At 39.3% G+C, this 144,179-nt stretch overlaps 3 protein-coding genes across 23 annotated transcripts in view; all 3 read right to left on the bottom strand.

Moving 5' to 3' along the window:
• The window catches only part of PPP3CB (protein phosphatase 3 catalytic subunit beta), a 50,577-nt gene extending 33,952 nt beyond the window's left edge, over positions 1 to 16,625 (bottom strand). For all 10 annotated transcript variants that reach the window (XR_005952681.1, XR_005952680.1, XR_005952684.1 and 7 more), the window contains exons 1-5: positions 16,475 to 16,625; positions 5,575 to 5,775; positions 3,374 to 3,498; positions 1,201 to 1,312; positions 207 to 352 (exon numbers count right to left, since the gene is read on the bottom strand). Coding sequence is in view for 3 of the 10 variants with exons in the window: in XM_041404801.1 (XP_041260735.1) it covers positions 207 to 352; positions 1,201 to 1,312; positions 3,374 to 3,498; positions 5,575 to 5,775; positions 16,475 to 16,544 (654 nt within the window). In the remaining 7 variants the exon portion in view is untranslated. The remainder of the gene's footprint in view (positions 1 to 206; positions 353 to 1,200; positions 1,313 to 3,373; positions 3,499 to 5,574; positions 5,776 to 16,474) is intronic.
• An 8,810-nt stretch (positions 16,626 to 25,435) lies between these two features.
• On the bottom strand, positions 25,436 to 120,113 carry USP54 (ubiquitin specific peptidase 54). Of its 11 annotated transcripts, none has more exons than XM_041404864.1 (23): positions 119,682 to 120,113; positions 72,770 to 73,615; positions 70,025 to 70,117; positions 59,533 to 59,667; positions 58,303 to 58,416; positions 58,058 to 58,140; positions 56,071 to 56,176; positions 54,050 to 54,196; positions 52,514 to 52,663; positions 51,077 to 51,245; positions 49,229 to 49,399; positions 45,108 to 45,239; positions 44,428 to 44,808; positions 43,177 to 43,411; positions 42,239 to 42,378; positions 41,072 to 41,245; positions 37,985 to 38,104; positions 36,654 to 36,846; positions 32,942 to 34,392; positions 30,509 to 30,627; positions 29,254 to 29,394; positions 27,597 to 27,783; positions 25,437 to 26,889 (listed from the first exon to the last, which is right to left on the bottom strand). In XM_041404864.1, the coding sequence occupies exons 2-23, from the start codon at positions 72,914 to 72,916 to the stop codon at positions 26,240 to 26,242; spliced, it is 5,238 nt and encodes a 1,745-aa protein (XP_041260798.1). In that variant the 5' UTR covers positions 72,917 to 73,615; positions 119,682 to 120,113; the 3' UTR covers positions 25,437 to 26,239. The 11 variants fall into 11 exon arrangements, 10 of the variants coding, with proteins under 10 accessions (XP_041260802.1, XP_041260798.1, XP_041260799.1 ...); XM_041404865.1 differs by having other exon boundaries at positions 119,716 to 120,113; XM_041404867.1 differs by having other exon boundaries at positions 120,009 to 120,076.
• A 6,444-nt stretch (positions 120,114 to 126,557) lies between these two features.
• MYOZ1 (myozenin 1) lies at positions 126,558 to 142,395 on the bottom strand. Of its 2 annotated transcripts, XM_041404904.1 has the most exons (6): positions 142,212 to 142,395; positions 140,054 to 140,155; positions 138,953 to 139,134; positions 130,296 to 130,530; positions 127,958 to 128,117; positions 126,558 to 127,122 (listed from the first exon to the last, which is right to left on the bottom strand). In XM_041404904.1, the coding sequence occupies exons 2-6, from the start codon at positions 140,127 to 140,129 to the stop codon at positions 126,891 to 126,893; spliced, it is 885 nt and encodes a 294-aa protein (XP_041260838.1). In that variant the 5' UTR covers positions 140,130 to 140,155; positions 142,212 to 142,395; the 3' UTR covers positions 126,558 to 126,890. The 2 variants fall into 2 exon arrangements, with proteins under 2 accessions (XP_041260838.1, XP_041260839.1); XM_041404905.1 differs by lacking the exon at positions 140,054 to 140,155.
• Positions 142,396 to 144,179: the final 1,784 nt, after the last annotated feature.

Here is a 144,179-nt window from a genome sequence, read left to right as displayed (position 1 = left end):
CCCAATGAAGTCTACTAATGGAAAATGCACTAGATAATCCATGAGAATTTAATTATGATACTGTTTAGCCTACATTTCAGCCCCTGATTTACACTTCAACAAGAGACAAGAACAGAGAAATACTGACAACTTCATAAAGACAACTTTTTATAGCATCATATAAATACCTCTATTTCCACTTATTTTCAAATACACAAAATACTCACTCTCCTAATGTCATCTAGTGTATTAATTTCTGGTGAAAGTCCACCATGAACACAAAGAAACTGTTGATTTAAGAGAGCAGCAAGAGGGAGACAATCAAAAGCTTCCATGCAAGCATCATAGACTCTTTCAGAGTACTTTATTTTACCTGCAGGAAAGAAAACAGAAATCATTAAAAAATCCATAATATATGGATGAAGTACTCTGGTGGATCATGGTTATAAGAATATATATCAAAGTGAATGCTAAAAAACCCAAAACAATGAGTATTTTGGGGTTTAAATGAGCATTTCCAAACACCTAAACAGCAAGCATGTTTCTAAGACATATTTTCTTCCAGAACTGAAAACTGTTTTCACTTTTTCTGTTGTCTCAAGTGTGAAGAAAGGATTTTTGTTTTTAAAAAAATCACTTAATATTTTTATACAATTATACAGCATACTTCAGTATAAAATACTACTAAGAAATTTGTGAATTCTCATCCACAGTGAAAAGCTAAGAACAAATTATAGATTAGATCATTTTTACCCACATCAAAGAGAGTTTTATCAGGCCAAATGATCCATTTATCACAGGATCAATGCTTATACAAGCCTTCAAATGGAGAGGTAGCTTATGTCACCAAAGAGTTATCTTACTAGTACAGCTGAAATCAATCCTCCAAATGGAAAAAATATCCCACAGTAGGGACTTTTTTCTAGCTTCACAACACTGCTCAGCAAGTTACTCTATACTCCTGACAACAGCAAAATTATCTTCCTCACCAGGACTTCAAAATCAAGATTGTTACATCAAAATTTACTCCATAATGTATATTTACAGCCAGCACTCCTCTTGCACTCCAAGGCCAGACTGAACTGCAAGCAATTCTACAGAAGTCAATGGGGTCTCCAGATGTTTGCAAGGCCCTAATTAAAATAATCTCTCAAGCACAATGACAAACTGTAGATCAGCAGGTTGAAAGCAGCTAATTTTACATTCTTAGACAGTACTTACATTCTTGCTTAAAAGTAAAATACTCTGTTAGGTGTCTGCATTCATGGTTGCCTCTCAAAAGAAACAAAGTGCTTGGGTAAAGAATTTTCAGGACCCATAAGTACAGCACGCACTGTTGAGAAAACAGGACAACCAGTAAAATACACTCGTTTATATAAACTTTAAAAATTATTTCTGAGAAATACTCAGTAAGGATGTTAACAGTTTCAAAAAGCAGGTACTGCTTAATGTGCCATTTTAAAATAGCACTACTTCCCCAAATCCAGTTCTGGACAAGAGTTATGCAAAGTGCTTATTACTTTTCCTAATAGTAGCCACATAGAATACTAGGAAAAAAATTATCTTTGCTGGATATTCAATAATAAAATAAACTCAGCAGAATTAAACTGTAGAATACTTTCATCTAGATGAATATTGCATGGTTTCTGCCTAAAATCTTGTATAACATATGATTCTAAACACTGGCATAAGAAGAAAAGCAGACATTTATTAACAGAGACTGGGAAAAAAATCCCTGACAAAATAATTTCCCTTAAGGTTAGATACATCATTTGGATGTAATTTTTAAACTACAAATGGACAGAGTAAATCATCCTCTCCCCAAACACTGGGGAAGCTGATTGCTTTTTCAGTGTACAAGCAGCAAAGTCAAAGAATTATAGCAATTTTCCACCTATCATTATTACTGCAACATCAGCAGCAAACCCTCAAAAAGATAAGAGCTAAGAGGATGCACAATTATTTCAGTTTAGAGTCTGTTACCACCCAGCAGTCCCAAATGCCAAAAACGTATTTCACAAATTTCAAATCTAATTCTTGGTTTTTTAACTGAGCACAAAAATCTCAAAACCCCACAAGTTTAGGACTTCATTGAAGTCACCTACAAGCTCTTATTATCATTGTTCTTAATCAATACCAGTACACTGAAGCCACTATTACTCAAAGTTACTTTGCATAGAATAGCAGAATACATGAAAAAGGAACAAAGAAAACAAATGGACACTTTAAAGAACACTGCAAACATTCAGAAACACATCAAAGACTTTAACTGTGAAGTTTAGTTAAACTAATTACTGAATTTTTATCTTCTTAGTAAAAACATGCAAAATTAATCTTTGTTCAGAAATTTTTTGAAGTGTAGTGGTTGAAAAGCTTTCATACCAGGTTTTGAAATATTAACATATAGAGTTGATATGTAAATCCATTTTTCAAGGACAACTGTATTACTTGTAATCATCAAGAACAGGCAAAGATCAAATTAATAAATAGGGAATATCAATTGAAATTTTTCCTTAAAGATGACTTTGAGGCAATCACTCTTGCTGCATGTTCTGTTGGTCTACCATCTCTAACAACCCCAAAATGCATTGTGCACGCCTTTCACAGCACACACCCACGCATTATCAGAACCACAACACTTTGATACAGAAACGGAAGAACTACACTGTGACTTGCAAGACACTGTTTCAAATGGCATGCTATTCCATTAGATTTAGTATCTATGAAGAGATCCCAGGCTGAGGCACTTCCCAGGCTGGTTACAGAAGAACACTTAACTTAAAAACTATGCTCTGAAACTAATCGATGTGAATATGTGAACATCTTTGAAATGTAACACACTTAAGAAACACGCTGAAAATAAAAAAATTATTTGAATTCAAAGTAACTGAAAAATTAGTAGCAGAAACACAGGTCATCCTTAGGGAATATCTGTATTTGCTCTAAGAATTTTTGTAAAGAAAAATATTAATAATTATTAAAAACCATTTGATTATCTAAATAAAATTAGTTTCTTTTCTAAAAATAAACAGATAATGATATTAAACAGAGAATAATATTACGAAAGACCTTGCAGTCATGACTCACCTGTTCTCCACAAACATACAAACATATTACCAAACAAGCAGCAGTATGCATAATAATGAAACAGAATTCAACTTTTAGAAAAGCAGCTAAAGAAAGAGGAGAAAAAATGAGTAAGTCTGGTGATTTCAACAGGACAGTCCAAACGACTGGTCACCATCCTCTGTAAACAGGCCTTTATCACAGGAGAAGGCACAGCAAGGAAGAACGCATTCAAATCTTAAAGCAGACCTAAAACTTCGTTTGAAAACCTAAGTGAAAGTGTGCTTATAAAAAAATTAGGACAGAACAGATTAATATATTCAGTTACCTCTATACTAAAATAACCTCTGTCTACATAGTCACCGAGGAAGAGGTATCTTGTGTTAGCAGGTGATCCTCCCACTTCAAACAGCTTCATTAGATCAAAGAACTGGCCATGAATATCACCACACACTGCAAGCAAAAATTTTGTTCGAATTAATTAAAAAAAATCTAACGGAAAAGTCACCATGTTATAGTTAACAGCCACAAAGTACTTCTAATTAAGAAGAAAGACAGGTATAAAGCAGGAATAACAAAAATTTTTGATGGTTCCCCCTTTGCTTTTCATGAACATCTGGTCTTCACTACCTGTGACAATATTGATGATATAGCTCTGAGTCCTGGATATTGGGGGGTATTCTTCCAACACATTTAATGCACTGAGCATTCATGTATTGAAAGCTATCAGCACCTCTAATATCCTCCCCAACTCCTTTTAGGTATCTTTGCAAATTCTCCTTGGTAAGTGTATTTGAAAATGCCTGCTGCTTTGCAACAATTTGCTGAGTCCATGTGAACTTGAAAAAGGCAGGGAGTGTACTTTTGTTTCTGAGTCAGACTAACATATTTTTTAATAAAATCATATCTTCTCCTTGCTCAGTTACTTTTCTCCTTCAAATAACCATGTCCATTATTTCAACAGTGGATTTTTCCTGTGTTTTTAGAATATGAGAAGGGACAAGGCCAGTGGTCAGCAACCAAAGGCAGAAATGCCAAAGATAGCAGCAGATGGGAAGCCTTTAGGGAGCATACAGCAAAACCAGGTCATCTCACAACTTTAAAAAAGTAATTAAAAATGCATGGAAGAGACAACTGCTCCTATCTCCTCTTTCCCACAGGAGTTCCCAGTTCAATGGAGGTCAGGAGCTGCCTTCTCACTCCTGCATAAGGTGTCACTGGTAACAACAGGAATTTGAGAGACTATGTCTTTCATTGATGCAAAATGTCACCGATCAACTGACAAATAGCATCTCCTGACTTCTTAAAGTTTATCAGTAAAATTTTTTGGGGAAAAAAGTTGTCCTAACTTTGGAAAGAAATACTGGATATGGCACACCACATTATATAGGTTGTTATTCTCTTAGAGCAGACCATTCATCATCACAACCTACTAAAATATGAGACTAAATAGCATGTGCACTCTTTTATGTCTCTGTCTTTAAGATTCCTACTCAAACACTGAAAGAACTTTCCTCCTTTTTAAATTGCCAATATACCAATTACCTGTATATACAGAAATATAAAAATGCTAAACAAACTTTAATTCTGAGTTTATTTGGAACTTCAAAAGACTCTGAGCTCAGTCAGACACTTAGTAGCTTCCACTATTTCAATCATTCTTCTTTTTTAAATGTCAAAAATAATAATGATGTACTGATGTAAAGTTTTCATTTACCTAATACTAACAAATAACAAGCTGATGCCCCAAAAGAAGCTTTCAGACACTAATTTAATTTATGTAAGCCCACTTAGAAGAAAACCCATTCAGATTAAAGAAAATGTGATTTGAACATAAAAAGCAAATCTACTTTCATTAGCATAAATAACAGACATGCAACATAGCTACTTTCTATGAGTATAGACTGTTTATCAATAAAAGTATTGAAGGACACCAATTCACCAATTCCACCTTTCACCAGGTCAATCAGAAACCGAACTGTTCCAACTATGAAAATACTGGAGAAAATCCTAAAAGTCAGTTTTGTATCCCAGTGGCTCTGGCCCTAGTGTCCAAGATGCTAAAACAGTCTTTATCAGTACTACTGCTCTCACAAGAACGTGGTTTTATGTGCAGTCACCAGTCTCACTTACAGAACAATATAAAGGTGTATTTTTCACTAAGAATCCCAGTTCACAGTATCTGTTTCAAACCACAATAACGAGCTTCTGTTCACATATTTAGATTTCAGAATTATCCAGAGTTCAGGCAGGTGCCTTTATTCCTACTTATAACATTGATGGAATTAGAAATTTGTATTTCAACAGCATTTAACTACTTTCTTCTTTTGTCCAATTTTAATACCAATGCTACTAGCTTTTTCAATAGGTTTAATGCCTTCATTTGTTAAGCAAGTGCAGTTGTGAAGGATAATTCAGTTGGACTAACTGAGAGAAATTTTGGTTCAGCAATTTGAAGACAAATTCTACTACAGAAAAAATCTGGCTTTTTCAAATTTAGTTATGTATGAAATTACCTAGAAATATTACCTGTAATTGGAGCTTCAACTTCTATCATAGTTTTTTCCCTCCGCAATATTGCAGCACCCTCATTGATGATTCTAAGTGCAATTTCTTCATCCACTCGACCTTCCTTTATCAAGTGGTTCTTCAAAATGTCAACCCTTGGTCTTCCATCTGTGTCAAACACTTCTTCGGATGTCAAGCGATGCGTTGGTGGAAAAGGGACAGCTAAAATTTAAAAAGAAGAAACAGCAGTCTTGACACTCAATTTGAAAAACTGAGTCCATCTAGAAGTGGGGATCTACCATGGAATAGCTGCTATCCCAAGTAGCAAACTTGTCTTTTCATCAAGGAATTTTACGACATCATTAAAATCTGGACAGAATAGCGTTGTGTATGTATTTCAAAAAATAAACATCTATACTATGCAAGGTTGTAGAAATTATAAAACAGAATTAGAAGGCATAGTAATATGTGCAATATCTGGAAGAGTCAAAAGTGACTTTGCAAAGGGAAATAATCTCTCTCCATTACACCACCATTCCCTGAAGGACTCATGAAGTACTGGTGATGCAGGATTATCCATTTAAAAGCCACTCAAACTTTCAAAATTTAAAATTATCCCATAATCAAAGCCTCAGGGGGAAAAACCCACGAAAAAACCTCAACCAAACAAAAAGAACCACCAAAACAAATACAAAGCTTGCAAGAAAAGGATCCAATGCTGTTCAAAAGACTAGAAATAAAAGGAGTCAGTAAGCAGTGGTTGGGGACCAAAGCAGGCTCAGCAACTGGCCAGACAGCACACTTGGCAATCTGTAGCAGTTCAGCTGCTGCACAAGTGAGATATGGACGTGAGCCATGGAAAAAAGACGACACTTTAAAACTGCCACTAAGCAACGTCATGGTACTCAGGATGTCACAGGAAATAAAACCAATCTGACCCTGTCTTCTCCTCAAGCATACTACTGTTGAATGAATGAACTACAACAGAAGCAAAACCATTCTGTTTCTCACCATTTAAATACTGTATGTTAAAAGAGAAAAATAGGAGGAGCACATTATTCAAACATAAGAACTGGTAGCATGAATACACTTGTAGATAGAGTATTCATATTAATTTTCGTACTTTCTGAAGTTAACTTTACACTCAAAAATCAATGCTTAGATACTGAAACATTCCCTGACTTTATTGAAAACGATTTCTAGATTTCTAGTAACACATTGCTACTCTTCTGTTTTATGGGGTAGTAAAAAATAAAACACCTGATGCACAAATCATACATATATTCACTGAAATTAATTTTTTCTAGAAAATAATCTAGAGATATGTCTACTATTCCTCTTATAAAAGTTTACAGGTAGCAAAAAGCTGCAAAAAGTGCCCCTACATATTGTAGAACGAATTCACCACTTTTCTGTGGATGTAAAGTATTTGATTAACGAAAGGAAAATTTTATGCCTTTCCTTCAGACTCCTCTATCAGCAATTCAAGTTTCACTCAGAAATGCTAAAATTTCATGTAGTCCAAATGTTAATAAAATTAACTTATTTAAGATATCAAAAGACAATCACTTCTGTTCCCTGCACAATTGTTTTAAAAACATAAATCTGGCTCTGAGAAGAGAAATTAATTATTCTGAAAAAATAAATTTATCTGATTTTTAGAAGAACTTAATTATGACCAGGCAAGCATCAGTTCTAATATTCATTGCTTTCCAACCTTCAGATTCTCTTAATGTTATTTTTTACATTATTTGGAAGTTTATATAAATCTGTACATGAATTAGTCTTACGCTCTTTCTTGCCCCACTTTTTTTAATACATTATTTGTGGGCCCACAATGGCCTTCAGCAATTCAAAGTTGAGCTTATCTTTTTAGGAGAGACCAGACAACTCAGAAAGATTTCTCCTGCTTTAATTCCTACAAAAGCATTAGAGATCTCACACACCTTCTCACGACCAAAGTCAGTCACCTCCAAGACACAGTTTTTTAAGAACTGTGCTCCATTAATCCTAGTATTATTCAGATCTACTAAGGTGAAAGAGGACTGTTTTGTTCTTTTTGGAAGCTTTTTTTGGTAGATGCAGGGTGTGGCAGAGAATGGTCTGTTGAGGTGACCACCCATTCTTCATTCTCTTGAGTGCAAATCATTACTAACTTACTACAACTACCTGGCTGCAGAATTCAAGAAGACCTCTTCCTTATGGCAATTCAGATATTTCAGGGGTTTTATGTGCGTGGTAAGTGAAATTTTCTTCCCTTAATAAAGTTCTTACATCTACTAACAAAATAAAGCTTTGAGTTTGTCTATTGAATTATATTCTCTGGGAGGCTAAAAACCCAGCTGTTTTTACTCCAGTGTCAAGATCTGTCTCAAATTATTTGAATTCATATACTTACGAAGGCTCAGATTTAAAACTCTGTATCCAGGGGTTTGTTATCCATAATGCCCAAAACCCACAACTGTGGTATGAGAAGTAATTAAGGATCTCCAAAGTTATATTTGCCTCATGAAAAAATGAAGTCTTAAAACTAGTTCCTCAGAATTTAACAAAATCCTTTTCACATAATACATGCAGTTTCCCATCACTCAAGAAGGATTTCTTAAGAATAATTTTCAAAGAATGCAGAATGAAATATGGCTGAAGATTTTAGCCATGATCTGAATCACACAGTAAATAAAAAGTAACACTTTTCAGAAAAACTGTTTCTTTCCATTTTATACTTTAAAATGGAAACATTCCAGCAAACGTTAACACTGTATTAGAGTGCATACCTTTGAAAAATATGACAACCGCTTTTAATAGGTTAAGGATGAGGATTTTTGAACCATGTAGACAATTTCTGCAAACTAATGGGTTTAATTAAAGCTTTGATGAAGTAGTCATAGAATGTTATAGCCTAAGGAAAAAGAATTGCAGCATGATGTTTTCCAAGACACGAATATAATCCATGTTTCAAAGTCTTTGTGCACAACCTGTGCTCTCGGGAATGTAACAGAATGGTAATTAAGAGGAATTACCCTAAGGAAATAACATGGTGTTGGGCATTAAAGGATTCTCCTCTTCCATTCCCAGCCAAGCTAAACACTGGAAAAGTATCTAGAGAAGAATCTCTAACACACACTGCAGTATCTTATTAGTAAAAGTATAGATGTTAATAACAAATGTAGCACATCATGATTTACAACTACAGACAAGATTTTCTAAAACAAACTATTGCTTACTAGTCACAATTAATCAATTTCACTTTAAAAATACATACAAATGATACAATTTTAATATATTGGTCAAAAAATGTAAACAGTAGAGCTGAGTTAAAAAACAGTGAATAGCTTTTGGGACTTGTTAATGAAACTATTTTGATGGCTTTTTATTACTAATTGAATATGCATTAACAAAGAAGAAAAAAAATCACCTTTCCATTATACTGCAGTACCAATAAGAGATATAGAAAGCAAAACCTCAAAAATTAATTCTACACTGACTTTCTACAAGCCTTTGGGTACATTGATACCTTACAATAAAGCATGCTGTGGAGATTCAAAGATTAGCAGCAATCTGAAGGGATGAATTCCCACGACGCAGTAAGAAGTTCAAAGAAGAAAAACGACATTAGTGTGGCACTTCACCTGGTATAATAATCCCTGCTGAAAGGTGTAATATGGCAACTAACACAAACATGCTGCTTCCAGACCCAAAGCAGATCTCACACTGCCTAGTAACTGAATACAAGAGTAGCTGCTAATCAAATTTTACATGCAGATACTGTAAATTTAAACCACACTGATATATATGCCCATTATAATAACCTCAGTTAAATCTGGCTTATATCAAGAGACACCCTGTTGGAACAGGCTCATGAAACGAGATGAGATCAAAGCCCCTAAACTAATGTAAGAAAAAGCATCAGGATCAACTGTAGAAGGTACTGAACTTCCACAAGCAAAATTGTTTCCGTTCTTATGACTGTAAAACTTAAATAATTCTTCTTCTCTCACAGTGAAAGAAAAGTAGCCATTTTTCCTCTATCATCAGAAGCCCATGCCATGTTTCATGAATTTAGTTTCTAAAACTTAAATAATTCTTCTTCTCTCACAGTGAAAGAAATCCTCTATCATCAGAAGCCCATGGCATGTTTCATGAATTTAGTTTTGGCTGTTAAAACCTGCTCAGTATCCCACACTGCATTTTCTGTTTCAAGAATGTTTTTGATTTCATAGATAAAGTCTGTCTCACCTCACATTACTAAGGTTACTAAACAGAGACATTCTGTTTGCAAAGAATTTGTTGCTTTGGTGATAGGTATACATGAAACAGTATATATAATGCTTGTCTCCACCAAGTGTATCATGTAGCAATATAAGCATGGTGCTCAGTGAAAAAGAAGGCCAGCATCCTTCATTTTCTCAGCAGGTTTATCACCATGATAGCAAAATCATCTGGGGGTTTTCTGTCATTTAATCACCTTTTGTGGTCTTTTGGTTTTTTAAATGCATTGCTGTCTATGTACTGTCACTCAGAAGAATCACAAAGCCTAAAACCTATTTACATCTTTCAGTTTGTCCCTGGAGTTTTCACACTTCTGCCAGCATCTCTACAGAAGGAAAAGATGCAGCATCCATAACTGCTATGAGGACAGAATATATCCAATTATTCTTCTGCACTGGCAGAACAGATTTCAAAAGAAATAGCATAAAGGCATCACAGATGGTCTGTGGACCAGCAACTCTGAAAATACTAGATAAGCACAAATACACAGTAGAATACATGGAATCAGAAAGCTACAATTAAAAGCTGACAAAACCCACAAGTTATCCTATTCACCTCAAGCAAGAAAGCACAGATACAGCAAAGCCAATTTCTTGCAAATTACCAAAACTATCCCAAAGTTTCTTTGAATGCAAGGTCCCTGCTATATTAACCAGCATCCTAAAAGCAAGAAAAAACAGCCCTGTAAACCTTGAAACCCTACAACAGCACTAAAGGTACAATTTATTTCATCCTCACTTATCATGTACTTGCAGTGTCAAAAGTTTCATAGAATTTTAAATCTCAGATGAAACTGTGGATGTATCTTGTAAGCCACGGTGCATTCATTCATCTTTTACACTGTGTAGTTTTTCAATTAACTTGGTTGACGTTTTTGGAAGTTCCTCACAGGAAAAACACAGTTATTTCTTTGAAAAGTATTTAAAGATACTCCTGCCCTTAAAATGACCACACTGTGTTATACCAGAAAATTACTTAGTGCTTAAATGCACTTCTGGCAATGACAGATGCATAGATCCTTCCCTCTCAATACTCTGGTTTTGAAACAGGGTGGTTTATGGATTTTCTCTAAAGTTTCATCCAGACCACCATGTTTATGACCACTGTTAGAACTGATTTCCACTATTTTGTCCAGATTCTGAATAGACATTTTCATAATTTTTGATTTCACTGCAGAATTGTTGCTACAAATTCCGCAATCTGAATTACATGTTACCTGAAAAGGTATTTCACCTTTTCTATTTTGTTTGGTACTGCATTTCTCCTTTTCACAGGGTGACAAGAATTGCAGTAGCTTCCTACTCAACTTTTCCATTAAACACCATTCATAAGGTAAGAAATATCTAACTCTATCCCCTATTCAACCGCTCCTTTTCCAAGTCAGACTTGTCATGTTTGTCACTCCACCTCACCCAAAAGCCACTCTCCGCCTCTGAACATATCTTTAGATAAAGTAAAAAATCAGGCAGATGGAACAAAATCACATGCTGTTATTCAAGATGCACATATAACACAACATACATATAACGACATGATGGTGCAATCTCTGTTTTCTAAATTGGTTATCTAATATTCCCTGAATTTTTATCAGACCAGCTGACTGCCACTGCATTAACATTTTCATAACATTATCCATACAGATCCTAATATTTCTTTCCCAAGTTCACTGCCTTCTATGTTTAAGAAAAAATTGTTCTGTCCTTTGTAGAGTCTGCTCTGTCTTTCTGTTAACAGCATCTCCTACAACTTCTTTACGAAGCACTCAGCCTAACAAGAGCTGACTGAAACATCTCTGGAAGTTTGCTGTCCTGGCTAAGTGTTACTATTTCCCATTCACTCTGTTTTCTAAAGAACTTGTCAACACATTTAAAGAGCACACATGACAGATGTCAACCTCCCTCCACCATGAGAGTTTACCACCTATTAACATCCTTTCTCTCCTAACTTTAATCCAGAAGAGGATATTTCCTCTTCTGCTTACTTTAAAGACTTCAGTGAAGAAACATGATGAATAGCTTTGCCTGGATCAACAAGCTCACTGGCTTCTTCAAAATATTCTAACAATTTCTCTTGATTTTCATCTATGAAACCTGTACCAACTCCTCTTTAACACTTATTTCCTGGGTATATAGCTAGACCACTCTTTCTTATAAGTGCTATGAACCTATTTAAATTAAACTTATTGATCTACAGTTGTCCAGTTAAATCCAGAATTTTTTTTAAATGCTGCCGTGCTCCACCTCTCAGGCTCAGAAGATGAGTTATGCCACAGGTCATAGAAAATAAACCCACAATTTTGTACCCAAAATCCCCAAAGAATTCCTTTAGAGCCACCAGACAAATATCTTTGGATCCTGAGATACTTTTTGGGAACATTTCTTTCGTTGATGAATTTTGAAACCACTTACATTTCCATGAGAGAATTCTTTGATCCATTCAGCAGTAATAACTGACTCATGTGTGAAAGACACCTCAGTTCCTTAAAACAATAAATACACATGCGAGCAGTTGGCAGATTTTTGTGCTCTGGCCTTATCTTCCCAGCCCTCAATTGCCAATTTGCCCTACTGAAATTGAAACAGGCTTCCATTTTTGGGTGAGTTTTTTTCGGTTTTGTTGTTGTTATTTCAAGATTTATCCACTCTAAACATCCCCTGAAACAAAAAAAAGACCAGTCAAACACTTACTTCTCAGAATTCAGTTCCATTCCATTGTATCTCCCCCAAAACAAAATTGTGGTTTTAATTTTTTTTTTTTTAATATGACAATTTAATACTCTCTTCACACTGCTGCTTTTCTGGATCATCCTAGAATAATTTCTGGCCAGCAGCATAAGTGTCTTACAAAATTTTTAAAACAGGCTTCATGCTGCCTGTCAACTTTTAACTTTTTACCTGTTTTTAAATTCGGACTCTGAATTATAAATTTAAATACTGCAATGATTTCTTTTTCTCGTTACATTGGCGTAACTGTTCAAAAGTAACTATTAGAGCCTTTATTTCAGAGCCTGCTTGCTCAAGGATATGAGTTACATTTCTTTGGGTTTCTCTAAAGAGCTGTTTCAATAAGCTTCCACTAAATATCTAAAATGATTGTCTGCCAATCAGACTCTACCATGACTTTTATCCAAAACAAAGGAATACTGAAATCTTTCCATTTCCAGAAGAACAGACATAATCTCCAAATTTAGCATTAGGTCAGCATGACAAGGTCCCGTGGATTGTGTCCCAAGGCCTAGCAACACCCACAGTGCACGGAGTGTAATGCTGGGAGGATGGGAACTTCCAAGTACAACTCTGGGCTGTAACTACCCACAAGAGAGTCAGGGAAACCCTCATGCTTTGCTCTCAAAAAAAAGGCAATGAAGGCTCATCCCTGCCATGCTCAGGACCACTGACTGTATCAGTGTGAGCTTCCAAGCTCTTCTTCATCCCTACCAGGGAAAAGTACCTTATCACAAGGCAGTGACACAGTTGTTTCAGGAGAAAAGATACATTGACAAATTTAAAGTTTGAAAGTCACATGGTTGAAAGGTGAGGTGAGCTGACTGAAGTCAGCCAATTGTCATCTAAAAAAAAGGCAAACCCAAAGAATCAGATACAACATTTAAGTATCAAGAACAGTTTATTGAAAAAAGATTTTGACAGAACATAAAAAAGGGAACCGATTTGTTCCACAAGACAGTAAAACACTAAGTATCCTTCAAAGATGGACACGGTGCCTTAGAAAATAGTGAATCAGAACAACAGGTGTATTGTCTCATCCCTCTTTGGGAAAAAAAAAAAATTGCAGTAACAAAAGCCTCATCACAAGACACCTTTTGGGAACCAAATGCCAAAAGCTGACTTTTAGACAGTTTTTCAGTTCCATAGCTAACCATTAATTTACAGGAAACTCTGTAAGTACAAATTAGTCAGGCAATTTAACTAAGCCATGTAAAAGAAAATTTGAGCTTTTTATACACTTCAAAAGCAATCAGTGACCTTTGATGAGAAAATTCATACTTGGAAAGATATGCTAGACAACGCAGCTAGACCGCACATATAAAGCTATTTTTATGTTTATTTTATATATATCTATCCAATATGACATAATTCATCTGATTAGCCTTTAAAATACTTCTCTACATATCTGTACTTCCCATCAACTGCTAAATATACAAGTCAAAATATGAAGGTCAATATACAAGCCAAAATATGAATCCTAATCATTATCCTACTTATTAGAAAAAATTAGTTACTGATGACACAGTAATTCAGTAATTTCTTCTTGGATGAGCACCTCTTGCCCACTTCTGCTAACATGTATTATAACAGGTAAAGAATTCAATTTCTCACAGCCTCTGAAATGTAATGAATTCTGTTCTTTATCCCCCTCTTCCAGTGATACAGAGGAAGAAAATAAAACTTAAATAAACAATGCAAACAACAGCAAGCTTTAGGTCCTCAATTCAAATTTTCTCCCCAAAAGACACAGTATATAGAAAGCATGAAAGCTGAAATATGGACCAATACACAGATACACCAGATAATATTACTACATTTTCTCTGTGTCTTTTCTTAAAAATCTGAGACATTATAAAAGACCTATTCATTGTATAACAGGAGAGAGTATGGTGAATGTTTCTTGGTATGCAAGAGGCAATGCATCTGTTTGTGAAGAGGGATGTGACACAGTTGTCACATCTTAGCATGGTTTCAACAAATTGCACAGATACTCCCACTTAGGACTGACATAACCTGCAATCTTGCACTTCTGGGGTCACTGTCTAAAAAAAGTATTTCCAACTGCACTGCACCTAATGGGGGAGGAGAAACCAAACCACCCTGTCCTTCGTATCAATAACACAGACAGCTTGGCACAACTGGCCAGGCTTTCTCCAGAAGCCAGTGATTCAGCATGATAGGGGTGGAGAGGACAGGTCAACAGAAGGTATAGAAAAATGCTGCCATATGAACTGGTTGTAATTCTGTCAGATGAAGCCACCAAAGACTGATTACCTATAGAAACAGGTAAACCTATACCTATTATCTATACAAATTACCTACACAATAGTTCTGCATCCTAACACCTAGGTTCAAAGAAATACTGCAAACTCAGGCAATAATTCTGCTTAGAATGAAGCAAGTCTTAATGGCAATTTTAAACAACCAGATGCATAGGTCACATTTAACAAGCTGAATTATTAAGTGATTGGAAATCAGCAGGTTTTCCACTGCCTTCTAAAGCATCTGATCACTTACTATTAATTCTTTCACATTGTTTGAAGAACTTAACTTCTTATCACAAATTGCAGTAAAGGTACAAAAATTCAGCAGCTCTAAACACCACACATTGAAGTAGCACTAAGAAGTACAGGTTTCCAGTAGACTGGTTTTAACATTTTCTACTTTCACCCTTGCAATTTGCTCAAACAAATCAACAGGTTAAGCAATTCAAAATGAGTAACAGCTTATTACAAGTAAAGCTTTCCAGTTTACTAGAAAACACGCTGATGTTCAAAATATCCAATGGGATTCCAAGGCTTTAATTAACACCTGCTGAGGACAAACAAATCCTTCTCATTTCTCAAGGACCCCTGTAACAAAAAAAGTTAAACCACCAGATCTGCACCCCTTCCAACTCAGTCAGACCCTGTGTTCCTAGGGGTGTCAATCTTAAAAGCAGACTGCTTGTGTATACCTGTGATTTCCAACCAGGCCTGCCATAACAATTGTCCACACTGACACCACCAAATACAGTGCAATATGAAAACCACTGGGATCAGAATATAATGATGTGCAACTTGAGTAAACACAACCTAGGAATTCTTTGAAGCACTGCCTATGCTCTACCCTGTCAATTTAGGTCTATCACACGTATTTCAGTATGCTCTGGTTGCAAAGGATTTATATTCCTCACAAAAACTAAAATTACACACTTCACAGGGTTCAGAGAAAACAATTATTTTATACCATTTGGGATGCTAGACCATCCTAGTTTTAGGTGGATGTATCTACTATAAAATGCTTTAATTTTTCTCCTAAGAAGTATAACGTTTGACTTTTCGCGGCTCCCCACGAGATTACCAAGGAAGGCCACAAAGAAATAGATCAAGGTGAATTTTCTCCATCAGAACTGGAACCTGAGAACAGCAGCCAACAGAACGGGCGGCAGCACCTTCCCATTCGCCCTTCCCCGGCGCTGTCAGCGTCTGCAATCACAGGGCTCTCCCCTGCGCAGAGAGCGGAAAAGCCCCGCAGAGCCGGGGTGCGGGAGGGCCGGAGCGCGGCGGGGCCCCCGCTCAGCCCCGCACACGCTTCGGGCAGCGCATCCGGGCGGGACGCGCCAGGCCCGCAGGCCCCGGCCACCGCTTCCCTCACAGCCCCGCCGCCCTCGCAGGCCCGCCCGCGCCCAGCTTAGTCCCCCCATCCGGCAGTGCCGACCCCGGATACTCCCACGCCCGTGCGGACATCCCACGCCTCCGCAAGATGCCGAGCTGCCTTCCCGTCCCCACCGGCGGGCAGGGCAGCCCGGCCCGCACATGGAGGGCACTGATCCCCACGGCCAGTCCGCCTCTCTGCGCCCAGGCGGGCCTCGGCACTCGGGCGGGGGTCACGGCCCCGCCACGCCGCGCAGCCATGTTCCCTCTGCGGGACCGCGGAACGCTCACCCTTGACGGCGCGTTCGCTGGTGGCGTGGGGCGTCAGCAGCAGCACCTTGCTCCCTTCCTTGGCGGACATCGCTGAGCGCTGCCGGGCTCCGGCGGCGGCTGCTGGGCGCGGCAGCGCCTTCGTCCGCCCCTCCGCCGGCGGCTGGTGGGGCGCGGCCGGCCCCGACCGGGACCACGGCGAGACTCCCGCCCGACCCGGGGCGGCGGCGCGGGGCGGGGCGGGGAATGCGGCCCGACACCTCCCGGCGCGCCCCGGACAGCAGGGGGAGGCGGGCGAGGCGGCCGGAACGCCCCCGCCTCAGGACGGGCGGGCACCAGGCCGGGGCTGAGGGGGAGGTGCGGCGGATGGCCCGGCCCCCAGCGACCCTGCGCGGGCAAGGGCCGGCGGCCACCATGGAGAGCTCCGTGGGGCCGGCCGGGGGCGGCCCAGCTGGGGGAGTGATCTTGTGGGGTGGCGAAGCCCTCACTGCCCACCGGGAACCACACAGAGCGAGGGGCCGCGCCCGTGCCCTCAGCGGGCGCCAGCACGGTAGAAAGAGGCCCAGAGCCGCACCTGGCGGGAGAGAGAGGAGGAAAGATCAGTTCTCCCTCCGTGAGAATCTGAGCACAGCTTGGGGCAAACTCCCAATGACAGATAGTTCAGCCAAACGTCTCTGCCTTCTCTCTGGAGCTGAACAAGAGTGAACCGAAGAGCATGGATGGCCCTGGGTACGGCAGCAGAAGCTGCCCCGCTCATCCCCCAAAGCTGCGCAGGCTGACAGGGGAGCAGTGTCCCTTCCACCGCAGCACTTATGTTCTATACAAACCAACAGCGAAGTTCAGATGCATTATTTATACCGAGCTGCGCAATCTATTCCACACAATAAACCAGGAAGTTAAGAAAGAAAAGCCATTCAGAAGTACTGGTTTCCAGCAAGGTCTTGGTTCTTGCCACATTAGGGTCCAAGGGAAAAGGATGACACCTGAGATGAGGATCTGCTGAGCACGAAAAGCTCTTTGGCTTAAGCAAAAACACACTGAAACTGACACGTTACACAAGTGCTTGGATTAACCTTGCCTTTTTTTATTTTATAGCCCAGACAGTACAAAAAAGAAACTTTGAATGAAACATTGCATAAAAACACTCAATGAAGCAAATGAAGTTTTAAAGGGAATAAGAATTATAAGCCCTTGGGGTATTTATTAGTATGCATGCAACTCCAAAGTTTTGGAAAAACAGAATTCTAGTAAATCCATGCCCACAAGTAGAATGTGTGCATGCATGCAAAAAGAGAACTGGGATACATTAGAGTATCATGGAAAAAAATACTGGATGACTATTTTAGATTTAATTGCTAAGCTTTCCAGCAGCAGGAATTACTCCTTTATACCACATGTTCTGCACATGTGTCATTGTACAATCAATTTAAAGGGCCTGTTTTTTAAATAGGACAAAACCTATTTTTCTTCAATAGCAAGGATGTGTATCAATTCAGTGTATGCAGGGTGAGCACAGGACAGGAAGGGCATTAAGCAAATATCACTCCTCTTGATTTTAATATTAAAGTAGATCTGCTGAAACAAGAAGCAGGGGGAATGAATTCTGTCTTTTATTTAAAATCAAGAGGAGCCCAGTAATAAATGCAGTAGGAATTTCTGACAGCATGAAACAGCAGAGAGTCCCATATTATAAAGAATTCATTTATCCACACATTTCCAAACACACAGGGAGCCAGAGACCTTCCTGAGTGTTGTCAGGAATCTCCTCTTCACCTCACTTGAAGTGCAGTTGCAAGAGAGATGCCTTACTTATTTGAATTGTTCTCTTCTCCCAGGAGCCTGCAGCCATGTTCCCTGGGGTGTGAAGTAAAAGGGGCTGATGCAGTCAGAATGCTCACTGAGGAAAAAGCACAGCATAACATCATTTTGTTATGATGCTGTGCCAGAAGGGGACATTATCAGCCTCTCAGCAGCATGCCTAGTGCCCTGCAGGCTGAAACACCTCCAGTTACATCCAGGCATTACCTGAAGAAAAGGCACATATGGAAGAAATCTTGCTGGGTTTGCTCCCCCAATACATAAGGTCGATATGAAAAATGGTATTATGTCTCCCTACAAATCACACATCCTAAAAACATTAAACTAATTTTCTTACCATTTTCATTGATAAAAACAGCTAGAAAAAGAAGCTGGCTAGCACAGTTACCTTGGCATGTTACTGTCATTTTTCTGACATATTCTATATTAGCCCATTAAAATGCTAAGCCTGTGTGATTCTCATTAGGACAACACAAAAATCTTCATGAGGCAGAAGTATGTAATTGTCTCTGTCCCTAAGCCCTTTACTGAAGCTTTTCCATGGGGTCTCTAAATCTGTACCAACTCTGGAAGGGACATTCACAGGGTCCCAATTTGCCGAACCTCACGGCGAAGGCAAAGATGACTGGTTTGATACATCTTGTGTTCAACAAATCAAACATCTGCCACCAGCACCACAAGCAGCTTTATGACTGTAGAAACTTCGGAACACAATTACAAACAGAAACACAGCCTTGCAGGTAGAAGGCAGTGTGCCTCATAATCCTGTGAGTTTCCCACAAGTGCCAAACAAATCTGAAAAGCAGAGTCATGTTTTACTTCCTGTTCAGCTTTGCCACCAAGTGGCCATTCTGTTCCAAGGAATGGAATGGGAAGGAAAGGGATAGGGAAAGGAGAAAAAAAGAAAAAATCTGATAAATGCCTATTCTGATGGGATATTCCAAACCATTACCTAGCTGCTAGCACTGGACTGCTTTCTGAACAACTTGCTTTCATAATGAAAAAACAGTTCAGCAGGAGAAACACATGGAATAACCAAAGTAATCCATCTTCTTCTGTACCATGGGGAATGGGACCATTTGGGATGCAGATACCTGATTGCCTTCTGCTCCATCTCAAGGCAGTACCCACTGAAGCAGCATGCAAGAGCTGTTTAAACAAAAAAAAAAAAAAGATGCTGTGTTAAAACCTTGACTGTTCTGACATCCCCCCGATGGAGGGCTGCAAACTACAGTAGCAGTATATAGCAGCAACTACATTTTAATTAATCATTGCCCCAGACAGGTGCTGTTTATTGAATTTCAAGCAGAAAGAAGTCAGACATAAAAACGATTATGTGAAATTTTGTAGCCATCTCATGCAGCAGGGCAGATATCAGAACAGTATCTTCTGACTCGAACAGCGACATACCTTAAAAACTGGCACAATGTCCCAGAATCATCTAATTACCCAACAAGAACTTTTTGAAAACTAAGAAGGAAATTGATTCACAGGAGAGAGAGATATATTCCAGATCCCAAGAGAAAGATGCACAGAACAAATCTTGCAAAGATAAACCAGGTCTGAGAGAGGAAGATGTGATATGAGCAGAAGAATAAGATGAAGACAAAACTTTTAAGAAGGTGTTCCATTTCATTGACTCTCACTAGTGACTGTTTGAAGCTGTCCTTTCCTAAACACCAGAAATGGTTCTGAGGTTGGTTTTGAGGCAGTAGGACCGCCTCAAAACAAGGCACACAATATTTTAAATATATCTTGACATAGTGCTGCACTGAGTTTCAATATCAACACTTGAAAGTTTTCTTTTAAGAGGGCACAAGGTTTCCCTGCTGTCCCAAGTCAGCTATTTTATGACAAATCTTATTATCTGTAACACAGAGACATTTTTCAGAAAGGTTGAAAGCATTGTCTTAAGTCATTATCACTGCAATACTCCAGCTGCCAATGTCATCCAGTACTGAGAAGCTGCATCGACTTCAAAAGAGAAAAACCAAAATAAAGTATTATTGGGTTAACCTTAATTTTTTAAAATTATATATATATATATATAGGATAGTGCTAGTATATTGTATATGCTGATTTATTGTGTATATATATTAGATAGTGCTGGTATGAAATGACAAGCTACTTTACTATTACAGTGCATTCTGTTCCACTTCCTCCCTGCACACATATCCCTCATTGCCTGATAAAACTCTGTGAAGGGGCTGAGGAAGTACAGACTACATTAAAAAAGTTAGTCAAGGCCACAGGCATTACTTGCACCATACCAGAACTGTAAAAAACAGGCTAAAGCAACCTGACTCCAGAATTTTAGGTAATTTCCACATACCAAACCCTACCAGACACATATTTGATTTAAATTTCACACCTCCAGAGTGATGGTACCTCAAACCCTTCCTTAGGTTCCTCAAAACATCACTTTCTCTGCTTAAAGCATTCCTTCCCCTGCCCTTATTATCTAGTTCAAACTTTCCCTTCCTTAGCCTTAAGCAATTGCTTTCTCCTACCATCTGAGACCAACCAATTCCCTCTCTTCATTTATCTTACTACCTTAATGATATTAATAGACTATTAATAGTCACCTCTACTCACTCTAAAAATTGAGTTCACTCTGCTTTTTGCTGCCCTCCTTTGTGTTCTCTCATTTCCTCAGTGCCTCCACAAGCAAGAGACTTCACTGACAAAGTACTCAAGGTAAGCAGGTCTATGTATAGGAGCTTGCAAAAACCCCCCAAAGTTACTACTGCTCTGTAACAGGAACTGTGACAGAAAACAGTGTGAGATATGTTTTACTATTTTTTAACTTTGTCGATCCATGAGCACAATGCCCTACAGATCAGAGAAATAACATTAATCAATTTTAAAGGAAAGTGTCAGGAAATCAATTTTTAAGGGAAGTGTCACAAAAACCAGATATAACAACTCAGTTGCTGAAGAGTTCATGCACTCTTTTCTCACAAATGCATCCGAGCATTGAGACTATGAGGTGAAAGTGCAACTATGTTTTCAGCTTACCTCTCTGCATCTTTGAAACCAAACACCATGAAGTACTAATAAGAATTAACTGTTACATTAGGATTGGATAGGGTTGAAGAAAGCGTTTAACAAAAAATGACCTTCATAACTGGGCAACTCTGAGGTAATGAAAAATGAATGCAGAAAAGGATCTCTCATGAATATATCAAAATATCCACATAAACATTTAGAAGCTCTTCTATATGTTTTGTCCCTGTAATAAGTTAATAGACAATTCTGAAACCACTGGAGAGATGTGGGCTTCCCCCCAACCCACCGGAAGATGTCATTCCATGAGAAGTCATTACAATTTTATTTTCTCCTCTGTACCTCTGAGCTCTTTGCATGAATTACAACCTTGTGTTCAAATCAGTAGCTTACTGATCAGTCAAGGCTCCCCCACACACACCTTCTTCTCTCTCTTCAGAGGAGTATGGTGTCAAAAACCTGGCTTGATTCATCTGCTACATTAAATAACTTTTTTTACACCTCGAAGGGCAGTTATTCAAAACCAGTCTACAGCACTGAAATGGCTGTTTAATGTCAACTGAGAGTTTTTTAATCTATCTGGAGAAACTAATTGAATTTAAAAAAAAAAAAAAGAAAAAAGGTAATGTATGCATTATTTCATCCTATTAGGAACAATTAATACATAGTGCCATGAACAACTGGTTCTTTCTTTTTCAATGTACTTTTAAATACATACCTGATTTCTGAAAACTTGTAGCTGAGTTAGCAGTAATGTAGGATTAACTTCCATTTGATTGACATATTTTAGATCTTAAACAAAAGTCAGTCTTAACCTTCACAGAGATACTGTGTTAACATGCTCGTGGCTTTAAGGCGCTTTCAGTAATTTAAGGCAACCTCAAATAGTTTTGTTTCTTTTTTTTGTAAGCAGCAAAAGTTCTATGCTTGGAGCTCCCTCAATTGACAGTCACATAATAATTAACTGGTATAAATTTTGAGTAAAACCCTGGAAGGATAGCTAACCCTAGACTGCCATCAAAATAATTTTGCCTGAGTAGTGAAGAAGTTAAAATTTAGTAACGTGAAATTATTCTTACGGTTATTACTGAAGTACAGCTTATTGTATTCACTTTTCTCATGTGTTCCTATTTTAAATTATTTTGATTAGTGATATATACACACATTAAACTTCTCAAGTCTGTGATTAAGTGGTGAATCATCTGGGGCTGGGCCAGCCAAAACTTAAGATAATCCTCTTCCAACAAACCTAATGTAAGTTAGTTTACAAACAGACACTTGACCTTCTTATTCATGAGTATATTCAGTGTTTACTCACTCAAGAAAAACAATTTTATTGATGCCAATAAGGAAGTTTGTGTTTCTTCAGCAGAACTCTTCTATTTGTATCTGCTTCCACAAACATGCTAGTGAAAATATCAGTGCTCCCAAGTGACTCAATAGCTGGTCTTAGCATTTTTCCATTAATGAAAATGCAATCTTAAAAACCTTTCCAAGTTACACTGCTTTGGTTTTAAAGGATTAAAAAAAAATTCACTCAATGAGCTAGAGGAATGATGCAGATAGCAACAGAATTAAAAAATAATTGATCTAACCTGCTTTTTCTAAAACATTTTCTGAAACTTTAAAGGTTATTCCATCAGCAATAGTAATGGTGAAGAATTAGCCTTTAAAAAGCCATACAGACATGTAACTAGTCTTGAAAAGATTCTGGACTATGCAGTGATAAAATGCTAGAGGCAGGAAGGACAGATGGATGAAAATATACTTTTGCTTTTTACCAGTCACAGCACTGAACAAGAGACAGCACAGTGGTAGGAGACTCCAGAACACACATAACTTCAGTGAGGTGTTTGTAAATCCCAAGCATGTTTTCATCTTTGTCCAAGCTCACACAAACACTGGCTTGTCCTACACTGTTTGTCCAATGTCTATTTATAAATATAGCAGCAGTACCTAAGTGCTTCTGCACAGTTTCATTTACCACAGCAGGAACATCACCAAAGACTGCTCCAAAGAACATTCCCTACTCTCTCCATCAGTCAATCTTCCTTTCTCAAAAGCTTCGGCACTCCACTGCTGCTGAGGACCATCTCTGTACAGGAATCTAACCACTGAAAGAAGGAAGGAAAATTTAGACTGATTACAGAGTGTTCCTTAAAAAGGCACACATCTGAGTGAAGATATGCACACATTTCCCTTCATTCTGCCTTTTTCACCTATCCATCTGTTCCTTCCTATTCCAATCCACCATTTCTTTTGCTTTCCTCCTTCTCTTCTCCCTACCCCTCAGCCCTACTCCTCTCCCTTCATAACATTAGATCCAAATCCTTCATGAATTCCAGTATTCTGGAATCCTGCCTGTACTTTCTATGTTCTACCCAACCATCATTGGTAAGTCCACTCCAGCAATGTTAACAATCAGGGGAAATTATCAGTAAGACAGTTCCTTCCCTCTTCCCAAATTTCCCCATCTTAACGTGGGTGCAGTAGCCTTTGTTAAGAAGAAACGGGCACTTCCCTTCTCTAAAGCAGAGCACATTCTGGTTAACTCCCAAGTGCTGCACACTCCATTTGAGCACGTGTGCTGCTCAGCAGGTCTAAATATGATTTCCACAAACAGCAGGTACAAACTTGGTTGCCTTTGGGAGAAAGAACTGTGCTAGGTAGTTCCTTTTCCAAACACAGAAGGATCATATTGCATAACTTCGCTACTTAGTAACTTACAACACCAAGTTACTCTTCATTTTATTACTGCCTTCTTTTGATCCCTACCCAAGGTCTAAATGCGTATTATAAACAGAATGAGCGGTCGTAGAAATACAGGGAGTAAGAATTTTATATTTAGGAGAACTGACATTCACTTACTTTAAAAAGGTGAATTTAAGTATGTATGGCATTCATGTAATTTAATTCCATCCAATAACATACTCTTCAGCCAGGGACAAAGAAAAGGTTATATTGCATCAAAGCTTACAAACTGTTAACTCTTAAGAATTTTAAATAGCTGCTGAATTCCTGTAGGAACCCCCTCCTCACCCTTCCTATAGGCAACAGTGAACTTTAACAAGCTATTAAACTACTACATAACTGATTTTTGTATGGTATAAATATCACAGAAAAGACAAGTTAGTCAAAAGAATTACAAAGTAAATATTATCTTACTGACCTTACTAAAATTTGCAGACACAAGCTGAAGGTGAAGTAACAGTGTTTTTCCAGTCTCACATTTGCTCCCATGTTGAATATATTGCTGAATGTACTTCACTTTCTTTCTCTTCAGATGTACTAATGTACTGCTTGGTTTGGACCCAGTTTTTCCTTTTAAGGCCTCTGGTTAACTTCATACAAAGCAACTGATACACAAAGGGCATTTAAAAACAGTTTTGAAACCTGGTAGCTAGAACTGTAACAGAATAAACACAACAGGTCTCTTTAAAAAACCCACTTGGTTACTACTGATTATTTTAATAAATTCCATCAACTCAGAATTATTCTGCAGAGCTTTATGTAAGTATACTTCCATTCTTTCCTGGTCACAAGGACATGAGAAAGCTAAGCATGCACGTTGTCTTCAGTTGCAGAAATTTCATACTTTATATTGATTCTTGAAGTGATGACTTCGTACTTTGGCAGCTTGTTTTCTTAGATTACCCTGTCATTCACAGGGCAGTGATGGGGCAGGGCAGGGCAGCCCTTCCACCAGCACTGGCACCGCCACAGCTCCAGCCCTGTTCCCAACAGAACCATGTACCAGGACAAGCATAGAACAGAATCCCCTCCATGCTTCTGAACACCTCATAACCACCACACCTGAAAGCATCTGCAGGAGCAGGAGTGCAAGCGTGATTAAATCCACACCAATAATTTCTAATGATTTTTCTGTAGATCTGCATATACTACCGTCCTGCACAGATGTAGTTTTTCTTAAAACAAGTAGTCAGTCTCAAAATACTTTTTAAAGGACACTTAATTATTGTTTCATCATGAGAAGAAACTTAAGTGTCAAGTAGTAATGAAACAAATCAAGTTCTGAGTCAAAATTAGATATGTCCTCCAATCTAATTCTTTATTACATAAACTTAGTTAATGAACTAGAATAAACAACTTATGTTTGTTCATGTGTAAGAAAATTAATCAGAAGTTTCAAGTCAACTGATAAGTAAGGCTAAACAGAAAAGAAAGCTCAAACACAGGTGAATAGAACTATTTTCATAGATTTATTTGAAAAATACTTACAAAAGCAAGTATGCTTGACACTAAAATAGTTAAACTTATTCTGTGTTTACATTGGTGTAGTTAAGCGTGCAGCATTAACAGTCTTTTCTGTTTGAAGCATCATTAGTTTGCTTTAAAGAAGTGGAAAAAATTGGGGTTTACTGTGAACAATGTCTCCCTGTCACTTCCTCTGGAGCAACTACAGCTGTGATCTCTGTATGAGATCTCAGAACATTGAAAACCGTGCTTGCTTTACTAACTACCACCTGCCAAGTGCAGATTTACTGCAACCTGGAAGGGGGGTCAAGTTTTTTTCCCTAGGAAGGAACAGGAAAGAGGAAGGAGAAGAAAACAAAAGGATTGGTTTCTTTTTGTGAAGAATTTACCAAAGCTACATTTCATGAAAAAAGAGTCCTTAAAAATGTCCTTTTGTTAGTTGCCATCTTCCTTCGAAACGTGTGCACGCTTCTGAACTTACCCGTAAGCAAATTACCATTCCTATAGCACTTGTTTACTAGGAGAGGCCAGGACTAGAACAGTTAAGATTCCCACCCAGACAGCAGTTCAGTAGTGTCAGAAACAAAATACAGTGCAATTAGTTTCCACATACTGTACAGCTACATTTTAAGACAAAACTGGCACAGATACTGTTCGAAAGAGTTTCCTATCTCCATGCAATCCACACTCTGGCAACATCCATAGTCCACAGAGTGGTGCACAGGGACACATGGAGTGAATGGGATCTCACCAGCCATTATTTTGCAAGGTGCCAGTAGCTGCTGCTGCTCGAGCCAGCATATTTCTGTGTGCCTTGGAAGCAGAAGAAAAAGTCCCATCCACCACGTGCACTGGCAGCATTCGCCTCCTGCCAGGCTGAGGGGTGTAGCTGCTGTCTCGCCAGTCTTCTTCTGGAGGCATATCTACTCTCCTTGGACCCGGGGCCTTCACACAAGAGGGGGGCACAGGGCAACCTTGAGAAGCACCGGGACCCCAAGAAGGCTCACGTGGTATTCTTAAAGTGCTGTAGTCTGTGCTGGCTGGTAGTCTGCAACCGATGGCATGAGATTCGTGCATGGGAGGTTGTGAAGGCTGCTGGAGGAAGCCTTCCTGTAAACTCTTGCCTGGCTGGCCAGCATGTTTCCCCCAGAGCATTGTTCGCTTATCAGGTAACGTGGCTGTTTGTGCAGCAGGGTTCAGCAAACGGCCAGAGACACTCGATGCTCCACCTCCTAAATGCAAATTAACAAGAGGCTTTTGCCCCTGGGAGAGGGTGCCTTTGGGTACACAAGGGAGACTCCCATAGCTCAGTGCCACACCTGGGTAGTCTTCACCTTGGAAAGCTTCACCCCTGTCAGGCACAACCAGAAGTTTCTGGATGATGTTCTTCTGATCTCCTGAAATAAATTTTTAAAAAAAGGTTTGCTTAGTTATAATTTTTGTTTCATCCTCTCTGAACTATCAACTGTGGCCAGCAGGTGACAGAAGAACAATGAAATCACTAGTACATCCAGTTACTGGCTGACATGCAATTCTGAATAGAAGCTAGCTGTACCTTTTCCAGTATTCATTTTCCTCACTGCATTTCCTCTCCTTATCCTACTTCAGCTGCTGTCACAGATTTCTTTATTAGCCCCTTGTTTCATCATAGAGGAGCCCAACAAACTATTCCAAGGGTGGTAGATCAAACTGGTTTTGATGCTGTCACAGGAAAATAATTCTCATGCAGGAAGTAGTTATTTCTACTGGCACATGTGTGATTTGTGGGAATGAGTAACTTGTGGAAGTACTCTTACACATGGAAACAAGGTGGTGGGTCTTACTACTACTTTAACATTAAAGAAAATAACTCATATTTACATGACTTTGTATAAAGCCATCATAATGTTTCCATAAAGGTTATTGGCTTTGGTTATGCACAGTTAGCACAGAACCACAGAAAAATTCTGAAGGACAGAGAAGAAAAAACATGATTTGTCCTTCCAGATTTCTGGAGGAATTCAGGCAGATAGTGAAACTCCATTATGGAAGACAAGAACTGAGAAGCTGTACTTCAGCAATATTTCTGATCATGAAGAAGGATGAAAAGTCCTGTGATTATTACCTGACAGTTTACGTGCCTTGCCCACCATGCTGGGCATCAGTACATCATGGGGTGGGTGCTGCACCTGGTTTGGGTTGTGCTGGGGATCAAAGGGAAATACAGGAGGATCATGGGGGAAAGGAAGGGAAGTGGAGCTGGAAGAACGGTGGCTGGTGTCCACTGGCATTTTCCTCGTATTTGGTGCTTCCTTTTGTAAAATGAGAAAGGAGAAGAACAGAACATAAAATGATGAGTAAACACAGAGTTGGGTTGAAACAAGCAAAGGTGGTGTTGATCCAAGGAAGAAAGGGATGAGTCACTGGAACAAAAACATGCATCTGCACGTGAAAAAGACAGACAAAAATTGCATCGATCCAGTAAGGCTCTTACTGAAGTGGTGGGCTACATAGGATCATTAGACTGGAATTGTAACAAAATGAAAAAGCCAAAACAAACACAAACCATTCCGGGGGGTTTGGCTGACAAACTGAATACACAAAACCATGTCAGGCCAGTCAGCACTGGAAATGGCATGCTACACAAGCCAGGAAATACAGTATTGCTGATTCTTCCCATTTTCTACCAGGTTTTACTGAAAGCTCTGATCCCAGATTGTGAATAGATTTACCTGTCACAGCTGAAGTATTTACCTGTGCTGTACCATTTGCCTCTAGTAGGAGATAACTACCCCAAAAAGCAGGGATGGCTGAATGGCACAACACCAAACCATCACAGACTTGAGCGCAGTGCCTTACTTGAAATAGACAACCATCCTACTGGCTGCTTGTGTTGTGGGGACAGAAACCTTAGCAGACAGAGGGGGTCTTGGACAGCTAGAGCTTTGTAATTGCTTCTGCCAGCACTTCCAGGTATGTCAGAGCCCTTAACTAAAGCATGCTGAGGAGCAAATTCTTCAAGGTTGACATATACTTAGTTTATGGTACACAGCAGAGAGGGGCAAGTGGAGCAACCTGTTGAACTAACTGATTTTGTAACTGAGACTCTTCTATACCATTTACACAGTTGGTTTCAAATAAAAGTTCGAGTAGAGTTGGCAAAAAATTCAGTCCAAGCCAAAACTTGACATTATATCTAGCTATGTTGCTGAACACTCTGTTACTATTTTTCTGACACTTGAAAATTGCATCTAAGACTACTTAACAGGACAAAGGAAAGATCAACCCCCTTATTTTTAGTTATTTTCTGTATGTAACTGTCTGCACCAAGTCTTGAACTGCATCCCCTTCAATGTTTACTTTTACTCTCTAAAAATGCAACTTGCTTAATAAACTCACAAGAGAACAGAAACTTTCCTATTGGTACTGGTGGGTTGTTTTGAAATTATAGGTGTATGAGAAGCTTTCTTGAAAATACTTTTCATCAACTGAAAAAAATGTTCGTACTGGTTGTTTCTGCATACTGACAAGTAATGTTAGCTGACGTGCCTATGAGCTGCAGCAGCCACCACTCTGCAATGATACCCAAAAAAGACAGCTTTGCTACTAATATAAAAGTTCATTCTTCTTCCAAAAACAGAACAAAAAACACAGGCTTTTATCACGGCTTATTATTGAGTTGTCTTCTCTCTTGTTTGTTAACTACTAAATGAAGACAGAGAAAACAGCAACCCTACACACAGATGATAGCTCTTTGGACAGCTGCACATCATTTTACTTACAAAACTGTGAGAAGAGACCAAGGTCTCTTCTCTGTTTGAGATAACTGTCCCGCTGAGACTGCGAGCAATGCGACGGAAATTCTCTGCACTGTATATTTCCTCCTCTTCTGGTTCCCTGCTATGTTCTCCGGTATATGTGACCTGCAGACAATATCCCACATTTCAGACGAGGTTTTTTCATAACATCAATTTTGTACAATAATCATAGGTAACAGATGAATAGAAATATAATGGAGCATATTTCAAGAATATTTAATGATCTTGTCTTTCCTAAAATCCTTCACTCGGGTACTACTTTGAAAACTTAAGATAAATGGGTCTGTTTGGATCTGCTGATTAAAAATATTATTCCTTGTAGTATTTCTTACCTTAATAAATATACACAGATTGATTTGTCTAAATGAGATACATTCTTTAGTAATTATCTAAAGCCAGGTCAAAATGTTTTTAGTGGGATGAATCCACCCAAAGGACTGACTGCTGCTGACATCACTGCCCCTGAAGAGATAATCATGGCTGCAGCTAACAGTCAACTTATGATAAAATACTACAGTCTTCTCATAACAACAAAAAAAAAATCTAGGATTATTTGATGAATGTTGGAAGCTTGTTAATCTTATGCTAGCAAGGGAAATGTTTACTCCATCTTTCCTTTCTTTTGTTCTATAAAGGAACAGATTTTGAGCTCCCTTTAACAAGTACAGAGATATTACAGGAAATGTCATTTCCCCTTGAAAATTCTTTCATGTCTTCATAGACAGGCAGTGATATGTAACTGCCAGTTATTTAAATAGTTTCTTCCCAGGAAAAAATGAGGAAGAATGTTCTCCCACTCTGAGGTGACTAACTACCAACTGTAGCAAATACCAAATTATCACCCACTTTAAAAATATGTAGTGACACAGTGGAAAAAAAAGAGCCTGTGCCCCTGCAAGTGGTAAAATTAAGAAGTAATTATCATCTGCTGTGATGAAAGGGAATTCATGTCACTAAGTTGAAAGAGACTAGATCTTAATGTTTTCAAGAGTGTCTTCCTCCAAGCTAGAATTGAGATCATTTGACTGCATGCAGCATGAGTCACTTGTATTTTAGCTAGTTAATCCTGAGCTAGACTGCACTTAAAATTCTTTCAAATATTAATATCAATGACCCCAGTATCTTTTTCATTATGTACTTCACATATCCCTCTGTAAATTCTTTCTTGCACAGGGTGAGCCCTTCCCCCTCTAGTACATCTTAAGTACCAAAATGTCACCTTGGAGACAGAAGAGACACTGGATCCACACAGACTGCGCTCGATCTCCGCCGTTGGGGTTTTGGACAGACCCATGCCAGCTGCAGCAGGCAGCTTCCTCACACCCGGGTTCACAGAGACTGGGAAGGAAAACACTGATTCAATTCAACACCTGATTGCATGTTATGGCACATTTCTGATTACCTTAGGTCTGACTCCAGCAAAGACAGGACTATACACACAGAACAAGAAGTCACAGATCCTTGGAACATGAATACATCAGCTAACACCCAACATTTCAGGGAGAGACAGTCTATCAGGATACTATGCCTACTTCCCTGGCCCTTCTGCAAGCTTCAGGGGAGCAGTTAATTGAACTATTTAAGATTTAAATTATTTAACTGCACACCAACACCTGCCTGATACAGATGTTTAGAGGGCCCAAAAAGACAGAAAATCAGCTACTAGAAGGAAGTTACCTGAAGTTATTTGGGATAAAAAAGTCAGTCTCAGGTTCCCTCCCCACACATTCATCTGCTCCTTCCCATTCAATGCTAGTTTCTCAGCAATTTGCTGTGCTGGTTAAATAGTTAAAGGTGTTATTTTAACTAGGATTGCTACAATTCACTTCAGTGCAATCCCCATCAACCAGTTACAATCCTAAAATTCCTCATGGAATAGACAGATCAATGGCCTAATTTAAACTGTCACAGGGAGTTAGTGCCTCTAAAAAGGAAGAAAGGTGATATGCTGATAACACCACCTTTTCTGCATTGAGGTGGTTGCATTTGGCTTGGCTTTAACTGTGCTGTAAAGCCCCTCTAATGAAACACAGGAATTTCACCAAGATTCTGAATGCAAAGGTCTAACAAAACCAGTGGATACAGGTCAAAGTTTCAACAGCATTTGAAAATGAATATATAATCCAAGTTAAAAGAAAGAAAGAGCAGTCCTAGACCTAGGACTAGGTCTAAAAAAAAAAATCAGGTGAATTTCATCCAGTTCATCACTGGTTCAAACTTTTTAGTTTTATACAGAATTTGCAGAACTTAGGAAAAAATAACTGAAAGTTACAGCAAACCAGAAGATCTTAAATACAAACTTCACTTTAGAAGAATATCTCTATCTCATACCATATATGTGGTAGGAAAATAGGCAAGAAAAGTCAGCATAAGGAATGGGTCATTTGATGACAGAACTCTGAAACTCCAGCTACCACTACAGCAACTGGGCTTTATGCTGGTAGATTTCCAGGAAGAACTTCCAAAATCAGTCAGCTAAGTAGGTATATATAAGACCTTCTGATTCAAGCCCATGCAAGACAGTGTCTGCAAAGTTGTGAAGTCAGATCCTGCCTAACTCTGAAAGTAAACCAAAAGGACAACAAATGGTAAATGACCACATTTCGATGTCTTAACTGATCTGCGAGTGGACTGCAAGGCACGAGAATTCCAGAGAAAACTCAAGCTGTTCAACAAAAACCTGCTCAAGACTTTACTGCAGTACTCACTCTAGTCACAGCCAGGTCTGACATTGTTAGGAATGATGGGGGCTCCACTGCCATGGCTGCAGGGCAGGGGAAAATCTGTCCTGTGTATTCACTGCAATATACATCATACACGTACAGCTATATCTGAGTCACTTTGGTACCCATCCAATTTCAGGCTGCCTTGTATTTAACCAGAAAATTTACAGCTTTAACGCTATGACACAGATAACAAAGAAATTTGCTTCACTTGTGAAGCAGAGAAACAAGGTTGCCCTATATCACACAGGAGATTAGATCAGCTTAAGTGGAACCAGATTGCTGCCATCAGACTCCAATTGAATGTCTCCAGCAACAGCTGGATCTCCTGATGGAATCTGTTCGTTTTCTTTTGGCACCAACTAATGCACAAGGTCTCATGGATCCTCATGTACCCTCAGTGCTGCTTTCACAAGTAACTTTCCAGAACTTAAAGCAGTCAGTCCCTAGCAAAACACAGGTTCAACTCTCAGATCGTGATAAACTTTTAAGTTATTTTCTCGAACCAGATACAGACCAAATTCTCAATTACAATACAATCAGTTAAAATTCACCAGTGTGGAGAACATTAGCATCAGCGACAGAAACAGTTTAATACATGCCAGAGGGGGTGCAGGACTTTCAAACAGCAAAATTCATTACCCTACCATAAGCAGCTGACTCTCTACTTGAAAACAAGATCAATTATTTCTAGGTTGCTCTTAACAGATGTTTGCCATGATCAACAGCTACTCCGCAGCCACCCCAGGCAGTGCTATCACACTGCTTTCTCTAGTTAGCTGGAACGTTTCCAGAGTCTACAGCCTCAATTTTTCTGCATCTGTGCACAAATTAATACCCATTTAACTAAATCGACTGGAAAATGCATCTTCACCTACACTGGAGTACATAGGCAGGTCAACCAAGAAAAACAACTGCATCATTCTTACCTGATTGGTCAAATGGATACCTAGCACTGTCCTGTCTTCCCAAGAAAGGCCTAGTGGCCTGAGATGCCTGCAGACTAGTCTGATAGAGGGATTCCAGTTCTGAGAGCTCCTGCTCTGTGTCTTGATTCCACTCTGGATGCAGGTGTACTGGGATCCTGCTCAAGTCATCTCCAACTGCTCTCTGATCAGAAAGGAGTGGACTCCTCCCAGGTACAGGAAGCCATTCAGTATTCTTATTAGCCTTCTGAGAACTGTAATACCTAGTAACATTATTCACCCAACGGTCCACAGGCATAGAGGCAACCATGCTACTAGCAGCTCCATCATCCACCTCTTTCATTCCTCCATCATGACCGTGCCTTTCCACGTAGGGTACAGGGTCTGCTATATTCTGTCCACCTCTTCTACACAGTTCTTCACTGTGAGAACAAAAACTCACAGAAGCAACATGCTGGGCACTAAAACCCTTCAAAGAAACTACCCCGTCCCTAATATCCACAGTTGAGTGTAATTTTTCAGAAGACTGGTTTTTATTTTCTTGGTTTTGATGGATTAGCTGTCTGTAACCAGAAGATGAATGGTTGATGAAAGATTTTTGTGTTAACTTTGGAGACTTCTCATCCTGACACACTGCAGTTATCCAGTCTTTTTCACGAGTACCTTTTCTCTGGGAGACTGCATGCATTTTCTGAAACTGCTCTGCCAAGGAGCGAACATGTCCCTTTGTACTAAAAGCCTCAGATTTACAACCGTCTGCTGTGCCATTTTCACCCTGTGAGGGAAATAAAATCTCCTGGCTGTTTGCTCTGTAGTACTTATTTTTCTGCAAAGGATCCGAGGAGCACTGCTGTGTAGGGGATGAAGTTGCAGGGGTCATTGCATGGTAGGCCCCTACAAGATCAATGCTGGGCCGCACTGGAGAGCTTGCAAGTTTGGAACAAGGACTGTGCTGGCTGTCCTTTTCAGGAGATGCTGCTTGTGGTGGATGTGGATAGGAAAACAGTGTAGGCAAAGACCCAGAGTTTACTGTGTTAGCCTTGGATTGGTACTGAGGTGTGAGAACAGGCACATTATGAACCTCTTCTAACTTGCTGCTACTGCAGCAGTCCCTATAGTCTTTTAGCCCTGTGGCTGTCATGTCAGCAAATTCCCCACTCTTGTGGGCTTCATTCTCAGTTCTTGCAGAGCTCTCTGCCAACCCTTGCCTATAGGGAAAAGAGGGAACTTGGTCATGAATATCAGCAGAAGCAGACTGGAAGTTTGGAGAAATCCTGTTGGATGGATTGCATTCAGAAGGGGGCAAGGAGGAAGACTCTGGATATAATGATGAGTGCAATTCATGGCAGGAAGCAGGTGGGTGGAAGAAAGAACTGGACCCAAATTCCACTTCTTTGTTGGGTTCCAGTGGTACCTCCTGGCTCAGCAGTACTTGGAGCGGGCCAGTCTGTTCACTAAAACACACAGAAGAGTAAACGATTAGCAGCAGTCATTGCTTACGTTATTCCTTGGGTACAGACCCTGCACTGGCTGACATACAGCTCAACACACTTTGCTCACTGTATTCTGATGAAGACTTTGCATTAATTCACTAGACACGTTTTTGTTAGTACTTTGCTTCTACCTTTGTTTTCCTACTCTAGCAGTCTAACTGACTCCATTTCATATTTTTAAGATTATTTTGCTACAATTAGGCTCTATATGAAGTATTCTTGTACAGCACCAGAGCCATTTCAACCAGTACACTGAGTATGTGAGAAAGGATAACTGTAAGAAGAGTAAGAATAGCAATTATATAAAATAAAATAACTGTTTTCCACAGTAACATCTTAGATATCTTTTAAAATGCTTTGGGCATGTTTGTGATCTGAACATGAACTGACAGTATTTCTGTAAAGTCCACTCTCTCCAGGCAACTTCATGAAGAATGACTTGACAAATGGAAGAACAGGTTGAAATTTTTCTCATATCATTTTTACAGTCTAATTTGTTGAGATATTTATCTAAAACATTAAATAAAGTTCAAGCTAAATACATAACTATTACTCTGCAATAATTTGTATCCTAAGCATACGTCTAGAAAATACTGTCCATTCTTTTAAGTACCAATACAAGACAGTTATATTCTTGAGTCATACATGTCCCTGGCATTTTTCTGCATTCAGTTAGCATTTTAATATACAGACAGAACAAGCAGTAATAAGTCCATATGAGAAAATGATAGGCTCCAGCAGAAAACTTAAGGCAACTGTAAAATTACTGCTTTGTTTCCTCCTTGAGATGGAGGAAATGAAAGTTGCATGGAATGAAAGTTATCATGAAGACCTAGTCGATGTGTGCAGCAATAGAATATTATTTGTGAGGAATTGCAAACCTTGTACTGTCTACAATGTTATTTAAATCAGTAGTTCTGTACATGCATTCTGGAGTACAGAACTCTGGCCATGAATAAGGATTCTTTTTTCTTGACTGAAATATTAACATTCAGTTGGATATAACATTTTGCAAAATTACCACTCTTTTCACAGAGCAGCCATGAGTGAGTTTAGCACTAGCAAAACTAGTTAAGAAAGTGCTTTTCGTTTTCTTGGAATCTGCCAAAATGCCTAATTTGAGCTCTACATTTCTCCTGTAAGAGAGAATATAATGGACCCCTGATTGACAACAAGATCAGCTTTCATTACATGTAATTCAGGTACTGCAGGAAAAGAAAAGAAAGTTATGAACTATAGCCTGGCAGGTGTGCAAATTAACTGGGTTTGGATATAGCTGTACTCTGCATCTTACCGAAAGGAACAGAAAAATGATTCTCATCTGAGATTTTATCTAAGCTTCTGGTAATACAACGTGTTAGAAAGGGGAGAGGGAAAAAAAGTAACAGTTCAAGAAATAGCCTAGAAATTGGATAGGAATGGTCTAGTGCTAGGAGGGAATGGCATGGGAAGAAAGAAGGATTAAGCTGCATGCTAAAGACAGTAGGAAGAAAGGATCAGTTATAGCAGAGAGTTAATTATGCTGTAGTTAAAGTCAGTATGGAAGAAAGAATCATGAAGAGACACTGAGGAGGGCTGATAAGCCAGGCTACAGGATGCAAGGAAGCACAGAAAGAAAATGAAGAATGATGGAGTAGTCAAGGTGACAGGATCAGGATCTGGATTCAAGAGTTGTACCAGTGCACCACAAGAGAAGTGGATAGAAAGAAAAGATCTGTGTACTTGACAGTTTTCAAACTACAGAGCACTAAACACACTGGCTGATATTCCCAACATAAAAGCAACTATAGCAAAATTTTGACTGCAGTACAGTCTTTTACTGACTGAGTCCTGAAACTGCTCCTGATTATGAACAGTCACATTTTATCCTAAAGTATCCCCACTTTTTTTAGCCAGATTATTGTCTGTTGTATTTTTTCCCTTGGTGCATGAGACATCAATGCTGCCAGGCACTGACTGCTACAATTCTGTGTCACAGATCACATTATGAACACATGCACATTGGACTATTCTATAAAGACTGGGAGAAAGGGTAGTGGGGAGGGAGAAAATGGAGTAGTCGACTGTTTTACAATAGGATTTAACCTAGAGAAGAAAAGAACAGGTGTAACACAGTAGGACTTGGACTATCTGGGGAATATACAACGTTTGCTATTTCTTTCCAGACTGCACAGCTCACAGATGCAGCCCAGGTCCGTGCCTAGGCCAGGTACTCGCACTACCTTGTAGACTGGGCCATGGTGCCGCCCTGTGGTGGGTGGCAGGCTGGCGGAGGCAGCGGCTGCGGTGGCTGTTGGTGCTGCATGCGATCCTGGAGGCTCCGGGCTTTTCGGATACTGATTTGCAGCTTCTTATCGACTAGGGCTCTGCTGTGAGTGCTAGCGCTGGCGTCATGCATGGCAAGTCTTAGTTTAGCTAAAATGCAAAAGAAAACATAGCAGAAAACAAACAGAAAAAAGGAATAAAATTGAAAAAGAAAAAAAAAAGAAAAAATGCAGCAGGAGCAAAAAACATGGACCATGCAAATACTGCCACAAAAGAATTCACAAGGCTGCTACTGTTTCCATTAATGCACAATCAGCTTAGCCAGGTGTACAAACACATTAATTGAAACTAAACCAAAATAAAATAAAAACGATATACTTGTTTTAGCCCAATTTCTCATCCCTTCACATAGGCTCTTTCCAGCCCTACTACAATGATGCTTCATTCTGTCATGTACTCTTCTCCTGCATCCTCCATACCTGGGACTCCCTTTGTGTGCAGGAATATCCAGCTGGGATTTGAGATTCCTTGCTGGAAAGAAAGCTAATAGAGCTGTCACTACCGCTGTATGCTGCACCCTTTATTCTGCATTCCATAAAAGCCAATTTCTAAATGAAAACAGCACAGGAGCTACTCACCCTGTCTGCAGCCATTCTACACAGACAGAGGGGAGCATGGGGTGAGACAGCCAGCCAGTCATAATGGAAAAACACCAAAAATAAAATGAAAATCACACAGCACACATTCTCAAAGGTCACAATGCATTTAAGCACTTCAATGTCCTAATGCTTTTTTTTTCATGAAGGTTAAAGTACAGCATAGTTCACTTCTGCTAATCCAGAAGACTCTAGAGTGGGCTACCATTTTCTTCCTATGCTACACCCTCCATGAAAAACAGGGGAGCTTAATGGCCTTTGCAGTTCAGCCTGATGATGGAGAAAAATTGTGAGGACTGAGTGGGAAGGGGAACCACCTACTAGGTGCTTGTTGAAACATAACAGCACCGAAGAGGATGCATCATCACCCCAGTGCTGTTACTTCCTTAGCACTGGAGGGAACAACAAAATGAATGTAAACATGAAAAAACAGAGATGAAAAGGAATAGTACTAAAACCCCCAAATGGGAATGCTTATAAAAATGAAAAATTCTGTCCACCTGCATGTTCCTAAAGAGCAGCTGGATGCTCATATCACGACCTGACCACTTACTGTGATGTGGTGTTTCAGACTCTATTCTGTATTAGTAAACAGTCAAAGCGCAGTAGCTCAGGCGGTTAAGGTTACTTACATATAGCTTCGTTACAGAGAGCCAAAGCTGCAGCACAATCCCCCTTCTGCTCCTGATTCAGCGACTCTTCAAAGATTGAGTCTGCCTCCTGCATCGACTTCTCAAAGCCATCACTCCTCCCTGCAAATGGGCAGCACTCTTCATTTTGGTTTCATTATTGCAGAGCCCTCACTTACCCTCATCCCATTTGTGATCACCAAGTCCTTCCACACACGGATTCTTGCAGAGGCTGTGCATATCCCAGACTGCACCACCTAACCTTTCCTAAGCAGCAGTACCTCTTGAGCACCCTGATATGCTTGACATCCACACAGTAAAACAATGTGAAATGGATTTTTTCCCCTCAAATTTTCTTTAGTTGATAGAGTTGTACTGGCTTATTCTACTATTTTCAACACTTCAAGTCAGTATAAAAGACGGTACAGACATAGAACAGAGTCAGTTCAAATGACTTCAGTCAAGAAGGAATTAAACTCAATTTAGAACAAAATCTAAACCAAAATGTGTATCAGTAAAAGAAATACAGCAGATTAGGATTTTTTCATTGTATGTTAAGTATTCTGACAAAATCCATCTGTCTCTTCTTCATCAAAATGGAAACAAACTGAAACAACCAACGTGGCTGGGGAAGAAACCTCAGAGTTGACTGTGAACATAAATGCCTGCATGAAATACTTCTATAAACGAGTCTAGTGCATAAATTTAACTGCTGTAAATCAGAATATAAAAACCCAACAGTCTTGCAACTTGAAAAACAAGGTGGTGGAAGCTGAGAAGAAAGGGACAACTGTCAAGAATTACTTTTGCAACAATTTGGAAAACAGTGCTGGAGAAGAGAAGGATAAATCATTTTGGACACAAAAAGAAACTGCATCCTGGCATCATAACATCCATTTCTGAGAGGAAGAAATACCCAAACTATTTTGTGTCACCTATTAGGCATTATGCAAACCATGCACTAAAATGTAAACATTCCAGTATGGCAGGGAAAATAGAAAATAAAACTTGACTGTTTAGGGGTGGGTCTTTTTTAATGGAACGTCTCTGTCATTGTGGCAGAGAACATGAGTATCTTGATCAGCCAACAATAAATTACATTCTCTCAATCTGCATACACAAGCTGTGACCTGACCTGCTCCCTAACATCGCTGTGCACAGATGTAAATACAAACGCTTTTACCATAAACCCCAAAGAATCTGCATTAAAAGCTAGTGCTGGAGAGAGAAGTGAGAGTTGTTAGAGCAGTAAGTTAATCAAGCAGCACCTTCAGTTTCAAAATCAAGGCAACTGAGGCTTGTAATCAAGGGCAGAATACTAAAGTTAGCTTTCTTTGCATGAATTTAGCAGTTTTCTTTAGGGGAAAATGAGTCACAAGTGTTCTGGAGTTCTGCATACAAGCAAGCCTTCCAGGCAGTCCAGCAGTCTTTTAAACTATTGTATCCCTGACTGGGGAGAGGAAAGACTTAAAAGGAATAAACAAAGACTTCCCTAGATCTCAAGTCAATGCATCTTAACTCCTCAAACATTCTACTGAATTCTTTTTTGATTAAGCATCAGTCTAGTTTACTTTCTTTTCAACAAAAAAAAGCTAAGCAATCTTTGCTTCCATCAACTAAGAGAACAGATCAAAAAGAGGGGTAAAGTATCAGAGAATATGCTGTTTTCTTTCATGCAGGAGAAGCAGAGAAGACAACATGCTCAGCAACAGAGGTTTACTTTTCAATTTTTAAATCACTAGCATTTATGTTACAAAAGTAAACACTACACTAATAGAAAAATATATCCGGCTACTGTGGTACATCAGAATTTTTCACCTGGTTACCAGCAGGCCATAGTAGGACTGTAAAACATTAACTAATGATCAGCAAAAATTATACAAACATTCCCAGTCAGACATTCTCAAGGAGAGCATATTGTTCAGCTGCCACTGGCACACTGTCATTCTGCCTGCTGAGCAGTTGGCATGGCTGTAGGCTGTAAAGCACAGTTGGGATCATATCCAAAACTGGCACTGCTGCGGGCTGCCCCTCTCCTTCCTCTCCTTGAGCAGCAAACCAGCAACCTCAATTCCTTTCTACATCAGGTTGGAGGATGCAACATTGGGATGCCAGGAGGCCTGGCAGCACAGGATACTACAGCAGGACTGCCCTGATCATATATACATTTGTTGGACCAGAGCCCAGGTGTTCACTCTTCTTGGTTCTGCTCACCCTCCAACAATCCCCAGTTAAATGTTCCAGCAGGTTTCAAGGTTCACTCTTGACTGGGGCAGCGTACTTTATCCCACCTTTCTCCTGAATCCTCTTACTGGGTGATAGAGATTCAGGACTAAAACAAAGTATTACATGTAAATCCTATCATGTTCCCTCTGCTCCAGCTGCATCCTTCCAAGTAAATCTGTTTTGCTGCCACCTCCTGCCAGAAACATGAGGAGTCATGGAAAAGACAATCAAACTTAGTATTTGGTTTTTAATTTTTTTAAAATCCTTTTTCCCTAGAAAAGATGGGCAACCTAAACCCAGCTCAGATTTTCAATTAGATCCAGCCAGAGTCTTTGTCCTGACACCTGTGCTGTGGGTACACAGCCAGTCAGGGAGAAAGACTGCAAAGCACAAGGGCAGGAACAAGCAGAATTGCTCAGGGCTGCAAAGGTACTAAATTCAAGCAGAAACAGAACTCTGGTTTATATTAACCACCTCTGCTGCAGGTGAAGCTGAGGTGCCTGAAAGGTAAAAACAGCCCTGCTCATTCCAAGATGCTAGTTAGAGGCTTACAGCTAAATTAGGGTATTAATACTATCAACAGCGTGTATCACTGAAAAAATGGAAAAATGCAGATATATTAAGAATATCTCTACATAACTTTGCTTTTTCATTTAAGAAGAAATTTGGTCAAAATACCAGTTTTTTAACTTTCTGCAGGTTTGAAATGGACAGCATGTCACTTCCTGAAGGTACAAAACTGTAATGGGGGTGGATGTGGCGAGAGGCACACACACATATATAATTAAATTAGGAAATTACATTCAAAGGTTCAAAAAACTTCAGCACTACCATCTTGCAAAATGTACTGCATTCAAAGGTTACCCTGATTCTGCAGTTCATCTAGATCCATGAACCTGCTGGGACGGGGATTAAAGCCCATTGCTGCTTCCATTTCCTTTTCTCTTTTTCTGCGTAGTTCTTGCTCATGTGCTCTCCTTGCCACCTCTTCTTGCAATTCATCCAGCTCACTCTTTAAAGGAACAAAGATGTCTCCACCTTCAAAACAAACAAACAAGCAAACAAACATTTTTGATAGCTACATGTCTTAAAAGTATCCCTTAAAAGACAAGGCGATATTACTGGAGAATAAAATTAACATTAAGTAATAACAGTCTGAGACCACAGAACTGTAGAACATAAATTTTGTTTTGTTCAGTTTTACTTATAAAAATACATTAGTGCTTCAAGCTCCCCTGTAGCACAGCCCTTGGATTCACTGACTCACAAAAACAGCATACAGAACCAGTGGAAGAAATAACCCTAAGCTGATGATGAAATCTTGAGGCTTCTTACTGTGTTTATAACTTGCAAATAAAGCTATGTCAAATTAGCCAGATCACTAGCTCATGGAAGTTAAATGGATTCCAATGAGATATTTTTCATCCAACTGCACGAAGTGGATGAAAATGGAAGGAAAATAAAGCATCTCAATATCCTACACAACAGAAATCCATCAGTTCTCATTCTCATTCCAACTATTACTGGTATTCAGAAAGTGTCTCCCCTGCTGCCTTTCCTTCCCTCTCTGGAACAAAGTATTTGCTTAGAATGATATATAAGCAGAAAACCTTAGCCTCAGCCCAAAAAGCTTGTAAAAGAACATTCACAATTCTAACAGTTTTGAATTTTATACAGAATTACAAACTGGTTTTCAGGACTCTACTAAGTTATGAGCTATGCTTGGTATTGTTTTTTGACTGATGGCAGAATACTGAGTTATAAGAAAGAATACGAAAAATAGCTTTATTTTACCATTTAAGTCAATACACAAAAGACATGCCAGAGCAACATGATCAAAGGAATATTAAAACAAAGTTTTCTGCAAACCCCTTTGGTAAATCTTAGAATTATTTATTGTAAAACTGTTAAGTTCTTCAAAGTTGCTTCTCCCTTTCCTTATAATTTCCATGTGAACATAAACATCCAGAAAGTAAAGAACAACTCGATACATTTTACCTTGCATAACCACCCCTAGAAAGCGTATCTTACCATTCCCCATGGTGTGTGGGCTGTTTGTCCAGCTCCCAATTGATGAAGCTGACTCCACTTCCAAGATGCTGCTACTGTGAGACTTCGGGATGTTGCGCCAAGCAGGAACAAAGCCACCTGCTCTCTTCATATGAACATCCCTCCAAGAAGAGAGTAATTATAATTTACCATTTGACTAATTTCTTCAGGAGAAATTGTATCTATTTTTTTTGTATTCACACAAACATATACTCGCATTTTAATCTAATTTTAAAAGAAGTCTACCATAAGAAAATCTTGGGAGAAACAGGAGAAGAGAAAGTTAACAAGGAGGACAGTAATTCTATTCTCCTCCATAAGATGATGCAATTAATATTAAAACTGTGCTCCAGGAATTGTTCAGAACAGATTCTTACATATTGTTTTATTGGCCATAAACGGCGCCACTTTGTGATTACCTGAAGCTTCCTAAGTCAAGGAAAGAAACGCAAGGTGCTATTTATTTTTACATACGAATATTGCAGGTATGTCTGAAAACAAAGATTTCTCTAAGAGGCTACTGATTTATCATTTTTTACAAGGTGTCTGTGAATCAATGGTTTAATGGAAACAAAAAGGACTATGAGCTACTCCAAGTATAAGCTTTTAAATCACAGACTATGGGTACAACTATTTCAGATGCATCATTTTAGATCACATTTCTTGCTCATTCAAGCCCCGTTTTTCTTCTCTGCTCACCAGCAGTAAGTTATAAATACACTGAGAAGAACAGGTTCCCATTTCCCTACTATTTCTCCCCTGTCCCAGTACAGCTGTATTTAAAACTAGGACCACTGTTTTGCAAAATGTTCTATACCATTTCGAAAATGTTCTATACCATTTGCAAAATGTTCTATACCAACTACAAATAAGAAATCAAGACTTCAATCATTCCAAACATGAATTTTGTTGAAATGTACCTGTGGGTGCTTGAGCTTTCAGACAAGGGCATGTCCAGACTAACTGGGCTGTTGCTGTTGCGCTCACTGCTTTCATAGCCAGACTCCATCCTCTGTATCAGATGAGGATGTTGATCCACCACATGGTGCTGGGTGCCCCGGCCCAGCACACCACGCTTGTATCTGACATTTGACTGGCTTAACCTTGTTTCGTGAGCAGTGCGCTCCTTCACCTCATTCTCACTAAGTTCTTTACCTGTCAAGATAAACAATACAGCTTGGTAGAAGACCTAAGCTTCAACACCAGCAAAACATCCATATATGTTAGCTTCTCAATTATGTTTCAACCAGAAGCACCATCCTTAATTTTGTGTAAAACCTGCAATATTAAGCAAAAAAAAAAAAATGCAATACTTTTACAGCTTTCCTAGTTATTTTAAGCAATAATCTGTTCACAAATTTATCTTTGAATCTTTCCCCTTAAGTATAACTTACCATATTCCTCCTGAGGCAACAATTAAGTCTGGAATGAAAATCCTAGTAATTTTTATTTGTACAAGATAATTTTACAGTATATCCAATTGCATTTCCACTACTCTGTCATATCGATTTCAGATGCTCTCACTTTTTACGCTATTGCTATTTATGATTTGTTGTGGCTTACACAGAGGACATGAAAACTTGGTTTTTTTAAATTCTCCCTTATACATTTCACGGTCTTTCCATTTAATTCTTGTTTGGGTCCCTTCCTTCCCTGGAAGTGTGCTCTCTTCCCCTTCACCTTCCCTTTACATATCTCATTGTGCTTCTTTTCAATTGTCAAAACCAGCAAAGTCTCCATGTACAAGCTACACGGCTGTAAAATCTTCCCAGATAAATCGTCACTGACTTCCAGGCTCTTATCTTTACAACAAGACCTCTGCACTGATACACAAGGTACTTTCTGCACCATACTGTGAGCCATCAAGTAAAAATACATGATGAACCAGAGGGAAAACCAGAGCAATACAAAAGCTCATTCCAAAGGACGAACTTCAGACACTCAGTGATATAGCCTGTGTCCAATTTAAGCAAGGTAGATGGTATTGTTTCCCTTAATTTTTCCTTAGACAGGAAACACAGGGCACAGAAATCAAACAGAATAAACACACATGCAGTATGAATACCCACACAGGATTTAGTCTTCACAGACATGACTCACCACTGACCTGAATTCCATGTTCAAATTTTCACTTCCCACACATTCTGAAGTAAATCTTCTCAAACTCTTACCTGCTTCTTCAGAGAAAGGGCTAAGCTGAGTGTAGCCACAATGTTTCCTCTTGTCTTTACTGAAGATGCTGTCTATATTCAGAGACTCTCTTTTGGGTCTCCACGTTGGCCGGTACCTGCTAGATGAACTGGATTTAGACTCGCTACTGGTACTCTCCACTTCCCAGTCTCGAGTGTGTGCAGACAGGCTTTTTGAGGGTCGTGTTTCTGCCTGATCCACACTATTCCCTCCACGAGGTGAGTTCTGGATGCTTTGGGAAATCTGCTGTGGTCTGCTGTGGATCATATTGCTCACTGTCTCTTTAAATTCCCTCAGCCTGCTGGTGCTGCTGGATGGTTTGGGGGCAGTTCTGGGGGCTTGTTTCTCCTTCAAGGTTTCCCCTGCAGTTTGTAGAGACAGCAAAATCCACAAAAATAACTTCAATTAAACTAGCAGCCCTACTTGCAGCATCTTCATGCAGACTTTGAGAAGTACAATCCAAAACAACAAAATTATAATATAAAATCCAACATTCTCTAAACAAACATCCAACCAAAACAGAACTAAACATCAAAAAGCAAAGAGAGTATTAAATAAAGACAAAGATGGAAGAAACAATGAGAAAAATGAATATACACACCGAGAACATTAAAAACATTCAGAAATATACTGATATTTAAAATAAAGTAGCATCTCTTGCCTTCACTATGGTATCCTGATGACTGAGCCTCATCTCCTTTCCGCCTAGACCGGCTAGAACTCCTCTTGCGGTCTGCCAGCGAGCCCTTCTTTGAAACATGCCTCTGATTGCACTCACTGTCAGTCAGGTGGCCTGGAAGGAGGAAGAACACAGCAGAGATGACAAGAGCCTTCAGATCAAGTGTTCACTGCGCTAAGAGCAGCAGGACTCTTGCTCCTTAGGAACTGCAGACACTCCAACACTAACTGGCAAGTTTAGGTAAATTTTTGTATCCCTAAGTTTTTGGTTTTATCTTGGAGAGGATGTTCCATTTTTAAGTTCATAAAAGAACAATACAGCCCCTCCAATAGTTAATGACAGCTTATCCAAATGCCTAGGAAAAGGTTTATTCTGCTTTGTCTTCTCATGTGGTGTCTACGGACACCACTTCCTTGCTGTCAGTTTTAATGACCATGAACATGAAACTCCTGAGGACAGCTGCCAGACATTACTCTGTTGAATAAAGACTCAAACACATGAACAAGTTACCATCTAAGAATAAATTACTGTGCATCATCAACTGCTCTGCACCAACTACTCATCTCTTTGCCTGTAGCAAACACTAAGTAATCTGAGTTAGCCTAATCTACAGTGAAGAAGCCTCACCTGGCTCTCAAGGGCCAAGCCAGCTAATTCACATCTGCCACAAGCTAAGAGCACACCCACAAACTATGAACATGGATCAGCTGACACACAACACTTTCTTATTACAGCTTATGTGTGAGTGCCAGTATTTTCTCTTCAACAAAATTTACTCCCCATTTCCTCACATCAAGCTGGAATTAAGGCTATTTGACATCACAAGTTTTCTGTATTGCCTTTGCTCAGTTCTATGGTTCTCACACAGTCACAGTCCTAAACCTGCAAGCACAAACACACGCATGGCTTTACTCACGTGAGTAGTCCCAAGCAGAGATGCAGGATAAGAAGGGAATTTATGATAAGCTACAAAGACTTTTTTCTAGCCTTTATATCACAAACTTTTACCCCACATAGGAAATGAAAATCCCTAACAGCAAATAGTGGTCTAACAGCCCCCAGACTGCATAGCTGGCTCTCCTGAACCTTCTCCCTGCTCTAGAGATTAGCATCAAAATCAACAACATTAAAAGCAGATTCTACATACAAAATTGTACCAGCAACAGTTAAAAAAACCAATTCACTGCAACTACAGTTGCTACAAAGATACTACAATAAATGAGGAGGAAGGAATCCAAACAATAAAAAGCAAGCTACACAAGTCTCACTTTTCATTTGCAAAGGAAAAAATTATTTTGTGACCAAATTTTTAAGAAACAAGCACACTACGTAAAAGAAAAGAAATTAAGGAAGCAAAAGAGAAACGTTGGCAACAAAGATAAAAGATGTGTAGCATTTGGGTAACTGAATGTGTCTGTGCTTTGATGGATATTTTTTCCCCTTCACAGCATGGACTGCCACTATCTTTCAGGAGCTCCAAGAACAATATTATCCTTACAGTGGCTCCCCTCAAGACAGAAGAAAGTGATGTTTCACTTCAGCATGCACAACTTCTCTAGTTAAACATTCCAGCCTGACAAAGATTGTTCAGTTAGCCTCCTTCACTACCATAAGAGAAATTATTTGACAATATTTAGTGCTATACGCACTAGCTGAAGGTTTGCATTGAATAAAGCCCATCTCAGTCTTTTAGAATGAAGGCTGCTAGCTTTGCATTAATATTTTCTTCTCCTTTCAAAGACTGCAAATATTGTCCCACTGTCATCAGACATTTAATAGCCATGGAGGAGATGTCAAGAATCAGAAGTCCATAGGACACAGGCTTTATTGTCTTTATTTGGACACTCCGAAACAAAGACTAAATCCAACATAATGCATGAATATAGGAATTAAAATCTCAAGAATATCAGCTAGCACTTAACACTCAGATTATAAAATTCACAAAAGTAACAATCCAGCACTTTTGAGTGCCTAACAATGCTTAAAAGTTGTCTCTTGCTGGATGTATCACTTAAACACCTCATCCTCGAGACTTGGGATGGCTTCACAAGCAAACAGCAATATTTAAAGGAAAAGTTTGGTTTTGTAGGAGTTGTGTGTGTGTCTAAGAGCATGTCAGAGAAGGAAATTAAATCAAATGGGTTAAGACACAACACCCTCTACTCCCTCCCCCTGAAATCTCAGTTGCCTGAATAGGGCAGCCAGAATACGCACATTTTTCTCAGCAGCACAGGTGGGTAGGGGCAAAGAGAGGGCTTGTGCAGCCACTCTTCTGCCCCCATTCTGAAGTACCCAGGAGCCTGAGGACATGCAACCCAATGGTGGAGCTTCCCTGGAGGATGATGTGGGATAGGGTCCATAACTTTCTGGGCTGGAGTAGTGGGTAAATGGCATTAAATGAAGAATCCTGCTCTTGCCCAGAACGATTCAGTTGACAGGTCAGTGTGGATGGCTTCTTTATAGCCCCACGGATCGCCATTTGATGACAGAGCAGTTGTATTAGTTGGCAGACTGACTTTTTTTTGGAAAGGTAGTGGGTAGGTAAAAAAAGAGGGGAAATGCCCAGACAAGTGGTTAGCTAAGGGGACAGACTGACTATAACTAAGGCTGAATCAGGGAAGATAAGGACAACTGAATTTAGGTGGAGAAATGGGCTAAGCTGAAGGTAATAACACAGGATAGAATCAACAGGAGAAGAAAGAAAAAGAAAAGGACAAAGTCACTAAAAATGACAGAACAAAAGGTTACATGCTGAACTTCATGCTTACATGTCTGTGACCATCCCCTTTACTCTCCTTTTCTGCCAGCATGGCAAGTTTTGCAGGCAGGAACTTAATCCAATAAACTCTGTGCCATTTTTGCAGACTATTTAAAAAGCATCTCTTTCAATTTTGTCTTCTTTGTACTCCAAAGACAAATATACATTTTGTTTCCACATCACTCAATTTCTGTTCCAACTTTCTTTTCTTTCTCACACCCTACCTAAGACTATGACTGGTCCCTACAGCATTAAGTATTTGCTAAAACACTGGAAGAATTGGTGGGCTATTTTAAACTGTGTGTTACAGTTACTCAGACTTCTGATGAAGAATTAAAGAATACTAAACAAAATGAACTTGAAACATCGTTTTCAGATTTTGATGTACCACAGATTTTTACAAATGAACCTATTACACTACAAAAGAGGAACAATTTTACAAAAAAAAAAAAAAGGACAAAGCAGTCTGACAGCTTTGACACTCTGGTGCAACCTAACAACTGCTGATTCTACTCTTAGGTCTTCTTAGAAAACCTATTTAAGGCACAATAAAGTAACTTTTCAAACAGAAATAGCAGATCCTATTTCTGATGCTACAGCGGTCTGACCTTAACTTATGCACTACTTTTTTAGAAGTGATGTTAGAAGTTATTGCATGCAGAAACAGGCTGACTGTGGACATTAGCCATCAATAATTGAAGAGATCAAGTCTTTAGACTTCCAGTTAACCTCTTTTCAACTAAGGAGTGTGAAGGCAAACTGTTCAGCTGCCCAAAGGAACATATATACAGACTATATACTCACTGGATATTCACTGGAAGCTTAACTTACTTCCATGGCACAGGCAGGAAATTATCTTATGCTCCTCACTGGTGCAGTAAATACTACTAGCACTCACTTACACTAAGTCCTTAGTTCTCAAGTATGAGGGAAACTGGTGATGAAAGCACCTTTTCCAGACAGCTCTAACTCCTGAAATGAAGTAACTGCCCAGAGATGAGTAAGTAGCACACACGACAATTACCAAACCCTACAACAGGGCCATGCAGACTCCAACTCACAGAATTATGTAACAAAGCAGGCAGTACTGTGGATAACACAAAAACAAACCTGTAAATGCTTGTCTGGCTAGACACAGGTCTACAGCAGCCAAAAAGACTTTCAAATCACAGGGTTTTTTTGGTGAATGCCAACTGTTCATTACAAATCAAAAACTCAGGATATTAAACACTGTTTGCTATTCTATTAAAGGCTGGGTGTATATACAGATATTTTCAACAGGAATCCACTGCAGTCATCTTATCTAGTGACACTGATCACACACAGATGTAATGGTGTCTGCTACCTGTGTCCCTGCTGCTTTGTGAAGCGGCATCATTCTCCACATTGTAGATGACTGTGCCCTGGGAGTCAGAGGAGAAGTGACTGACCACAGACTCATGGTGTGCCTGTTTATAAGGATAGCTGTCTGTAGAGGAATCTGTCCGGGTATCACTCGAGATGGAAGGTTCTCTCCCTGGAGAAAAAAATGATGTCAAGGATGTAATGTCAAATTTCAATCTTTTTCTGCTATTATAAAAGTCAAGAAAGACTAAGAAAAGAGAGCAGGAGCAACTATACAGAAGTTAACAGAAGAACAGAATACCAAAGACACCAACTCAGACACAAGAACACCAGAGATTATGGGAAAAGTCTGCTCCTTTGGAAGCAGGAAGACAGTACCATTCCTTCTAAAAACCTGTTTCTTTCTTCCTCTTTTTTAAGTCCAAGTTTATCAAATTTTTATTATGAAAAATTAAACTACATCCATTGGACTGCAAAGTACACATTAGTACCATACTGAAATTATTGTCCATTTTCAACACTGTTGAGTGCAACTACAATATGAAACACTGCTTTGGGGAAAGCAAAAAATAATTACTCAAGTACAAAATATTAGTAAGTATAACAAGAATATCATGTTAAAATGATGTCAAGGATGTAATGTCAAATTTCAATCTTTTTCTGCTATTATAAAAGTCAAGAAAGACTAAGAAAAGAGAGCAGGAGCAACTATACAGAAGTTAACAGAAGAACAGAATACCAAAGACACCAACTCAGACACAAGAACACCAGAGATTATGGGAAAAGTCTGCTCCTTTGGAAGCAGGAAGACAGCACCATTCCTTCTAAAAACCTGTTTCTTCCTCTTTTTTTAAGTCCAAGTTTATCAAATTTTTATTATGAAAAATTAAACTACATCCATTGGACTGCAAAGTACACATTAGTACCATACTGAAATTATTGTCCATTTTCAACACTGTTGAGTGCAACTACAATATGAAACAATGCTTTGGGGAAAGCAAACAATAATTACTCAAGTACAAAATATTAGTAAGTATAACAAGAATATCCTGTTATAATGATTCACAGGTTTCATCATCTATTACGACTCAAAAGCTACCTGGTATCAACTTTGTACTGAAATACTTTTATCTAAAGCAAAGTAACCTGCCCCTTCTCAAGAAGCCAGCATTGATCCCCTACTGTAAAGTACAAAGCATCATGATTCAGTTTCAATACAGTAATACTTGAACTCATGAGAGAAGGTGAAAAGGGCAATCTCCTTCCTCCACTTTCAGTAAATAAAAGTAAAAAATCTGAACAGTTTGAAGACTATAGCTAATTTTACATATGTGATGTATACACTCCTTAATACACGGGATATTATTTTCATACTCATTTCTCCATAGAGAAATTAAAGAAGAAAAAAATACCATAAAGAAGGAAGTTGTTCTTATGTTTAGCTGCAAACGTTGACCTTGAAGGCACTTTGTATTTTTGGTGAGAACAAGCCCTGCAGTAAATGTCCTATTTAAGGACAGTTCAGATCTTTTGAAGTCAGCAACTGCAGTTACTGAAGTCATCAGTCAGTGTTCCTTTCCACAGCCAAATCATACCAGGTCCTTCACTTAGCCCATCCCCCAATTTCTTTCTCCAAACATTTTTGGAAAAGATTGCTATCCAAACAATCAACAGTCTTAGACCAAGAGAGAGGTTCACAGATAAAACACTGGAAATCCTCTTCAAAATTCCTGATCAGCTTTAACAAGCAACCAGGAGGCCTAGTGACAATCAACGCTCCAAAGAAGGAAAACATTTCGCATGCCGCATTTCAGCGTGAAGGTACAAGGCACAGAGCCCACGTGCCTACCTGAGTCCTCACTGTCGTAGCAAGTCCTGTTATATTGCTGTAAATCCACCTGAGGGGGCAAGTCTTGCGTTGACACCGGAGTTCCTCTTGGATCTGCATAGAGCAGCAGCAAAGGCTGATAGTGACCCTTAATGCACTTTGTCACAACATCTTTCCATTTTGGACCAATCTGAATTGACAAGCAGGGAAAAAAAAAAAAAAGTAAGGTTTTTTGTCATAATTTTCTATATTCAGTTCTTTTTTCCCCCCATCACAATTCTTTCAGAGTTTGATTTTCCACTGACATACTTTAACTCTTTCTATAGCCAGCATTGACCTGGACTCAGCAAGAAAGCTCCTGAGCCGACCTAACTAAAATCCAGGTATTCATCATCCTATGGCTAAATTGATTACAATTCCTGCTAAAAACACAATTACAAAAACAATCATTCCCTTTCAGATGTTTTTTCCATAAAAAACTTTTCATCTTCTGGGACATTCTAACTTTGCATCAACCAAAAAGCAGAAGAATTTTTAATTAACAAAATGAACAATAAAGATACTAGGACAATAAATTCAAGTCAAAGCTAAATACTTCAACTGTGTAAATCTTTCTGCTGTGATAGAACCTCTGCTAGCACTAATAGGGCAGGCAGTTAATTCACATAGTAATACTAATCTCACAAATCTTCCCCATGTACTAATACAGGTTTCACCTGATAAACTGAACATTTACTCCAACAAATTTGCTCCATACATGAGTATTCCACTAAAGCACTGCAGTACCTATCCTTGTAAATTTCTCTGCTAAGAAGTATGACTGAATATATGCATTAAGAGGTTTTTGCCCATTGACACTGTGTTTGGCATAACTACAGGAGAAAATTTTCCTCTCTCACCTTTGTGATTCAACGACTAGAAGGAAAAAAGGAGAGTGGGATGAAATAATGCCAAACAATCTAATAGGTTATAATGTCCTGCCAAGATCTCAGCACTGGTGTCTTTAATGTCAAGGACCTCATGCTTGGTGAAAAGGCTAAAAAAAAGCACTAACAGGAGAGCGGAAAATTTGTTCTTGGCAGCAAGCACTAGGGAACACTGGCATGTAGACACTCAAGCAGAGTTCAACAACAGGCACTAAATAGCTATACTGCTTGTCAGCAAGGGAAAGAGATGGGTGTTAGCTGTATGCACAAGCAACTGTACATTTTCAAACAACAGCATAAAAACAAGACCGGGAGCCAACAGAACAGAATAATAGGGCTTCTGAGCTTTCTGGTATGCTTTTTTAAAAAAAATATTTCACTTTGTTGAGAAAAAAAGGAGTAACAAATTTGTGGATCCTGAGTGGAAAATCAGCAAAAAACCCTCTCAAAATCTGTAGAAAACAGAATGGATTTACACACAAGCAGCTAACAAATTTCCAAAAGAGTGTTTTCCTAAACATTTTTTTCTCACCTCTTTGACATGAGCATCATCAAAGTACATCCACTTGCGGATTTTAGTCTGGAAGAAGAAGGTTGAGTAGTGTTTTCCATAGTAACAGATCATTCCCACCAAATACAGCTCCGAGTGTTTTGCTCTGTCATCAGTTACTCTGAAGAAGAGCTTCAAGAAGGGAGGAAAAAAAACCAGAAGGAGGAATTAATAAAGTGCTCCGAATTTTACATACTGCTTTATGTTCAAAGACCTTGAAGCACTATAGAGAGGTCTCAGGCTTTTATTTCAAAAGACAGAGAAAACAAGGCAATAAATAAGTAATCATAAAATGTTTAAGTAAACTCAGACACCAGAAATGGATTCTGACCAACTCCCCAGATGCTCATAAATTGAGCTGGACTTGGAGAATGTGTATACTTGAAGGAAGACATTTACAACAATGATAAAATACCTGTTACATAATTTGAATGTGGTTCTATTTAGAAAATTTGTATTCTGTGTCACGCTTGCTGATTATATCAAATACTGTTTAAAACATTCATTCCTTTTTGCAGAAACAAGGCGGTTTAGACAGCAAACAGCTGGCATTTATTCTGACTTTAGCAAGAGCTATCCAGAATTTAGCAATTTAACAATGAGAATTCACCAATTTATGACGCTAACACATGAATGATCAACTGAAGACATCAGTAGATCAAAAGAATTCAGCACACAGGAAATAAAAATATTTTCTATTTAACTGAATATTGTTAATTTAAATTGCACAGGTCTTGTGTTTTAGTGCATTACTGCTTTACTACACAAAGACCACACTGTTTCATAACCACATTTCCATCAGCTCACACTGATTCTGGTACACTGTGCACTGGACAATGTATTTTTTTTAAACATAATGTGTGTGTGTATATATATATATATATATATATATATATATATATATATAAACTATTTTATCTGGTATCTCAATGTTACAGTAAGACACAGCTACAGTTTGGCATACCGATAATTCAGCTCTAAAGCATCAGTTAATGCAGAGTAAGTGAACCCTCCAGGGAATCCTATTTAATTCAATCTGTCATTCAATCACACAGTGCCAGCCACCACCTCTTAGAGACTGTTCAGTCACAAATAACTCTTTAGTGTTATGACCACACATTTCACCAAAAAGAAAAGCTAAAGGTAAAAAAACAAACCAACCCCAAAGACCACTAAACTACATTTTGTCTTCAAAAGAAAAGGAATAAACTTCTGTTCTTTAAAATGAAAGAGCACATATGTATTTTCATAGAAATAGCACAACCCTGATCCAGAATTTCCTTTCACTGGAAAGTATTTTTAGAGTTTCAGACATTTCAGAAACTCAAGAATATACAGTTCACAGATTTTTCTAAGGCTTTCAGAGGCAGGTCAAATCCTTGGTTATGCCCTCTATTCCTCTTTTTATGGACACTAAAAAGGTGAAGGTGGCGACTTCATATTTTTCTCCATTTGCTACTGTAGACTACCATGAAAAAGACAGTCTTTGTAAGTAGTGCCAAAATAAAAAAAACTCACATCTCCCAGCTTAAGGCAAGTTCCCAGACTGTGAATCACATCCTCAGCCAGATCAGAGTGGTCTGAGTCCCAAACCAAGCCAATGGTGATGATCTGTGGTGAGTTCATCAGCACACGACGAATACGGATCTTTTCCCCACAGTTACTCTGAGCACATAAATAAAACAAGACACTGAATATAACTCTTCACTTATTATAACGTTAGGGCAAGGCACTGACAAGTATAAGTCTCAGAATTACAGCTTCCAAAGAAGATGTGATGAAACACAGCAGATATGCTCAGTGCCAAGGTAGGAGCTTCTCATGTCATAGATGAGATGTGCTATCAAGGCTATCCTGCCTTCTCAGGCTTTGAAGTGAACACTGGCAATTCTTCCTCCTGCTATTGATAATCATTAAAACATAGCACAAAACCAAGCTTATTTAAAAAAATATATGTAAACATACATGAAAGATCCCAGTAACATTATTAGGAATTGGACAGAAAGGTCACTTTTAATCAGAACCTCAGATTAAAAACTGTATGTACAGAGACTGATGCCTTATATGACAATGTCAGGAAAAATTTTCTGCTCTGCTGAAAAAGCAGAAGTAGTCCTGCTTTGCTGTTAAATTTGAGTGTTTCTACACGGTACCTCAAACATCCCATCTTAGACAGTATAGTTAGATCAGTATTTGTATAAATATGAGAACAGCAACTGAAAGATGAGGAGAATAAGAGTTGTTTTAGTAACACAAAGGAGTTCTACAATTCTTATTTCCTGTTTCGATTTTTCTTCCCATTTTTAAATAAGTACTGGTGCACTTTGCAGGGGAGAGGGGTGTCAATGATGCAACAGAGTGGGGGGGAGGGGGCGGGGGACATAACAAAAACTATGACAAAGTCCATTCGCAACATTCATTTTTTCCCTGAGGCACATCACAAATGTACCCTTATAAAATGACAGGAAAAAAACCCCATTTTCATATTGAGAATCACTTGTCTTGTCTACAGAGTCCAGTTTCACAACTGGATATAATAATTTCTGAACACTAAAATCAGGGAAGAGATCACAAAGCACCTCTTCCCCACAGCAATCTAGAAAATTTAGTCAGAATTTCAGTCCCAAATATCACTGAGTGAAAAAAAGAAAAAACTAAAAAAAAAGAAAAACTGTAAAGGACTCTGATGCTTAAATGTAGATGTGAGGTTTTAACATTAAGCTGACTTTTTTCACACATATTTTGAAAGGGTCATTTAAAGTACAAGCAATTCTGTTTATTACCTCCCAACCTATCTTATTCTCAAATTGTCTTCTTTGCTTCAGCATTTTCAGCATGACAGCATAAACATGGCATCCTGATAAAAAGCTTCCTTAGCATAACTTCGAGGCCACACTTCGCTAAATCTCAACAGAAATTTTTTTTTGTATAAAAAGAACAGGACAGCAAATGCTGGTATACAATTTTATCCAACTGATTATTTCACAGTCAAAGAGCAGTTTGCCCTGACCAAGAACCTATTATTCCTATTAAATTTCACTTTCTTCAGTTATTAAATAGCTGGATTCATATGTACCTTTTAAATGACAATAAAATATCTTAATTTCTTTTACTTAAATAAGTAAGCCACTATTTGCCAATATTAAAAAGTATATATTTCAATGGAGACTTTTACTGACGGTTTCAGTTATAAATTGAGAGGGGAACGAGGTATAAAATGGAAATACTTATTCTGGCCCCAGGGACCAGGTACACAAGCCCTCCTGTTGAAGCTAATGCTCCTGCCCTACCTGTTAACCAACATGTAAAAAAAGTTTGACGCAACTCTTTTTGCATATTTATTAAGAGCCAGAGCAAGACACTGAATTCTTACTTTAGAAATCTAGCACTTATGAGATCCATAAAAAATAGGTATCTATTCCTGTTTTTAATACTTGTGGTTAGTCCAAGCAGCACCCATCATCACTAAGTTTTCCCTTCCTTCACGGAGTACCTGTGAGATACTGAATTCACAGCCAAAGAGAACCAAGGCTACTCACTGGACAGTTTCGCAGGTCCCCCATGGTGCTGGCATTCTGCAGGAGCTCTCCAAACATATCTGGAGTTGGTTTCTCCCGCCTTTCCAGCATACAAATAGCTTGATTGCTTCAGTATAGACCAAATATGGAAAACAGAAGTTTAATAACAAAATAAAAACACAAACCCACACTAATCTTCATTTTTTTTTTTTAAGTTAAGAAACTTACAACACAGAACACTTTTTATATTTAATATTGTAGTACAGAAAAAACTCACACAGTTAATTGTGAATTATTCCATCTTCCACAAAAATACTGCATAAAGAAACAAGTAGAACTCAGAAATAATACTGCATAAAGAAACAAGTAGAACTCAAAATAGAAACAGATTGTTTGGTTTAAATTTTGTATCTTAAAAGAAAATTTAAGCATTTTGATAAATACTTCGTTTCAAAATGAAATGTTTTGTTCAAAATGCACCTCCTTCAATAAGCACAATTACAGTAAAGTAGCACAGAAAGATACATTCTGAATAAAATTACAAAGAAAAAATAGCACGGTACCCAATTTATTTCACTGTCCAAGTTGAAAGAAAGAAATGTAGACAAAAGTATTCGTGCTCAAAGCATGTTCAAGCTTAAAATGGTTTCACAGTTGAATAAATATATTAGCATGTATTGGTAATTCTAAAATAATACATGACTTAATATCTGTTGCAATATTTCCTAAAAAATACTGAATGCCATTTACATACCTATTCTGTCCTTTTTCTAATAAATAATATTCTGATATCCAGTTTCTGCTGGAGCCTAATGAAAATCTGCAGCTTGATGGAACAGCAGGTAGTAGCCACAAAGGGGATGCTTTACAATACTCTTGGCACACAGGTAAAGTGGTGTGACCTTTTAAGAGATCTGCATGTGAAGCTCAACTAGCAGTTTTCATGACAATTTCTTCTGTAACTATAGATATCACTGTAGCTACATGTCTCACATGCCAGACATAAAACAAAGATAAATTCTAATCCCAATAAAGATTTCAAGACAGAAACAAATAACAGATTCCTGCCTCAATCAGATTTAAAAAGCTTTTCACTGAGCAGCCATCTACTCAAAGAAGACTTCTCCAGCATTAGTTCAAACAATCTGCTACAGACTTAGTGCTCATGCTCTGTGCACTGCCTTTAATGAAAGGTCACAGTGACCAGGGAAGTTCTCCCATAACTAGATTAAACAAGAGCTATATATTCATCCAAGGAAAGAGGATTTGAGGAACTACAGGCTGGTCAGACTCACTCCACCACCTGGGGCATGACAGACTAAATCAATCCTCCTGGAAATCAGCCCCATGTATGTGAAGGATAAGGTGAGTCAGAGCAGTCAGCACAGATTTACCAAGGGCAAACCATGTCTGGCCTCCAGTGAGAACTTCCCCTTCTGCATCCTGCCCTAGTTATTGCAGAACTGCCCTGGTCACCATGAGGGAGGAAAACACCTTCCAGTTCAGAACTGCAACAGGCAGTCCAGAGAAGTCATGGAATTTTTGTCCTTTAAGAACTTTCAAAATTCAGCTACATACAACCCCAAGAGCCTGATTTAGCTTTGAAGTTAGACCTGCTTTAAACAGGAGGATGGAGTAGATGTCCAAAGGTCCTTTTGAATGTAATTTTTTTGTTGTTTTTCTTATCTGTCTTCTTAGATCACCTGCTCACACATAAAAAGTCTTTCAAAATGTACATGAGTCCTTGCTACTACAGTTGTAAAGACCCAGAATCATAAACAAGCAGACACACTGATCCATGCCTAAATTACCATCTTCTGCTTCACTAAATCCTCATGTTCTTTATCAGAGTAATCAAAGCTCCGCCAACTTCGAACAAATCATGTTCTAGGCATTTAATCAATAAAGATGCAACTGCAATACCAGGACAGGAGGAGGAAAAAAAAGAAAAAAAAGGGGGGCGGGGGGGGAAGGACAGAGAAGAATACCTGTGAAAAACTCAACTCACCAGAGTGATGTTGTGGAAATATAATGTACCATCTGGATGAAAGGTAAAGGGTCAGAGGTGGCACCACAACTGGTACAAACACACTAAAGAGAAAGAAAATACAATACATTGACAAGATTAGACAGGTATTTCCACTGCAATACTTCTGCCTGTATGTTTCTTTACTGTGGCAATGCATGCATTAGGAATGAAAACATAAAACTTGAGAACTGGCCCTTGGCATAAAGCACATATCTTTACCTCACCTGCTCAAATAAAGTCATTGCAAACTTCTGGTGGGAAACACAATGTGGTGCAGTGCAAATGTCTTCCTTTGTCTCATCTGCAATGTGGAAGTGAATTCGCATTAACAGGTTTTCCTAGCCAAAGGAAAAAAGGAAAAAATGCATTAGATAATTTCAACTGCAGACAAAAGTTAAGATATAAATCACAAAAGCATGCCAGATGAAATAATGTTACAGACAGAAGGCTCCTGCAAATTTATGGAAGTTACTTCAAAAACAAAGAAGTTGATATTTCTTGGCTAAAAAAAGGAAATGCCCTCCACTTCTGATTTGAAATGCTGGATCAGGTAACCATTTATTTTATTTAATAGCACTGCTGAAGACTCTGCTGCTGATTTTTCTGTCCAGTTCTCAAGCATCATTTGGATATACAGCAGAGTACCTATGCAGTTTTAAAAATCACTGGATTGACACTAACTTCTCGTAAACACAAAATAAATCAACTTCTACATTCCATGAGAGCTCTGATATACACCACATCATCTACGTTGTATCAAAAAGGGGGAGAACTAACAAATGAAGAGGCACACTAAATTCTGTATGAAACAAAAGGACTGAACATTTCCTAGATATTAATTCATACAACTGCATCTGTTTTAAAGCTCCCTGCAATCCTTGTCTCAAGACCTCTTCTCCTCCCACTGTTGCCAACATTAATCTGTGGGTGCCAGAAATCTCTTGACAACTCTTCCAGCAGAATACTTTTCACTAACATTACTAGCTGCCTGGGTGGCTTATAGGCCTGCAACTAACAGATCAAGATTAATTATTTGGCAAAACAGCTCTAACATTCTACAATTTCCCTTGAAAAATTTTCCTGTGGAAATGCAATTTCAGAAAAACTGGCAAATAAAATGTCCTTTCACCCTTTTGAGGGGATCCTTAAAACTAGAATCCTGGATCATTCTTTTAGTGCAATTTTTTCACAATTCATATCTAAAGTACACTGTAGAGGGCAAGCAGTACACATGCAAAAGAAACTGTAAAAACGGTTACCGATGCTATTACCATTTCCAAATCATTAGTCTGGGGATCTCTCCGTGCACTTTCCCAGGCCAGACATGCAAAGTCTGTTGCAATTTAGGGAAAGGAGAAATTGCGGGGAAAAAAATAAGGGGAAAAAAATCAGGGAAGATTGGGTAGGGGTGGGCCACATCTCTGCCTGTCAAACCATCTTTCAGTCATACTCACAAAACATTCAGCAGCATCATCCATGATGCCCAGCTGGAAGCGTTGCTCATCCTGAAATGTCTTTGCAAGAGCAGTGCGCAGGGCATCAGAAGGCAGTACCTTCTCACTGCTACATTGAAACTGGTTGAATATACCCTAGTAAAAAACCAGAAAGATAGTTAAGTTACTGTATTTTTCAAAATATGACTCAATTTATCTGAAAACAAACAGCAAACATTTAACTTGTTTGGATCCTGCAACACACAGATACTTGTACAATACACAGACTACAAGAACAAATCCTAAAAGTTCCTCCTTTGAAACCATACGCACCTTTGTGTATTTCTTCCTTTCCTTTCACATATACAAGGGAGGGTTAGGAATTTAGGATGAAATTTCCCTCAGTGTCAATCCCCCCGGATCTATTTGTCTGTCTCCAAATCTGATTCCTGAAGCAATGAACACCAAAACATCATGCTTTTTATGTCCATCTCTCCCTCTCCATTTAACTTTCTCACTTCCAGCTTACCCATGCCACCTTATTCCCTCTTTTAAGCAACTGTTTCCAAACATCTCTAGCCCTTAAACAGCCACAACTTGACACTTGCACACTTGAAGAAATTTACCTTTCCTAAGTCCAAGTGGGTTGACTTTTCTATCAGCATGCCGGAGGGAAAAGGCACGCTGTGAATAGGAATGGCATTCCTATGTACAGCCAGCTGTTCACTTGCTGCCATAAACTTGCATTTTCATAACTGTCACTCACACTTGGGTAACAACCATTTGCAAGGATGAGTAGTTCTAAAAAGACACATTATTTTCTGAAGTGTGGGTTATATGCATGGAAGTTCCATACATACTCCCAACTGATGAAACACCCACATTTATTTTGTGTGCTTGCGTGCACGTGTGTGAAATATCCAAAACGTCATCTGAACAGTTAACTTTCACTGTGCCCTTGCTACAAAAACAGAAACATAATTCTGTATGCAAGATCCTCAGCCTAAATAAAAAACTTCTAGTCCTTATTTTAATACAAGACAACTCTCCATCACCACTGTGCTCTACTTTCTACCTCATTTTATATGACAAGCAACCATCTTCATCAGTGTCAATCTCAAAATTCTGCCTGTCCTTTCCTATAAAACTGTCCTCATAACTTCTCTGAAGACTGTGGAAAAGCTAAATTCATACTGCAAGAGAGGAAAAAGGGATCACCAGTCTTCTTTTCTGCCTTCTAAACTTAGTAAGAACAAGAAAAAAAATCCGTGTGTTTTTCCTGATTTTCTTTCAAATCTGTATTAATCTGGAGTGATTCACAATGCATGTAGCACTTTTTCCTTAAATTACAGAAACCTCCTCCCCAACATACTTAGGATCTACAGCAACTGGAAATAATCTAAGTCTTTCTCTCCTTGAACAATTTTTACTTGTTTCTCATCAGGAAACGAGAAGGTAAGCTGGGAGGTTTGCCAAATGGTACAATCTTGTCTGTTTTGAGAAAGCTGGAAAAAATGCCAAGCACAGCTGTCACTGCACAGGCAGCAAACCAACCTCCATTGGCCCCCCCCATTTCTGCCCATAGGAATGGCACAATTTATAGAGTGGGCATAATTTAAAATAGATGTAATATCACCACTGTGCTCTACTTTCTACCTCATTTTATATGACAAGCAACCATCTTCATCAGTGTCAATCTCAAAATTCTGCCTGTCCTTTCCTATAAAACTGTCCTCATAACTTCTCTGAAGACTGTGGAAAAGCTAAATTCATACTGCAAGAGAGGAAAAAGGGATCACCAGTCTTCTTTTCTGCCTTCTAAACTTAGTAAGACCAAGAAAAAAAATCCATGTGTTTTTCCTGATTTTCTTTCAAATCTGTATTAATCTGGAGTGATTCACAATGCATGTAGCACTTTTTCCTTAAATTACAGAAACCTCCTCCCCAACATACTTAGGATCTACAGCAACTGGAAATAATCTAAGTCTTTCTCTCCTTGAACAATTTTTACTTGTTTCTCATCAGGAAACGAGAAGGTAAGCTGGGAGGTTTGCCAAATGGTACAATCTTGTCTGTTTTGAGAAAGCTGGAAAAAATGCCAAGCACAGCTGTCACTGCACAGGCAGCAAACCAACCTCCATTGCCCCCCCCCATTTCTGCCCATAGGAATGGCACAATTTATAGAGGGGGCATAATTTAAAATACACGTAATATATTACATCTATTTTAAATTATGCATCTACAATGCCTCTCTTTACTGCAACTTTTGTTTTGGTGGTCCTCAAGGTGTGCATTGATGTAAAACAGCCCGTTGTGCTGAAGCCCACAGCTCTTCTACTATTGTCTTTATTAGAGTATCAGAGAATCATGAGAAAAGGGTAAAGAAGAGAAAGTCATGAGGCACTATCATACTTCAGGAACTACAGACAATACCCCCTCAGTTATCTTTTATATATACATAAAAGAGAAAGAACAACAAAGCCTCTGCACTTAAACTTGATTGCCATTTCTGTCCCTCTGATAACTGAGCAAGTTTCATGTTTCATTAGTGAACTTTCTCATTTCAGTGACCCTTAAAAAAAAAAGACAGTGAAATGTAACTCCACCCTGCTTCACATTTTTCATTAAATAATTTAAGAGCACTCCAAAATATTCAAAACTGTGCTTGAGAAATGTGTTTATTCTATTGATTCAACCTCACTTCATAGATCTGAGACACTTGTCTAGCAACTGGGTCCACAACCTCACTACCCTGAGCTGATGGACAGGACCTGGTTTGCTTCAATGAGAGCCCTGAAATGGCTTTGCACTCCTGGGGAGTGAGAAACAATGCAGGCTCTAAATTAGGTAAAAGGAGAAGCAAACAAGGAAACTGAAACTCTTCTTTTAAACTTCTATCTTTAAAGAAACAGTATGCTTACCATGGAACAAAAAATAATTAAGCAATGTAAATTCTGTGAAGAATGCAAAAATTGGGATGTAACAGATCCCAATATTACATGGAAGAATGCTTCCTCAAATTTGTTATGACATAGCACACAATGGTATACAGTCTTATTTGGATTACAAAAGAGGCACAAAATCTTAAAACCAGTGAGCAATTGTGCATTTTAATCTAATAAAGATCAAATCTTATTATGGCATTGCACAGTACAGTTTACAGCACATTGGAACCCAGTGCTTGTAGGAAGTCCCAAAAGCATCTCAAATGGAGTCAAAAGCATTTAAACACAAGGGAGTCTGTTTTTTCTTAGATTTCAGTCACTGGGGTTGGGGTGTTAGAGGGAAGATGGGTTTGTTGGGGTTGATTCCCTTTTCTTTTTCAAGATAGGCTCTTTGCTCCCCTTCAGAACAAGTCTATCTTGTCTCTCAACCTTAGAGGGACAGGTGTGGCATTTCCTGCAATTTCATCACTTCACATGATCTAAGTCAGATCTCCCTCCTTAATTTAAGGACTCGCCTGTAAGTGATACTGTTAACTGCTCATACATTGGTTCCCTACACAGGTATGAAAGTCAGCTGGGTGCAGACTAGGAAAGCACTCCTCATTCTGCCCCAGCAGTTCTCATGGCACCTTTCTCCCAAGGGACTATGGAACATGAGAACTTCATCAATTAAACATTCAAACTTCATTCTCCTCCAAAAACTTCTTCAACTTCTTCTGAAACTGAAGATGGTGGAAATCCCATCAGTGTACTCACTGCACCGATGATCTCTTTCAATGGCTACATTCCAACACAAATGAGTACGTCCCTAACAGTGGCAACAATAAGAATGGACACTGCTAAAAGCCCCATGAACATGCAAAGTTTCTTCTATTTTACTTGTTTTCAGTAACTAAAATCAAGAAGGCAGAACAAAAAAAGAATTTGCTTAACATAAAATCTAAGAATTACTAATACTGTATTGATAACAGTACTTTGATTTCTACACTGAGGACATGGTTCTTGGCATGTTGGTCAGTCTACGAGCTAAGACACAACAGTGTGAGCAAGGGATTTTTCAGATAGGAAGTCTGTGTTCTGGTTACACCGCATTCCTATGAGAGGTCTATGACAGGAAAAGAAGCCCATCTCCCTTCACATCCCCTTCCCTACAGCTCTTCATAAGCCTGTAAAGGCTAGCAGAGAATAAATTAAGAAGTGCATGTGTTCTTTAAGACCAAGAAATTTGCTAAGTCCACCTAGTTGCACATAGTCCTTCCCCAAATACAAAGACCGACTCCCCGCTACATTGTTATCTTCCACCAGCTTGCTCTCAGATGGGTCCAGACCTGGAACTTCCTTAACCATCTCACACTATCAATTGTAGGACCTCACTTCATTTTTTATTATTCAGAAGGCTTTTTTATAGTTTTTTAACTGAAGGCTTCATATCCTTTCTAGTAGTACACAGCTGGGCCTCTGACACACATCAGAACAAAGCCTTGCAGCCAGTGGGCTTCCACAATAAGGTCCTCCACTTTGGGAACTGTGGGAGTGGGGATCAGTATGAACTTTCTATATGTATACTGATCAAGGATCAAATAAAGGAAAACAAATTTTGAGACAAGGTATATTTATCGTATAGCTCTTCAAGAAACCTTGAAGATCTTTCAGAACACTAAAATTCACATGCATGAACATAAAGCAAGTTTTTTTCACCTGGTTTAAAGATAGCAAGTACTCTTTAAGTTAATCCATGGGACTGACATGCATTCTTGGGAGTTCTTTTTAAGATCTGAAAGTTGCAATAACTGGGAACCCCCTACTACAGTTAACAAGAGCTGCTCCCAATTATCTTTAATAGTGTTTGGAATCAACTTCCTCCCTAGGAAAGAAGTATGCTATTTATTTGGGGTAAACTGACATCTGCAGTATGTAACTAACCATACTGATGAAACAAACCAAACTTGATACACATTCACATGTGCTTTTTAATCAAGAGTGCAAACGTAGGCTGACATAAGAATAAATTGATGGGTGAAGACAATAGGGAACAGCTACTGAATCAGAACAGTGTTTATGCACTGTAATTTTGAGTTGTGTCCTTGGCAGCTTTCTGGGAACTAACCCTTCCAGAATTACACAGAAGCTTCTTCTGTATAGGGATATCACTGCAGCTTTAGTGGTAGGGTATTTCAAAGAACAAAACATGTTCCCCTCACCTTAGTATTCCCTACACTGATCAACTGTTTCTGGGTTTTGGTGATGGGATTTTTGTTTGCATAATTTATTAACCTTTCTCTCCATTTCAATAGCATGCCTTTCTCACCCTGCTCAGTGCATCTTTTTTTTCTTGCCTGTAGTACCTAATCTCTCATTCAGAACATTACACTCTCCCAGTGAAGCCTCGTGCTCAGTACAATAACCTGTTTCAAATGGTCTGCTAAAAATCACTTTTCTCCCACCCAAACACATCAGCCCCCACCCACAGTATTTCCACTAGCTCACATTTCTTCATGTTATATTCACCTTCAAGGTCGCCAAAAATTCTACATCTGTTTGGTTTTGTGTCTTTTGATCTCTTTTCAAACTTCCAAGTCTGGTAACAATCAACCTAGATTTCCATTCATTCCCTTCTTTTTACGTATCTTCCATTTGTACTCACACTATACCCTGAATATTAAGATCAAGTCCCCGGTAGAGACTGTCAAGTCAGGCACTTCTGGCTACTACCAAAATCAAGTAAAAATAGTACTTCGCACAAGTGTTGTTTAGGAAGGTGGCAGGAAAAGAAATTCAAATCATAGAATGTGCACATCTACTAGGTAACAATTCATTAACTGCTTGATCAAGATCAAAACAGACAATTGTTATTTGGAAGCTTCAATTACCAGTTTATTAACTCAGGGAACTGTACTTGCTGCTAGTTTATTTGGCAGGCAGTTAACTGCAAGTGCCAACAGATAAAAAATGTTCAAACAATAAAAGTGATTATTTTATGTATTTTGAATACTGTTTTACCTGAAATACTACTGTCATTAGAAAAAAGCATAAAACAAGAGGATGTAATCTTTGCAACCAACCTATTATGATCTCAACCACACGATGAACATTTCATAATAAATCACTCAATTTCAAGCAAGTGGCTTATGAAAATCAACTATAGTCATTCCTCTTTTTTAAAGTGCTGTAAAACCCCACTGTTCTCCATTCTCATCTTAAGCAACATCATCATCTCTACACAGAAAATTCACATTCTTCCTGCTTTTGTTGCACATGACAAAACAACAGAAAAGACCAGTCCTATTAGAATGTATCAATCAATAGAACATTCTTCTTTGTGACCTACAAAAAACACTCTGTCCTGTATCCTGGCGCTATGGAGCTCCCAGTACAATCCCTGGAAGGAGAACAAACTCTCTGTGGCATGCTCAGTACAGTGGACGGATTTCCCCCTTCCTACCCTCTTCCAGCTGTGATAAACACCAAAGCAAAGTCATGCTGAAAAAAAAGGAAAATAAAACAAATCATAGCAGACTTCAGCATAAATAATAAATCAAAAAGCTGTTCCAGTGTTATGGCAGGCAAACCACATAGTGGTAAGGACAGCTTGTGTATTGAAAAAAATACTTAAATAATGCCACATTTTAAGGAGCAGTGTTTGGGGTTCCAGCACAGAGTCTGCAACTCTCCTTTTTTATAGCTGTTGAAGCAAGGTAACTTCCAAATAACCAAGGAATGCATATCTGGAATGATTTCAAGGTTCATTTTCTAGCTACATAAACACACTCAGGTAGCACATCAAGTTTTAAAATTACTTCAAGAATTTGTGAAATGGAAGTCTTCAATGTGGTACAAAAGTAAAATGTGATTTGATCCGGTATGACATCACCGTCCTGTAATTCTATACTTGAAATTACAAGTAATATTTAGAGAGCTAACTGAGCATTTACAGTAAATACTGTGCATGACATCCAAATGCCTAGAAACAGTTACAACAAGACAAGAAAGTCTGGAAAAAATACAATTTCTTCAGTGTTATTCCGTGGCTAAATTTAGCTTAGAGAAGACTATCTTCCTCTAGAGTCAAAAGGAAGAGGATGTCACCTTCAGAGCAGGAGAAGAGCATGAGCCATCTCTATACAACACAGATGGTGTCAGGTATGCTGTGAGAGGACCCTGAAGTGAAGTGGCGGAACACAACACAGGCTCCTCCCCACAAGTACTGTCCCTTTCCCAGGCCCGCTGGAATCTGAACATGCCAGCATGCTCTGAAGAAGGGCAAACATGTCCTGCCTCCACCTTGCTTGGTCTGGACAAGTGTTTTGGGCAGATCCACCTGACAGCATGCAAGGCTAATTACCTCTCCCCAGACCCTAATAGGAGATTTTCGCATGGTATAGAGCTCCAAATTCTGGTGTTCCCACTGGATCCAGCCACTTCTTCTCCCTCATCTTAGCAAAGCCTAAGGCAAGATTCAAGAAAGAGAGGATGTCAAAGACCTGGAGGCTAATCCAGCATTACTCTGGCAGGACAATAGTTAAAGGCTTCCAGAGCAGAAAGGAGACATGGGGCAGGGGAAGAGATGGGAAGGGAGGGGATGACCCTGCTGCCCTGGAACACACAACATGCTCTTGGTGATGCTTGTAGCATTAGGTGCACATTAAGCACATAATCCCACTTGTCTTATAGAAGTTTACACGTAACATGTACCAGACAGACTTTTACAGGAGGAAGAAAAGAGAGCAATTTGAAAACACTGATCCAGAGGGCAGCAGAGAACGAGTAAACACCTTGAACAGCCTTTTCCCTCCCTTCTAATGCCTGCTTAAGGAGTATATGAAGAAGAATGTGACCATCTCCATGGTTTGGGGCTGTCCCTTGTGAATACCTCTACCTTTTCAGCTGCTTTCAAGCAAGACAGCTAAGACTTCTGGTGCCCAGAGGTTTTTTTGGGGATTGAGGGGAGGTTTGCACCCCCAATTTCACTTAGAGTCAAGTAACAGCCCTTATAACTCACCTTTACGATAGTATTTGACTTGATAACAACACAAAAAGGGGGTTGGGGGAACTTCAAATACTTATGTACACACATCAACATTTTACACAAGATAAGAAAAGTGAAAGCTTGGCACAATACTAACCAGAGAGTTTCTGGAACAGGCTGTGGTAGGACACACAGTGATCTCCCATGAAGAACAGACTGCACATACAGTTGATGCTAACTTTTTGATTTGGATCCAGTTGGAATCTATTGACTTTTTCAAGTTTTGGTTACTGCTCACACTCATCAATAACCATCTAGGTAATTCTTCAATTGCTTATGTGTTCTTTAGAGTTTTTGTGAGCCCTAGGAATTCTGCACACAACCAGATCCAAGTTTCCCAAAATGTGCAAAAGTAGTAGAGGATTTGGTGCAATATTATTGTTTTATTGGAAATTAAGGGTTGTAACAACTGCCAGATAGGAGCATTATTGCCAAGAACTTCAGGTTAAAAAAAACAAACAAAACCAAAACCACACACACAAAATCTTTGCAGGTATCTGAGAGTGAAAAGGGACAGCAGCAAATTTTTCAAAAGCTGCTTAATTTAAAAAATAAACATATGGCTGCATGCATAGAATTTGTGAATTCTGCCACACCACCTGTCATTTCCAAGTTTATAATAGCACACTACACACTTCAAGACATCAAAAATAAGGATTTTACCAACAAAACTAAACAGTCTTTGACCCAATGTCAGCTTTTAATACATATATTCCAGAAATCCTGTCATCTTCCAGTTTTCCTGCAGTGCTTCCCCTCTCATTCCAGTACTGCTAATCCACATGCCTCTTTGTCTGCTGTTCACCTTTCATGACCAGTACCACAAAGGTTCATCCTCTCCTTTTTCCTGTAATACTCTTTCACATCCCTCTCCCTCTTTTTCAGTATTCTATACAGAAAGGCTTTTAACTGTTATCTTCATATTAAAACTGGGACTCTAGTGCAGAGTTGAGAGTCTTTCATTCATGGCAGAACCTGTCTGATCTCCTGGTACTTCCTTGATCATGCTTTTCAGTTAAACCCCAGAATGGCAAAACGTAACATTCATGGTAAATTCCTAAATCCTTTTCTTTCTGACCTCATAGTGGCTAACAAAGAATACCAACAATCACTTGACATTACTTGAAGGCATGATCCAAAAAATACCTTTAAATTATCCCACTGAACTTCATGAACTCAATCCAGATCATGACTAAGTCTTGGCATTCCCCTTTAAAGAAGGGGATATACTTAATACTCCATCTTTTCTGTGTCTGAAGAGCTGTATCTCATTTTGGATCCACTACCTTGCTCCTAATCCACTGTTACATCCTCTTCTGATGATACTGCTGTAAATATCATCCTGTCTCATTTCAATAGATAGGTCTTGAGACAAATTTCCCCTCAAAAAAAGATAAATTCTCTTACTTCATGCCTTAATAGTCTCCACTTTGCTGTTCATTTGCCAGGGAAAACTCCTCAACAACAGCCCCAAAGCTCACTGGATAATTCATTTCAAGTCTGTTTCTACCAGAGCACTTGTGACATTACTTAACAGCAGCAAGACAGCTGTTGTACTATAAATATTGCCTGAGAACGTCAGATGATCCTAATTTAAACCTGCACTCTCTATTTTACCATTTTTATAAGACATGTTGTCTGTCATTTTCACTACTGTACATAGAATTCATGACACAAATTCTCCCACAATTAGTTTATACATTTAGTTGGATTTTACAACGCATTTGTGACCAAAGAAGACATTTAAGTCTCAGTTTCAGAAAGGAAAAATCACTGCTCAGGGAGATTAAAGCTAGGTATTTTCATCATGTTTGCATCGTGTACATTTCTCTCACAAAAAGCCAGGGGTTTGAGCTAGCAAAATTTAGAAAGGAGGTCACAAAAAAAACCCAGAATGCAACAAATTAATTGATAGAGACAAACAGAGACACAGGATTGCACAATTTACTCAAGTACATAGCAATACTCAAAATCAGAGCCAGCATCTTTATCTTACTGTCCAGGCAGCCTCTATGACAGCCAGTTATTGAATCTGCAGCTACAAACAGAATTGATGTTTTTTAAAACAGAGACTACAAAGAGCTGAGCCATTTAATGCAGACATCAATATTTACAGTAGAAAATAGCCTTTTAGTCTTACATAATCAACAGTTTTGAACAGAAAGGCTTAGCTAAATGGCATTCCCCATCCTGACATTTAAAGTAGCTCTGAAAGAAAAGGTAAATGTTGATGAGCACACTGACTGCGTATGGTAATACGTTTGTATGCCAAATGATAAACTGGAAAAAATAAAGCAATTTTACTGTATTTTACTGCCTGAACTAATGGAGACTCAAAATTACCTGCACACCATTAAGAAGAGTCCTTGTAACTGAAACTTTACGAACACATTTTAGAAACTGGATCTTGGACCACTAGCTATCACATTTACCTTCTTCTTATACATTTTCAGGTGCAAGTTTGATTATAAACGTTAATTAAATATCATAAATATTTCTGCTCAAACTTTTAAATGGTGCTCAATGTATTTCTAACTTTTACCTTAAGAGCACAGAAGATGCAAGAATCACCCATACATTTGTGCGTTGTGATCTGCCGGAAACTGCGGCGAAAAATGTCCAGGTGCCAGAGAACCTGAAACAGAAAATGGGGCACAGCCAATTTTATGAATATATAACATAAAATATTGCATAGGCTTCTGACTAAACTGCATATGCTGAATAATCCAAGAAGTCTACCAATGTCATCAGTGATCACCTTCAAAAGGGATGCCTTTTATCTAACTTCAAGTTGATGTTTTCAACTTTCTTCTTTAGCTGCAACCTTCACATGCTAATTTACAGTGTGACCTTCCTCTGAATTTCTTACCATGTGCTTTTAGATCACAAAACTCACTTCTTCATCCAGGTAGCTGTGCTGGCTTAAACAGCACCTGCTCAGACTGCTCCGCTGTGCTGGCACCAGGGCCGGTCACTGAGCAACTGCACCATGAAGCTGAGCAGAGCTGCCAAGGACACCCCCTGGACTGATGGGGATGAGACTCTTCCCTTCTTCCAATCCTATACAGCTTTCTTGTTCCCAGCAGAAAGCCCAAATGATGAGGAAATGGAGCACCAGCCGCATATACATAAACGAGTTAGTGCAAAAGAAAACAGGAGAACACTAAAATCCGTTATGCCCAATATTATCATTACCAAGTGTTCTGACAGGCCATGATTACTAACCCTAGCCTGTTAGGGCAGTTATACCTTCCTCTCAGGAGAATTATGGTGGTAATACCAGGTGTGTGAATAGGTAGGGTCATAGTATAAGAAAGCAAGCAGGCTTTTACATGTTCTGCTAGCAACAGCGAGAGGTGACATCTGCTCTAACAGTACCATGATTTTTTATCCTTCAGTTTTACCAGTAAACCTGTGCACTCTTGGGGAATTATTCAAATTTGTATCTGTAAAATAGGAAAAATATCCATCTCTGAGGTGTTCTACAGCGAGCTCTTGATGTATAACTGTGGTCAGCACTGGCTATTTCAGCTCAAACTAACAGCTACTGGACTTCCCTGCAAACCTCAGTTACCAGCCTTCCTGAAGGCAGAAGTCTGGACTGAAAGAAGCCCTGACCTAAATCACGTCCTACCAGGTTCCGGACAGAGCAGCAAGGTCCAGGCTGACATGTGACTGGCTAAATGCTTCATTAGCACAAACAGAGGAACCAATCTTCTTATTTCTGATAAATTTGCCTTGACAAACTGGCTAGAAAAAATTTAGCACCCTGGCAAACTTTAGCACCCTGGCAAAAACCCCGGGTTTCAAGAAGTGTTTCCAACTGGAACGATTTGTTATTTAAACCATAGTAATATGTAATATTCAGTAAACACATTTTTAAATATAATCTGTAAATTTCCCAAAAATTCATAATTGCCATAGCTATACTTATACTCGAACTATCCCTGTACTTAAGGCCTGGGAGGAAAGATAAGCCTTGAAAACATCTGATTACACACAAACATTCCTGAAGAACTACTGCAGACTTTACAAAAGGACAAAAAAATTATGTTTAGGAATGAGTCCAATTTTTTTATGTAATTGCCTTTGGAGTTTAGCTTGAATGTTTACACAAAATTGTAAGAGTGAGGAGCAACAAACATTCAAGAGCATTTCAGACTAAGTGTTTAAAAATTAGGATAAACCCCAGAAGTACGTATTTTAAGAAATAATTACCATCTTGCCTTTTTTGTTTAATTCAGCTCTGATTGTAAGTACTTTCAGTATCCTATCTCTCTTCAGCTTTAGAAGAAAAGTGCTTCTGTAGCAGATTAAAGACCAGGTCATATGCTTTCATCTCCAGGTATGGTATGCAGCTGGTATTAGGATCTACTTAGTCCAGACCCAGGTTCACTAACTCAGTATTAGGAAGCAGCTGGTCATTACACCTTACAGCTTAATAAAAGTAATTGATACAGAACTTCACTAGAAACTTCTCTTTGCCCTGTCATTCCTAATATATTAAGACTACTGAGGGTCATAGGTATACATATATGTATTATTTGCACTAGGGCTGTATGGAAGCCTGAAGTTAATTGAGAAGTTGATTGTGCCCATGGAAAAAACACTAAACAGAAGTCAAATCCATCGTGATACAGTCTGTTCTGCACAGACAAGTCATACGAAGGGATGGAAACTGACGTGAAGGGGTTTTAAGCCCTGCTGCCAAAATGACTGAATCTCAACCATCACATATTCAAAGCATCTAAATGGTGACAACACCTCTATAGCAGTGATATCACTCCACTGAATTTGGCACCAGAAAAGGTTTTCCTTCTAAATCAAAAGGCAAACACCTAGTCACTTAAACTAAGCTACAAAGCCGCAGCCAGAAAGAAAACTGAACTACATAAAATGGATCTTGTGTAGTTATTATCAAACCTTGACTAGTTCAACTAAAAAGATAAGTTTACTTTTAAGGAGTATGCATTCTGCAAGCTATGCAATATCCTATTATTTTAAAATACATTTTCTATGGATATTTTTAGCTTTGGTTGACATTCTACAAGCTTACACAAACAAGACATTCAAGTAAATGTGTAAATGCTATCAAATTCACTAGGAAAACCTGAAAATTAAAAAGCTGTTCAGTAACTCAATCTGCTTTTCCAAATGTAGCTTTATTCTATCTAGGCCCATCAACAGTTACGTACTCGAGATCAGCTGTATTTGTTGCAAGTGCCTAGGAAAACACTGCAACAGACAGAGGGCAAAACCAGAAACATTCTTTATTCTGTGTTCTTACCTGTAGTGCACTATTCAGGAAGCAACTGTTCTGTCCTGGTTCATTGCTGAGACCTTTACTGGGTGCTATTGAGGTGGTATTTCGTGGAGTAAACATGCCCTGTACATTGCCCCGACCCACAGAAAAGTAATTTCTTTTCCAAGACATTTTCCAGTTTCAGCTGTAGAAAATGCAGGTTTAGGCTGGCAGAATATTTGACTTGATCAGATGCTTCCCTTCAAAAAATTTGAAACTGGAACAACACCCAGTCTTCCTTAAACTATAGTTTAAACAGTATTTATCCTTTTGCCAGGACTCAAGGAGCTTGCTTCTTTTAAATCCAGCCTGGGATGCAATTCTTCATTTGCTGCTTATGCATGCAAAAACCTCCTTTAAAAGCAGCCACATAGAACATTTGCAAAGGGATTGAATCCATGGTTGTGCAAGTTCATGTTAAGCTGCTTCTCCCTTTTCCAAATAGGCAGCAACTTTAGAGAACAAATGGCAAATCAAGGAGGTCGCAGACTAAGGACGAGAAAAACAACAACTTCCTCCCACACCCCCAAAAACGCAGCTTCTGTAATCCTTCTATAATCCTCCAGAAGAACACGGGAAAAATCCAATTAGTAGGGGTGCAAAGAAACCAAAACACAACCTTGGCAGCTCCCTTTCAGTTACATGTATCTTGGGTGATGAAAGAGACACAGCCTCACAAGGGAAAAAGAAGTAAATCCAGAACTTGAGAGCGAAGCGCTTTAAAGAAGGAAGACGTCTCCGACACAGTTCTTCTAATTCTGCATGCGATCTTTAGAAATTTCTTCTCCCGATCCTCCTTTTGCAATCGGAATGCCCAGCCGTGCCAGAAAGCTTGAGAGAGAAAAATAATCAAAGGCTTGCGTCATTTAATTACTCTCTTGGTTTTGTGGTGTTCTGCCAAGACCAGTGTTGCCTCACCTCCCACAATACACTGAATTTTCAGAGACAAAGCAAAAAATATAAACGTTCCTCCACCCAAAAAATAAAATAACATGGAAAAGAACAGAGGATTCTGAGAAAAGCATGTAAGAACAAGGAAGTTTGGAGTGTGTTGGCAAGGTTAAGAAGGAAACTAGATTAAAAAAATAAACCACAACATTCAAGTAAACCCCATAGCAGCAGTCAAACATACCCTTTACAATCCTGTAGCTTTTTTTTTTTTAAATATCTTACTCATTCAGTTACAGGAGGATTTGTGGTTCTATGAATACATGCTAGTACATTCTCCACCCTAGAACTGGGATTTTGCACCAAACGTGGAATGCATACGTCATCCCTGACTGGGCAACCCACTGCACTCTCCAGAAAAAGAACGGTCTCCAAATTTCGTTCATCAGAAACTACGTGTACCTCTAAAATACTACTTAATCTAGGTACATGGGATATATGATGTCTTATAAAAGGCATGGAAACTTCTGGAGAAGTCAGAACAATTATTCAACACAAAAGTGCTCTTCCCACCACAAGTTCACTTTTTCCCTCATCTACAAGAACCTGGAAAAAAAGAATTAAGAAATTCCTAGAAACAGGAACTACAAGATTCATGACAATACATTTTTTTAAGTTATCTCAAGTGTAGTCCACCTATATTTACAGTAATTTGCATAGCATTTTCCAGGGACATTCCCAATGACATCTGGAATTCTACCACTTTTGATACACACAACAACTGAAATTACCTATTAGGGCTAGTATGAGCAAAATTACTCGTATCCAAATGTACTTAAGTATTAATTACAGCATGAAGTCATTACAAAATAGACATATGTAGGGTTTGTACATCAGCAGAAATTAACTGTGAGTATAATACCCTACAAAGATACCCTGGGTATCCATGAAGGTATGTTCTTCATCTTCCACACAACTATAAATTCTTCATCTCCTGTCAAAACATAGAGAACTTCCTAAATACCTCCAAATGTGTTACAGCAGCCTAACACATTCCCTTCTAGTAATACTTCATTTGTACTTCTGTTAAACTCATTCTACAAATATTAATGAATTCTCAGCACTGCTGTAAGGCCAGCAAATATCTTCTCACATATGAGTAGTCCTCCTGGTTGCCAGTGTGCCATGCAAAATTTCAAACATGCTTGCAAGCCTGCAGGCACCGACCATTACCCTGCCCGTCGCACAACATTCCTGCGTGCTGAACTAACACAGGAGTCATTTCAAAGCAATTTCAGTCTCAGGCCCCTTTCTTTGCTCAACCCCTTAATAAGCCATGAGCCAACCATACTGTGTGAGCTATTTAGGGATCAATTTAGGGTCTCTGTAAAGCAACACCACCTGCAATAGGTGCAGTGGCTAAGCCTGTGTGTCACAGACAGCAGTCCTGAGTGCAACAAACCGAGACAGGCAGGCTCTGTGCTGCCTCACAAAAACCACTGAGCCAAACACTGTCTTCTTTCCAAAGTACCTACAAACAAAGAAAAATACAATCCAAAACATGCCCAAGACACACAGCTGAGAGCTGCACCTGTTCAATGGACTTCAAAACAAGACTCCGCTCTCAAAATGGGCTGCAAAACTAACTTTTGAACAAGTTTTGAGCAAAGCTACATTAGATATGACAAAGTGAATACATTTTTAAAGTTTATTTTTATTGTCTCTGAAGAAAATTCACGACTAGAGGCTTCGCAGTTCACCTGCCATTGCAGCAAGACTACTTCAAGCTGGCCTGAACCCTTACAGTAACCATGTAAGCTTAGCACCCGCTCTGCGTCTGCTCAGGCTCAGCAGAACTGACTCCTCACCGCCGTGACTGCTCACAGGAGCATGTTCAGTCTGCTCATTTGGCTACACGGCCTTTGCAAAGCTAAGAACAAGCAAGTAACACTTAAGCTGGTAACCACCCAGTTAGGACAAAACCAGATCTCCAGATCACAACTTTGCACTGTGCCAACCTCTAAAAAACTTATCAATGAAATACAACAACTCATATTAAATAAACATTATACAAATATTTTAATAAGGAGTAAATAAAATATCAAAAATAGATAAAAGAACATATAATAAAAAAAGCCAAACCAACATTCTAGATCTTCCTGCTGCTTTGTAGCAGCTTCCTTTGGGAAGGCAGGAGGGCTCCCAGCCACAGACACAGGCTCAGCAGATCAGAGAGGCATAGGCATCACTGCAGCAACACAGCCCCAGAGCAAAGCTGCCTATGGTTCAGCACACAATTCTGGCCTGAAGAAACCAGTCTGTCCTTTGACAGCACAGCACAACACTCTACAAGATGCACTACAGAAGATGTCAAGACCCTGTTTATCCCCATATTCCCTTGCTAAATCAATCACACAGCAACTTAACGTCTGAAGTTGCATCCTTTATTCTCTGACAAGGTCCCACTATCCTCGTTCATTTTTGGTGGGGAGGAGGAGAGGTGTGTGGAACACTCCTCTTCCACTGCAGTCTCATGTCACCAAACATTTTAGGCTATTGCTTGAAGCCCCAGTCCAAGCATATGAGTGAATTAGAACAATCCCGTTTAGGAACAAAGATGCTTCCATGTAGCACTAGGTGTGGCTGAAACCACTAATTAAGTATTTATCACACTATTAAATAAAAGCAGTGGTCTGGAATTTAGTGTTTATCACTTATATTTATGTTCTGTGTTTTGAAAGTTTTGCCAAAGTAAATGCTTCAATGTGTGAATGTGTCTGATTTTAGAATAGAGACTTCTTTCCCCCAGTATCCTATCACCTATTTTATGGTAGGGAGGAGATTAATGGTTTTGAGGGCAAATCATGCATTCACACACTGCAACACCTCTGAAACCTAAAGAAGTGAGAATCACCTTTGAAATCAAGATGTTTTGATAACAAAAAAAGACAGACTTGTCCAAGACAATGTATGTTGTTGAAAGTTTTCACGCAGATGGCTCCTGAGTTTGACTCTGTCAGTGAAGAGGCACAAGAATAATCCCACAGCTGTTCTCAGCTAGATGGAAAGTTTGTAGAAACAGAGGCTTGAGAACACACTTTCTCTATATACTTGCAATGGTGAAAGTATTTGTGAATTTCTGCATGGAATAAATTATGTTTAATTGCAGAAATATCAACATTACAGTCTTCATTTAGTTTAGACATCCCAAAAGATAGACAGCTTTGCAAGTCAGTTTAAATTCAGTCTTGAAGGTAATGAAATAAAACAGAGGGGTGGAAAAACTTCCCAATACCAAATAACCATGAGGCTGGATGAAGAGTGAAGAGGGCAGCAACCTGAGAGAAGCAAAAGCAGATTATTTCCTCCTCCTGAGGATGCCTCTTCTTTTTGAGATTCTTAGCTATCCAGAAATACGAGACAGATGTATTTGCTCACCTAGACAATAAAGCGCAACTACAAAACAGTAGATTTACATTCATCTCTGTTGCCAAGAATTTTTTCACAGTACAAATGGGACAACAGAGGGGAAAAAATTTCTGCTTTATGCATGCATTTCTCAGCCTTGAAGGCTCTGCTGAGAGAAAGGGGCAGGGAAGAGTCTGTAATACTTCTGCTGTCAAGCTTGCACCCATCTGTCAGTCTTCCTCTTAAATGAGCTACCTGATTACCTGGCTCTGTGCTACTTGTGCCTACTGGGTGGAACCAGGAACTGGAACTGACAGCACCTCACAGTACCACTGGTGCCCACAACAGACTCACACTGGTCTTCCTTGTTTTCCATGTGCTACTGCACAATTCTCAGTCCCTGAAGTGTTGTAAAGACAAAGCTTTGAGTACCAGAGACCTTAGCCTAACTTCCCAGAGCCTTTTTGGAACATAAGAGTTTGCTAAGGTTATGATAAATACTCTTTCAGACACCAAAGAAATCCTTCCATCTACCAGAAGCAAATTATCCAAATGTCTGGCTAGAAGTGGCTCATAAAGACAATCAAAATGATCCTGGAGTGAAGACTAAAAACACACTTCCCAAATCCATGGATGTACTTCTTCAGAAGTACTGATACAGCAAGCCTGATCAAACACTACAGGTTTCTCCAGAAGACACAGTGAGGCCATTTCTGAGAGATCACCTCAAGATAATGCAAACAAAACCAGAAAAGACTAGACAGAACAGCAAGCAAAAGTAGCACAACAAACATTATTTCTGGTCACTACCACTATCAACCAACAGAAGAAACTGTAGTCAAAATACTGATGGGTCAATCACCTTTTAGGAATGCATTTCCCCAGTGTGGCAATGTTGCCATTTCTGTAGATAACTTAATGCTTCTACAGTCATAGGAAGGAAAAAAACTGAACAATTTTATGAACAAAGAATATGTTTTTACACCAAATTTTCAAACCAACAACCAAAAAACCATGAAACATGAAAACCAACCCACTCAACATTCCTCTTAACTCCTCAAACCAACAAAAGGCATGGAGAGAACACATTCAGCAGAAACACTCCAAAGTGAGACTCTGTAAGCTGCTGGGGTCAAGTATAGCTTTATACAGCATGAAAACAGTCTTTATAGCAAAACATTCTCCAACTTCTCATCCAAAATGCTTGTAGGTTTTATAAAACCCTGGTGGATTGCCCCTTAAAGCAGTGTAATGAAATCTTGCAAACACTTACCTAATCTGAATCATTTGATTTTAAGCCTGACAGTCAGCCAAACCTATTTAAAGAGCATCTTTCACAGTTAAGGAAAAAAAACAACCAAAAAAAAAAAACCAAAAAAAAACCCAACCGCCAAAACCCAGCAGAAAGCCATTGGCTTTGAAATGCAGAAGATTCTCCTCCAGGGTTACAGTCATAGCAGTCTTTTCTGCAGCCCTTTCTGAAATAAGGACATCAGCTGATAAACACTCTGTGTTCTGTGCTGACAACCACACAGACTTTTGTTCAGAATAATGGAAAAGTATGTCACTTATCCTATACAGCTACTGAGACAGTCAGGTAGCTGTGTCCAGACTTTCATAAAACAGTTAAGAAGACTCAAAATATCCAGCTGCCTCTTGAATAATGAGAAGAGCTATTAAAACCCACTTGGTAAGGAGCTCCAGTACAACACGACAATTATTCAAAGGCAAATTATAATTAAAAAATAAATTAAAAGTCCAAATACAACTCTCAGTATCTAAAGCCAGCATTACAATCTTTTCTGATCAACAATTACTTAACCTGTAAGATGATCTAGAAGTTTCTAGAGTAAAGCATATCTTCTTAAAGACAGCAATTGATAAAAGCACAATATAAAATAATTGAGTAATACAGGGCTTCTGTTCAAAGACAAACAATGAGGGAGTGCAGGTCAGACCTAAAGATGGAAATGCCACATTATTTACTTTCTGTGGGGCTTATTGCCAAAACACATTTTGCTCCCCAGATAATGGTTCTACTGACAGAAAAAACATTATATTAATAACCACTGATGTCATGCATCATGTACTTTCAGCGCATGAATTTGCTGTGGAGGTTACAGGGAATGGAGGCAGACAAGCCCACTGGTTTTTACTGCCAGCCGAGGCTATGCACAAATCACGAACGGGGTGGGACTCCTGAGGAACGCATCTTGAGCTGTTTTATTTTCCAGCATCAGTCTCATTACATGGTTATACAATGGGAAAATGCCATCAGCTCACATCCTAGGCAGCAGACCTAGAACTTAATGCTACAACTTACTTTAAAAGTTTTTTGACCAATCACACAAAGCAAAAGTATATTGACAGTTGTTCCATCCAATCACTATAAGCACACATACCTTTGGTTAAAACAAAGCTTGCTTATTTTGAATACAATACCTGTTTGTAAGTCTTAAAACACAATGGACTGAGCTCCACTATTAAGCTTAGAACTTCCTAATATCTTGCTAGATATACTTTTCTGCAGCTCAGGGAGTTATTCTAGCCAAGCGTTAATACACAGACCATTGTTCTATTTGTCCTTACTTTTCTACTTCTTACATAATTTTTCTGCTGACCTATCTTATGGCTACTGCTTAGCTCTAATCACAGTTCTGCTGTCTCCGAGGCGTGCCTTTTGCAGCTTTCCCAAAACCCTCTGATTGTATGGATTCCCACAATTTTACTTTCAAAATCCTTTGGAAGCAGCAGCCAGCTTTATGTTACACAAACCTGTTGTATCAGCAACTTTTCTCTGATAGTTGGAGAGGCAAGGAATATATATAAAAATAAGAAAGTCTGCCCAGTCCTAAGTAAACTCAAACCCTTTCAAAACCATGTGCATTCCCTTCAAATCTACCCTACAGAGTTGTTCAACTCTAAGACCGCTGTACATGATAATAAAAACCTACATTTTAACTCACTTGGATTTCCAAGTTTTCTATTACTTTCTATATGAAATATAAGTTTATTCTCCCAAGCTTATATTTAAAAAAACACTCTACCTCACCCCAGGCTGGTGCTGGACATTTCTCAAGAAAGAAGGGTAGAGTGAAACCAGCTTTTCATCCCACTCTACACGGAACTTGTGGAATTTGGATAAATGGAAAAACACAGCAGCTTCAAATGTTAGGCAATTGCTCAAAAGTAGTTAAATATCACTAATCAATCACATGTAACACAGGAAAACATGACAAACAGGCAGCTGTCGACCCTCTGGTGAAATGGAAGTTTCTGGTTTGACTCAAGCAAGAGCTCAGCCAGCCTCTTGCTACCAGTTACTCTCTTTCCAAATCTTTACCTTGACTTTCCAGAGCAGAGCTTCAAGATTCATTTAGTATTTTATTCAGTCTCCAGATATAAACATTTTGATTGCAAAATTCTGTATTTTACAGCCACCAGCTATTGCCAAAAGCTTTCAAGGCCCACTTTCATATGGCACTTTATTAACAAACTATCTCATCTCCCTTCCACAGGTAACACCACTTATCCAGAAAAGCAAGGGATTTGTACTCTGGTTTATGAATTCCAGGCCAACAATAACTTAAGAGCCCTAAAAGATTTTAGTAGTAGTCAGCAGTATTCAACTACATATGGCTTAATGACTGGTAGCTTTTAAAATCCTAAAATCCCGCTGCCATTCTTTTCCTGACCTTGCAGATTTTCACTGCTGAACAGAAAAATTCTTCCTCATCTGTAACTGCTACCTTGTTATAACTGTGAGTTCTCCCATCAATCTTCACACCCCTTTCTCTTTGCTTAAAACAGAAGTCAGTAGCAATCAACTCCCAAACCATGCGCTGTTCACATTACAGCACCATAAAGCCCTCTGTTTCATTAAACTCTCTTATAGACCAATGATTTCTGATATGTTTGAATGTGGAAATACACACACATCCATACAGAATAACAACCACACAAGAAACAGATTTTGCAGGAAAACAGGCAAACAGAAGAAGTCGGGCTCCATTAGTACTTTTGATTTCAAAGGAAACAGAACAAAGATTAAGCAAAGGCAGCAACACATTGAGAGTAGCAACAAACTGAGATCAAACAGATGGACAGCGTTTGGGTGGAAAAACAGGTCTTTCTGTTGATGTGCTAAGAATCTCAAAGTCAAATACTGCAATGCACTGCTCTTTCCTGGGAGTGCTCAAGGGGAAAGATGACGTCCAGGGCAGAAATCAGTATCCTCAACACATGCACATAATGGACCTTTTGATAACACTGGCTAGTGAAAACTTCCACAGAGGTGGGTAGACAATTCCCACCTCCCTTGGGATCAACAGCTGGGGCCAGATAATGTATTTGTTAGTACCATAAAAGCATTTATTTCCTCCTCCTTTGCTCAGGACAGTATTTGGTATTAAAATAATAGTTCTAGATGAAAGTATTAGTTCATTGTATTTTGTGTTTTATCTATACCACCATTATCATGTACCAAGACACACTGTAACTCTCAGGTTCTTGACAGACTAATAACACACGGAGGAGCAAAATTAAAGCAGTACAGGAGAACTCACAAAAACAGAGTAAAGGCAGAGTGAGCAGCAGTTTATGGTGTCTTTGCTGGGTCCCAGTATTAAATGCTTACATCATTTTTTCCTGTTTTGCTAAAACTGACAAGCAGAAGGAGCACTGCTGCACTGCAGAATGTTATATAGATTCCTACTTCACATAAAAATATAAAGCAAATGCTCTCAGCATGCACAACATGCTGATTATTCCTCTTTTTTAAGCAATCATCTGTGCTGTATAGCTATAAATAACATTTCAGCAGAATCACGAGTGTGCACACACATGCATAAGCCGAGTTTAAGATCATTACTATGTAGTTTTAGAGGAGTGAGTATAACTAATAAGAACAGGGAAACTCATTTTTGATTCATTTGGCTCTGTATAGAGACGCATTTGCTGTGAAACTCACTGAAGACTACAGAACTCGACCAGGAAAAGCACTTGCACACACCACAAGAAAAAGCTTAATCAGAACATCCTGTATCCAACAGCAGTTAATAGCACATGGAAGAATAAAACAAGTTGGGTGAAACATGCTATGACACCAAACACCTCACCAAGAACCTGGAACAGACAAGCACAGGTAGTGGAACTATACAAGCAGGAGGCCAGCAGAAGAAAACTTCTGACCAATGCATTTAGGGAAATCAGAGGAAAAGACTGTCCCTGCAAGCTGATGGGCTGGGTCCTGTCCTTTTCTGAATACGAAGCAAACAGACATGACCACACCTCAAGGCTTTTCAACCCAAACTAGCAAATGAAGTGTTTATAATATGCTGCCATGGCCTCCCTGTGGCTCCTGCAGCCCAAGACTAGACCTGACCAACTGGTCCATCGCTGGCTCAGCCAACAGCCATGGGCATACTGTGCTTCTGCCCCACTGCAGACTCAGTCCATCACAGACCTTAAAAAGTAAAGAGCCATTTCGCAGGTCTCTGTAAATTTTGAAAAAGAGGATAATAACTTAATGTACAACAATCCCGAATTCACAGTTAAATATCGAATATAGGCAAAGTCATGAAATGGTTCTTACAAACACAGGAAAGGAACCCTTGTATAAGAGGATGTTGAGCTACCTCCATTACTTGAAATTTTACTTTCATTGAGAAGCCCCTTACAAACAGATAAATTGCTTGAATTCTTCTGGTACAAAACATCTTCTAAAGGTAGTAAAAAAAAGCCTTAAAGTCAAGTTTAACAGATCTCACAATGTGAAAGAACAGATAGCTAAAACCGGCAAAGGACACTTTCTTTGTCAAACATTTCAGAAACACTAGAGAATAGGCCTAGTACACAAAAATGAAAGCTTCATGTATGCAGATTGTTATACAAACATGTTTTCTGAAATACATATTTTTTATTTTATGTTAGAACTAATAATAAGGTGAGGCCATGAGATTGCATATGAACTTCCACAAAAATCTGGCCTCACTGAATTCAAAATACAAATACAAATTTTTAAATTATGATTCAAAATACCTGGTTCTCTAAGTCTTACCAGACATTACCATAAGAAACTAATTACATACTGACTTAAAAAACTTATAACACTCTTTCCAAGATTTTAAAATATTAAAATCTGTAAGTAATGTGCTGGGGAAGAAAAACTCAAACTGCTGTTCATTTTATAAGATGCAGAAACAATGACACAATTTCCTTCTATCAAAACCAAGCTTATGGAGATGATGCTATTGTTTTCATTCAGAAAGGTTGTTTTATCTTCACCAGAAAAGTACTGTGAAATTACCAAATGCAAAAGGGATTATTTTGTGTCCTGCTGTGGCCTGGAGAGATCCACAAAGCATGAAAGAGACTCTTGTTAAGCACAAGCAAGCTCTGTCCTAATGGGTCACAGAAGCAGAAGCTGTGCAAATGCAGTATAATACAAGCTGAACAGATCAGTTGGGTGTTGGGGTAAGAAAAAGAAGAATGATGTCAACAGCTTTGATTTTTTTTTTCTCTGCCTGGCAATGAAATGACCCAACTGAGTGGCACCAAAAGCTCCCTACAAAAAACCCACCAAAAAACCCCAAACCCATTCAAACAAAAACCCAAACCCCTTACCTCCTCAAAAAACCCAAAACCTCTCCCAGCCAGAAAAAAACCCAAGCCCCAGGAAGCACTCAAGAGGAAGTATATACCCTGAAAGGGGCCTTTCCAAATTATTTGTGTGTTGCTCATGGGCGGAAAAAGATCATGAAGAGATAGGTCACAAGAGCTCTTTTCTTAGCAACTGAAGAAACCTGTTAAAGATAAAATTAAAACAGTTCTGAAGGTGCCCAGGGAAGTTATAATACATTTAACCAACTAGTACATGTGGAAAGGAAAACACCTCTAATGAAACTCCATGCTGTTATTTTAAAACAGATTGACAAGGAGCAAATTTAAGGATATGTACACATGCTTTCATACACAAAAAGGAGGCCTGTCCTGACAGGACCGCAAAGTACCCAGCCAACAACAAATATTAAAGCCACTAATTTCAACACTGAAAGATTACCTAGAGAAAACTGCAGTCTAGCTCAACATCAGACAATAAGATACCAACCTGCATTGTAAAAAAAAAAAAAAAAAAACAACAAAGTATGCTTTTACTTTAGAGATTGAGTTTAATTCCTTTCAGCAGTAATTCAACTTTTTCAATGCTTCTGTGGGTCTGAGCTCTACAAAAAAACAAGCAGCTACTTCTGTTACTCTCCCAAATCTGATCTTGCATTGGCTGAAATCACTTGTGAAACTAAACATAACCCACATACCCTTTAAATAGGGACTCCCGGGAGTGCTGCAATGTTAAGCGCAAAGGATTAAGCAGCTTCTGGCTTAGTCCAGCACAGAACACACGAAATTTAGAAAGCACAGCTTCCTAAACTTGTGTCTGCTATTCTGTGTACTCGGTTCATCTTTCTTCTTCCGCCACAGAGAAAAAATGCCCAGCCTACAATGATGTGTGCCACTCCCTAAGCAAAGTACCTCAGGGAACAGCACTGGAGCACAGAGAAGCTCTGGGGAAAGGTCTCAGGCAAGAGACAACAGCAGCTTTAGGGGTTCTTCCACTCCATCACACACAGTAGGAAACAGGAAAGTAACTGGGTCTCAGGATGGTAACATTTATGTAAGCATTTGGTTTTTGGCTTCTAATTATGGGTGCCATTCTTTAAGAGTGTGGCTATGCCATGTAACACCCCTGGGGGCAGGGGTAGTCCAGTCCTGCCCTCTTGGGGAGATACCAAGGCTGTTCAAAGATCAAAGCTCCAGGGATTGTGTGGTATGGCTGGTCTTAGCACAAAATTTCCAGTAAGACATTTGGGGCCATTCAGTGACTGACAGGCTGGGCAAGTGAGACATAGCTGGTAAGAGGAAACTTGCACACAAGCCTATTTCCATTTTGTCTTCCCTAGATTTTTTTTAAAACATTTCTTTTTAAAAAAGTAATATCTCTATTACTATTTAAATAAAATACAGCTTTTCTGATGTTAAAATACTTTCAGTCTTTTGGGAACTCACCAGAGCAGAAGGGTTAGGCACATCCATCTCAAAAACTGTGGAGGACGCCATACCCTGCCATGGCAATCCAAAATGGTCCCTAAGGCTTGCTTCTTCCTGCAGGCTCCCATACAGGTTACACAGCTGCCACTCCCTACCCTGGGATCCCCTAGAGCGGGTCACAGGACAGAATCTTCACCTTCCAGTTGCAAAGCAGTCACATGTTGCCCACACCTTCTCTTGCCAAATCCTGTTAGTGCAAGACCAGCTGATATTGCTCCAGGCTCGCATCTACAAGCATTGTAAGGCTGTACAACAGAACTTGTTTTCCCCAGAACTCCCCAGATAATATACTGGCAAACATAAGAAGCTGCTGAAGAGATGCAACTGTTGTGTTAGCAACTTGATGCAGAAAACAACTCAGATCCAGAACAGCAGCAAGGCAATAAAAGGACAAAATGAAACACTGTCCTGTTAAAGTCCTCTCCCCTCAGAATAACTAGGCTTCAAGGAACAATCACCTGACATCTGGGAAAGCAACATCTGTAACAGCTATCCTTATCAAGAAGGGTTACCACACCACAATGGTATTTTCAGTTATGTCATTACACCATGACTTTTTTGAGAAATCATTTACAAAATTTTCCTTCAATACTGACAAACGCATTCAGACACAGTGTTACTATAATTATTATCCATTGCTTAACCAGCATTACAAGTCTTATACAGCACTTCCTTATACACACACCTGTAAGGGAAACAGGAAAAAATAAGAATATTTTATCCAGATTAAGAGTCTATGCATCCTTCCTCTGTGATTAAGAAAATAAAATAAATCATGCACACACGTGCGTGCACACGTGCAAGTAAGTGGATGATCTGGAAAAATCTTACTTTTCTCATCCATCAGAACTGAGCTCACTCCATTTAAAGTTAAACTGTTCTGAGCTTGAGTGAAAAGGTACGGTATTAGAGGCATTTTCTTTGCTAGACTAAAAGGAAGTTACTCCAGCTTTTCAGCATTCTCATTTTTTCCCAGTATACCTAAGTTCTCCAATTCCAATAGACTCTGGTGACCCAGGTACTCAGCAATTTGGGACAGCAATATCCTCTTGTGAAATCATGTACATGAGATGCTCCAGAGAAAGTTTGTATAAATATGTATGGCATTACACATCACTTAAAAAGACTATTAATATGACTGTAATCGGCTATCTGGTCTCACATCTTACATCTGTGTCAACTTCTAGGAGAAGCATCAAGGAAATAATATTAGTTGGAACATGATGGAGTTGAAAAACTGTCATACTGAAAAACATTTTCCAAATGCATTTGTTCCAGCTCTCTTAATTTTGCTTCTTGATTATGTTTATGTCTACTCAGAGGGGCAGTATGAGCATAAATTTCTCTAACACATTGCTTTAACCATACCAAACCATTCCCCGTTCCCATGGTAAATCAGTCTCCCTGCACTCCCTTCTAAGGGCCCTCAAGTCTAGCATAATATTGACTTCCACATTTCTAAGTGCATTATTAAATCCTGCCCCAAGTTTATGGTCCCAGTCTTCAACCAGCCATTAGTTACATTATAAAGCAAGTGCTTCTGTTTCCTCTCCCTCAGAGAAGATGGAAACATACCAAAAACATCTAAAAATCTATCTGGTTATCCTCCAAATCACTCTTTTCCTGCCAAGCACACAGAGAAGCTCAGCAGCAAAGCAGCAGGTGTGCCAAAACCATTGTTCAACCTGACAGCCACCACAGTCTGCTTCCTTCACTCCACAGGCTGTTTGTCATGTTTCTCTGGCCTTAAACAGAGAACTCTTTAACCTGGAATCATCCTGTTTGGGTTTTTAAGATACTTTAAACTCTTGAGACCACTGTCATAACCTACAGACATAACTACATCATAAATTAACAATTTCAGAAAACACAAACTTCTGTATATCCACTGCAACACTTCTCCATCAAAAAACCCCAAGAGGTTTCTGAACTGTCAGTAATAATAATAGTAATAAAAAAGCCTACAGCTTCTCTAACTCCCATGAAATACAGTATTCCAGAAAGAGGATGTATAATCTTAGACAACCTCTGAGAGGAACCTTATTAAATAACCAAATGAAGCCAAAATCTTGGGGCCACCATAGTAGTGTGAAGAGGACACTTCTCCCTCCACATGAGTACTCTGGGGCAGGCAGTTCACACCTAGGCTCACAGAAGCAAATTCAGCTCACAAAATTAGCACATTTGGAGAGATGTCAAGAGGGGAGGAGGGGGTTTGCTTTATGTCCTACTAGGTTAGTGACCTGAATCAGCTTATCAAGAAGTTACAGTCAGGGCAAGGACACTGGGACTACATCTCCCAGGTACAGATCAGATGAATCCTGCCTCTGAAGACTATAATCAATGTCTTTGTAATTCTTGTCTGTTTTAGGCTGCCTGAGAAGACATTCCTTAAAAAAACAATCTGGAATGCATTAGAACAGGCAGAATGTTTGTTATACTGAATGTCAAGTATTAGAACTGATAAACAGATTATTCCCCCTTCCTTCTCTGATGACAAAGTCTAGAACTGGATTTATCATTTTGTGGAATTACAACTTCTGCTTAGTATCACTAAATATATCAAAATAGTGTGAGGGGTTTTGTTTCTTTTTTTTCAAATGTAGAAATTTAAACAAATACATACTTTTTGCTAAGCTGAACTGCAAAAAGTATGAAATAGCAGTGACAGACTTCAAACAATCACAAAACTATTACTATTTTTGGAAACAAGATGCTTAATAGAAGGCGGGGGATCAGGAAAACATAAAGGAGGTTGACTTTTATAAATCAGCACATTAAAATAATATAAAAGCTCTGCATATGTTTAGTACCTCATTTCATTATCAACTTTCTGACACAGGATCCAACAAGTAGAGGCAAGGAGAACAACATCTAACTTATCAAAAAAGCAGTCTGGAGCACTTCTGACTGAGTAATTCTTACACCGTAAAATAAGTGGGATGGGAAATGAATTGCCAACATCCTTTCCAGCTGTAACAACTGATATGGTGAGAAGAGATTCTGACAAGTTTTATCTTCAAATTTATCATGGATACTATTAGACAGAAAAAGTTATGGTATGGTAGACCAGAGGCAGCTTATGTCTTAGAAAGTACCTTTCACAGAGGTAGAACATCATAAACAAAGTGTACACATATGAAATACCATTAGCTAGCAGGACTGGAACTCTGAAAAGCAAACTATTAACTAACTGAAGCAATATTCTTTCTTTGTATCTTAGAAACAAAAGCCAGCCACATTGAAAAGCAGAATTTTCTATCTTTCAGTACCATATGTAGGAGAGAATTCCCATGACAACCTGAATTCAATCAAAACAGTCACATTACAGTGGTGGTGATGTTGAATTAAAAATCAGGAAGACCTACCTTCAGACGCTGCTTTCTATTTATTGTGTGAACTCCACAGTGGTATCACAACAGAAGTTGGAGAACAGAGCAAGTTAGGAAAACTGAGGACTCACTGTGAAAGTAACTGCTCTGATTAATACTTGCACAGAAAAATTGTTTAAGGGAGGAGGAAAGAGCTAGAATAGCAGGGGAGGGGATAACCTGCTGTTCAAACAATAGGAAGCTGTTAAAACAAAAAAACAAGGGCCTCCCTAAGCACAGGAAAGTCTCATTCAAAAAGCATTGCCCCCACTGCCACCTACCAGGCAGGCAGCTCTGACAACAGAGATAAGACCTGAGGCCCAGCCCTGCTCACAGACACAACCCCCTCGGACACAGGGCCAGGCAAGGAGGAGGAAGGCTTTCCAAACCCTTTTATAAAAGAGACCAGACTGGGGGCAGAGGAGGGGGAGACAGGGCTGCAAGGGCTGACTTCATTTTACAGCAGCAGCCTGCCTGTGCAAGGCAGGGCTCCCCTCAGTGTGACAAGTGAACTGGAGAGGCTCCTGCAGACTCTGCAGTTAAATGTCAATGATTGTTTTCTCATAGAAGAAATTGACAATCAGGAGCAACATGTCACCGTTTAACAGAAAAAATGGAAAAGACTCAAAAGACAGATTCAGTTTTGGTCCCGCAGTTTACAGCCCTGCAGTTTCAATACAAACTTAAAAGCAGTTTTTCCAAGAACAATTATTGCAGGACACTTCCTGGAACCATCCCCAAAGCCAATCATACAGATCACGGAAAAAAGAAGTTTGTTCAGAAAAACGGCTTCCTATCCCCAAAACCTCCCATAAGCTCAGCATTGGCATTACTACACAATTATTCCCAGACACTCTTACAGTACAGCTCCAGGACAGGGCTGCCATCTGCATTCAGCATCAATTTGTTCTTCTAACACGGTCACGTTTAGAGCACAGACAGGGAGACTTACTGTACATCCAAGACCAAAATAGCTGTAGAGAAAGCTTTGGTTATGTTACCAAAAAAAACCCCCAAACCAATGCACACCATTGTCTTGCTGCCCCAGCACAATATAATGCTAACAGGATCAGACTGAAACATAATAATGCTTTGGACATACATGGAATTGAAGATACTATCCCCACTGGGACCATTTACCTAATAGAAACAAACAATGCAAAAAGGAAGCATTTGGAATACAATTAAACTGGTTTGCCTTAAGAACAATTTAGTCTTGCAGGATAGAAGGGGCAGAGCCAAGTTTTAACCATGTCTTCCCATAATGAGAGACTTCTGGAGGGACAAAAATAGGAGAACAAGAAAGGAAAAAATATAGCAAAAGCACAATAGTCTAAGCAGTTTTAACCTCATGATGCTTCTACACAACTTTTTTTTTTTAAGATTTAGTGTGAGCAAATTTCAAATAAAGTAATTTTCTGAAGTGCACTGACAGTGTCATAATTGTGAACAAAAAACAGTCCAATGTTCAGTAATCATGCTGGGCTCAAAACCTCCTCCACAGCTGTGCGTGGTTAAAGCTGCATGTTAACTCTGTAGCACTCTCCTCAAACAGCTTGTTTCAAGGAAGCCAAATCACTTAAAAACACAATTTGCAACACCAACACAGACTTTTGCCAGGCAAAAGCAATATACCAAACCCCATTTTTAGCAGACAGAAAGAGTGACCAAGTCTTCCAGGTGTCCCACACTATCTCTTGGATCTGCGTGTTTATTCTCAAGTATCTGTGGAATTGTACCAAGAGTAAAGTGGCATTATTTCCACAAAACAATGACCCAAGGTTGGTAAGCATCCTTGCAGAGAAAACACTGGTCTCTACACTCCTTTAGTCCTCCTCCTTCCAAAGCACAAAGCATTTGCCTTTCCTCCTCAGACACAGAGACCACAAGCATCCCCCATGACTCCACTGACCTTCTTGATGAGGTGATGCTGGCCAATGCTCACAAAAGGGCAAAAGCATCTAAATCAGTAACATCAAGAGCTTTGTGGTGCTGATGTTTGCAAATTCCTATTCGCTTCAGCCACAGTTTCCATAATTTTAGAACTCATTTGCAGCTTTTTGATAAAGTGCTTCAGGTCTCCACACATACTTGAGTAACTGCAAGAAATATGGATCCAATTGTGGAAATTTTCAAACACCTGCTTTGACATAATTTTGCACAGTCCCTCAGCATGTGGATAGTGGAGACTACCAGTTACCTGTCTAAACAATAACGAGTTCTTCAATACTTCAGTGCATGAAGAAAGCATGAAAACTATTTCTAAATCTTCCCTTGAAAGCAAGATCAGTTCTGTTTCCATCACACCTAAAATTAAAACTTTTTAGAATCACACAGCAGCAAAGGACAATAAGGGTTTTACTACTAAAACAAATCCCTCTGCATTAGACAGAAAATAGGAGCTCACTCTGTGCTGATGAGGGTCAGACAGTTCAAACTGCAAGCAGGGCTCCATGCCTTGAGCAGAAGCAGGGAGACAGGTCCCCAGCTGAAGAACTACAGGGCTACTGCACTCACGAAAGAAAACTTTGCCAAACATACCAGCTAAGAATCTGACTCACTGCCACAAAACTACTTCTAACATTTCATCTAAATTAGTAGAGCACAGCAACCCTCAAACTGTTCTGGTCAAATACTGCAGCCCTCAGGGCAACTGGGACAGCAATGGTAGCAATTATCCAGCCATCCACACAGCTACCTCAGACAGAAATGAGGCAGGAAAACCAGGCAAGCTAAACCAACAGAGACAAGCCCAAAATCTCTGCCTTCCTTGCTTTTTTGCTTTGGTTCAGACATCAGCAATCTGAAGCAAATGTATTTGCAAATAACCCCATCTGTTAGAAGCATACATGCCAACAGCATACCTTCACAGCTGGCAAGATAGAGATAGCCAAGAAAAATGAAAAAAGTGTAAGTTAAAAAAAAAACCCTGAAGAAAAAGTACAGATGACAGAGCTGAAACAACCATTCTCTTAAGACTGAGAAGAGTTCTTTTCCAAATGTCTACAGTCATATGATTTTGGCTTCCTTCTGCTTTTGCAGATCTTTTAGCTTCCTACCTAGCAAAGGCTATGCTAGCCCTTCCCTTCACCTTCATATAATTACCCACCACAGCACTCCCACTCATAAAGCTGTAAATGCCAGCACACTTAGTACAGTTTAAATACCCTAAGTTTGTCTACATGGAGAAGTTTGTCAGGAATAAATGCTACATGGTAAAGATTAAGTTTCTTGACTGCCAACAAAGAAGTTGGTTGCAGAAGATCCTGCCAAACTTTCACAGATCAGTTCTCACTATTCTCATCTGATGCTGCAGGTGGCAACCAGTGTAGGATCACATTACAAATTGCATGAAAATAATGTGGGTTAAAAATAACCAGAAGATAAAAGTATGAAGCGGGCTACTTTTATAATTTCAGTTATTCAGAATACAGAGTAGTCCTGCAGTATGCACTTTTAAGTGGCACAACATAGATCAGCAAACTACAGAGGGGTACAGGAGCAGAGAAACAGTAGTTACAGCAGCTTCTTTATAAGCTTTGTCACCAAAGTCAAGACACCATGCAGATGCACTAGCCACTAATTTCTAGCCCAGGTAACTTACAGTATGTTCTGTGATACAGCTGTGCCAAGCTGACAGCTGCTACCAGGGCGGATCTGCTCACCATCACGTGCCCGTTCCGCTCCCCTTATGCCAACACTGCTAAGTTTGCAAAATGACGTGTAACAGGACAGCAAAAACCAGTTGGCAAAAAACAACTCTACCAGTGGAAATTTTATTTTTTCATTAGCCTTCTCACTCAAAAGCAGGAAAGTAGGCCGGGTGAACAATGCTTCTTGACAGTGGCCTGTAGTTAGATCCTCCTACCCAGATAACAAAGCTGCCCCTCCATCTGCAGTCAGGTGGCTGTGCAGCAATCGGGAACACAGACGGAAGGCACAGTTTCATTTAACTGAGGGAAACAGCAGACTGTGTCAGTCTGTGTACTTTCCCTGGCCTCACACTCCCACTGCTTTCAAGAACTGCATTGAGCTGTGAGCCACTTGCAGGAGCCACTTCAACCAAGAGCTGAACAGGGAGAGAGCAGGAGCACCCAGTCCAGACCCAGCCACCTGCCCTGCCCTGCCCTGTCGTTAAGCAGCCACAGTGAAGCTGCACGCCAGGAGAGAGAACTGATGCAAAGTAATCCCCCCGGTTAACCTTTTCTAGCCTTCTTCTTTTGAGTAAGCACATTGTTCTGGGACAGTAGTTTTTAACTTGGAGAATGCATCCCCTGGATTTTTAAGAAGTCTGAAAACAGATGTTTACCTGCTTCACTGAAAATCTCTGAGGTCAAAAAAGTTAATTCTGTGGTTAGAAAGCAGTGACCATCAACAATTTCTTTTCTGGGGTCTGAGGAGAGTGAAGAAGGCGGGTTAAGAAAGAGAAGCTCATGTTGCCACATCAGCAGTGCAATTTTCAAGAGGATGGAAAAAAGACCAAAAAAATCTAACAACAGTTTTAACAAACTTTAGGGCAATGTGTTCAAACATATTGGGCAAATACATATGCTGTACTCAGCTGACCTTTCCCACATGGCATGACAACTGTTTAAATAAGGTCTGGGGAGTGGGGAGGCACAGCAAAATCTTGCTTTTACTTCATCAACATAACTTTAGACTCAAATGGACTCATATTAAAAAAAAAAAATCCATTCTGTTTTCTCTTACCATCCCAGTTACTCTTCTTTATTAAAGTTAGGTAACCCAGAGCTATTCAAAATATTGTAAATTACAAGACAAGCAAAAATCTTTTTTTGCCTTTTCTCATATAAAAGAAAAACCAAACCAAGCATAGTGATGTTTTGGTAGCTACCAAAAGAGAATCAGAAATATTTTTCAAGACTACTCAGGCACTGACTAATGTGAGGACAAAGCTTTTACGCCCCCACTTTCCTTCAGCCTCCCAGCTGCTCATTCTCATCCTTGTGCAACCCTTCAACATGGCAACACAACAACCTGGTCAGGGTAAACGGCAGCCAGGTGGAAAGACGGGCCAGGGTGGTTTGAAGTCAGATCTGTTCCTCAACGTTCCCTACAAAGCCTCCACAAGCATTTTCTGTGTGGAGCAACTTGGGGTGCTAGAACCACTTAAATTAGTTTAGACTACATCTGTTCGAGTAAAATCTAAACTAGCTTTAGAAACAAGCTTGGGAGCAATGAAGTGGAAACAGTTCCTTCATAGGTGAAGTCCAGTCATTGCTATCAAGAGTACTATTGTCATAATTCCATTACAAACCCTATACTTAGACAAACGAATCTGGCTCATTTATAATCTTAAGAGTAAAAAGTTGGTATATACACTCAATATTTTCCCCTTAACTGATAAAAGCTATTTTATTTCTTATGTTTATGTGCTACAAGGCAGAGTGCTCCTCATCAAAACTAGTCTTTCTTTTGGCAGATGACTTAAACAAACAAAAAATAAATACTGGGAGAAAAACAAAGTGCTAATACCCTCAGCACATTACTATGAACATATCCTGCTAGCAATTTGACTTTCTACATCTAGGAACTCTTAAGAGTGACTCAAACTAGTTTTACCTGTAGCACTGGGAAGTCTCGAAGACTACAAAAGCCGGGGTTTAAAAGTTACCCAAAGACAAGCAAGAATCTAAATACCACTCTTTACCACAGAGGTAACACCACAAATACCACAAATAACTGCACTTCTTGTTTCTAATACTCTCCCAAAACCACCACAAAAATAAGACAAGCAATTCTATTGCGACTGCCAAACACATTGCACTGTGTTTAATCCATCCTGCTTTTTGTGACTCGCACCTCAGTAAGTGGACCCAAGCCAACAGAATGTTTTATAAATACCCTATAAAAAAGGTCTTCTTGACTGCAAGTAAGACACCAGGTCATAGATGCCTGTTAATCAAGCAAAGCACTAAATTAAATTTCTTGGTCAAAGCATGAGCACATTCTTTGAGTGACTGTGATGCCATGCTGTGTTCAAAGCATCTCCTGTCACCTCTGCAGCTGGGAAAGACACACATACAGAGTTTTCTGCCTTAAGAGGCATGGTACAAAATCATTTTCCTGTAGAAAAAGGAATTTCCTTATTAGTATGATCACAGGTTATTGAGGAATTAATTTGACTAAGTTTGACTAAGTCAGGAATCAGGAAACTTTTCCTACATAAAGCACACATATGGCACAGAACCAGCATAACCAGAGTGATATATCTGTATCCATTTTTCCTACGCCAGTCAAGAACTTACATAATTTTGTGACCCTAAATTACAGCACACAACCTGTAAACCTTGAATCTTAGCAACGCTGTGATACTTGACAAAACGCTTGCAAGAAGTCTTGAGAAAGGAAATTGTGCAAGTTTGTTTCACCTGCCTGCATCAAATAAAACCAATGCTTTCCAGCCTCTTATCTGACACAAAAAGGAGATGAGAGGTTGAAGGTGTAAGATTCACTTTGGAAAATATCTTGCATCACTGTGAAACCCACATGAAAGTAAGCCTGGCTGTATTACTTTTTTTTGTATCACTTAATTTAATAGAAAAACAAGATCACAAAGCCATAGTAATGGAGAAGATAATGAGATTCATAAAATATTCTCTTCCACAATTTCACATTCAGCATTAATTATTTTTCTGTTCTGTTTTATTTGTGTCCTATGACTGAAGCTTGGCATAATGATATGCAGTCAGGATGTACATATATAGCATGGAACTCCCAAGAGCACTTAAATCCATGCCACAACACTGAAGAGCTGAAAACAAAAGTCAATGCCACACAAGATTCCAGGAATCCTCCCAATCACTATGGGGAATTAGTATCTTAAATCAACTTTTATTTTCAATTCATAAAACTAAGTCCTCTATGAAAACATGTCATTAGAAAGAAGAGAGGAAGTAACAACAACTCTTGAATCAGCTTTCTTTTCACCTTGAAATATTCTCTAATGATTTCATTAGAGCAGCCATCACTTCTAAAAATTTCATGCACCTACAAAAGCTGTTGCAGATGCTTACATTTCAGTGACTTTTTCAACAGTATACACAACCACATCTCATGATGGCTATTGTTTATTTCACAGCCAGTGAAATTAAACCGGCTTAAGATGCTAAGTATGAACACGAAAGGTAAGAAATAAGTGATGACATCCAGAGGAAACAGTAAGCCACTTGCCAAAAATCTATGAAAAGTCACATCTGTCACAGTAATAGGTCCTGTAATGAAAAAAATACACTTAAAAGTTAAAAAGATTTTCAGGTAGAAAAGTAATTGACCAGATTGCACCCTGTGGACTAATCCTGCCATGCCCTGGATTACCTACTTGTTCACCTTAGCCTGGTGTCCCATGGAACATCCCACTGGACTACAAGCCTGCTTCTGACACAACACCCATACTGTCTGCATAAATATGGAAGAAAAAAAAGAAAAAAGAGTAGTAACACTAGCATAATGTGTCATTCACTCCATTTCCTCTCCCCGAGTTGTAAGGCACACACGAAGAGCAAGTATACATTAACAGACCTAAAGACTCCACTGGTCTTAAAGCATGCCAGATTAACATATTCATCCCTTTAAAAAGCCCACTGTTAATATGTCATTTGGGATGATGCATTTTCCAGGACAAAGGCCATCAGGGCTGAATTATCTATGCAGGATGCCCTCTACAAAGACCAATACAGAATACCAAGTAGTATATAAACATCAGCAGCTAAATTTAGAGAGCAAAACCATCACCCATTGAATACTGATTAGACTGAAATGCTATCAAGACAATAGAAAAAAGAAACCTGCAGAATGATGGATTCTGAGGTATGCATTCAAAACCAAAAATAGCACATCTCTTAACATATACATATATCCATACAAGTATTTTTGTTTATTTAAACAAAGACTTACTCCAGAACCCTGCTCTGCAAGATTAGAAGAGACTACATCTACTTTGGAATCCAATGCAAAAAATTAGATGTGGTAGAGATGGGCATTTCCAAATCAGGACTTCAAAGAGAAGTCAGCCTACATTTTTAGCATAAGAATGCCCAAGAGACTTCTCTAGTTCTTAAGAACCAAGCCTGCTAAACCCATGCTTTACTTGGTCATATCCTTCTGCTACCCAGAAAATTACAGAGGTTCTCCTGCCAACTTTATCTTCACATGATGATTCCCCTGAGCAGGGAATTTTTTTCTTTATTTCTGCCAACTTTAACTTGTCTGGTGAAAAGTGAACATATAGCCAGAAATTAGAACTACAGATATGAAAATTAAATGAATGTTCAAAGAAAGATTTCAATGACTCCCCTCACCTTATAAAGAAAAAAAATCCCAACCAACCAATAAAAAATACAAAACCAAAAGCCCCAAACAAAGCTACAAGCAATCCTTTGCCTTTCTTCTCCAGAACCAGCAAACACAATTTCTATGCATACCAATAATTAGGCGGTGTGAATTCCCCACGGGCGTACACATTCCCACCTAACTGGCAAAAGGTCTAGTCCCTTTTCCACGCAGGGGGGATATAATCCTCCACTGGCAAGGCAGGAAGAGCAGCTCTGTGACATTTGACATCCCTTCTCTAGTCCCAGCCCGAGCGTTTGGATTTGCCTTCATTTTCCCAAGTATAAAGAGTAGAATTTCGCGCAGCACTTTCCATCAAGGACAGTAGGTACACAGCACAATTCATCATCATGGAAAACACAATCAACTAAGGCAGTATCTGCTGCTCACTTACTATCTAAGCAACAGTTTAAACAAGCAAATACAAATGAAACATACAACATAACGGATGGCCGTATTCAAATACAAATGAAACATACAACATAATGGATGGCCGTATTACCAAAAAAACCCAACCAAAAAACCCCAATTAAATCTGCAAATAATTAAACACCCTGCACACAGCACATTTTTCCCACCTAGCCTGCTGAAGGAGAAAGCCTTTCACGTGCTCGTACGGCAGGCAGCCCCACACAAACCAAGCCGACACCTGCTGCAGCGGCCCCGCACCGAGCCCTTTCCCGCCGCTCCCGGCCCGCGCGGCCCCGCGCGCTCTCCGCCGCCCCGCGCACGTGCGCAGCCGCCGCCGCCCCGTCCCGCGGTGCGGGCAGCGCGAGCGGGAGCCGCGGCCCCGCCCCATGACGTCATCGCTCCGGCCGCGCACCTGATCCCCGGCAGGTCGCGCCTTAAAGGGGCCGCTGCGGCCGCAGCCCCGCGGAGAAGGCCGGCGGCAGCGACGGCCGCGCTCGGGAAACAGCCGGCTTCCCCCGCAGGGTACGCCGTGCCGCCCCGCGGCTTCCAGCGCCTCTCCGCCACCTCTCGGCACCGCCGAGAGACCCTTCGGCCGCACCCTGCCCACGGACGCCTGCAGCCCTCCTCCCCGGAAAGAACTACCGCAGGGTGCCGATTATGGAAATAATTTGGGCGAGCAAACCACTCAGCTGGTGGATTTTAGCAACGCACTTCAAATCCTTTCCCATTCTTTCCACAGCTCTTTTTCAGAGGCGGCCGTGGCCACAGTAGGATGTGCCTCTCTGATTCTTCCCATCCAAGAATCTAAAGAGCTACATTTTCTACGAACATGACGGCCACAGCTTTCCTCTTTTACCCCAGAACCACAATCCCAGTCTGCCCATCGGTAAAGGACAGCTTGACCATTCTCAGCATCATGTTCAGCACGACGCTGAACAAGAACTGCTGCATTTCTGCCAGGAGAAACCAGCCAATGTAACATGGTAAAAAACTGAGAGCCACTTAGTTTGTGTCATCAACAAACAAGACACTCAAAATGCAATTGGGGCAAATCAAACTTATCACTATCCTCATCCCTAATCAAAATCAATTGTCCTCTTACCATGCTCAGTGATCCTCTGTACTAAGGAAATTTGCTGGAGGACAAGAGACCTTTAAATCAGTATTTGCATCACTTCAACTCAAGACAGGCAAATAACATGAAATGGGGAGAGAGGATAATGAAATGGAAGACACAAATACTAAAGGTTCCTACTCAAAACATAAATTTGAACAGAAACATGGCAGTTTCTATACTGCCATCGTTCTTATTTCTATCTACACACATCTATTTATATCCTATTTAATCCATACATAAAAATACTATGAAATTAGTATTTTCAGACATGAAAATACTTCACTCTCACTTAAACCTCAGGGAGGTTGCTGGCAATCTCAAGGTGCAAGCACTTTTTGAATTCTCTTACTCACTACTGTTATCAGCCACCAGTCTAGACAGACTACCAGGATTAACCATCATGTCTTCCAACTTTCAGGGCAACTTCATGCAAATGAATTCATCTCTGTCTGCTCCAATTCCTCATCTGTAAAGACACAAATGACACTTACTATCCTAATTCTCATGCATGCTCGCAGGGATAGTTCCTCCTTGTAGATATCAAAAATGAAGTGATAGAGCAGAGTGTCACTCATCCTGCAACTAGTATCAAAAAGCTTTTATTTAGCCTTCTACAGCTGTTTCCAAATAATTATTTGATTCTGCAAAAGTTCCCCTTTTTCTTTGTTTCTGTGTATGGGTTCCATCAACAATTACACCAGCACTCATCAAAAACTATGTTGGCCATTGGAAGTACAGCATTCAGAAAAGAGGAGACAATTCTGCCGTGCATATGGGAACAGGCTGAATTGTACTTCAACAAAACGTATTATAACCTCATACATAAGCTTTTGCTTCTTGCTTTGTTAATAAGGAGATACCATAAATATACATGTAATCAGATACTTCAATTCCATTCAACTCTTGTTTTCCCTTACAGAGATTATGGCTTCCCCCCTCCCATGACATTTGTAGGCATCCAGATGTCCAAAACCATTTTCTTTATGTTTAGACCCCTTTCTTTCCTCCCTGCCCCCATTTCCCTGAGTACTTATAAAATCTGTGTTTCTACTCTAGTGAGCTTAGTTGCCTAAGATTACTATACTAAATAATCCGGACTATTTTCCAGAAAATTATGAATGTGATACGCGTGTTTTCTAAAATAGAATTTCACTTTCATACTAATCTCAGATTGCATGTGGACAGAAGTTATACAATCTTATTTTATTTAGGTACTTAAAAAAAAAAAGTAAATGCTTAATGCTTCTAGAACTAAGGCATCTCATCCCTTCAGCTCCCTAGGCTATTATTCAAATGTGAAAATTTTTTTGCTTTTTATCTTTCATTCTAAGGTGAGAAAGTGTGTGGAACAATCTAAACAGTTATACTACACTATAATTAAAAAACTCTACTTATTGTCAAAAGCTAGGTTGCCAGTTCATTAGTGCTAGTTTCAATTCAGCACCTCATTTGCTAAAACATATATGGCAAACACGTAGTGGGATTTTATTTTAAAGTATACAGACTTAACTATTGATAACAATAAATGTGGAACTTAAATACACTCAAATATACTTTTCCCTAAATAAAAGTAGCTTTAATTGTATTTTAAAAAAATAATCCCTTGTTTGATTGTTGTCCATCCTGTTTGGTGTCTTTTTGATCACTGAGCTCCCACCCTCAGAGAGATGTCTGTGCAACTTCAATTGGAGCCTGGAAGTCAGCTCTTCACAGCTGACAGATCAACTATTGTCTGTGACATGTTTGCAGTGCTATTGCTTATCCACACTATTGTGTTGCCTTCCTGTTGCCTTCCCCTAGAACTAATAAATTAAACCAACATATTTACACATATTACCATCCAACACAGCTATCCCACTCACAGTGTTGAATAAGTAAGACTTAATAAGTAAGTCTTACTTACTGAGTGCAGCTCAGTTGTCTTGCACAGTGAAATCATGACAAAAATCACTTCTGAACTTTATGTATGGAACACTGGATTTTGTACCCACACTTCAATAGCTTAAATAAATTTAGTGTACTTTTAGTCCTCTAAATAAATTGATCTCACTTAGGAGCACTTAGCTACTAAGTTTCTAATGTAACATGAACTTCATTTACTTCTGTTGCAACAAGATAATTCAAACTGCACTTCACAGTGAAAGGGGCTGCAGCTGTCTTACTAAATTTCAAGTTTGGATTGTAATTCTGCTACAGAGTCTTCATAACACCACATTTTATGCTTATAAATAAAGCTTCTATTATGCTTTTTAATGTTATCCTACAAAGAAACAGACAAATACTAGGTACTATGACATCCAATAGCCTAATCCAGCATTCCACACTGAGCAGCATTTTTCCTCCATCAAATAAAGCAAAGCAAAAGTAATTTTGTTGGTCCGAAGTTAATTGTCTTCACTAAGTCAAGCACAGAAAGTACAACATGATGCAACATAAACAGTAGGTAAGACAGGTCTGTGCTTCCTCAGTAGATTTGCAAATGCAGCTAAACAAGGAACTCCAGTTCCAGAAACCTACATAATTTAAGGCATGTACATTCCAGGTCTAAGAAAAAATAAAGCCTAAATTTTCTGATCTGCCTATGGCTTTCAAAAACAATAGATAAGATGCAACATGAAATTATCCATTGATGAGCAGCCTTTGCTGCTGTAAATTTCATTCCAACCATGCAAGGGAAAAGCAGCTCTTGCGTCCTAACCTCAGGCACTGGCATCAGCTCAGCTCCAGCTCAGCAGCATCACAGCACTCCTAAACCCCAGGCCTTCTTAAGTACATCATTTGAATCACACCAAATGCTGGTTTGGCCTCCTACACCCAGTACTTAGAGCTGGTTGATGAGGCTGCAACATCCTGCAAGTTCCATACTACAGCATCTCTTTATTACACATTCCTCCTACGTAGCAGTCTTACCCTCCATTTCCAGTGGCAGATGCTATTGGCATTCTCTCTGAGGCTTAGTATTTGGGGCATATTTTTCAAAGATTATTTTATCACTGAGTCTTCATGGACAATAACTGTCTTACTTTGCATTCCACTACAGTAAGGGTCCTCATTTATTCCTAGTATCGATATCACCTATTAGATTCATACAGCTAACTCTACATTTTCTACTTTAAAGCAAGAGTTTCTGGCTCTGGTGGTTAAAAATTATACCATTAAAATATGGCCATAGCTTGAAAAAGCACCAATCTGTGAGTTTTCCACATAGATTTGTCTGGAAATTTGAAAGCTGATTATCAATATTTAAATAAGCAATGTCAACAGTAACTTTTCTTGCAGATAATATGGACACAAACATCCATCTAGGAAAGCAAGTTATGTGACACAGTACAAATAATAAAATTTACAGCACTTAGCCCAAAACAGTAGCAGAGGAGAAAGAGAGAGGGGAGTTCAAATGATCCCCTCAAAACCAAAACAAATATTTTCAAGTCAGCCTGATCCTTTCTGTAAAATGCAAAAAACCTCTACCTCTTAAAAGCTCCAGAGTGTCTCGCTGCAGGATGCTGGACTCCTAATGCTTCCATATCATACATCTGTCTTGTGTGTAAAGACTGCCCATGAGAGAAAGGAAGGGAAATATTAGGCAAAAACATAAATTGAAAAGAGCTCTTAATAAGTTATTAGAGAGAAGGAATACTGAAATGCTGGCATTTCCTTCACATTTACTTAAACAAAAAGCTCCATTAAAAAGCGCTTGGAGCTGTGACAAATTCCATTCTCAGGCGCAAAATTCAGGTTTGGCCGGCTACACTGTACACAGGCTGCTGGCTTTGACTCACAAAATCTCTCTGAGCAAACAGAAACTAAAAATGCTAAGTAAGGTAATTTCCAACTGCGATGATTAAAGACACATATTCCAGGGTATAACAATGCACATAGAGACTCGAAGTATACTAACAACATATGTTACACCCCCAGGTAACTGAAGCTTGTATTCATTTCTTGGTGGAGAAATAGACAATGGAAACTGGGAAAGATTTTATAAACAAAACAATTACCGACAGTACACTCCTTGTTTTCATATGCTAATAATACGTCCAGTACCCAAAATGCTGGAGAAACAAGTGAAGTCATTATGAAAATGAGAAAGAAACAAAAGTTAACTACTGACAGGCTTGTTAAGGGCCCTTGAAAAGGAAAAAAGAGCTGAAAATCTTGTGTGGTACAACTCTTACTTGCATAGTGAGACATCAACAAAAAAAAAGATGAGGCTACTGAGTTAGATAGAGGACGCTAGAACTCAAAGGACTGGCAATATGGAGACGGATTGCATCACAATTTTGTAATGAGAATACTGTCACAGGGTAAATTGTTTCCATGTACAAAGTGTTCATTTTTTACTCGGTAACATTCCAAAGGCTATACGTTCATCAATCTTAAAATAATGTTGTTGTTCAAAAAACAGCTAAATAAAATTCTTGAGGAGAAAGAACACTCAGCTATCTCAGCAACTGGTCCTTTGTTCATGATGAGACCTAAGATATGGATTTTGCAACATTTTAAGATCACTCATCTTTCCCTTTTTCTCATGGATGGGCTTTATACCAAACAACTTCCTACCTTCCTGAAATTGCCTACCACATATACACAAAATTATGCCTTCTGGTTCTCTTTTTGTCACTTGCACACTCACTCCTCTGCCCAGTTCAAATTATTTCAGTCATTCCAATTAGGACTCATTTTCTAGACCTCAAATTATTTGATTACTCTTCTCCCAAACTCTGCTCAGGTGAACTCTATTTCATTTGGGCATTTACCCTAGTGAGATGCAACACTTCAACAGAGGACGTACTCATGGATAAAGAAAAAACAGAAAAAGACTGTTCTGTATCTTTTTATCCCTCTGTATAAATTTAGGCCTTTTACATCAGGAATTCTGGAGAATTATCATCTAATCACTTGTTCCCTACAGTCTAATTCTGAATTCATGATTTCTCTTAAGTGTAGAACTTCAATCTGTCACTATTTATCTCCTAAGATTTTTTAAAACTTCTCAAAATAATTTTGTGCTCATAAAATTGTGTCCTATGTATATATATTCCCTCCAAGTTTCAGGGGCATTTTTTAGTTAATCAATTTTGTAAGCACACTCTCTATTCTATCATCAAGGTCATTAACAAGAAGATTGAAATGAAGCAGAATGAGTACAGACTCAACAGACCGTGGCAGATCCGCATTCAATACAACCATTTCATTCTGACAGACGATCATTAGTAACCACCTACTAGGCACAGTCATCCACCAAGTCTTGCTCCTACTCTACAAGAGTTTCTTTCAGGTCACATTTCTTCACTTGTTTGCAGTATTATAGCAAGAAACACTGCCAAAGAACTCACTAACATGAAAAATACTAACAGTCACACTTTTCTTGTCAATTCTCTGGCCTTATTTTGTCATGTTACAGAAGAACATTAGACTGGCATGACTATTTACTCTTCCTAAATTCATCATGCTTGTGCCTCACGTTCCTGTTGTCTCCCTGAGGCTTATACTTTTTGCAAGAATTTGTTCAAAATGTGGAAGACAGGAGACAGGAAATTATAAACCTTTCCTCTCTTTTTATTTTCAAGTGTTCCAGCATCTCAAAGGGCAGTTAGCTGTACTGAGATAGCTTCCATCACTTTTTTTTTCCTTAACCAAAGTATGCATGCCATCAGGATCCAACCCAATAAATAACCTACCCCAGTAGGTTCTGCGTACTAAAAAGTAGGTGTTTTATTTCCTCCTTCTGCTAACTGCTGCTCATTTATACTCCTCTTCTGGTTATGCTTTCAGGGTATTTCCACAGCTCTTACTTCTAGTCCATCTCAGAAACCTGTGTCGCCTATGAAACCCGCTCCTTGCAGAGCCATGGCTCTGTGGCTGCTGGGAGAGCACTGCGGCGAGTGCCGCTCAGCGGGCAGCGACGCTCCGGGGCTGGCCCGGCCGTGCGCCCCTCCGGAAAGCTCGGCCCTGCACAAGGAAGGGGCGCTTCCCACTGGGCTGGCCACCCCCAGTGCAGAGCCAGCACAGGAGAGCTGCACTAAGGCAGGAACAGAACCAGAGCTCTGCAATCCACTTAACAATCACACCAGCAAGGGGAGAACAATTACCAGATCGTTTGCAGCATATTAGCGTCGTTTCTGTGTCCATTATGAAATCTGTCTCTACAGCCACCCCGGCAGACGGAGCTGGGTTGGATGGGACACACACACACAGAGTACTTTGTTCACAAAATTCATGCATATACACTGAACAAGGGATTGCAGATTAAAAAAAAAAAAAAAAAAAAAAAAAAGAAAAAAAAAAAAAAGAGAAAAAAAAACCAAACAAACCAGGATTAAGCCTGACACAAATGATCCTGCAGATACGATGGCTCTCTGTGTTGACAGCCCAGCATACAAACCCAGCAACCCTTCTGTACGTTCCCACATTGTTGTACTATTACTTTTAAAACGTTAGTAATTTGATGTCCTTGTCCAAAATTAAACTGCATAATAATACCCTTATTATAGTACATGTATATGTGGCAGTTTAAGATGTAAATATTTGATTACGTTATTTTAAAATAATAACAAAGAACAGGAAGAAAAAAGTTTAAAATACATGAGTTAAAGATAACTAATACCTATGTTTTCTTAAGTGTATTGTAGGTTATTCACCATGCACCCAAATTGTTTATTTCCTTTTCAGAAAAATTATACAATGACTACATAAAAATGAAAAACTGTTCATTATCTTTCGTGTACACTAAGGCTACTCATAGCCTTCTAGCCCTTCCCTTCATCTGAGTTTAATCTTCCCAAAAATATCAGAGACCAAAAGAAGTAAGATAGTGTAATACAACCGTAAATTAATAAAAACACTTAGGATGCAAAAGTATCTACAAAATTAATTAGTTCCCCTAAGATTATCCAAAATTCATCTGACACATTGTATGATGTTATGACAATACTTTATAAAACAGCAGAGCAAAATCCAACAAGTTTAACATCAGAAGAAAAAAAAATAAAAAATACTATTTGTGTAGGTGAATGTAGCAAATGAATGCTTAGCTGTTGGGGAGTACCTGACATGATTTCATTAAAAGTGCAAAAACTAATGTTTTTGAAAAGGAAAAAAATACCATCACAGACATGCCTGCTTTATCCCCCTCAGAAGGAAAAAGCTAAACCACTGATTTATCATGACTTAACAAGATACTGACCACCAGCCGAGCTGCATTAACCGACTAATGCACTTCTAGTCCAATTACCCTGAGAAGCAAAACAACTTAGTATAAACCACTAGTGAATTAACGATATGTATTCTCAGTGAAATCTCAGACAACATAACAAAAGAAAATTTACATTGAAACTGGTCAGTCACTAATTTACATCCTATTTCATTTTTTCCTGATGAGATAAAGTAGTTTACAAGGACAAACATTCAGGTTTCAACTGGTGGGATTTCAGAGAAGGATTTTCTTTGTTTGCTTATTTGCTTTCTTACTATAGGCACACTAAAGGATTAATCTTTGGAAGGTAGTAAAAATGTTACAAATAATATTAATCTTGAACACTAACATTGTTCACTAATCACAACTAAATCACTAATGAGATGGTATTTTACTGGCCAATTTGAAGTGGGCTAGCATTCAGTACATTTTGGAACAGATATTAAATAACTGTTTCATTTTTCTTTTACATGAAGTAGATTGATTACTGGTTCCCATAACAATCATTTCAGCTCAGAGCTCAATAACTTAATGTGTTTAGGAAAATTTTCATAATCAGAGGCACATTACCTTGCAGACTTTGTACTGCTGCCTCACATATGTGACAGCTATTGATAGAAAAAAAATCACACTGATACAGGCTCCTAATGTTACCCTTAAACTTGGAAAGAAGTAAGAACTCTCTCCTGTTTAGTTCACTGTCTGCTACATGACAGCATGTGAATACAACACATCTGCTCTATTCACATTCACACTGGAGAAATGTTTAGTTTAATAATTCTTTTGACATAATTTGAACAGTTAGTACAGTCTGTATTTACAGTGCTTGTTTATGCTTAGTTTTAGCTGCAAGCTCAGTTGCATCCTGTCTATATGGTCAGGATCCATAACAAGAAATAGTTACTGCTGATTACTGTCCAGAGAAAGCCTGTTCTGTGAAGGTGATCTTTGTACTTAAATCTAATTTTTGTCTCTTGTGTATAGGTATGTACACAAGTTAAACTAGCAAAATCATTTGCTAACTCAAAAGAATTCATTGTAATGTTTCATTATGCTAGTTCACATATCCTCCAAGAATTTCCACCCCAGCAGAACGTAACAGATTTTAGAACTATTTCTGTAAGAAGACAGACAGTTCAAGATCTGGTTCCTCTTCTCACTGAACTGGGAAAGTGACAACACCAGAACAGCCAGGAACACCCAAATTTTATTCCGAGTTCTACACTAACATCTCCTGACAAGCCAAGCCTCTGTGCCCATCAATTCTGGCTACTTATGATATGATGCCAAAGTTAATTTTCTTGAAATATCTGCATTGAAAGACTCAAAGCAGAATTCCAGTAAAAAAGAAAAGCTAAAACACATATCGAGAATTGAGTTCACCAGGATTAATCTGAATTTTCAAACAATAAAAAGAATTCTGCTTGTTTATGTAGCAAAGACAAGAAATAAATCTTCAACCCCTTGCTTGTCAGAGGAAGCCTTGTTTGTGGATGCCCCTCACAAGCAGCAAAGGAGTGGCGCCATATAAAGCAGCTGACCCTGACTGCAACACACGCATTACCGTGCCTGGGTCACAGCTACATACAGTTTGACAGGGAAGGCTGGAATGGATGCTGATGTAATAAGTACTGAGTAGAAACTAATGCAATAGTGGCCCGGTTCTCATTCCTCTAAAATTTTAACTGTCATCATCTTTTCCACAGTGCCAGCCTGCCACAGTTACTATTTGAATGAATAAGCTAAACATAAAGACATTATTGAAGCAAAATAAATTGTGCATACCTCTTTCTTAAGTATTTACCAGTCCACCAACCTCCTCTCCTTTGTATTTGCTTCCCCTTTGATAGATGAACAGCTTTGCAACTTAAAAACTGGTTGCAAAAGCTGCAATGAGCAAACTCGGTATTAAGGCTCACAAATGTCTGAAATCAAAACACCTGACTGAAGTTCTTCTCAATTTTCTGTTGTATTTTAATTCTCCTTACTGCAAAGAATACAGAAGAGCTGAGTAAGCAAGTGATGTCACTGGACTTTACAAGAGGTAGAAATTGCATGAAATGTAAAGATGCAATGCACATCAATTTATTTCCCGATTACATAATAGATATTGTTGCTTTTTGTTATTACATCTTGCAAATGACACCATTTTAAACATGCATTCTAATACTTTGCCTAGCAATTCTACTTGATTATCTACTAGGCAGAGTTATATTTCTAATTAAAACATAACTAAACATGCAATGAAGTGACATATAAAATTTATGTCATTCATAACACAAAGCTTTCAGTGTTGGTGTCCTGGCTGTATCCTGAAATTCAAAGGTACCAGTAAACATATCTTCCTGTTATGCCACTCAATAGGAATAAGAAGCTCACAAGGCTGAAATTTAAACAACCTAAGAAAGCAGGACTGATTCCAGCTGTAAACACGTCTGCAATTCCAGTCATGGGTTGCTGCCTAAGGCAGCAACAGCCACTGAAATCACAGAAATTCCCTCCTGGTAGAAACTTCTGTCTGCAAGAAAGAGGCTACTCTAGTTGTGGAAGCAGAACTGACATCATCAAAGAAGAGACAAATCCTGCTCTACATTATTGCAGTCTAAATTCCAAATAATTTTGGCAGCACCAGTATGCAATTAAAAAATCTTAGTGCAACAGAGGAAAAATTTCCCTAACAACTCTTTTAAAGAATCTCCAAAGCAATTCTGCCCTGAAAATACACAAAGTATACTCCAGCACAGATTTCTTTATAAAAATGTCAAATGGATTTTTGGCAGTGATAATTTTCCTACTTCAACTTTCAATTTTCAAAACCATGATTTCAAAGATCTCAATCTGCAAATGGGATAAGTTGTGACATTAAGTCCAGGCAAGCTTACAGGAAGGCACTAGATGTGGATTGCACTTCCCAAAGAACATGCAGATGACAGGCAAACACACACACATGCTTCACCCTCTGTCCCCAAATTCAGAAATCAAGACATTTAAATGAATGCCTTTGAGGCAGAAGAACATTATTTTCCCCGCTCTAAAGTCAGCTGGATAATTATACCCTGCAAGTAGTGCTAAACACTTGAAGGAATTACTAAGTAATTAGATTTTTCAAGTGTGCCATTTATTTTGTAAAGCCCAAACAGGAGAAAAAAGTTGACACACCTGTTTGACCATTAGCTTTTTTGGGAAGTTCTGACTAACACAAAAAGTTACAAGTGTCCAGGTTTCAAAAGCCAGAATTCCAGTGATCTGCTTTGTCTAGACTTATCTATGTAGTGTTACATCAATATGACTGTGTTTCTCTCAGATCAATAATAAAATCCTTTTTGAAAGCTGACTGGAAAACCACAACGACCTACACACCAGCTGCTGTTGCAAACACACTTTTTGTTCAAGGAGTACATTGTGCTCCTTTTTCTATTTCTTCTGAGGAGGTAAACTGCTTATGAGAGGAAGAGTTAAGGACAGCATTATTAAGGACAGCACTAGTAACTAAGAGTCTTCACGCTGTCCTGAGTTAGGGCACCCAGGGAAAATAACAAAAATGCTGGTCTTCATTAAAAGAGACTGAGGGTTTATCAAAATCTAGAATTTTTCCACAACCTCTTTAGAGCAGCCCAGAGATGGCCTTCACTAGTTCTTAATGGATTCAAAATCATGATCACTGCTTCTCATTTATGTGGGAATATTATCAGTCGATGGAAAATTCCTTTGGTAAGCAGCCAAGGCAACTTCTCCCCACCCTGACAAAGAAAAAATAAACATATTTTAAAACCCACACAAACCAAAGCGGTTGATATTAATAAAAAGGGGGAGAATTGAAGATCCATTGTTTCATTTGACACCATTTTCCTTTATATTCAGTAGCTGTCTGGATTTTTATTTTTTTAAGAAAAAAGAATGTTGGCAGAATTAAAACTGCGTGACTACACACCTAAATAATGGAGTGGGCAGAGGAAGAAAAATTCAAACACTAATTTATGTGCTAAAATTCTATTTATTGCCTATAGTCATCATGTGGGAGGACAGATATCGGATGATTATTGGGGAAAGTAAGGGGCAAGATATTTTTTAACTGTTTTTCAGTTTGTACCACCTGTGTGCAGTCAAAAACAAGCAACTGGATCTCACTTTGGCATTCACACCAGAAAGCACTGCCATCACCTCTTTCTATCAAAGGGATTTGGCAAAGCAGACCAGCAATGCAGAACATCCCTGCACAGCACCAGCAGCTCTGCTGGGGCAGGCAGGCCCTCAACCTGGAGATCTCCTCAAAAATATGCACATGAAAATCAAATCTTTGATCTTCATCCTACACCAAAAGATAACATCAGAATCAAAAGTGGGTATTTAAAACAAAAGTGACCTGATTTAAGTCTAGGACCAGTTTTATAAAAAAAAATTACTATTAGATAGAGAAATAAGACTTCTTCCTCCCTGTTGTAACCTAAATCAGGTATTAACTTTTTCATAAAATGCTATTAGTTATACTTATAGGCATAAATTATTAACATTTCTATATTTTTTCCTATCTCATGACAACTCTGACTCTGAAGTCAAAACGATTGTTTACAGTCTCAAAAAAAATCTCCCAAAGAGATTATTTTTTTAATCTAAATGCATCTTTTTTGTCTTATCAAAGAGTCAAAAGTAATTGACAATGCTATTCTTGAAAATCATTTATGCAGTTCAGTCTGCTCAACAGCTGACAGCAACTTAAAATTTCTTTTTGGCCTCCTTCTGTTTATATCAGTAACAAAAGGAAAAAAAAAGAAAACCAGACACGTTTAGTTGCAGCACCTATCTCAGCAACAGGCACATTATACAATGCCTTGGTGCCTTCCTGCTTAGGAACCCTACTAAACTCTTCTGGCACATCTGACATTTTGTCTGTTTTATTAGAAGAAAAAATGTGCTGGCTCCCTTGCTCTAATTCTTCTTGCCTGCATAATATCCAAGTTATGCTATGTCCTACACACAATTAGAACTTGTTCTGAATATTATTTAATGTGTGAGAACCATCTAGTTCTTGTACAAAAATTAATGTTTGTTTAGTCAAGGTCCTGCATAATTTATCAACATTTAGAACAAAGAATTTCATCGTTTGGTTAAGTCCTCTTAGGAAAATGGCTTAACCTAGACTAAATCTTCACAGAAATATTCTTTAAGGCAGGAGTTAATCTGTCCTCAGCCACAGCTGCTTATGAAGACAGTTGGACAGCAATTTGCTGCACTCCCTTTCCCCCTGAGCTGGTGCCTCAAATTCTCCACTCTCATGCGATGCCATACTTACCAAAGGAATTTCCTGAACATTCTAAACGAACAGCTCATGCAATTAGGAAGAAAGAATGCTGAAAATTAGTGTGATCAACAAGTACATCAGAGCCACAGAATAACTGAGGCTAGAAAGGATCCCAGAGGAGGTTTATCACCTAACCTCACACCAAAAGCATGACTAAGACGTCAGATCAGGCTGCTCTGGGCTTTATCCAGTTGGGACTTAAAATCCTCTAGGGATGTAGACTGGATTGCCTCTCATTCAAATGCACGGCTGTCAATGGAGTGGGGAAAAATATCTTCTTTACCAACAGTCAGAACCTTTCCTGTTTTAATTTATGTCCATACATTGATAACACACTTCACATGCTTCCTGAGGAAAGTTCCTATGTCATATTTATGAGAGATTATCACAAACCAAAATAGAACATTAGTTTTATTGGACAAGTGAAGACATTTTTATGTCCCATTTAAAGCAGAGACATATTGGCAATCCTATAACAGCTCAACAGGCTGGCACTACACAGAAGGACGGGAAATTTAATATGCAAAAAACAAGAAAATGCCACTGAGAATTCTCAGAATTCACCTCAAGAACAGTATTTCAATAGTTTTCTTGAAGTAACAATCAAAATTTGAGTGCTATTAATACTCAAGACCATTTCCAAGTACAGCCAAAGATGGATATCATAAATTATTCAGAACTTTAGATAAGAATGGCATTTTGTATATATGTCATTACACAAATTAACTCCTGATAAGCTGGGATAGGAAGGAAGAAAGCCAAGGAATAACCTGGAATATTGTTGCACATTTTTTACTGATACCATTAACCTAAAGTGAGATAGTAGAGATATGAGGGAAGAGCTACACCTAAGACAACCACTTTCAGACCTACCAGAGACAGCTACATTTGAAGTAGAACAATACTAAACAAGTTAGTATTTTATGTTTTCTGTAAAGAAAATCCAAATTTAATAATCCAAATATTTTTAAACAGTTTAGGATTAATTAGAAGTCTAATTTTAGGCTTTGGGTTATTGTTAAACAACTTTAAATATTTTTTTATTTATTATGCATACATGAGATAAAATATGGCAAAGGTTAAAATTTATTGACAAATGGCATATCAATTCTAACTCCTGTACAAGCAGTACACACATTCCTTATCAGAAGAAAAAGAACAAAACAAATTTGTAATCAATACCTGAAGTACTGTATTTCAGAGCAGAATTAAGCAATTCAGTTGAGCATGACACTACAATAGTCATGTTTTTCATGTTTTCTCTCCCAAAACCTACCAAAATCTCAAGTGTTCCTTTGCAGAATAATCCTGAAAAATAAGATTTTCCCCGCACTGTCGCTAGTGTCTAGAAATGTTCCTGCAGGTATGCAATCAGAAAAAGCAACTTCAATTTGAAAATATCCCTCTTTATCCCTGAGCCTGAAAATTTCTCTGTTCTAGTGGAGATAACAAGACCCTACCATCTTCTGCCTGTGGTTGCTGCTGGCTCCCACCAGGCAAGAACCGAATACAATGGAATTGCCCAGGTACCTTTCCAGGCTCCAGCTGCAATATCAGACAAACAGGCCGAGGAGAATCCACCACATGCCGAAATTAACAGAGGAAAACATAATGGGTAAGTGGTAAATATCTTCATGTATGTGATAATTATACAGCTGACTATCACTGCTACAATTATTAACAACAGTATGTGGACTGACCGAAGAAATACATTACTAAATTAATTTAACTACCTTTCTATCTCTCCCAAAAATGAAGAGCCCATAAAGAAAACACATTTGCACAACAGAAGATATTTCTTAAAAGACAGCTATTTCCATAATAAACTCACAGTCTTAAACCAAGCTAGTTTTTGCTGACAGGAAAGAGAGAATCTCTCCTTCTCCATCCTCTCCTGAAGCAATGCATTTTAAGAGAAGTATCTAAAGTGAAGTTTTAAGAAGCTTCCCTGAAAAATCTGTGGAAGTTGTCTGTCCTCAAGAATTTAAACAAATTAGGAATATCATGAAAACACCACTTAAATGAAAACAGCAACATTGCCAAACTCACACCACAGCACTTTTTCCTGATTTGCTTTGAGAAAAATAAATAAACCTCTCTTTAAAATCTATCAAGCATCCATAATCAAAGAGCCCTAAAGTTTTTGCTGGCAACGCCTTTTTTTAACATACTTCAAAAGTATTTACATAAACTCCCCAGATATCATCAGTTACAAGTACTGCACAGATTGTTGTGGTAAGTGTCCTTAACAGACATCAGAGAGAGTGCTGCAGTTTACTACCCCAATGTTTATGAAGCTTTTCTGTCTATTCATTTTTCTGTCTATTCATTAGTGTCATTCACACTTCAGATGCAGCACAATGAAAAAGTTTTAATGAACAGGAAGAGTAAAAAAAAAATCAATTTTTTTTTTCTCTTTTATTTTCCCTCCCCTTCCCCTACACCGTGACCTATTTTCTTGAATAACATGCAGATCTACTGAGGACATTAACCTGTTTCCATGTCACAGTAACAGCCCATGTATGAACATGCTGAGATGCATTAGCTGTTGTTTATTGATCCATTTACAAGTTCATTGTACTGGGAATACAAACTGCAGGATTATAAAGTCTTCTGCTATCCTCTGCTTTGTGACACACTTTACTGATTAACTATTTCCCAGAACACATTTATTTCCATGTTTTGTGGAAATACTTACAGACGATTCCTCCTCTTCAAACAGTCTCCCACATCTGAATCACTCTTACATATTTTTAGTCCATTCATTATTTTCAAAACTCAAAATGTAATAAATCATATATCATTTTTTAAAAACTAAACCATGTGAATTACATCCACCAAACAATATCTACTACAAATACTGATTTACATTTACCAAGTATGAGAAGTAAACAAGCAGATAGGATAAAAAAAAAAAAGCTAATTTCCCCTTGATTCCCTGCAGGCTTCTCATATGTGAACAGTTCCCACTACACACATGACATGCAGCATGTACCTCTGCATAACTTTTGGTGAGCCAAAATGTCCCATCAAAAAAGTATTATAGTCAAGACACTAATGTGTGACCTTTGGTTATGACAGTTCATCCCACCTGCTTCTACCTTTGAACCAATAGTTACTTACTGCTTATTTGTAAAGCACATATTCAAACCTCCTCTTTTGTGCCAGTCTATGGCACTAAATTGTTTATACTATCTAGCAAGCTTGACTACATTCTAAAAACAAGTATCTACAATAAACCCACATTCACTGCTTCAATTTAAATAGAATGGAAAAGCAGCTGAAGTTTAACTGCCTGAATTTTCAGACTTGTAAAAGACAAAAGAGAAAAGCAATTCCAAAAGCTAGACTTCTAGCCTTCAAATTCAAGGACTGCATGCTTGATCAAATGCACACATCAAATCAATTATGGCAGAATGTAAAAAGCCAGAGTTTACTGCAAAATAATTAAAAGATCACCAGAGTTCATGTTCTGTCACACTTTTACAGACAACCACAATTCAATGAAATCTTATCTGCATTAAAAAAAAAAAAAAAAAAAAAAAAAAAAAAAAAAAAAAACACACAAAAAAAAAAAAAAAAACAAAAAAACACCAAAACAAAAACCACACAAAGGAAAACAAACAAAAAAAGGCATAGTTTCAGGTTTGGAGAGATAGCTGAAAGAGGGAAACATTCATAAATTGTATCTATGAGTTTCAAAACCCTAATTTCTACAATTCTCAAAAACCCATAAGGATTCAGATATTTTGCTTTCAACAACAGAACTCTTGGAAATGAGGGCAGTGCCATCAAAGGAGTGGGGGAAAAATTACAAAAGAGACACAGCTCATGTCCTGTCTAATAGAAATTGCAATGCAAAAAGGAAAATACTGCCCCAAGAGGGATGCTGATGCTCTATAGAGGGAGAAAACAAAATGCACCAAGGATACATCACACAGCATAATCATATACCTTGTTTCACTAGTAACTTGGCAGTAATTTTTTTTTGTTGCCCACAGAAGCATATGACCAAGACCAGTTTCCTACTAATACCTTTTGAATCAGTTGGCCAATATTCAACATCTTGAAATAAAACCTCTCGAGATCTCAAAAAATAACTTATGTTCCTATAAACTACATGAAAATTAATGGCTGGTAGTGGAAAAAGATGTAATTTGCTCTCACAGTGAGGGGGAAGTATGAAATTCACCTCTTTATATTTGATTTGGCAGCAGAATCCATTCAGAAACAGCAGTGTCTGTTGATATGAAGTTGAATGAGATTAAGGATTGGAGGAGAAGGGATAAGGAGATAAAAAGACAATCCAAACACATGCAAATGTTAATTTTATTATTTCTGTAGCTCACAGAAACTGTGACTTGTAGACACTAACTCAATAGCCTTAGAAACTAAGAATCACTCACCCAAGTATTTACATTTGTTGACCTCCTCCTGCTCACTAGGTTGCCTAGGAACATCTTACCTCAGAATGAATGGGAAAATAGTTTATGAGCCCATCTGGACATTTCAAATTATTTTTGAATCTATTTTATTAAATCCATTCAAATGGTTTTCCATTATGCTTTTTTCAGCATTCAAGATATTCAATGAAGAAAAAGGTAGAGGAGTAATAAAGATAATATACTCTGAAAAGGCTTTCATAGATAAATACCAACTTGGATACAACATGCAGAAATGTTGGAGGGATGACTCAGCTCCTAATGATATTTTAAGTTCATTTTCTTAGCAGTAGCCTGATGTTGTCAATAACTCCCAGTAGGCTACTTAGAGCTGTAGATTCATTTTCCCATTAATGGCAGCAAAAGGTTCTTTGTTAATGGTTTAGGATAATGCTGGGTTTTGCCATATGGCTGGATTTGTATGAGGGTTTCTCATGAAAAGCCAGAGAGTGTAAGAAATTGTTACTATATTTAACTGCAGTGTCCTCACACGCACAGCAGACAACTGGAATGGACACTGTTCTAATATTTACAAGTGCAAACAATGCTCAATATTTACTGCATGTTCTGTTTAAGAGGACTGCAGGGACCTTAAACAAGAGAACATATGGATAGATCAGAGGATTCGTAACACAATACTGAGCTTTTCACCTCTAGGTCATTGGTTCAAATCTAAACTGGTTGGTAATGAAGGCAAGCTATTATCATCTGACAGCCCTGGCCTTTGCAAATTGATTTGTCAGACTCAGTCCTGCTCTCATCAAACTCAAAATTCACAACATCAATTTGCATCTCTGAAAACAACCCCAGCAACATAACAAAAAAATGAACAAACAGAAGTAATCTCTTCCTCCTCAGATACCATCTCCAGACCAGAGTCTCTGGAGAGTGCCAGAGGAACAGTGCAAATTACAGCACTAGTGACACAATACATCATTCTGTGGATAAAAGTTACTTCTGACTCTCAGATACCCAATTATGATTTCCTCTGTACAAGTACAAAGCTTTCAGAGGTTTCATTAATAAAGACAAGAAAGAAGAGCCCAATACGCAGGTCTTAAAGCTGAAATTTCAGTCTTGCTTAAAGATCTCTTCAGATACTTTGTTCAAAGGTGTGTTTCTTAAGGTTGAAGGTTTTGAAGAAAATGGTCACAGTACTCTATAAAAAGAATATCAAATTTACTTTCCATGTTGTTACGATGCATTTGTAGTCAAAATGTTCAAACACCATTTGCAGCAGCAATATTGTATTCTATTACCTGAAGACAGCTTTAATCAGAAATGGATCTATTTACAAGTTATCATGAATAATACTAGAGAGGTCATATTTTTACAGTATTTCTTCAAAATCATGTTAGACAGAAAAAGTACAGATTATGCCATAACAGTACATAATTTTCCACATGCTTTCATAATTTGAACAAAAATGGTCTTCAGCTTCAAAACCACATCCCGCCCTTTCCTTTGCCTCTTACTAGTTTTGGGGCAATCACAAGAAACACTCAGCAGGTACCACAGTCCTCCATTTTACTAAGCAATCACTGCTGCAGGACTGAACAGACACACCAACTTTTAATGCAGTACCTTTAAGATCACCTTTACATCACAAACTTAGGGCACTAGACAACAAAATCTACTTAAAGTTTTACACTCTATGAACATGAAATATTACTCCTAATATTTGAGACTACAACAGAACACATACAACTCACTAATCTTGGAAAATATCAAAAAAGTAAGAGCCTCTTGCAGGTTCCTTGGTTTTTACTAAAGTGCTGATAAACTGAAGTTTTTCCTTTCTTTTCCAGTAACTCCAGATATAAAACACTTGCTGTAACTTTAGGAAAGGCACAACAGGTTAACTTCCCAGCTGAATGACTGTACATAACTTCTGCAAGCTGAGTAATCAAGCTGTATACAGACTATTGCTATAAAACCAGATTAGCACAGCCAAGCCATATCCTAGTCTGGCCAAACATTAGACCCATAGTGTCCCACAGGCAGTGGCTGGTGAGGTGCACCCAAACCCAACCTTGCCCTGTCCCAGAACAAGAAACCCCATGCATCAAGTGACATAACAGAAAAAGAGAAGAAACAAACTGCACACTAAACTTGTATGTCAAGAGACACAATAAGAGACCAACTACACTGTGTCATTTGTCTTACAAAGAGTCCAGACTACACCAGGAGATGGCTCCTCCCAGCAGTGTCACACACAGAGCATCAGCCTAGGGAATGGGGCTGCCTACAGATGAAGGGAAAAAGGCAAAATCATCCTAAGGATTGGGGATTGCCTATTACTTGACTTGCAATTAACAGGACCAACAGAGATCCAAGCAAGCCAACCAAAATTCTCTGACAGTCAATAATAACATTTCATGCTGTTCCTCTCTGCCATCAAGCACTGCATATCTTTTCTAGGGAATGACCTTCAGTGACAGAATAGAAGATGTGCCTGCAGCTACTATTGACAGAAAATAAAGAAATTTAAAAGCAAACAAGAAGTATTTCAGAGAACAAATTCAAATAAACTGTTTGAATAAATGTGTGTGGAACATATGTCAGGAAACTAAAGGATGTATAAAGTATTCAGAAGGCTGCATGAGAAAAAATGAAAATACTAATCAGCTCTAGAGGTATCAACAGGTATGTTAATTATAAGACAGTCTTGTTGGTTCTGAAGTTAGGTAAGCAGTTAAAAAAAAAACCAAACAAAATAAAAACAAACAATAGCTGTGACTTTTAATTATTCTTTCATCCCCTTATCTCAGGGTTTTTTTTTTTAATATAATCTGTTGCAATTTGCACAGTCAGACCAGAAGTGATTCTGGACAGCCACAACTGTTCTTTACATAGGTATGTTTATAGAGTCCTGAAACTCAATGAGCCTCTCAAGGTAACAAACTTTTTGAAGCTCCACAAACTGGGAAATAAACACACTTTCTCTTCTATGTACTGTCCATGAAAACTCGCCTAAGCAGGCTTAATCCTAATAACATCTCCACGACTAGACAGAGAAGGACTTAAATTCCCATTATCCTTTTTAATGAACTTGTGACTACAGTCAAAAAATAGACACTTAAGCCAGAATTGAGAGAAGAACTGGCATATTTCTTACCTGCAATGCCTGAAAGAAATGAAATGTAAAAGAATGTTTTACAGCTGCCTCCAAAACATCTAAATTCTCTGGGATAACTGTAAGCTTGTCTGCACTGGACAAATCAGGCACACCCTTACTCCTCACTGCACCCCAAGAACACTGGGGCAAAAGACTTCATAGGTGACATTACCAGGTGAGAAGGAAACAAATGAGAAAAAAAAAATAAAACTCCTATTTAATTCAGTCTGAATGATATGCAGCATGCTTGATTAGATATAGTTTTTATTAGGTGATGGAATAGAACTTACAGACTATCCTATCTAATTAAACTGTTATTATTTCTATCACTTCCTAAATGAGAGAAGTTTTCAACAGGCTGACAAATATTTTCCAGCTCACAAGACATTTTTCTAATTATTTTTAAAAGCTGTCATATTCAAGACGTGTTACCTCAACAGCTGAGTTCTCAGCAGAGCAGTACCTTCCTTCACTCTTGAAGCAAACACAAGACTATCTATGCTGCTGCTGTTTTCCAAAACTGCTACTCAGTGTCAAGTATCTCACAGCACAAAATCTTTCCGTTGTCAATTTTTTTCAAGTCTGAAAAGTAGCACAAGCTTAGAAAATTTTTTTTCAGTACACACGTCTTTCTTTCAAGCCACATGAGAAATACACAGCTAATTTCCCTCCTTTTTCATATGCGGGTTTTTTTTCCATGATTAAAACCCTCAGAATTTGTTCTGAAATCTGAACAGCTTTTTGAATTTTTTTTTAACACAGGATCAGCCATTACAATACCCACAAGAAGTTCTCGTAGCTGAAAGACCAGAAAGCCATTGTGCCTGCAACTTTTTGAAAGCAGAGGGTGTATATTGTTATGGTTTCTATTTATGGCTGTAATCCTCATGAATGTCCACTCATAATCCTTCTACTCAAAGAAAGATTTCAAGAGAAATCCGACTCTGGCAAAGCAAAGAGCTTCTGCTTTCTTTTAAAAGAGGGGGGAAAAAACACATGGTTTTGCCTACCTTAGACCAACATAGTCAATTAAATACTGAGGACGCTCTTCTAACCAACAGCAGCTCCCAAGCAAGTTTAACTTTTGACGCCAGCGGATTATTAACAAGATAATACAACATCCTGGGTTAGTAACCAAGATACTACAACATCCCTTACTATTTCCAAGACCCCCGCTAATAAAATACCTTTCTAGCCTCCAGCATTCTCTCTTCCTCGTACCTGCTACTCCTTCTCTCTTCCGCGGGCGTGCAGAGCAGAGGGGCCCCTCACTCGCAGTGCCGCCGGAGGTCGGGCCGGGGCTCGGGCCCGGCCGATCCCGCACGGACCCCGCTGCGGCCCGGCCGAGGCGGGCGGGGGCTGCGCCAAGCGCAGAGCGGGGGTCGCCACCGCCGAGGATCCGGGCACAGGGTCAAGCAGCCGGTGAACAGCTGGGTCTGGCCGCGGCCTCTCCTGAGGGGACAGGACGGGAGCAGAGCAATCCCCCGCACTCCGGGAGCGGCTTCAGCCCCTACCTGTGCCCGCGCGCGGGTCCCGCCGGGCGCGCTCATCCCCCGCTGCCATAGCTACGGGCAGCCGCGCCGCCCGCCTCTCGCGAGAGCCGCCATCTTCCCGCGAGAGCCGCGGGCTGCGCCGGCGGCGGGCGGGCGCCTCCTGTGGCGAGAGGGCTGAGGGAGCGCGGGGCGGGGCAGGGCTCGGCTCTGCCTGCCGGGAATACCGGCACGGTTCTGCCTGCCGGGAATACCGGCACGGCGCTGCCTGCCGGGAACACCGGCACTGCCGGCAGCTGCAAAGCGTGGGCCGTGCGAGCTGCGAAACGCGCCTGGAGGAAACAGACGCGGTCATGTCCAACAAAAGTTTGCTTGTAGTTCATGTGAGCTGAGTTAGCTGACAGGCTAGAGCCAGGACATGGGGTGGTCAACACCATGCGTACTTCAGGTGTGAATTAGTCCATCACAGGATGAGGGAAAATTGGGTAAGATGTTTTAGAAATTTGTAGTGTGATTTTCTGAATACTAGACAACATGTAAAATTACTATAAATCTCGCATTCCCTGAACTGTGTCAACTGTACATTGCAATCTCTGATTTTCCTGCCACCAGTGCAGACTTATGGTAATATTAGCTCTGGTGTAATGGTGTTGGTGTAATCTTGGTGACACCCAAGAAACGCTTTTCAAGCCCACGAAATAAATAGGTGCTTCCCTATGACTTCAGGATCATGCATATAGAGAGAATCTGAGGATAACTGTGGTGACCACAATTTCCATGACTAGTTGGTACTTCAGTGATACCTGGATAAACAACAATAGTAGTTATTCAGAAATATGAAGATGTGAGGGCTAATACATTTTCTTTTCTGCACTTTTATTTCTAGTGTTCCCAGCATCTGAGTGATACAGCTTTTGTGACAATTCTTAGAGAAGTGCCACCACCTCTGTAAGTGTACAGGAAGTTCTTTCTATTTAATTGTTGAGGCCATTTTTACATAAGAGAACTGAGTTGATGCATAATGTTCTGTATCTAAAAGATGTATGCCAAAATTTCCGCTTCCGATAATTCAGGTATCCTGTTAGTGGTGTACCAGATGCACAGAGTGTGCCTGGGGAACTGGGACTGTTGTTTGTTCTGCCTAGAGCAAACAAGGCATAGAGTCTGTGAATATGCATCTGCTATAGTGTTCATGCTGCTGTTAATATGGCATCTCTCGCACCACTAAAAATAAAAAAAGGTTTGTGCATTTGGAAGAACATTTGTTTACTTGTGTCTTCTCATCCCATTTCAGTCTCTTGCTTTGGGAATCTAACCAACCATAGTGGAAAAAAGAGCAAATGAGGAAGGCCTCAAGCCTCTCTTAGGGACCAAAGATAATTAAGAGGAACATTTAGGGGGAGAGTAGAAATAATGAAGCCCTGAATATGTGCTAGCTTCAGGCCCATGAAAGTATGGCTGTTTTTGTAATAGAATATGGAACTAATTGCATGTCTGAGCCAGGCACTGTGGGGTTTGGCTGCAGCACTCCTCAGTGTAATTGAATTTGTGTAGCATCTGTGAGCAGGGGAGGTCCGGTGCCACAAGGCCCAGAGGGTGTCCTTAGGCAGCCCAGCAGAAAGTTTCTTGGTTGTCCCTCCTTCCAGGGACCGCTTTGTTTTCCCCACAGTGAAGGACGTATGATGGGATTGTTGCTTAAAGCAGAACTTCTCCCAGAGTCCACAGAGTCCTTATTTACCCTTTTGTGTAGAGGGATGTTCTGGAGCAGGAGTGCAGCATTGCTTAGTGGCCAGCTTTTTCACTGCTCTTCATGTCCTCCTTGTATGCTTTTCTTCTCCTTAGTTTCAAATGCAGGAACCTGGAGTAAAACAATGATGTCTGAGCCTGGGAAGAGGTGAGACCTTTGTCAGCCTTCTGTAGTACAATTGCACTGTCTCTGCTGAATTTCTAGAACATATTTGTTCCCAGTAAGCCCTGTTACAAGAACCAGAAAGAATAACTATTTTGATTTGGCACCTGAAGAACTTATAACCATAAATTAATCTCAGCTTGTGTGTTTATTTGTTCACTCTGGATTTTTGAAAGGCAAATGTTTGTTACCATTCTGGCTTGAGCTGTACCTAACTTCTTCTGCTCCAATTTTTTTAAAGCGTAGTCTGCAAATTTATTTGTATCAGTTCTCTCTGAAAGTATTTCAGATCACATTTTGTTTAAATGAAAACCAGACTTTTAGAACTAAAACTGCACAAAACATTTTGTGTTTCTTTTATTCTTAATCAAAAGATTAAAATAAACACACAAAAAAGAACCCTGCAGGTTTTCTTAAAAATAGTTGGACAATATGCTTTAAAAATTTTGATGTAAATAATGTTTCTAAAAAGAATAATTGAAAATCAAAGCAAGAGTTTATATTTGAGAATTTGTTTATTAGCTGACTGAACTTTAGGTTGCATTTTAAAAGCACTGCTTCAGGGTTGTTTATGTAGTTTTCTTCCCTTTACTGCTTGTCTTAATCAACACAAAATATATCTGAGCAAGTACTTGTACTCCTTAAAGCTTCATGTAAGTTGTTCTGCAAGCAGAAGATGATCATCAGAGAGATAACACTTACTGTGTGCTAAATACTTAGAGAGCAAGAACATAAAGGCACTGCTAATTAATTACATTAACTGAAGAGACTTTTACTAGTAGATACATGATTATAATTAGTATCATTAATAATGTTTCAAATTCCACATACTCTCAATTCACGAAACTTTAGAGTTCCACCAAATGTGTGCAATGTTGCTTCTGTGTCTGCCTGCAAGTTCTTGGTTATCTGTGGCCCTGGTCAGGCACATCTGCAAGATAGAAGAGGCAACTTGTCTAAATTAGTTTATCACCTGCAATTGGGCCATAGATGAGATTGCATAGAAATGTCTCAGTGTGCTGTGAGCCAGCAGGATGGCTTGAAAGCTTCCAATACTGAATGAAGAGTGCTGCTGGTGGGCAGCAGTGGCCCCTGTAAATGGCCAGAGCGGTGTTAGCAGCATTGTTGTGCCAAGGGCCAGTTCTTTATGATCACATCTGTAGCAGTCTTCTGTGGAAGAGAGCACATACTTGCAGACAAGCTAGTTAGGGGGAAAAAAACTCAGTGCAGTGTATGTTCAAGCCTTGTGCCACAAAACTGTACTTCCCATGGAGGGAAGTGCTCTGCTCCATAACAGGAATACCATAGGCTGTCTGGTGCCTGCCATCTTGTAATAAGAATAATGAATGCCTTTTATACATTCACAGTGCAATTAAAAAAAAATGTCAAAAAGGCAAAGCATATATTCTCTTAACAGCCTGAAACTCTCCCAGATTTTATTTCCAACAGAGTAAGTCTGATGCCAAAGCCATCTCTTCTAAATGGTCTGTCAATGATCTGTCAAACTGTTCCCTTTGATTAGGGAATACATTGCAGTCAAATGGAAGGTTTTCTGCACAACACAGAGAATCATGCTAACTGTGCTACTGCTTGCCGAATATTTATGCTATTAGCTATAACTTCAGGCAAAGTTTTAAAACATCTGAGACCATATTCTGGATAATAAGACTGAGATTTTTTTTTAATGCTTTTTTTTTTTTTTACATTAAAGTGGGCATAATTTTTTTAATGCATTTTTAGCATGGCTTGGATTCTTTATCATAGAATTTGTCTTCGTGAGGAACATATCAAAGCTTGGAAATTGTAAAATAATATTACTAGAAATGACAGTGTAAATAACTAAAAATGTGAGAGAATTTTGTTTTGAATGAAAGATCTGAATGTCACTAAATTCTATGCAATCCATTTTTTAAGGGTGAGCCCCTCCTTGTTGAATGGATTTTTAGCTGTTGTTCCATGGAATATAAGCTTAATATCCAGTATATCCTATATGAGGGAACTCTAGCCTTTTCAAGAGGATGAGCTCAATAATTTGTTCTTTTTTATCTCTATGATGATCCTGCTTAAAAGCAGATGACTGACTTTCCATTCTGTAGCTATTCTACTCTGTGGGAGAAAATCCACTGTAATTAAATCTAATAAAATCCTCTAATTCCCAATATAAACATTTCTCTGACACAGACAATTCTCCTGAGTCTACATCACAGCCCAAGGAAAACAAAGAACAGGAGCTGTTTTTTACTTCCTTTTAAATATTTGATCATTATGGACAAACTTCTGCCCTGATGAACAGTAGCTGAAAGCCTTACTCAAAGTAATTATTTTTGAGACAGAATTTGGATTACTGATTTTTCTCTCACTTGTAATGTTGCTTTGCATAATGGCTAAACTAGCATGTAATTTAGGCTGTGTAAACAACAAGACAATAGTTGTCTGAATTGTTCTACAACATGTAGTGTTGTATTTTTCATTTTGTACTAGAAACAAAAGCACATAAATCCTACTTGACAGGATTGAGATTGAAAGTGCACTGGCAAAAGAAAAGCTATGTGCCTTATTAAGCAAATGTACCAAAACTGAGGCAACAGCTTACAAGTATGAATTAGAGGAGTATTATTAATACTTTTCAGTGATGCCGTACTAATTCCAAGGACATTGCAACGTCTATCTCCGTTTATGGTTTGGGTTAATGGAGTGTGTTGACAAAACCCCTTGTCCAACAGTAAATTGTGAACCAGACAGAGCTTTGGGTACATGCCCAGCCCTTTAGCTACCTGCAGGATCGTGCTGCTTTCCTCATACCTAGGAGCTTTGAGACTATGCCACCAGAGAGCACTGTGCTATTTCTGCATGTCTTCCTCACCTGTATCTGTGTGTTTAAGGACCTATTTTATTCAGTCTTTTTTCCTGTGATACAGGATACAGAACTAAAGTGGTTGTTGTGATTCTACTGGAATTCCCAAAGATGCTGTCGTTGTCCTGTGTGCACCCTGTGTGCAGCCCTTCCTTGACCTGACTAACCTCATCTGGGACCTTCACCCCATTCACGGCCCAGAAATCTCTTTTAAGCTCAGACCCAGTCCTGGGGTCCTTTGTGTGAGCAATGTTGTTGAGGTGCTGGCCTGCATTCTTGTCTCTTGGGTGGACCTGAGACCTGTGCTGTGATTGTCTGGGGCAACCCCTTCTCAGAGCAGCCAGTCCTCTCTGCACCTTGACATTCCTTAACTGGCCCATGATCTGGAATACCTGCTGCCGAAAATTGATCTTGACATCTGCCTACACAACTATCTTGTTTCTGATATTCCTGACATATTTATCCAAAAGCATAATGGATTTCACTTTTTTTTAAAAATCATGTAATTCTATATTGCAAAAGGATAAAGTGTGTGTCAGAAAAGGGGAGGCAATAAACGGCTTATTTATTGGGAGAATATTTTGCTTAACGTCACCTTGTTTTCTCTGAAATTTCCTCTGACTTTCTGAATTTATAGCTTTGTCGTTGTGGATTGGATTCTTGTATTAAAGTACTTCTGAACTGAAAAACAAATCCATCCTCCTTAATTACAGTGCAGTTGAAAAGCTAAATTGATTTAAAATATTGGAAAACAGCAACTTTATCTCCAAACAGAGCTCAAACAGAGCTTTTTCATTTTTGTTGAAATGTTCTCCAGGTCAAAGTAGCACCTTAATATTTTTAAGTTTAGTCACAGAATTGAGTTATGGATACCTCTTAATAATATGATAGGATATATAATAAATGTTCTTTAGCCATTGCTAAAGAACATTTAGTAATGCTTATTATTAGCATAATTTTAAAGAGATCTCACAGTAGCCCTGTCAGTAGCTTTATAGAGGCGTGTAATAAAACCAACCACGTAAGTATCCCAACAGAACAAAAATCAAATATGTGGCTGCAGGAATTTCTAGACAAGGAGGAAAAACTCCTAAATTAAAAGTACTTCAGTGGAAGCTGTCCCCATGAATAAGTTGTTCAGCCCTGCTTACAGGAGGAAATGTTGAGGCACCACAACAGAATTCCAGACCTGTCTCCGAGCAGGAATTCTTTTGTGGTTTTCCACAGCACCTGCCTTTCTTCCTATTTGTGTGGTATTGCAGAAACTGCTGCAAGAAATGGAGTAGACTTTCATGGTGTGTATTTGAATAAGTAATGCACTGTGGTAGATGTCAAATTAGCTCTGTTGTTACTAAAGAATTTGTTTTCTTGCTCTGTCACTATGGGCAAGCATCTTACTTGGGTGTGCCTCTGTTGCTTTCCAACCTATTAACTTTCTATTCACTGTAAAAAAAAAAAACAGAAGGAAAAAAATAACCAAAAAACTGTTTAAGCTGTCACCTAGTTTATACTCTGGAGAACTGGGGAATCTTAGGTGACAGTGAAATACTTTAAGCTGTTTGTTTTGCTGACCAGCTGACTTACTATTTAATTTTTGATGTTCTAATTTCCTCTCAAAGTCATCATCCTTCCCCATCACTTTGGCAGTATTTTTCCAATCCACCTGGATGTATATAAATCTTATGACCATCCCCATTAGTCCCTGATCTTTTGTCCCAGGGTAATAGTCTCATTGTGAGATTGAAGCTTTTGTTATTTGCTAATCCCCAAATGCTTTCAGCAGCACTTTTTAAGGAGAAAACACAAAAGCTGTTTTCCATCTTGGTGTTTTATTTTTTGTTAACACATGACAAAACAGGTTTATTATCAATCAGACAGGCAGCATGTAGCATTGCTAGACAGAAAAACACTTCCTTAGTCTTGGCCTCTTATGTACTGGTGAATAAAAAGCTCCTTTTTCTCAAACTGTGTCTGATTTAGATTAACAATACAGTGAAGAGAAGTTTAGAACCTGCTTGGGACTTTCTTGGCTACAGGCAAAAGAAAGTAAGCTGACAGAACTAGAGTTGCACTTTTCCACTCCTTACTATCAACTTGCATTTAGAAAGGGCTGACAAAAAGGGAAGGTCTTGGCAGTGGAGATTTACAACTCTTCTGTTTCACCACTCACTGGCACATTGACCGCAGTCTGGTACTCTGAGAAGTCTCCTGAAGGCATCCAAGGTATTGGGGTTCTGTTGAAGGAGGGTCTTTTGCTGAAATTTTGATTATATATCATGAGAGATTCTGGGAGCAGAGGGCAGATATCAAACTGAGGCACTTTGAAGGTCATCCGTTTGGCTGCTTTTTCAAAACCCCCATAAGGCATGGCAGTCCTGGCACAGGGGAATGCATGGAGTTAGCAGAGCATAGGTGAACAACAGGATTTATAAAAGAAATAGTCAAAGTTATCAAGATTCTAAATTGTGCTACTGTTACAGTTGGCCAACAGATCCTTCATGAGAACATAGATGTATCCCTTGCCCGTGTACTAAAAATTATGTAAACACACACCTATGCTGCTGTGCACTTCCTTCACCCTTGTTGCATCAATCTCCATCAAACCATACACCTTTTACACCTGGGTTAGTTTTCTGTACATGTAGCAGGCAGAGGCTGCATTACTGCAGAAATGAGTGGGATGTGGGTTCTTGGTACTGATGACCTGAGGCTATGGAGGTGGGTGGCAAAATTGTAGGGAGAGGTTAACAAAAAATTGTTGCTGCCCTAGAAATATTTGTAAAACTTTCAGTGCTTATCAGAAACAGCAGAAACATTCTGATTTGTATATGAAGTGCTGTGAAATATGTGGTTGCTGATCATAAGTATTTTTCATGACCTCTTGAACTTCAAAGGGTTGCATAAAAAACAGTGACAAGCTACATCTCCTGGTCAAATGGGGAAAGAGAGGCATATAGGATTAAAGTCCTGTTATCCAACTGCATAGGTTTTCTGTGCCTAATCTGAATTAAATTCTCTAGCTCTTAACGTATTTTGTCTTTGTAGTCTTCCAAAGTAGTGTTCCAAACATTTCATCTACTGGAGACTATGCTAAGTAAAATGAAGTGCAGCTAAAACTTATTTACAGTGCACAAGGCAGGAGGGCTATGGTCAGCATTGTTGTGTTTTCTCTTGCTAAAGAAACTGCATTGAATACCTAAGAAGACTTACCGGTTAAAAGACTTGTAGTGGGGGAAATCAGCTTTGGGGCTGTATGACAGTAAGTCCGTGGAGAACTGACTTTTGTCCTCAGGGCTGATACCCATCGCTCGTTCCCAAGGGGAAATGTAAGTTTTAAATATAGTAACTTTTTTGCCTCCTGACTTCCCATCTGTAAACAGAGAAAGGTACAGCAGCCTAGTTAGATGGCACTCTGACTGCACTGTGCTTCTGTATTCTGCTGCTGAAGTTGAGGCAGCAGCTTTGTTTCCAGATTCTGTAACTCCTACATCAATACAAGCTTTTATGGTTAGATTTCTGTTTTAAAAAGATGATCATACACCACTTCTGTTCTTACCCACAAAAGCAGGTAGTACCATAGTCTAACAGCCGCTCACCCAGGAATTTGCATTAAAACATATATTTGGAATTTTTCACTCTTCTTTTTGGTTGCTCGTACAGAACAAACCAGTCCTCACCTCATCATCTCTTCCACTAACAGGAGGGAAGCTTCATATGAGGAAAAATGCAAATAATTTCTTCATTTACTTTTCTTTATTTTCTGTCAGATCATAGCAGACATGACACAGCATTTTCTTTGTGATTACATGAACAGACATTCATCTTTTTTCCCTTCTGAGCTGGGATGTTAGAGACAAGTCTGTCTCAATCACCTCAGGATGGCTAAAAGCAGTTTGCAAATATTATGTGGTATCTCACTTGAAGTTAAAATCCTATCAGTGACTAGAGCTGCACTTTGTTGTAAAGTCAGACACTTGATTGCTAGAAATTTTAGATTAGCTTCTAGCTGCTCCATTAGACAAATGAATTTAGACAGGGGATTTCATTCTGCATTTCCCTTCCCTTCCCTTCCCTTCCCTTCCCTTCCCTGCCCTTCCCTGCCCTGCCCTGCCCTGCCCTGCCCTGCCCTTCCCTAGCTGTGTGTAATACCACCTTGCTAGTATGAGCATAAGTTTTGTATTGATATGTAGCACACTTATAATATTTTCATCCTTCATAAACCTTAAAACTCCTGAGCAATGACATCTGCTTAGCTTGATTAGGGTAGATGAGAATAATAGATTAATGGAGAGAGACACTCTGGTGCTTTCTTGGTGCTACATTTTGTGTAGAAAACAAATCCTCATGAAGTAAGTGGCAAAGAATGAACACTATTATCTGAATCTTTCTTCTTTATCACAACTCCTTTGTCTGTCTTGCTCATTTCAAACCATGCCAAGTCCTGGGCTTCCCTGCTTTCAGAGAATTGCAGACATTTACAAGAATATCATTTTCATTTAAAAAAATAAATACAACTGTTCCCCCATTTTTTGTGAAGTATTTAAGCTAAGCTGTTCACCAGCAAATTGATTGCTAAAGTTGAAACATAAAAGCAGCTGGGATCATCTGTGCAGTGAAAGCTACAGGATGATATTAATCCTCCTTGTCCCTGAACACACGATAACAATGAAGAAAAAATTCCTGTAAGAAAACTGTAAGAGTCTATACAGATTGCTTTTTCACAGAAATGTAAAAGCTGGTTTTGATATAAAATGCACATTATTCCAGAATGTAAATGAAAAAACTTGGATTTTACAAGTCGTTCATTTGGTTACTCAAGGCACTTATTCCTGGTTCCCAAGCAAATTTGATTTTTTTTTTTAATTTTTTTTTTTTGTAAAAACCTATAGGGACTGTTAAATTTATGATATCACCTGCTGATTCTTATACTAGCTATTTGTTTCTGGAGATTTCTGGCCAAACTAGACAGAAGATAAAATCAGGCAACGACTAAATTGAATTAAAACTACTTTTACTCATAAAGATATTGCCTCAGTGGCCCAGTGGTGGTTACCAGATAACTTTTAGAAATATTGCTGTTCCTTTCTGGAGATTATCCAAAAACTGTTCTTTGTTTCAGTAGAAGCTTTGATTTGAAATCAGGGCTCAGATATTGAAGTCTGATACTCAGATCAGACTACTGATCTAAAGAGTTAATACCAGTCTCTCCAGTATTGGTCAGTGTGAAACCCTTGAAAGGAAGGAGTGCCACACTGGCATGACACAGCTGTAATGGCCTACTGCTCTACCAGCCTCAGGAGCTCAGCACATAAGTTACCTGTAAATTCTGTTGTCCTGTCAAGGAATGTATTTCTGCCTCCTGCCTGTGGTTGAGCAACATAGAAGCATACAAACAAAACCATCAAACTAAAAGCAGTTCAGCTCTTCTAGGCGTTACACTGGAACTTTGTTTGGAAGAATCCAGGTGTTAGATTAATTTTTCCTTAAGAGTAGCCTTGGCATGTGGTCTGATAGCTTTAGTTTCTTATTCTTGCAGAGAGACACTTGCCTTTGTCAGTACCATTGCCTCCTTCTCCACCACTTCCAGATGATTTCCCTGCATGCTCCCCTTCACCATCTGCAGCACCTCCTCTGCTTCCAGGCCTGGGAGGGACCCCAGGCTGCTGCTGCGTACTGGAGCCGTGCTGCCCAGCTGCCATTCCTCCTACCATCCGCCCATGGGCATAGCCATGAGCATCTTCCCCATAACTCCCTCCTGGTGGGATGAACTTCTGAAAGTGATCCTAGGGGAGGAGAAAAGAGTGTGGTTGAATCTCTGTTACAGGACATGGTGTATTCGTGTTTGTAGGGCTGGGTCCCAGAATGTGAACTCCTGAGTCTCTGGGATCTGACCAGTTCTGTGTCTCTGTTACAAAGCCAGTGGCAGAACTTCATGTGAGTTATTCCCTTTATTCAGTATAGCAGCAGCTGTGGAACAGCAGAAGTGGCAATGGAAGCACATTTGCTTCATAGTCATTTTATGTGGTCAGGGTGTTGTTGTCCCCAACAATGATGGCTATGAAATAGAGGAGGAGGGGAAAGGAAATTTAGCTTTTGCCAGAGCAGGTAGAAGTCCAAACAGAGATAACATTGATAACCTGTGGGAAAGCAAGCTGGGCAAGAAAGTGTTTTCATGTCAAAGTTAACATAACCCCAGCTCAATTATAGTGTGGGAATTAAGTGTTACAGGCCACCAGAACAGCAAGGTATCTGTGACAACACAAAAGCCAGGGAGATACCTGCCTTTTTGCCTGTTTTCTGTATATATGAAAGTCTGCATGGGGAGGAGTATTTACACGTTGAGAAACACTGAAGAAATAGCAGCCTGGGAAAACAGAAAATACTTTCTGGCGACCACAAGAAGGAAATGACAAAAAGGAAGAATTTTGTTTGTAGCAGTATGTGAATTACAAACCAAATCTAACCAGTGACAGGGTAAGAAAGAAGGAAAGTTGTATCCATCAATAAAATTAGGTTGGTCTTATTTGCAGACCATTCACTCTTCCTTGGTCAGGCTAGAAGGCACAATCTCTGCAGTATGCAGTAAAAGAGCAAACAATTTATGCAGGATTTATTGACTTCATGGTGTACATTTTGGCACAATATCCTGTCTTTGCACATGAAAACTTTCATAAATGCTTGTGTGGAATACAAACTGATATAGTATGTTTAGAAAAATGTTTCACATATTGTTCATAAGTGACGTCAAAACTTGACTCCTATCAGACTTTAAATGTATCTCTTGTGTAGTGCAGCCCACACAGCTATATAATACAAGTAACCTGGGTTACATAGCACATGTAGTCTTTCCTGTTGGACTAGGAGATTGGCTATTAGATGCACAAAGATGCAACAAATACACATGAATGAACGGAATGAATCTCTGGTTCCTCATACTGCGAGTCTACCTGTATAAATTAATCTCAGGCAGCCTGAGAGATGGCTCTCAAAGGGTTAAGGCTTTCTCAGGGCTCTTACACCTAGCACAGTTTAGCAAAAAGAAGCTTTCCAGGCTGTAAACAGGCTTCCAAGGCCAGCTGTTCAGTCAGCTAAAAATAGTCAAGAAGTGAAAACCCCACAAGGCTCAAGGCAGAATTAGCTAACCCTCTGCTCCCTGTGTCTCCCACAACAGTGTCCAGGGTTTCACAGCAGGTCACCAGGCTGCAACCCAGGCAGGCAGTCAGCTGCAAGCTGAAGTGGCAGAGCTGGTGTCCCCAGGGCCTTTAGGGACTGTCTGTCCTTCTCCTAGCTGCAGGGAATTCCCTTTTTAGGAACACAGGAGATAATGTTCCCGTGAATGTCAGGAAGCACTGAGAGGGGAGAGGATTGTGAGCATTAAGCTGTACACAGGAGCTAACTGGGCAATCTGCTCAATTATGCGTGGCAGCTATGGAGCTGTAAAAAGGCAAACTGAAAAAGGGTATTTTGAGGGTTATGGGTCAGAATGAGGTTATTTTCATAATGTTAATATATATGCAAGGCAATATTTCTACTGATTTGCTCACTACTTTCAAAACAGAACTTGTATCTGTTTTCCTTCAAGTTTCACCCATGCTGTGTGCCCTTTCTGAGAATTAAATGCTTATATCTCCTTTCCTGTGGTTACTTACATGCCTCTCCTGCAAGAGCAAAAAAAGTCACAAAGCATCAGCATAGCATGAGCTGCAGTAGAATGGACTGTTCTGTGTCTGCTCACAGCAGTATTTGATGTGACTAGGGAGCAGCATCATTGTCATCTGGTGTTATTTTAAATTGCAGTATTATCGCTAAGTAGGAATGAAGTTTCTCTGGAACAGAAGGTCTGTATCAGGAAAGCCACTCCTAAATCTTATTTAGCTGCAAATTAAATTAGTTTGATTTGCCTTAAGCTAGTTCATCATTCTTCATGGGCCTGCTGAGAAAACATCTGATCTGCCAAAAGCAGGCAACTCCATTCAGATAGGAAAGACATGTTTTCCATGCAACACCCCAGTTTACTCACCTGCTAGAACAAAAATATAATTTTCTTTAGTTTTGGTCACTACAATTGTTTGTCTTAGCTCAAATTAACATGAAGCAAAGGGAAAATAATCTTTTGGAAAGATTTTACAAGACAGTGAAGCTCAGGAATGACAGCCTCAAGCAGGAGTCTCAACATAGTCAAAGCTGCATAGGTACAGTTTTGTCTCCAGTACTTGGAGCACATCTCTGGTCAAAGTTTTAGAGTGGAGTTTTAGAGTTTTGGAACTCACACTTGAGTAGAATGCATGACTTGGGCCACTGATAACAGCATGTGGAACTTCTACATATATGCATATTCACATCATAAAACCAGCCTCTCAGTTAGTATTGATTGACTGTGTTGGTGGGAGTTCCAGGAGAGAAGTCCAGGAATGCCAGCTGAGATGGCTGACAGCCTTCTCCTGTTGCCTTCGGGGACAGATCACAAGGCTCCTCCTGTCTGTGCATTGTTGGAGGTAGTGGATATTATCGGTCCCAGGGCGTCCCTAAATCCACTCTAATAAGAGAACACTTGTTGCCAGTTCATGTGATGGGTCCCCTGGGCTGGCTAAACAAATTGGGCTCATGTCTTTGAAGTCATTAGTGCTAGCAAGCGCCTGCTCTTCCCGGCTGAGTGCTTAGATGGACAAATTCTGAATTCTCTAGAGCATGTGCCTAATAAAAACTAGATAATGAAAGATGATCCAACTAATGGAGCTGAGATCTCTATGTATCTCAAAGCCCTGACGTCACTGCAGGCAGTCCCCAGGAGAGACACTGTGTGCTCCCCTTCAGCCCCTTGCTGTGCCCTGAGGAAAATGATTGAGGCCACCAAATGTGTTTCTATTTCCACCTCACTGATAAAGAGCTCCCCAAATGTTTGATGCCTATGTAGTTACTAACACTTCTGAAGTTACTGGACTGCGTCGTCTCCGTGGCAGCCACTCAAATGCTCCTTAATGGTTGGATGGGAGATTTAAAATTCAGACACTTGGAGAGTCTCAGAGACTGCCTGCTGTTTTTATCAAAGTGTGGGCCTCAGTCCTTAATTTGGAATTGCACAGCCTTAAACCTATGACTCATTTTTTAAAAAAGGGTGAAAATAAGAAGCTGTAGAAGCATCTTACATTTTTTTTTAAACTTGCTACCCCGAGAGGCACAGTAGATTGAGCCTCTGCTTTCTATTTCCAGTTCCATTTCTGACTTGCTGTGTAATCTTAGACAAAATACTTTTTGCCTCTGTGCCTGAATTTACCCATCTAAATAACAGGAATTTTTATCGAATGCTACCCAAAATTAGATATATCTTATTTGTATATTTTATATCATCTTTGCCACATTTTCTTCGTGGATGAGAGAAATTGTGTTTCAGAATTTTGGTCCAGAGTTTTCTCACAGTGCTCCAACAAATTGTTGTGGAAAATAAAAGGCTCTTTTTTTCTGTTACTCTGCTTTTTCCACACCAGTCACTTCTTGAATAAGAATGCATTGGCCTCCATGTTCACTCTTACACAGCTTTGGGTATAGTGGGGCCTCTAGGTCTTCTGCACCAATCCAGCTCCAGTGCAGCAAGGCTCGTTTGATAAAGTTACAATCTCACTCAGCTTGCTCCACTTAGTTCATAACCTGAGAATTGTATCTTAGCCTGCAATTATCCTGTAATGTTTGTTCAAGAGGCTTAACAGTCCATGCAGAACAGAACTAGAAAAAAATATTTTCCTAACATTTCCCCTTTAACCTTACCTCCACTGATCTGGAATGACATTCATCTAGGTACATTAAGGGTCATACAGAGCCAGCACTGCATGCTGTGTAATAAACCAAGCAGCTGCATGATAACCTTTCTCCATCGTTGTTTTCCTTCAGACACTGTATCATGCGTGGCTATTCATCATGTAAGATCTCTGAGGCAGGTTGGTGGTGTACTGCTGTCTGCTGTGAAGCATCACTTTTGGTTTGTAACATAATCACTTCCATTTTCTTCCTGCTACTTCTTCCTGCTCTGAGTTCTTGTCCAGCACTGAAAAGAGTACTAACTCCTGCCATTACTTATCCAGAAGAGCAGTAATCCAATTCTTTAGACTTCTTAGATTTTGTTTCACAGTTGGTATCAGCTTAAAAGAGACCTCTTGACCTGAAGTCCAGTGGAAATTGCCAACACATTTTAGTTTGTTTTCATACAAGCTCTGCCATGACTGGAAACTGCATTTATTTTAACTTGTGCATTAGTGTAAGAAATCACCAAGGTGGGGGTTTTGGTTGTGGGTCAATGTGGTTTCTGAGGTACTACTGCTCATAATTGTCTATTTAGATATTGGTTAATTTACCTTCCTAATTGTTTTAAGATCTGACAATAAAACATAAAAAGGAAGGGGGAAAAAGGAAGGTCCTCCTACATGTAACCCAAATCAAGCCACAGGTTTTGACTAGCAGAAGGACCATATTTAAGGATTCTTACTGGAAGAAAGAGTAATGGCAGCATCCAAGACACGTAACTATGGCTTTGTTTTCAGTTTCCTCTTAATGTCTGCCAACCAAGAGTTAGAAAGTTTCCACTTGATGACAGCAAGCTCTTACACTGAGGTTCAAAAGCAGAGGTGGGGTGTTGAAAGGAGTTAGGGAAATAATGAGTAAGGCTGCAGGGCTAAGAAATACTGTTTAACATGATCTTAATGTGTTTGGGGCCATACAAATTTAGCATTATGAAGGAAAGGTCTATGAACTGCTGATCTATTAACTGCTGAACAGTGAAGTGGAATTCAGAAGATCCAAAGACAAGTCTGAGACCCTATCTGTGATTTTGGGTGACTCATTAATCTAACCCATGTATCAGTTTCACTGTTAAAAAATAAATGTAGTGATTTCCCTCATTCTCTAGTTGGCTGGAGGATACAGTAACAGAGCACACAGCAAGATAGGGTTTCATCATGGCCTTTAGTCAGTAATAAATTCTATCTTGCAGCTCCACAATGAAGTTGAAAATATCCTCTGAGACATGGAGAGAATCACGGTTCCCATGAGTGGCACAGCCTGGGGTGAGGAGAAGAAATCCTACATCTGGTTTACTAGACAGGGCTCAGAAGAGCCCAGCTTTTCCAGCGCAGCACCAAACAAGGAGGATGTTGCCCAAATTCTCCCTATTTGGCAGGATATTGGTGTCAGACTCACCCCTCCCTAAAACCTTCCCCTTGTACTGTATATTTGCAAGCAAAGAGAGTCACAGTATGAAAACAGCTCTACAGTAGGTAGTGCATTTCATTTTACTCATGTTAAGAATGGTCAGTCCTTTTGTTTAAACTGGGGATTTAGCTACCATTTGTCTTTAACTGGATGGGTAGAGCTGCAGCAGTGACAGAGTGACAGGTTTTCACTTTTTCATGGAGCTGTCTGACATTCATGTGCACACAGTATATATGTTTCCTCTGCTACAAGTAAGGAGAGTGATCTGATTGTCCAGTGTGGATTTTTGGCTGGAGGAGAGAAGCAGAAGGGTGGGTCAATGACATATGACTGCTGAGATCTTCTCCCTTGTGTGGAAGGTTTATGGCTACAGCACAGGCTATTCTGGAACCCCTTATATGGTTTGGATTTATTTTTAATAACCTTTCTCTTTGTGTGTTTTTATATTACATTATCTTGCTGGTAAACTTCTTTTGTGGGAAAGAAACAGTCCATACTCCATTCCAGACCTGCCTTGCCCTGCTTTCTTAGGTGTGTCCTGAGAATATTTTAAGACAAGACAGTTAAGAAATCTGTGATATAAAAACAGAAAACACACCACCAGCTTCAAATTCCTTCTTTGTCCCACAGCCTCAAAGACACAAGAACTTCTTTGGGATGGGGAGCAAAGGACATGGGAAGTTAGTTGGGAGAGGGAAGTAACTGGGTGTAGCAGTAGGACTTCTTACTCTGCCATTATCTTCCTCACACAGCTATCTTTTTTTTAAGCTTTCTTTTCTGCATCTGCCTTTGAGCAGCAAGAGCAGCAAGAAAGGAAAAGAAAAGAAAGCTAATCAGATACTGCAATCAAAAGGGCTTTTTGATGAGAGTTATTTGGTGCTAAGGTCAGGCACTGTCCTGATGGTTTGGAAGATAACAGGCCACAGATCTGTGACCTTTACCTGCTCAAGAGCACTCAGGTCTCTGAGACAATGACTCAGTTGCTGTGATTGCTCAGCTGCTCTTAATGGTCCGACTGCAGCAAAGCTGCGTGCTCGTGCTGCCTGTGGTAATGAGAATAGTTACCTGCAAAGGCAGTGGCTGCAAGCAGAGAGCTCGTGGAGCAGCCAGAAAACAGTAACAATTATCTTTTGGTCCTGCTAAACTGACCCCAAGCGAGGGCTGTAGGGCAGACCTAAGTGTTCCTGCACTGACCAATGGAGTTTTGTTATCTGTTGTCTCTCCATGGATGTGGAGAGAATACCTGTAAGCAAATCATGGAGGATTTCAAGCAGAATGCCAGCTGGCTTGGAAACCATGCCATGGTTCTCCTACAGCAAAGCAAAAAAGAAAATCCTAGCTTTTTAGAGTATTTTCTAACCCCCAACTACATTTCCCCATGGGACAGGATCTTAACAGTCATGCTGAAAGATCTTGGGAGTAGATGTGTTCTTACAAAAGAGAGATCCACTACAGAAAGGCTATGGAGTGAAAGTCGCAGATTAATAAACAAAGTAGGAAAAAGCTGCTAACAAAAGAGAAGCAATTGTCCTCAGCATTTGTAATGTTAGTCATGAAGTGACTATGCATGTCCAGTCTTGAGTCATTTTGTCACAACTTTTTTGTTTTCGATTGTTCTGATTGGACATTCTTTAGTGACACCCTCAAATTTTTGACACTTTGGACTCTAGCCTTTTTATTCCATCAATTTATTATTTTCTCACTTCTCACTACAGCAGATTCTCACATATGAACTTGGCCCTCATATGCTTTAGGAACTCTGAGATTGCTGAGTATTTGTAAAAACAGCATGAACTTCTCTAGGATATTGATCTGTGGAGTCTGAAGTTCAATACAGCATTCATTCTCACATTCAGTCTAGGAGACAATTCACTGAAGAAATTAACTACCTAAAGCACAAAGAGATGAAGAAACTGACCCAAATTTAACATCACAGGATGTGCTTGTTGTAACTCTGGTCTGTCATCCCTCATCTGTAATCTTACTGTTTAATTTCAACTTTTATTTTTTAGGCATCTTTCCATATTCTGATTTTCAAGGTGTCATTTCTAGAAGTGAATTGCAGATATTTTCTTACTGCTGCTTTTGAAAACATCAGAGTGCTATAAGCTATTGTGTTTTTGTTTGTCAAAACATTTTCTTCAGCTTAACTTTTATTGTTTTCCTTCAGTTTCCTTGGACTGGAAAATAGATGCCATAAAGGGATAAAATCAAGTTGGTCATTGAACCAACTTTAAAGAACATCAGAAGATGAGATGGTACATCAAAATGCATATGAACCCTAAACATTTTCTATTTGTTTTACTGAATTCTGATAATCATGTGAATAGATTTTCATTTGTAAAAGTTTAGGTGTCTTCAAAAGACTTTACACCTGCAACTAGCTATAGAAAGGAGTTTAAATAACAGTACTAATGCAGGGGAAAGGGAAAAGAAAATTAATGTCAGTATGTATATACCATATCTGAAAGGAAAATGTTTTAGAGGAAAATAAACTGGGCTTCTAGCAAATTAACTGAAAATATTTCAGAGTCAGGTTAGACTTGTGGGAAGCTCACTTGTGGAACTTGCAGATATTAGCAGAGGACTCTGTCCAGCAGAAAGCGTAAAAGTATCCTAGACTAAAAATAGCACTGGTCTACTGGAGCTGGATGGATCATTGCCATCATGCAAGGAAGACATGGAATGGGTACAAAACCAATTAGCCCTGCCCTGAGTTCTGAACACTTGCCAAACATGCAGCCTTCCTTCATCACTCAGTACTGAATTTTGTCATGCTTCTGTATATGTGATACCAAATATTTGCCAGAGGAGACTAATGCTGCTGCCAAAAGGAAATAAAACTTGTGTATTTATGTAATTTTATTTTCTTCTTTCACTGCTTTGCTAGTAGACCCTCCCTACCCCCTGCCCACACACATTAAAACAGAAGAGAGCTTGGGCACACTCCATTCCTGTTTTCCCTGAGTGTATGGAGTAGCATTTTAGTCTTAATCTTCAACTTACCACAGAATTGTCAGTGAAGGCATCAGGGTTATTCTCATAAATGAACTTCTCCACTCTTAGCTGACGTAATTTGAACATCTTGGATCCTTTGTTAGTGAGGAGAGAAAGCTCTTCTAGCATCACATCTCTGGGGATGCTGATCTTCTTCCCCAGGTTCAGCTTGGACACCTCTTGTGGCATAGCTACAAAACATGTATAGTGGGATACTTTAGGAAGTACTCTGGTCTATGTCTTTTGTCTGTTGCTTCCTAGCATCAGTAGTGACTTCAAGCACCCAGATTATCTTCTAAATTAAGATTTTAGGACATTATCTATGCACCAAGTTTTTACATTGATGACACTTTGGATATAGATCTTTGGTATTTACTCTGAACTGTTACCAAGGCAAATCTGCAGACAGAAGTTGCATAGGGGTGGAGCTAGATGGGTGTCTGTCATATCTGAAACATCTCAGTCAGTGCAGCAGGATTTCTTGGTACAGCCTCAAATGACTACTTTTCCAAACCTCTAAAACCTTCCTCATGCTGTCAAAAGTAAAGAAAGGATAAGGACATCACACTTATTTAAAAGTTACCCTATCCAGTACACACGTATTCTGTAGAAAGAAAAATGTTAGTTCCAGGTTATATTCTTCCTGCTCTATTAACTTCTCTAAGAGATTTTGTCTTTTTCAGCTAGTGAGTGCTGGAATCAAAGAAGCTCTCTCACACAGAGAGAAAACAAGTATGAAACAAAGGTTGTAAGAGAGAGAACAACATAAAATATGTCTAGGCACTGCAATATTGACACCTGTAAAATATCATGTTTTCTGTCCATTTACACTGGTGTGCATCCAAATTAATGCTGCAGGAGAATACAAGTTTTCAGAGTGCAATCTCAGTCGATTTTTGCCCTGAGTGTGTGCAATGCTTTTCAGCTGTAAGATAGAAAATGTGACGTGGTTGAAGGCTGGGCGTCAGTAAAATTTGTGGCTCTACCTCCTGGTATGCTCACTGCATGTCTTGCTTTGGGAGTTCAGTTAGATAAGGTGTGAAATTTTAAAGGCTGAAATTCAAGTTGAAATCCAAACAGTTCTTACATGTGCAGTTTTGCATATCTTACCTTCATGTGTCAGCTTCCCAATGAGTTTAGTGGACTTTTTCCTTTTAACAGGAGCAGGAGTCCCTGCAAGGGGCATTCCCACAAAGGGTTCTCTGCTTTGCTCTAAACACACAAGGAAATGGAGAATGAAACACTGGAAATGTATTTCTTGCCTCTCTTTTAGTTGCCATCTACAGGTAAACGATACACAGCCTTCCTTTCACACACACAGGTTCTTTTCTATCCCTTCCCCATGATGGAGCCAGTGGAAGGTATCATCCTATACAGGTTATCATCAGCAGGCCATTCTGGGGTTCTCTGGAGACTCAGCACTCTGACAAAATATGGTAGCAGATCCCAGCAGAAGCTTTGCCAAGGTGACCTATAGCACTGTCATCCAAAAGAGGCAATTTAATTGCAACAAGGCAGTCTCCCAGAATCCACATGTGCTGTTATCATCTTGTGCTGCAGTAATAGGATGTCACTTGGAAAATTTTCTCTATGATGCAATGTTATAACAACATGCAGTTGTCATTAGATGGTAATATATATTTTTGGATAAAGATTTCAGGTCTGTCCATGGGTTATTTGGAGCATTTTGCATCATGTGTGGTTCTGGTTTGGATATTTTGATAGTCCTTTTAGAATGGGAATTCAGAAAGTCATCAGACTGCAAGTTTGGAAGGAAAAAAAAAAGAAAACAAAATTCTAAGCATTTCTGTCTTTTATGACAGCTACTGTTGTTACAGAAGGGCTGGAGGAGGAAGGCACAGGAAAACCTGTTAAAGTTGTTCACCCAATTTTTTTGAAGTCAGTTGCATCTGTATCTTATGTATTGATCTTATCTGATACCATTTTGAAGGGGGAAAGAGGAGAAAAGGGAGATTTCTTCTGGTACAGTGTTCCTCATCTCTGTCCCCAGATAGGATGAGAGATCTGAACTGCAAAATCAGGGAAAATCAGGAGCAATCTCAGCAATTCCGTTTCAGGCAGCTTTTGAGATTCCTTCTTGGGGGTTATTACACATAATGTAAGTAGAACAAATGTCTTGCCTTCACTTCAGCACTGTCCATGCCCAAACAACAGCACACAGGGCACAGATCCCCACCTAATATAATGCAATACAATACAAAGAAAAATGGGCAAACACCCATTGACTTCAGCTGCAGCAATAACTACCACCTCTGTCCTTGTGATTCTTTGTACTTTAGTTGCTTAAGATTTCACAACTGAAAAACTTTGAGTTATATTTTAAAACTAGCAAGCAGACAGCTGTAACTGGAAGTTTGTATACTCTCTTCTGATCAAGACATTTTTATCTCCTGTGTATTCAGAAGTATCATTCCACCATTACTTCTTTTGCAACATAATATTATGTGATGGAGTTGTGATAACTGTTAAAAGAAGCCCAGCCACAGCAAAACATTGCCAATCACATTGGCAGATACTTCCTTAGATTAGCTTTTCTTTCAGATTTGCAAGTTTTTCCTTTTACTGACATGCTGCCTGTGTAGTTCACATCATAAACGAGCCCATCCTGGGGTATTCCCAAAGCAAGTGTGAGCAGGTGCAGCCATGATGCACACGCTGCACATTCTCTTTAAGCAGCCAGACATCTGCTTGGCTGTATAAAAGAAGCAGGCCCTGCTTGACAGGAAAGGGGCAATGCTGCCAGGAAACAGCAGAGGTGAGAGGTTATGGCCCATCTGATGGGTTCTAGAACACACAAAACAGAGAGAAATCATCTGTATGCCACAAGCATGGATTTCCTGGGGCAAGGCAGAAAGGAACAGACACGGTAGAAAGCTGTGCTCCTCACACTAATTCCCAAGCAGCAATGAGGACAAGTCTATCCCATTCTTTACTAATCCAGCAGGATTGAAGATTGAAAAACCCACTGCATGCAATTGGTCTAGCATAAGTGTCTCACTATGAACAGGGTCCAGAGTTACACAGTACTACTGCTCTCTCAGCTCTCCCAGAAGCTGCTGGAGCCTCAAACCCCATTCTCCTCACTGTGCCATACACAAAGCCAGGGCTTTTCTCCCTCAGCTCTGTCCCTTTGTTCAATTCCTCTGTCTTTTTGTGCACTGATCTTTGCAGCAGTCATTGGTGCTGCAAGCCAAACCAGTCTTTACTTCTCCAGCACCTGCACTACTTTGCTGCCCAGTCAACTCACCTCAGGTTTGCAGTGCCAGGCTCAGACCAGCTCACACACCTGCCCCAGAGCTCAGCAGTGCTCCTTCCTCCCAGCCTGTCTCTGGGTGCTGCCTGGGGGGGCTTGTCCAGCAGCCCCACTCTCCCAGGGTGCCTGGGTGCAGGGAAGCTCTGCCCAGCACAAAGTGCTGATGCAAAGTGCTGTGAATTTGACTCCTGAAGGCTGCTCGCACAGGCATCCTGCGGTTATTAATAGCCAAAGGCCCAGAGGGCAGAGTCTCAGATAGCACTGCTGCCATCCCTGAGGAGAGCAAAAGAAAAGGTTGCACCTCAGGTCTCCTGCAGTCACTGTCTCAATGTCCAGGAAGGCACTCCATAGGCAGCTCATGTCTTCCTCCTCTTTATTCAAACAAACATGCAGTTCCTCTTCCTCCTCTTATTGCTTCTTGATGCAGTTCATAAAACCTTCTCAATGTCCTGTTTGTCAGTAATGCCTCAAAAGCTATCTTGGGTCTTGCTCTGTTTTACCCCCTCCTTCTGCCCCTTCTTAATCATTCGTCCCAGTGTCCTCTAGGCTGTCATACATACTTCCTAAAATGCTTCAGAAAATACAGAAGCAAAATAATGGTATGCATGAAACAAGAAGTAGTAGGAAAAAACACAAAGTCTAGAAAGCTATTTACAGAATTCTAGGAAGTAGGTATTTAGTATGTATGGCAAACCCAACTGAACCAAAGAGCAAGGAAATTAATTTCCTGATTAGTGACAGAAATAGGGTTGATAGCCTGCATTTGGTGCAGCTTTGTACATTCAAATAACTCACCTTAATTGCTGTTCATGAGGTGACTCTCCCTCTTTTTCCTGCCAGCCCAACCAGGTTCTGGTTTTAGGATGAAGAAAACATCTTATTTTACTGGAGTACTGAAAGATGAACATACCTTTCAATTTCTGAATAAGGCAAAAAATCCTCCAGAAAACACTGTCTTACTATTTCACATTGGAAGATTGAATCCCTACTGGATCAAATTCAAGTTGTCCATTGAATAATCCTAGAGTCTAGTGAGGAGAAAAAAACCCAAAACACAGTTGTGATTATAGTAGAAAATAATTTGCACAGAGAATTGCAAGCAAAGTTGATATAAAGGAACATCAGGAGACAGCCACTTTCCTTTTTCCCTACACTTTGCTGTTGGTTTTTCCTGCTCCAAATGCATATCAAACTTTGCAGCGTGATAAGTGAGTTGAAAGCACTACGTGTTAATCCCCAGTACTGTTAAGAAGGTTCTGTAGAAGCCTGCTGTAACATTCCTGTATTTCCTATGGGCAATAGGAAAACAGCTTTTATATCCTGCTTGGAATTAGGGCACATATGGCATTCTCCTGGCCTAAAGTTTCCCATTTTCCTCTTGCTTGCATCCATATAACCACGATGTATACCTTGCATTGTGCCTATTTCACAGCTCTGATTCTCCCTCATTTATATCTTCTGTAACAGCATGATGTACAGTTTCCACTGCCCACAAGAGCGCTGCATCCTTCACTGAGCTGGGATGAGACACCAGAGTGATGTCCAGCCTAGATCCTGCCCTCACACTCCCATGCCAGTGATTCAGGAACAAATCCCTGGAGCAGTTCCAGAGTAAAATAAGCACAATTAAACTGTAAACACCCACTGCCTGCTCTGGGCACCATCACAGAGCTTCATGCCTGGTGAAGGCATTTACATCTGCACAAAGCTGGAGGGTGTCAAATGCTCCTGTCACAGCTGACCATCTGTCCACACATCACACCCACTCTGCACAAGTGCAGGTGGCCCTAGAGGAGTGGGTCTCTTGGTGCTGCCAAGCCCTGCTCACTGCAGATTGTACAAGGAGGAGTGTTTTTCTCACCCTGTTAGTTCTGGATTGGTTTAGCACCGTGCTTGACTTTTGGCCAGAGTGCCCAGTGTCTGCTGTAATGTCCAGTTGTGCTCCGTGAGATGCTGCTCTCC

This window comes from Onychostruthus taczanowskii, unplaced genomic scaffold (genome assembly GCF_017590055.1).
Source record: "Onychostruthus taczanowskii isolate IOZ18803 unplaced genomic scaffold, ASM1759005v1 scaffold22, whole genome shotgun sequence".
NCBI lineage: Eukaryota > Metazoa > Chordata > Aves > Passeriformes > Passeridae > Onychostruthus > Onychostruthus taczanowskii.
This window is presented reverse-complemented; position numbering and strand designations above follow the sequence as displayed.

Bases quoted from the DNA above. Each gene is read 5' to 3' on its own strand.
- USP54 (XM_041404864.1), bottom strand. From the start codon at position 72,916: ATGTCTTGGAAAAGAAATTACTTTTCTGTGGGTCGGGGCAATGTACAG. The intron at 56,177-58,057 runs GTGAGTTGAGTT...TCTATACTGAAG, and splicing joins ATTTCCACAACATCACTCTG to CAATCAAGCTATTTGTATGC. The intron at 38,105-41,071 runs GTAACCTTTGAA...GCCCATTTGCAG, and splicing joins AGATGAACTGCAGAATCAGG to GGAGGAGTGATGGCTTTGAG.
- MYOZ1 (XM_041404904.1), bottom strand. From the start codon at position 140,129: ATGCCCCTTGCAGGGACTCCTGCTCCTGTTAAAAGGAAAAAGTCCACT. The intron at 128,118-130,295 runs GCAAGTGTCTCT...CTCTGTTTACAG, and splicing joins AGGCAATGGTACTGACAAAG to ATGGGAAGTCAGGAGGCAAA. The intron at 127,123-127,957 runs GTAAGTCTTCTT...CCCCTGTGCCAG, and splicing joins CACTACAAGTCTTTTAACCG to GACTGCCATGCCTTATGGGG.